Raw genomic sequence first — 144,179 nt, 5'->3', positions numbered from 1 at the left:
CTCATTCATTCGACACACTCACTCTAGGTATACGGGTAGGTGAGATCCATATACCCCTACATTCATCCCGTATCATATACACTTAACAACAACGCTTAGTCCCACACTCACTCCCCTGTGGGGTATCTGTTGTCAATTGGCAATAGCACCGACCTTATCCCGAATTATAGATTTCAATGTGCATCAGTCTTTTAACCGCCATTTTATCTTCCCGCGAATTTGGGTTTAAACCACAGCCACTACGTGTATCCCGAAGGAACCTTAGCCAACTGACCAGCCAGGATAAGTCTTGCGGGCGACTGGCCACCCGTAGTACCAGATTCTGTGGTTATCTGGGTCGACCCCATGTCAAATCATTCCAAGGATAGTCCAGTTTAAAGTCCCGGCAGACTAGAGGTACTGGTAGCACCTCTTTACCCCGCGATTGCAATATACCAAGATGCGGTCTGTCATCAAGAAAACATGTCCCGGGGGCGTTACAAGGGTATAAGTTTGACATTCCGTTAGTAATTTCCACAATACAATTTTCCGATCCTATAGGTAGCGGAGTCCGTCTGTCTGTTTAAATAAATTTTCTGAAGATCCCAGATTTCTTCGGGATCCAAATCTTCAATAATTCTGTCAGACATGCTTTAGAAGTTATCTATTTCATCAAAAAGATATATAGGCTTTATACTTGTATAATTACAAGTAATTGGTGGGCGACCGCAGAATTTATGGCGTCTCTATGAATGTTGTTCAAAGCTGCCATATACGAGGACTGATCCAATGGATCCTGCACATATCTGCATATGTTTTCCTCGTATATACGAACATCCTTCCTGACTTGCCTCGGGGGAGCATCCAACTGTTCGCAATTTGTGCGTGATTGCAGTGGCGTGAGCTGAGGAAGTAAAGTGGCTATCAAGTGTAACCCGCAAGATTTTTGAGTGGTTCACGGTCGCAATTTGGACTCCTTCGACCACGGTTAGGTTTACTTCCTTCGTCCAGGTGGTAAAAAGTATTGTTGACGACTTCCATGGTGATAATTGCAGGTTACGCGCAGTGAAAAACTGATGTATTTCATGGAGATAACCATTCATTCCGTGACAGCCGGTTCTACGTGTCGGAATGACCCGAATTGTTCGGTCAAGGATTGTAATTGGTTATTGCTTACAAATTACAAATAATTGTAATTGAATATTGTTCAATTACACATTACAAGTAATTGACAATGTAATGAATTACTTTATGTAATTATTACCCCAAGCATAATGGTAAACTAAAGATCGATTAAATTGATGAAATACAATTTGATCCTACACATATCATATGATCTCTTCTGTTACAAATTACCTATAACATAAAAAACTGTATGATAGAAGAAAAGGAAGATATATACAATCCATTAATTTGCACTCAATGATCATCTTTTAGGTCTTGGGTCTTCTTGAAACTTCAAAAAACAATTTAGAACTGCTTTAGTAAATTTTCGTAATAAAAACGCTTTTCATCCGTATAAAAATTTCAATTCAAATCGAAATTTTGTCCGTTTGACAACTTTGATATTCGGCATTTTTAATTCAACGCACGGTCACTAAAATATAATCTTACAAATACACTTCAAATCGAAATTTTAAATTAAATTTGATTTCTCTCGATATTTTTCTCTGTGTACACAAACAAAATCTTCAAATATGTAAATTGCTACATGTAGAAGGCTACAGAAAAACAAAATCTGATGGCAAAGATTAAGGTTTTGTGAAAACAAATCTTCTTTATTTTGTTCAAGTAAAAATCTCACGAAACGCCACATACGCCAAAGCAAAAACTACCAGTAATCTCATACCTATATTGTCTAGAAGAAAAAAAATTATGACTGGAAACAAAAGAAGAAACGCGTTTAATTCACGTGAAAACGGCAGAGATGAAAATGTAATAAAAAACCCAAAATATTGTATTAAATCTAAGACTGAGAGTAAGAAAACAATGTATGTACTTAAGTCAAAAAAAAAGTTTTAATAAATCAAAATTTAACAAAAGCTAAGTATGAAACTAATTAATTTTAGACTAACAATTTACATGCACATACATACGTTTTTATTTTAGACCAATATAAATAGTTTTTATGAATTTAAATGGAATTGTTAAACAAATCCAACTTTATTGGGCAAATTGCCAATTTTGTGCACAACAATTAAAACCACTATTTTGTTTTCGAACCAAATACATAGTTGTCTTGTTGGTAATTTTCTAGTAAAACCTCAATACTATCAATATAGAATTGACATGATGTAAGTAGAAAAACTATAACACATGTTCTAGTCTTTCAAACACAAACAATTTAAACATTCAGTTAGTTTAGTTGAATGTTTCACATGTTTTTATACCCTCCACCACCATCAGTGGTGATAGAGGGTATATATAACTTTGTCATTCCGTGTGTAACACCAAGAAACAAAGAGAGACCCAACAAAGTATATATATTCTGGGTCCTTATCAAATTCTGAGTCGATTTAGCTATGTCCGTCTGTCCGTCTGTCTGTGTAAAACACGCTCACGATAAAACGAAGCAATAGAGTTTAACCAAATTCACCCAAAATGTTCTTCATTTTCCTAAGTTGTTTGGTATTGCAAATGGGCAAAATCGGTTCACACCGGGAAAAGTTATGAATCAAAATTTAAAACCACCTCGGAAAAAAATAAGCATTTTCTACACATTCCGATGTAATTTTCTCGAAAACTATGCAAGAAAATTCCATGGAAATCACCATACATTCGTTCCTTCACAAGATCTTGATCCCTGCTGAAAATTGCCAGAATCGGTCCACAATTTCATATACCTCCCATACAAAAGTACATATTCCCGGAAAATGTGTTTTTTGTTAATAACTTCCGCCACAATGTCGATATCTTCACAAAATTTTACAAATTAAAATCTTATGTCAATAGAATTCTTTCAGAGGAAAAATTTTATGGATCGGTCCATAATTGGACATAGCTCCCATACAAGGTCCCCTCCCGAAAATCACTTAAACGCGCATAACTCATAACTTAATTAAGATATCCATATAAAATTTGGTACAAGTATTACTCATATGCACAGAAATATTACTGTGAAATTTTTTTCTGATCGGTCCATAATTGGTCATAGCTCCCATACAAGGTCCCCTCCCGAAAATCACTTAAACGCGCATAACTCATTACTAAATTAAGATATCCATATAAAATTTGGTACAAGTATTACTCATATGCATAGAAATATTACTGTGGAATTTTTTCCCGATCGGTCTATAATTGGTCATAGCTCCCATACAAGGTCCCCTCCCGAAAATCACTTAAACGCGCATAACTCATTACTAAATTAAGATATCCATATAAAATTTGGTATAAGTATTGCCCATATGCATAGAAATATTACAGATAATTTTTTTCCGATCGGTCCATAATTGGTCATAGCTCCCATACAAGGTCCCCTCCCGAAAATCACTTAAACGCGCATAACTCATAACTTAATTAAGATATCCATATAAAATTTGGTACAAGTATTACTCATATGCATAGAAATATTACTGTGGAATATGGAATGTGTAGCTCCCATACAAGGTCCCCTCCCGAAAATCACTTAAACGCGCATAACTCATTACTAAATTAAGATATCCATATAAAATTTGGTACAAGTATTACTCATATGCACAGAAATATTACTGTGGAATTTTTTTCCGATCGGTCTATAATTGGTCATAGCTCCCATACAAGGTCCCCTCCCGAAAATCACTTAAACGCGCATAACTCATTGCTTAGTTAAGATATCCATATAAAATTTGGTATAAGTATTTCCCATATGCATAGAAATATTACAGATAATTTTTTTTCCGATCGGTCCATAATTGGTCATAGCTCCCATACAAGGTCCCCTCCCGAAAATCACTTAAACGCGCATAACTCATAACTAAATTAAGATATCCATATAAAATTTGGTATAAGTATTGCCCATATGCATAGAAATATTACAGATAATTTTTTTTTCCGATCGGTCCATAACTGGTCATAGCTCCCATACAAGATCCCCTCCCGAAAATCACTTAAACGCACATAACTCTTTACTAAATTAAGATATCAATATATTGCAGAAATATACTTAAAGGCACATAACTCCTTACCAAATACCCAATAAACCAAACGATATTATAACGATATCGAAACGATATCACTTAGGTGATAAAAAATATCATAAGTGATAGTCGTTCTCGTATCGAGAACGATAGTATTTACGTACTAAATGGTACCTTTCCTTATGATATCGTTTTTCCATAAAATTATGAAATCGTTTTCGTTATCATAATTTCCAAAAATAATGATAGTTAAATCGCCTTTTTCAGTTTTTTTTTCTGTATGCTCTTTTATTCTTAAAATTTCATTTAAAACGCTATTTAACTTAATATTTCGCTATTATACATATAAAAAAGCCTGAAAAGAGAAGGATTGCATTCATTTGTACATATTTACATACATACATTAATACATATTTTAAAGTAATCATATTTTTCATCACATTATGCATTGTCTTGCAAATACCTGAAACTTTTCAAAATTGCATACATGTCAACTTACCACAAAACTGAAGTATCGAACGAAATTCGCGTATTTATTTGGATTATTTATCAATAATTTAGTTGATTTTATTTTAATATCCTTTTTAGTTTTCTTATGTTCGAAAATTTTTATTGAAATTATTTTTATGTTTGAAGTTTTTTTCAAATGTTTGTATTTTCTTAATTTTTTTATTGGAAACAAAATAATATAAAACGATATTATAATAATATCGTTTTAAATAATGAAATATGATATCATAATCGCCCTTTAAAAGCAATACCGTTTTCGCTATCATATCGTTCTTTGGTTTATTGGGTAGTGATATAAATAAATACTATTTTTGTTCATAAATACTATTTTGTAATGCAAAAAGCACTTAATGTTATTTAAAAAATTTTTCACGATCGGTCTATATTTGGCCATATCTCTCATACTAGGTCCTGCCCCTAAAAGCGCTTTAACCGTATTTAACTATTTGCATTATCAATTTGTGTAGAACAAAATTATATATATATTTATGTATTTTGAAAATCCTTAAATGTTTCACACACATGCATACATGTAAATACTAGATATCGCTAAAGCATATCTTAGGGCGCTATAAAAATTTAAAAGAAAGTGGCGTTTCTAATCTTGGAATTGTAGTAGATTTAAGCTGTTTAAATCTTGGGGTTTTTCTATTTATGACATGAGAAAACTTATTTCTACTAATATTTTATTAATTAGAAATGTATTAATACAAAAGTTGCTGGTGGAGGGTATTTAAGATTCGGCTCAGCCGAATATAGCACTCTAACTTGTTAGTATGATAATTTGTTTTCAAGAGGAAAATCTTAATTATTAATCATTATAGACCACTATAGATACCCAGGAGGGTCTATTAAATTCGCTACATAACAAACAAGTTACAAAAATTGTATTTTAATTGTAAGAGGATAATTATGTGAGAATTTATAAATGAATGTCTGTATGTTTTAATGTGTTACCTAAATACTAAATTAAACATTTTTTGCATCATTTCGAATTTCCCATTAAATAGTTATTAGTTATTCAAAACATATTGAACACAATTTCATTTATTACATAACGTTTATAGGAAGTAGTGAAAAATGTTTATTTTTATATTGAATAATTTAAAACCCTTTACGTGCATTTATGCTGTTAGTGAAATAACCCTTAAGCGGCTGCATTGAATTTGAATTAATTAGCCAAATATAAATCAATAGCATGCGGTCATAAGTAGTTTATTTTTTTTTGTCCGAATCAAATATAAAGAAAATCAAATACGTAACTGATTTTTTTCTCAATCTCAAATAATTATATTAGGGTGGTGCCTTAAATGTGGTTTAAAATTTAAGTGAAATAATAGGAGTAAATGCGTTAAATATTGTAGTTGTTCTAACAATAACTTTTATAATTATAAACTTTAATAGTTTACCATTCGCTTCTTGAGGAGTGTACAATGTGGATTTTCTCGATTTAATTCGGAGATCCGATATCGAACTTGGGATGTGAGGTAGTATACATCCTCCTTTCAATATAACCTAAACTTATTTTGAGTCGATTTGACTCGATAAAGTCCTGTACGATATGTCTTAATCGTAGAAATTTCATACTTCACGACCTACATTTGTTAGTTTATGTGACCAGTAAGTCCAGGTCTTACTACGCAACTTTTATTTTGACCTAAAAGATTTAAGAAAATTTGAAGGTGATATCTTCAGTGATCTTCCACTGTCCCTCGGGGCATCTTTCCTTGATGATAGATCCCATCGTAATGTATTGCAATCCCGGGGTAAAGAGGAGCAACCAGCAACTCTAGTCTGCCGGGACTATAAACTGGTGATGATCAAATGTATTCTCGGCCTTTCCTTGAAATGATTTTACATGAGGTCGAAGCAGAGCACCACATAATCTGCTACTACGGCTGTCCTGACTAATCAGTTGGTTGAGGTTCCTTTGGGATCCACGTAGTGGCTATGGTTTAAAACCAAATTCGGGGGAAGAGGTGCGTTGGTGTGCGATGTACCATCAGACTTGTATCTGATGGATGATAGGGATTCTGAGTTGTATTTGAGGTTTTATCTGATGAAGTGGCGATTGGAAGTGGCGTAGGAGTTGGAAGGATGTTTGGCAAAACTGAGTGAGATGTTTGGCGAAACTGGTGAGATATTGACGGAGTTGTTAATAACTTAATATTTAATTTATCGGCGATTTTCTTTCATGGTTGAGTATGTTTGAGTTTACTCTGAAACCTCACAGTAGGTTCATGTGGCTACTGAAATAACTACCAATTACGCCCCTAGATGCTGTTTCCAAAACAACAGAGCCATCTCAGTAGTGTGATTGGGCGATTTAAGAGAGCAATGAATGCACTGGGGTGAGTCTTTAGATAATGGGAATGCCTTGGAGTATTCCTCATAGCATCTAAAGGGTACTTTCACCAGATGTTGGGTCTGCCCCTTCTTTCGACTCTAAACCAGTGATTGCCTTTGTCGGAGTTTGATTGAGCTTGACTCATGATACCTGTCAGCTTGAGCAAAGTGCTTGTACATGGATTGGAACCATGAACCATGTACAAAAATTCTCACCCGCATGTAAGAGAAGTTACAATCACAATGGCGCTAGATCCCACTCGATATCCCACTTTTCATAGTACCCTATAATAAGAAGAGATGGATCGTAAACTATGTGACTGTCGTTTGACCGGTAAGTGGTTAATTATGTTTCTGTAGTTTGGTTATCCTCGCTAAGTTATTTCCAGTGGAGAAAGTAGTTAAACAAGAAAACGTAGATTCTTTTATTATACTCTTACATGACCCATTCTCATTAGTCAGACAATGCAAGGAACATTTGTCAATGCTGGGTCACCTGTCTGACATTACCCTAGTTTGGGTCCCTGCACACAGAGACTAGTATGAAAATGTCAGGCAGGTTAGCTAGCCAGAACGGGATCTGCTCTTGGTATTTCCAAGGCGGTTTCAATAGCAACACCGTTAGGATTTATCAAAAATTAGTACCTTCATTCTTTAAGGGACTCTAAATATCTGGAATAATCTTGACACATGTAGAGGTTCCAAGTTATTGAGATCTTCTTTGATTGATAAACGCACTAGACAACTAATAACCCAAAACAGGCGGGATGGCAGTAATAACTGGACAATATGACTAGGCGCACATGCCTAGTAGGTTTGATCTCCAATTTAACGAATTTTTGTCGGAGCTGCAATGACAAAAATAAAGACAATTCTGTCTTCCACCTTCATTGCAAATACCCTGCCCCAGCAGTCAAGAGGAATAACGTTATAAGAAGTTACTCTACTCCAAAATTGGTGAACTATATTGGTCAAGATTCAACGACCTAAAGAGATATCTCACTGCTACAGGATGGATCTAATACTACCCTACGATATATCTGATGAGTGATGTGGTCAAAACGGGGTCCCTACCACATTAACCAACCAAACCAGATTACTTTTGTACTCTCTTTATTACTATAACAACAAGGACCGCATTATTAACAACAACCACCCTAATACCCAACAACTGCGATAGCAACATTTGTTGCGAAACATTAGCCACTGCAAGTACGTTTTTGCGAACTTCATTTGATGTTTCACTTCGTTGAAGCAATGATCAAGCCAAACAAAAAGACGTTAATGTGCTTTTGTTTATAATGTTTTGTTTTTGGTAATACTATAGACAAACAGCCAGCAGTGGCAGCAACAATAAAATACCATGTGTGTTTACGACAAACATAATAGCATATACTACTTACTAACCAATGCAGTAGATAGTATTTTAAATTTTCCAACACCTCCCTCTAGAAAAGAAAAATAAACCGAAAAAAAATACTCATAAGAAGAAAAACACACAGTCAAATGAAATGACTGTAAAGTAAAATAAACATTTTATTAAGTAGAGTTTTTTGATTAAATGTTTCAGTTGTCTAAAATTACGCGTACCGAGCGGTTGTTAAATAAAATTTAACGGTTAACAAGATTTGAAAAATAAAAAAACCTAAAAACGTAATTGGAAAAAATGCGTTACATTTTCAAATTATTTTTAAGTTAAGCAATATTTTGTCTTGGAAAATAAAACTTAACCTTTGTGTATAATTAAAAATAATTGAAAATATATATATATATATTGCTAAAACATATTCATACCACCAGTTGATTCATACAATAGAGCGCGCGTGTACAACCATCCATGCACAATTTTGGACAATGGATTACCAAATTGTGCCAAAAACCCACAATCATTTTTTGCTTGTTATTAGTTTATTAATTTTTTCTTTTGTAAGTTTTAATAATAAATCATCAAGTATGCAATAAAACATAAATAAATAGTGCAAAAAGAAAATAAGTTATAATTTATGTATGAAATATTTATAAAATATATAAATGTTTAATAAAATATGTCTAATCTTTATATGAAAATCTTTGAATAAAATTTTACAGTTGCCTTATTGTTTGTGTATAGTAAATCGTGATTTAGTTTTAACTCCTAAACAAGGCCTACAATTAAGTGGCAAACGTATATTTTATGAAGAAAGCTTCAACAGCGACGACAACAATAATGATAATGCCTTACATCATAATGATTCTGCGGCAGTTTTGGGGACACAGCCCTGGGAACGTACCCTAAAGCATGTTACATATTTAACACTTTTCACAAATGCTGCAAATGGTATTATCACGGGAAATTTTAGGTAAGAGTTTATGTTTTTCTTTACCATGTTATTATAATTATAAGGAAATGTTTTGTTTTGCTAGTTAAAAGTTGGTATGATAAATGTGTGGGGAAAAATTGTGGACAATGAGATATGTTAGGTAGATATTTCTATTATCTAATGATCAGACATATAAAATACACATACATATTATGTAAATTAAAAGTGAGGAAGTCAAATGTTAAGTTATAAATAAAGAATATTAACAAAATGTTCTTGAATAATTAAAATATTTAGGTTACAACAGGTGTAGAACCGTTAGTAGAGTGTGTGAACAAATATATATTTGTTATATAGGAAGTAATCGAAATACATTTTGAAAACATAGAAGAGATAATTATATTAGATTATTAAGGTCACTAAGCACCACGACTTTGTTTTGGAACTTTTGTGTTTCCCATAAGTTCAATTCACGCATGAAAATAACGGGTTTGATTGGTGAGAGGTTGAATATATCCTTCGGGCTCTATTGATCGCACTGGATACATGTGAGTTCAAATTTAGGGTTTTCTCAAGAATGATCCCTAAGTATTTGACTTTCTTCGAGAACTTAATAATAGGACAATTTAGAGTTGGTTCGATAAATCTCAGAGATCTGCGTCTAGTAAATGGTACAAGAATGGTTTTTGAAGGGTTAATTACAGCACTTAGCTGTAATGTCAATTGCCTTCTGCATCCTTTCCGATATCGTTACATCATCGAACCCTGTGATAGATATGAGATGGTCGTCGCCATACGGAAACCTATGTCATTAAGTTTTACCAGAAGAGTTGGTTCGATAAGTCTCAGAGATCTGCGTCTAGTAAATGGTACAAGAATGGTTTTTGAAGGGTTAAATGTTTGCCTCACAGCACTTAGCTTTAATGTCAATTGCCTTCTGCATCCTTTCCGATATCGTTACATCATCGAACCCTGTGATAGATATGACATGGTCGTCGCCATACGGAAACCTATGTCATTAAGTTTTACCAGTAGAGTTGGTTCGATAAGTCTCAGAGATCTGCGTCTAGTAAATGGTACAAGAATGGTTTTTGAAGGGTTAAATGTTTGCCTCACAGCACTTAGCTGTAATGTCAATTGCCTTCTGCATCCTTTCCGATATCGTTACATCATCGAACCCTGTGATAGATATGACATGGTCGTCGCCATACGGAAACCTATGTCATTAAGTTTTACCAGTAGAGTTGGTTCGACAAGTCTCAGAGATCTGCATCTAGTAAATGGTACAAGAATCCGTTTTGAAGAGTTAATTGTTAGCCTCACAGCACTTAGCTGTAAGGTCAATTGCAATTCTGCATCCTTTCCGATATCGTTACATCGTCGAACCCTATAATAGATATGACATGGTCGTCGCAATACGGAAACCTATGTCATTAAGTTTTACCAGTAGAATTGGTTCGATAAGTCTCAGAGATCTGCATCTAGTAAATGGTACAAGAATGCTTTTTGAAGGGTTAATTGTTAGCCTCACAGCACTTGGCTGTAATGTTAATTGCCTTCTGCATCCTTTCCGATATAGTTACATCGTCGAACACTGTGATAGATATGACATGGTCGTCGTCGTACGGAAACTTAAGTCATTAGTTTTACCAGTAGACTATCAATGCAAAATGTCCATAGTAATGGCGATAACATGCCTCCTTGAGGAGAGCCTCTAGTGGCTCGATTTTACACAAAGGTTAAACTTAATGACTTTTGATGTTAGCATTTCCAGAGTCCATTTTCTGATAACCTTTAGAATGCTTAGTGCGAGGTCTATAGCATTATATGACGTGTTATCTATAAATGAACATAGGGATATTTGCTTGGAACATGATGTATAGCAGTCACCGTAGATTTGCCGGATTGGAAAGCAAATTGAAACCGATAAATTTGGTTCAATTGAGGTTTTCCTGATATCTTATTCCAATATCTTTATCTAGAATGTTTGGGTGACTTGAACCATTTTAAAAAACATATTATTTTTTCTGTTTTCGTCATTTTACTGCGTCCGTAAGTCTTTAAAGATATTGAATATGAGAACTGAAACTTCTGCTAAAAACAATCTTGTAAGAACGACTTTAAACTATTTCCTAAACTCCAGTAACAACAGATCAATTTTAAGGTTATAAGGATTGCTGGCTATTTACTGGGAGCACTCGTAAGTCATTTAGCCCAATGTGATGTTATTTCTTACTAATTTGGGCGATCTTTTCATTTCATTGGTCCGTGAGGGAATCCGTTACTTCTAAGAAATTTGAGAAGATTTGTGAGTGAAACATTCTTGATACAATCGAGATCACGAAAGAAGCTTATACGAAGATATCTTAGTCTGCTCTCTAGTTAAGCGCGAAAAACATCAAAGTAAATACTTCCAAAAGAATTACATTTACCACCACTTCAAAAGTTTCACTCCCAAATAGCTTCCAAAAAAAAGAACATAATAATTACTTCTCGAGAATGACATTGGAAGTAGTAAAGATGGAATCAAATAAAAAGGACATGTGTATATCAACATTTTGTATTTCCTTTCATGTATAGCCATAGAGGGGTATTTCGAACACCGGCTTAGCGAAGTTAAGTTTTTCTTGATATAAGGACATGACATAAAGTTACTCATGAACATTGAACATGGACACTTTTTGGAGTGAACATTATGAAATAGCACCGTCTTTAACAGACATACATGAAATCTTCTTTGAAAATGAATTAAGTTTAAAGTTTTGTCTTGACATTTTTGAACTAAAAACTTAATAATACATTTTATTTAATTCTTAAAACGATGTAGGGTTTCCCACTTTAAATACTTTTTCGTACTGGGCGACCCGATTGACAAACGGCCCATATTTGTCAACAAACAAGATCTTTAAAGCGCTAATCGATAGCTCGTGAGCTATGGAATAAAGAAACTTTGTTAGCTGTATATAAAACGATTAATTGGAAAGTGTTTAATTATGTTACTCCAGTGTGGTCACCTTCGCTCGATAGAGAAACATGCAAAGTTGTCAAAATGCTAAACGGGCTGCTTAAAATTTACCTCGGAACATCGCCTCCTTGAGGAAACGAAGTCATCGAACACATAGTCATGTTGACCAGACAATTCTTTCTGAAATGTCACCGAAGGAGTGATACCAACTATAACATTATATAGTTGACAGCCTGAACATCATTGCTGAACCCACCCATTAGATAAGAGCATTTTTTCAAGGAAGAACTTGCATTAATATACGGAACTGTCACAACAACAATAATGTCCATATGAAAAACATATGTATGTATGTGTATAGATGTTGAGTAAAAGTTGAGAATAATTTAAAAACTCGCAAATTTGTTTAACAAATTGTTTATCAAGGGATGTGTCATCTATAGAATCACATATACATATGTATATGTATGATACACATCACTGCTTTTTGAAATTCTATAATATAAAATACTTTAATTCAAATATTTTTTGCTTTAACTTCCAATAAAGAAATTTTGCAAAAACGTCTTAAGTATGGAACTTAATATTTGTAAAATTTAATATTTAAAAGTCAATAAATTAACTTCAGTTGCAAAAAATGTAATAAAGTTAACTATGACTTCAAAAAATATATGTAAACTTATTTAATTTCTAATCATTTTTAACCACACATTTAGAAACTTACTTTTATTTTGAAAGTTTCTTTCTTAAATCTTTTGTTTTAGATCAAAGTACATGCTCTGTTTAAAATATTTAATTATTTTCTTTTATTAATACTTTCATTTAATATTAATTTGTGTAATTCCCAGCAAAGTAAAAGAGTACAATGAATTCCTCGCCTCCGACTACGTGCATTCACCCAAACCCCTCGATTCACGTTTTGGTGATATTGTCACTCTGGCCCAAGGTCGTCTCGAAACAATGCCTAATGGTTCATATCGTTTTGTAGAGGGTAATTGTGATTATGAATGTGCTCGAGAAAGTAATATTATAGCCATGTGGCATGTACAGAAGATACGTCATCGTGATACAGCAGATCGTAAATATCATTATGAAATGAAATTCAGTGTAAGTCCTATGACATCTAAAGCACCGACAGAAACTGTAGTACGTGGTGGTCCCAATAAACGTACCATTATGGAAGAGAGACGAAACAATGTACAAACATTTATACAGAAAGAAGATGATTATCCGAATAGTTTTAGAAAATTAGTTTCGGATAAAGATGAAGATTTCTCGGATAAACGTTATGAGGCAGCTAGAAACTTTCGTCAAGTTAGTCCTCACTATGCCTCGCAACAGGTTACTCCCATACCACAGAGTACATTTTTAAGAGGAGTTTATCATCCACCTCCCCCACCACCACATTCAACAATGCATATGCAACAGCTACAACATTCTCGTTTGTCACAGCAGCCATCTGTACATGCTCATCATCCTCAACTGCATCATCCTCAACAACATTTACCCTTGCCAGAACGTTTAAATATTGGTGAATTTTATAAAGGAAATTATGTACCGAAAACCACCTCAAAAATGGAATTATTTCCCAATCTATTAAATATGTTTATGGGAAAACCACAATATCCTTTGCCACCACCCACCACATTTCGTCCTCCCACCTACCAAATGAAATTCCCTAGACCAGAAATTTACACTTTACAACATCATCCTTCACAAGAATTTCCCAAATATTCTGAATATCCTCAACATCCACCACCTCCTCCGCAATCTCATTCACAAGAACAATTCACCCAAAGACCACCTACTTCTATGCCCGTAGTAACACATCATTATCATCATCATTATTTTATGCCCAACAACAGTGCAATTACAATTGAACAGGCTATACAACACAGCAGCGGTGAACAGAATCCAGAGGCGCCTGCTGAACTTTATCACAATGAAGTGACTGAGATTACTGCTCCTCAGGGTTATGTAACAAATTTATATGAAGAACCCCACGCCACAACAACTTTAAGACAACAGCATTTCCCCCAACCACAACATTCACCTCAAACTCAATATCATGCAAATATTCAACATCAACAAACGAATCGTCAAAATTATCTGCAACACAATTATCATTTCCCACAAGTGGTTCCACCAGCTCCCCAAAAAATTGTCTTCCCCAGCACTCAGATTGAACAGCAAAGAGTGGTACTTGTTACTCCTGCTCCTCCTTTGAGAAAACCACAATATCAGCCACAACAACAACATCAGCAGCAGCTGCAACATTATAAGAATCGTCCTTTTACTGCCTCCCTAGAGTATACGACAGTTCATGTACCTTTATTGATTTCATATCCTGCAACCATAAGTGAAGAGGAACGTGCAGATGTGCCAACTCCTCGCAATAAACCATTTTTACAAAGTGATCCCCTGGATGATAACGTACATTATTCCGAACCTGATCCTTTATATGCCAACGTTAATGAGGCAGAAAGTGGAGAAGAAAATAAATTTATAGCGAATGTACAGCACTCGCAGCAGAAGGTGGGAAATCAGGAACCTCAACTAGAATCGCCAGAGAATGTGAGTAAAAAATATTTTGTCTTTCCAAAGAGAATAAAATTTGCTAAAAACTAATGTCAAACTTATCCTTTATTCCTTATTTCAGTATGATCACCAACAAACGAATCAACAACAAAATGATGATGAACATGACAGCAAAAAGGAACACAGTGAATCCATAGAAGCTCAATTACCAGCGCCCAATGAAAAACCAAATGATACTGAAGCCGCTAAAGATACAGAGGAAACAACAGAAACCAAACAAAAAGTAGCGGAACAAAATACAAGTGAATCAACAACAACCACTATAAAACAAATATCTAATGAAAAAACCACTGCCAAGTCCATTAAAACAGAGGCCTCTAACTCTATTGTAAGTGCAACAAAAAGGCCTAAATTATTTCCCTTGCGCAGCAAACGCATAAGTCTCAAAACAGCAACTACAACATCCTCTACAACCACAACAGCTAAGCCAACAACATCTCCAAAACCTACAACAGAAACTATTAAATCCTCAACTACACCCAAGCCCAGAAAAACGTTTGTTTCAACCTCTTCCACAGAAACTCCCTTAAGAACCGTCAGTCGTTATCGTAACACTTATACACGTGGTAGTTCAACCACAACAACAGAAAAACCCGTACTAAAGTGGACTCCTAAACGTAAATTTAACAAATTTATGACAATAAAAAGTACAACACCAGCAGCTAAAGAAAATAAAATAGAAATTAATGAAACAGATGATGAAAGTGATGAAAATAATGATAACAACGATGAAGAAAATAACAATAACAATAATGAAGATATTAAAACAAATGAAAGTAATAATATAAGAATAACAAAACTACATTTAATGACTACAACAACAGAAAACGAATTGGATTCGAAAACAACAACGACAACTGAAATGTCAAATGCTATAACTATGGGCACCAGGCCAACTGTAATGGCATCAACAACAACAACATCATCAACATCTTCATCTACTTCTACAACAATTTCTCCTTTACTCTCACAAACTTCACAAGCTGAAACAGAAATTTATGAGATATTAACCCAGAAATCTGTAAGCAAATCTGTTAGCTTAAAAGTGGGCAATAATGGTGAAGAAATTCCTGTTATTATTGATGATCATGAAAATGAAGTTAAAACCTTTTGATTGTGTGTTAATGTTTAATTAGTTTGTTGTTGCTATTAACCAAATATTTTAAATATGAGTATTTTGTTTTGTAAATATATTTGTTTTGATAAAATGTGTCTTTTTCTTAAATATGTTTATATTTTGTTATATCATTATTTTTAATAACACATTTTGCTTTTTTTAATTAGTATTTATTAAATAAAGAAGAATTAAAATAATTTTAAAGCGTTTTTTATAAAAAAAAATAAAATAATACGTTAATGTCGATATTTTAATACTCTTTGTATCATTGTTAATAATCATTTCATCAATTCACGTTTGAAGTAGAAACACCCTGCGATTTCTCATTCACATCAGGAAGTCAATCTTCCACCTAAATCCACTCAAATCTAAAAATTCTGCTTTACTAATCTATAGGATTGGTTAAACAGTGTTTTTCAATGCTATTGCTCCTATCCAAACCAATCAACCTTACAAACGGAAGCAGTTGTTTTTGAAATTTCAATAGAATTTAAATGGGGATTCGATCAGTATCGAACATCCATACAAGAGAGAACAGCAGATCCAAAATAGAGTTCCCTGTTCCCATTAAATGTCGGACAGTAACAGAGGAGATGAGATATAGTCTCCTCCTACTTCTGAAGTAGTCATTGTACTGGAGACCCATTCTTCTAGCGTGATTGCTAATAACACAGTGTACCGTTATTACCGATAACAGCGTTCTCGAAAGCTTAACAATAAGCATCATATAGAGGCCAGGTTGACATCGAAGTTAGGCAGGTGGTTTCACTAAACCATCTAATCTGAGCCGTTTCATATAGTTCATTTTAAACAAGTCCCTTACAGATAGTAAGTGAAGGCGTCGATCCCATTCTCCCCTCCCATCGCACCGTTTCTGGCAAGTTCGTCAGCAATACAGTTTCCCAGATAATTACTATGTGCAGGGACCCATATTAGCGTTTTTCGAGAATGTCTATCTCATTAAGAGATACCCGGCATTCTTAACCTAGATGTTGTAAAGACATCCACTAGGCTTTTGATTGCAGCTTCGCAGTCCGTATACATGCGTATATCCCCCGATATTCGATAATACGTCAGCCAATTTACCGCTCGTTTTATAGCAGATATATCTGCCTGTAGAATGCTACAATAGTTAGGACTGAAGACAGATTTGATTCCAAATCTTTCAATGTAGAAACCACCAACCACCCTACACCTCTGTGTAAACATTCGCATCATTGGGTAAGTGGGTTTCAGATACTGAGTTCCTCTCAGGAATCAGAATGGAGAAGCATTTATCGTAGTAAGGTTTCGTAACGCAGTATTCAACATTTAAATGCTAGGATTCGAAATAACCTATAGTGTGGAATTTATATTCTTCCAGAGGCGAGAAAATGTATCCTACAACTTTGTGGTAACTTCTACAAATGTCATCCAAATACTGTATACTTAACCGTATACTTTATCAGCCAGAAAATAGTTTTTTACAGATATATATTATATGTAGGGAGATTGAATAAATAAGTTTCAAACCATTTTAAAAAAAATCTCTAAAGAACAGAACTAGTTCTTACAAAAACGCCATATTCATTATCAAAATCTTGTCTATAACCAAAAACCAAAAACAAACTAATACATAACTACTTGTGGATCTAGTACAATTTATTTTTTAGATTGAAAAATTACAAGCAAAAAACTTACCAGCTTCTTCAGAGGCGTATTTATAACTTGGTTGAGGTGATACAGGCAATAATTTTGCATATGCTTCTGGCATCATTTCAACAATACGTTGGTGATAAGACAATCTGGAAAAAATAACAATTTAATTAATACACTATAGTAAAAAAAAATTTACCACAAACTCACCTTAAACACTTCTGTAAAACTTCCTGTATAAATTTCGGTCTAGGATGTTCCATATCCAATAACAAACAACTGTCCCATTCCTCCCAAGACCATGTGAATTTGAAATTACTCAAATGATATGAAAACCAATTGACAAAACGATCGAAGCAAGAAGTATTCATAGAATCAATACGCATAAAAAGAATTTCAGTTGCTTGAGCCAAAACTTGTGGCAAAGTAGCGGGATGCAATTTACACAATTCAATCAATATAGAGCCATAGACAATATCTATATAACGTGGTGTAGGCATATGGAACAGTTCAGCAAATATAACTTCTACAATGCAGTATTCGAGAGGAATCTTATTTTTGTAGGGGAACGCCAATAGTTGGGCAGCACAATCTTTACGTTCGCCATGATGCATTTCAATAATGTGATGAAGATGTTCTTCAATTAAGAAACGTTCTATGGAATGGGCACCCGGTAGATTGGGGCCATCGGGACAATCGGTATAATCAAACATACGATAGACTACCCAGGGCATGGGATAGACGTAAGACTCATGATGAGGAGGTGGTATAATTTGGGGTAAATTATGTTGCAAGGCCTCACACAATATCGAATCAAAAGCCAAATAGGGCCGGGGAATATGTTTTTCAGCCCAATTGTCTTGTCTTAGCTTGCGAATTTGAGCCCACAAACAATCTAGGTATTCCTCCTGGGGATGAGGAGCATCTACCGACCATACACGCAAAGCATTATGATGTTTTTTCGAGCGTTTATTCAAATAAACTTCTATACGTAGGAGTAATGACTCCAAAGATGATTCCTTCTTTTCATACAAATCCCTACCCACCCAGGGTAGTGTAGAGAGTACAGCAAACACATACCAATCACGACGTACTTGTGGTACAGTATCCTCATTGGAAACATCAATCATGGTGTCCATTAACTGCAGCAAAGATGAAGCCGAAATGACATGACAATTAACCAAATCGGCCAAGAAACGCAAAGAATAACGTGCAGCATCCCAACGACAAATTTTTAAACTTTCCTTAAAAGTCTTAACCATGTGATCAACAAATTCACCACCAAATTTATAGTTTTTGGCATTCAGCAGACCCACCAAGGTCGTGTAAATAGTACATTTCTCTGGCATTTTAACAGCACAATCCGATAGAATGCGTAAAATTTTCAAACGAAATGTGCCCAAATCTGCCTCCAAAACCGATACCAAACCCTCCAAGTTTGATTCCACCGATGAGGTGCTGCGCTCACCGACACGCAATATCAAAGACTCCAAACGATCTTCGATTTCTTGATTTTCCGATACCCTCCTACGTTTGCGGTTACGGTGTTCTGAAAATAGTTGGAAAAATTATGAATGTGAAATTCCACGTTACTTTTTTCAGGAAAATTGTGTTTTTTGTCCACTTACCGTAACCATCTTCATCCCCATCATGATGGCGTCTACGATTCATGTTTGTTTTTATATTTTTGTTACTTTTAAATTGATTTAACTATTAGGTTTTTACAAATTTCTATAAAATTTGTTTAATCGTGAAATTTTATTGCGGAATTTCTAATTCTTTTTACAAATTATCTACACAAACACACAATGCTTTCTTTCATTTACAAACACACAATCTGTGACCTGCGCCGACAAACATTAACAACGCCGGCGGTGACTAATAAATATGGACGACGACGTAAAAACGACTGCAAAACCGGCAGAGTTTTACAGCTGTTTTTTATTTATTCAACCAATGATGCCAGATTTTACAAATTAATTATTTATATTTTGACGATTTTGAGTGTAAAAATAATTTGAAATATTATTTACCTTTAAATTTCAATATAATTTTAATGAAAATCGATACATATTTAGAATATTCCATGATGTAATAAGTACATCCTGGAATATTAATAAAATTAAATATAATATTTTAGAATATAGATAGAATTGATCAAATCTTTGACGTAAAAGCGAATCCAAAAGTCTTATTGGACTAGCGGAACCGCTTTAATAGTTTTCTATTCAAAATGTGGTGAATTTCTTTTTAAATCTTTAAAGTTGGTCCTATTAAGTACTCCTATAATGAAAATTAAAAAATCTGGGTTTCAAAGTTTAAAAAACAATTTTAGCCCTTGGAAATAAAACATATTTTGAAACATCCTATTAAGGCCCTAGTTAATCATCATTCAAAAAACGTTTACCCTTTAAATATAGCATATGTATATACTAACCTAACAAATATTCCGATTTGTTAAAAACAAACTATAACGCCATCTTTCTACCCGGAAAAAATTTATTTGCTGGTATTATTTTACATTTAACAAAGTACTGTGGCTCACGATGCTTTTATTCTTTAACGTGGTGGCAGCACTTTTCAAATATTTTGCAATTGCATCATTCACAATAATGTTATGTTTGCCGGTATGTGTAATTCACAATGGAGTGTTATTGCAGCTAAGGGTATTACCAACATTTGTAAACAAAGGGTGTTGCCATTTAATGAAAATTTAAATATAATTTAATAGAAATTATGTTAATTTTAAAGTTAACAGTTTTGTTTATGAAATAAAAGAGTAAATCAAATTTATAAAATTATTTCAAAATTAAAAGGGGATGTGTTAAAGGAGACACGGTAAAGAATTTTCACAAATAATCATATTAACCAAGAATTTATTAGAATTATAATACTTTTTACCTAAAACCTAAAAAAAATATAAATCTGTATTTTTTTTCTTTTGTGAAACTTGAAGGGTGTTGGCATACCTCTAAAAAAATGTTTAATGGTGTGAGAATTTTAAGCTTGATTGTTATGCGCTGGGATTTGTTGCATATTGTTTACACTTTTTGAAAATTATTTTTTTTTTGTTTCCTTTTCCATAGATAGTATAAGGAAGGCTCTTCTGATTGTTGTTATGGAAATTTCTATATGAGTTTTATTGTGGCACCACAGAATAATGCAACCACTACAAGTGTGTTTTGAATATTTATGGTTAGAGATGGTTTTTTATTGTTAAAACACTTTTTTCACTTTACTTGTTTTCAATTCTTTTTTCATGTTAGTTTTTTTTTTGTTGTCAGTATTGTATCCAATTTGTGAGGAACATTCTGCACTACATTTTAAAATCCTTTATACTTACAGATACACATAAATACTTGTACAAATTTAAAAGGATATATTACATTTTTGATTGAAATGTGTTGTTGATTGTGTGTAAGGGGAAAAGGAAAAAAGGGAAAAGAGAGAGAGGAACACATGCAGTCTGTGGGTATCATAAGGGAACTATATAAATTCTTTTATATCCCAATGAAACTTCAAAGGCTAAATTATTTGCATAAAGAATAAAGGAAAAAAGTTTGCTGAATTTACTTTTTTTTTTAAATCGCTAATTTATAATAGCTGAATATCAAAATATGTTTCCTTAACTAAGTTTCAGAATTGAAATTTTGTATTTTTTAAATAAATAAGCAGCTGAATAAGAAAATTTCTTAGCTGAATTAAATATTTATACAAAACTGCAATATAATATTCAGTTTTAAAATATTTTCATAAAAATACTTAGCTGAATAAGAACATTTCTTAGCTGAATTGTGTTATTTTCATAAAAATTATTATATATTTTATAAAAATACTTTGCTGAATTAAAAACCTCTGGCTGAATAAGATTTTGAGATTTATAAAATCAAATTGAGCAGTTAAAGAAATTATAATTTTAAGACAAGCTGAATAAGAAAACGTCACAATGGAATTATATATTTTAAATAGACTTTTTCAAAAAAACTTTGCTGAATTGAAAAAAACACTTGCTGAATAAGATTTTAGTAAGTTAAAAAAATAAGTGAGTAAAAAATACTTAGCGCTTTTAATTTTAAAAGAAAAATTATATAAATTGTGTGTTATTTAGTTAAACACATAGCTGAATTGTAAAATTATAAACTAAATAGCTAATTTCTATAGCTGAATAGAGAAATTTTACAAATTAATAAACATATAGAGTTGAATTTATTTTAAAAATAAAATAATTTATTCATCTATAGATCAATATATCACCACTTCAATTTATCTTAAACGTCATCTAAGAATTACGGATTTTCAAATTGTCCACACAAATTTTGCTGGGTTGCGTTGTGCCAAAGTGCGAAAGAATATCGTACAAATGCACATCAACATCATAGTGAGATGTTTTGGAAAAAATTTATCATGTTGGTTGGATGATATATAAAAAAGAAAAAAATAGAATCCTTGGTTACTTTAAAAAATTGTATTTTTACAAACAAAAACAGAAGAGAGCATAAATCTAGCAAAGTTTAATTATAAGTGAATAGTATTTTATATAAATTTATTTTTAACTAATTTTTGAAACATCAATGTTTATTAAAGAAAAAATATTTCTATGTAACATAAATGTATCACAATACATAATGTAAATATGTATATTATTTGTAGAATTTTTTTTTTTCTTCTTTTGTGAGAATATAGTTAGTGTACCTCTGTTGCTATATAATTTTCAGCAGCAGCATCATCATCATATCAACAACAACCGGCATCAATGTCAGTACTATATAAAATTGCAATTCACACAATAAAATATTTTTTTTTTTTTCATTTATTTTTTAACAAACAGATATCCATTTAAAAAATGTGTATATTTTTTATTTGAAAATAATACTCTTGTACATAAATTCATTAATTTATTAATATTTTTTATAGGAATCATGAAAAAAAATGTACTAAAATATTTAATTTTATATAATCCAACTTTATTAAGATTTCACAACACCACTTTGGGGAAGCAGGCATGGAAAATTCAGTACTATTGTAAATCTTTGACATCGAAAAATACCGCAGTACTCCCATGACATATTAAGTACTTTTTACAAACTTTTGCTCTTAAAAGGTTTGTTAATAGGCTAGTACATACATATACTAGTCAATAGGCTAGTCCATAAATGAGTCAATTGATTACTTCGCAGACTAGTCAATAGGCTGGTCCATAGACTAGCCAACGGACAAGTCAATGGACTTGCAAATAGATTAGACAATAAACTACTCAATAGAATATTAAATAAAATTTTCAATAGGCTAGTGTATAGACTAGTCCATAGATTAGTCAACAGATTAGTTCATAGGCTTGTCAATAGACTAGTCAATAGTCTTGTCAACAGGCTAGTCCCTTAACTAGTCATCGAGCTAGTCCAAAGATTATTCATCAAACTATTCCATATACTAGTCCACAGACAAGTCATACTTGTCTATAGTCTAATCCTTAGACTAGTTAATAGGCTACAGACTTGCCAACAGACTAGTTAATAGACAAGAGAACAGACTAATCCATTGACTAGTCAACAAATTTGACCACAGACTTGTAATTAAACTAGTCAACAGACTAGTCAATATACTTGTCCGTAGTCTAGTCCATAGACTAGTCAATAGACTATTCCATAGACTAGTCCACAGTCTAGTTAAAAGACAAGTGAACTGATTAATTCATAGACTAGTCAACAAACTTGACCACAGACATGTAATTAAACTAGTCAATATACTTGTCCATAGTCTAGTCAATAGACCTGTAAATAGGTTAGTCCATGTACTAGGTTAGTTTAGGTTGATAGGAGGATGTATCTACATCAAATCCGAAGAAATACACGTAGGCCACTATCGGGCCTGATGTGCGCTCCTTTTCATGGAAACTTTTTGTTGGTAAAAACAAAAACCTTATATACTATTTACTAAATGTATTATCGTCCGATGTTCAGAAACTCAGTTTCCTGGACGTAATACCTAAGAATTTCCCAATCAGTGTTCGTGTGGGATATTACATCCGGAATAATATCACTTCCAAGATATTTTGATCTTATTTCGGCGAAAGCCTGACAATGACAAAGAAAGTGCTCTAGAGTTTCACTGTCCTCTCTACATGCTCTACATTCGTGTGCCCTTAATCCTGTGTGATTCCACTCAGAATACGTACCATCATACTAACCTCAGACTTGTTCATTTTGAGGAGGCTTCTCGTTTTGCTCTTGTTAGAGTCAACCCATAGGATCTTTGTGGTTCTACCCACGGTTTCATTATTCCAAGACTAAGTACTCAAAAGACTTTATATGTAATTCAGTACTTTTAATACTAAAAAAGTACTATTTTTGGGAACCAATTTAAAATTCAAATTTTCTATACCTGCTATACCTTAATGGCGGGATCGCTTAAGTCTTTTTCTGAAGAGTACCTCATAGGGTCTTAAGTCCATATTATCAAATTTGCCGGGAAGATAGATTCTTGTTCCTATAAAATTGTTCAAATTGAATTTCATTATTATACTGGAATTTTTCAGACAGTTGTTTTCTGACGGAGGTAGGGTCAAGTATGGTCGGATCCTTTAACATTTTTATAACGGTTTAAGTAATATTTCGGGAGATCTCTTATATGGGATCAATGTGAAGTGGACTGATATAACCCATTTGCAATACCAAACAAACCTAACGCATAGGGAATATTTTAGACCTCTATCTCTTTCCGTTCGGATCCAATTGTGATTTCAACAGACAGACGGGCCCAGAATATATATATTTCTGTGGTTCTACAACCAATATTTCGAGGTGTTACAAACGGAATGAAAAAATCAATATACCCACCATCTTTTTTAAAGTTCTTGGTAGACCAAGCCCATATTTGAATTTCCCAAAGTGGGCTTCATATAAAAACTATGATCAATACTGAAAACATCGTTACAAAACACATGCAATTGATTTATTTTCATCAATTGAGGACCATTTGTTATCCGATATCCGATTTTCCAGCCAAGTTCAATAGGACTAATTATAAGTCAAATGGTGAAATTTTATCAGCTCTTTGTAACAAAAATTCGGATCTGGTTGATAAACTTTAAGATTAGTGTAAAACTATTTTTATAAATATCGCACAAGTACAAACCTCCCCACTTTAGTAGCATGAATGTCATCTAAAGTGTTACTGCTTAAATCTGATTGACAGTTAGAGATTTTTAGCATCACTTGTTTGTTTACACTACATGAATTTACATACAAACATATTTCTAATGGAATACATACATATATATGTATGTACAAATGCATATTCTCCATTATTTACATGTGTTTATACAACAATGTTCCTCTAACACCACAAAGTTCTAAGGAAAGCGGGGAAGTAAATACCAAATACAATTTGAAAACGGAAGCAATAACAAATTGTCACATACTGTTCAATGTGTTTACAAACAAACCCAGTAAACAGCGTACATATGTAATTTTAATCATCAATTCAAAATGATTTTAAATCAAAAACTTTAAAACGTTTTAAATAGAAAGCTTTAAAATCATTTTAACAAAATATTCAAGTTTTAACGAAAGACATCATGAAATAAACTACTATAAACTACGTGCAACATTGTAAGATATAACTAAACAGTTAAAAAGTTTGCTGGGAAAATTGTCAACCAAGTACTTGTGTTAAGTGTATGTGAATATTCTAAAATTAAATTTTCAATTCACTTCATTTAGTGTCATGTGCAAATAACAAATAAAATTTAGCTAAAATGTTCTTGTGTAAATATTTGTCCCAAACTGATACTTGTCTAACGGTTATTGAAAGGAATTTATTCTTTTGGGACCTTATTATCAATGTACTGCTCAAAATCAAAAACGTTAAATCCTATAAACAAACAGGACATAATTTAGAGGTGTAACAGATAAAAAACCACTTTTATCGGAAAAAAAATAGAGCAAAAAACAATGAATATCTGTGCTCACCTCGATTTCTTACTAAAAATTGATTTTTTGAGTGAAAACATTTTTCTCAGAACCTATAAGAGATACGTCAAAAACAACGAAAATCTGTGATCACTTGGATTTCTCACTGAAAACTGATTTTTTGAGTGAAGACATAAAAGTCCATTTTTCTCAGAAACTATAAGAGATAGAGCAAAAACAATGAAAATCTGTGATCACTTGGATTTCTCACTGAAAACTGATTTTTTGAGTGAAGACATAAAAGTCCATTTTTATCAGAAACTATAAGAGATAGAGCAAAAACAATTAAAATCTGTGATCACTTGGATTTCTCAATGAAAACTGATTTTTTAAGTGAAAACATAAAAGTCCATTTTTCTCAGAAACTATAAGAGATAGAGCAAAAACAATGATAATCTGTGATCACTTGGATATCTCAATGAAAACTGATTTTTTGAGTCAAAACATAAAAGTCCATTTTTCTCAGAAACTATAAGAGATAGAGCAAAAACAATGATAATCTGTGATCACTTGGATTTCTGACTGAAAGCTGATTTTTTGGGTGAAAACATAAAAGTACATTTTACTCAGAAACTATAAGAGATAGAGCAAAAACAATAAAAATCTGTGATCACTTGGATTTCTCACTGAAAACTGAGTGAAGACATAAAAGTCCATTTTTTTCAGAAACTATAAGAGATAGAGCAAAAACAATGAAAATCTGTGATCACTTGGATTTATCACTGAAAACTGATTTTTTAAGTGAAAACATAAAAGTCCATTTTTCTCAGAAACTATAAGAGATAGAGCAAAAACAATGATAATCTGTGATCACTTGGATTTCTGACTGAAAGCTGATTTTTTGGGTGAAAACATAAAAGTACATTTTACTCAGAAACTATAAGAGATAGAGCAAAAACAATGATAATCTGTGATCACTTGGATTTCTCACTGAAAACTGATTTTTTAAATGAAAACATTAAAGTCCATTTTTCTCAGAAACTATAAGAGATATAACAAAAACAATGATAATCTGTGATCACTTGGATATCTCAAGGATATCCAAGTGATCACAGATTATCATTTTTCTCAGAAACTATAAGAGATATGAAAATCTGAAAATCTGTGATCATTTGGATTTCTCACTGAAAACTGATTTTTTGAGTCAAAACATAAAAGTCCATTTTTCTCAGAAACTATAAGAGATAGAGCAAAAACAATGAAAATCTCTGATCACTTGGATTTCTCAATGAAAACTGATTTTTTGAGTGAAAACATAAAAGTTCGCTTTCCTCAGAAACTATAAGAGATAAAGCAAAAACAATGATAATCAGTGATCACTTAGATTTCTCACTGAAAACTGGTTTTTGGAGTGAAAACATAAAAGTCCATTTTTCTGATTTTTAGAGTAAAAACATAAAAGTCCATTTTTCTTAGAAACTATAAGGGATAGAACAAAAACATTGATAATCTGTGATCACTTGGATATCTCACTGAAAACTGATTTTTGGAGTGAAAACATAGAAGTCCATTTTTCTCAGAAACTATAAGAGATAGAGCAAAAACAATGATTTTTTGGGCGAAAACATAAAAGTCCATTTTACTCAGAAACTATAAGAGATAGAGCAAAAACGATGATAATCTGTGATAACTTGGATTTCTCACTGAAAACTGATTTTTTAAGTGAAAACATAAAAGTCCATTTTTCTCAGAAACTAGAAGAGATAGAGCAAAAACAATGATAATCTGTGATCACTTGGATTTCTCAATGAAAACTGATTTTTTGAGTGAAAACATAAAAGTTCATTTTTCTCAGAAACTATAAGAGATAGAGCAAAAACAATGAAAATCTGTGATCACTTGGATTTCTCAATGAAAACTGATTTTTTAAGTGAAAACATAAAAGTCCATTTTTCTCAGAAACTATAAGAGATAGAGCAAAAACAATGATAATCTGTGATCACTTGGATATCTCAATGAAAACTGATTTTTTGAGTCAAAACATAAAAGTCCATTTTTCTCAGAAACTATAAGAGATAGAGCAAAAACAATGATAATCTGTGATCACTTGGATTTCTGACTGAAAGCTGATTTTTTGGGTGAAAACATAAAAGTACATTTTACTCAGAAACTATAAGAGATAGAGCAAAAACAATAAAAATCTGTGATCACTTGGATTTCTCACTGAAAACTGAGTGAAGACATAAAAGTCCATTTTTTTCAGAAACTATAAGAGATAGAGCAAAAACAATGAAAATCTGTGATCACTTGGATTTATCACTGAAAACTGATTTTTTAAGTGAAAACATAAAAGTCCATTTTTCTCAGAAACTATAAGAGATAGAGCAAAAACAATGATAATCTGTGATCACTTGGATTTCTGACTGAAAGCTGATTTTTTGGGTGAAAACATAAAAGTACATTTTACTCAGAAACTATAAGAGATAGAGCAAAAACAATGATAATCTGTGATCACTTGGATTTCTCACTGAAAACTGATTTTTTAAATGAAAACATTAAAGTCCATTTTTCTCAGAAACTATAAGAGATATAACAAAAACAATGATAATCTGTGATCACTTGGATATCTCAAGGATATCCAAGTGATCACAGATTATCATTTTTCTCAGAAACTATAAGAGATATGAAAATCTGAAAATCTGTGATCATTTGGATTTCTCACTGAAAACTGATTTTTTGAGTCAAAACATAAAAGTCCATTTTTCTCAGAAACTATAAGAGATAGAGCAAAAACAATGAAAATCTCTGATCACTTGGATTTCTCAATGAAAACTGATTTTTTGAGTGAAAACATAAAAGTTCGCTTTCCTCAGAAACTATAAGAGATAAAGCAAAAACAATGATAATCAGTGATCACTTAGATTTCTCACTGAAAACTGGTTTTTGGAGTGAAAACATAAAAGTCCATTTTTCTGATTTTTAGAGTAAAAACATAAAAGTCCATTTTTCTTAGAAACTATAAGGGATAGAACAAAAACATTGATAATCTGTGATCACTTGGATATCTCACTGAAAACTGATTTTTGGAGTGAAAACATAGAAGTCCATTTTTCTCAGAAACTATAAGAGATAGAGCAAAAACAATGATTTTTTGGGCGAAAACATAAAAGTCCATTTTACTCAGAAACTATAAGAGATAGAGCAAAAACGATGATAATCTGTGATAACTTGGATTTCTCACTGAAAACTGATTTTTTAAGTGAAAACATAAAAGTCCATTTTTCTCAGAAACTAGAAGAGATAGAGCAAAAACAATGATAATCTGTGATCACTTGGATTTCTCAATGAAAACTGATTTTTTGAGTGAAAACATAAAAGTTCATTTTTCTCAGAAACTATAAGAGATAGAGCAAAAACAATGAAAATCTGTGATCACTTGGATTTCTCAATGAAAACTGATTGATAATCAGTGATCACTTGGATTTCTCAATGAAAACTAGTTTTTGGAGTGAAAACATAAAAGTCCATTTTTCTGATTTTTTGAGTAAAAACATAAAAGTCCATTTTTCTTAGAAACTATAAGGGATAGACCAAAAACATTGATAATCTGTGATCACTTGGATTTCTCACTGAAAACTGATTTTTCGAGTGAAAACCTAAAAGTCTATTTTTCTCAGAAACTATAAGAGATAGAGCAACAACAATGTTAATTTGTGATCACTTGGATTTCTCACTGAAAACTGATTTTTTGAGTCAAAACATTAAGGTCCATTTTTCTTAGAAACTATAAGGGATAGACCAAAAACATTGATAATCTGTGATCACTTGGATTTCTCACTGAAAACTGATTTTTGGAGTGAAAACATAAAAGTCCATTTTTCTCAGAAACTATAAGATCATTTGGATTTCTCACTAAAAACTGATTTTTGGAGTGAAAACATAAAAGTCTATTTTTCCCAGAAACTATAAGAGATAGAGCAAAAACAATGTTAATTTGTGATCACTTGGATTTCTCACTGAAAACTGATTTTTTGAGTCAAAACTTAAAAGTCCATTTTTCTTAGAAACTATAAGGGATAGACCAAAAACATTGATAATCTGTGATCACTTGGATTTCTCAATGAAAACTGATTTTTTAAATGAAAACATAAAAGTCCATTTTACTCAGAAACTATAAGAGATAGAGCAAAAACAATGATAACTTGGATTTCTCACTGAAAACTGATTTTTTAAGTGAAAACATAAAAGTCCATTTTTCTCAGAAACTATAAGAGATAGAGCAAAAACAATGAAAATCTGTGATCACTTGGATTTCTCAATGAAAACTGATTTTTTGAGTGAAAACATAAAAGTTCGCTTTTCTCAGAAACTATAAGAGATAAAGCAAAAACAATGATAATCAGTGATCACTTGGATTTCTCAATGAAAACTAGTTTTTGGAGTGAAAACATAAAAGTCCATTTTTCTCAGAAACTATAAGATTACTTGGATTTCTCACTGAAAACTGATTTTTTGAGTCAAAACTTAAAAGTCCATTTTTCTTAGAAACTACAAGGGATAGACCAAAAACATTCATAATCTGTGATCACTTGGATTTTTCACTGAAAACTGATTTTTCGAGTCAAAACATACAAGTCCATTTTTCTCAGAAACTATAAGAGATAGAGCAAAAACAATAATAATCTGTGAACACTTGGATTTCTCACTGAAAACTGATTTTTGGAGTGAAAACATAAAAGTCCATTTTTCTCAGAAACTATAAGAGATGGAGCAAAAACAATGGTAATCTGTGATCACTTGGATTTCTCAATGAAAACTGATTTTTGGAGTGAAAACATAAAAGTCCATTTTTCTCAGAAACTATAAGAGATGGAGCAAAAACAATGGTAATCTGTGATCACTTGGATTTCTCAATGAAAACTGATTTTTGGAATGAAAACCTAAAAGTCTATTTTTCTCAGAAACTATAAGAGATAAACCAAAAACAATGATAATCTGTGATCACTTGGATATCTCAATGAAAACTGATTTTTGGAGTGAAAACATAAAAGTTAATTTCTTTCAGAAACTTGAAGAGATAGAGCAAAAACAATAAAAATATGATGGTCTTACATACTCATAAAAATGTTTATCAACATTGAAAAGTAAACACAAACATTAATACTTACATACATGTGTATTACAACATTTTTCCATATTCCTTTATCTTGATGACATTGTCAAACGTATGATGTTGATGAAACTTTTATGACACTATCATCCTGTCAATGTTGGTGATGATGATGTAAATGATGATACTGATGTCTTCCTGTTAAATAGCGAATGTAATGTGTTCATCAACCAGACACTTTTCAATGTGTTAACATTAAGAAAAAATCACTGCTGCCATGATTTACTAAAGGATGAGAAAAAGTTTCAAAGTGATGATAAATAATAACATATAAATACAAGACAGTTAGACATGCAGAGCAGCAAACAGATAGTGCATTTTAACAATGCATTGCAAAACAAAAAGTTTCATATTGTAACAACAAACAACATACGTTTAATAAGTAGTAAGTATTAATAACATTCATCCCTTACATACATATTTGGGCCTGAGATATTTCATATAATTCTAATATCTCATACCACAACATGGATATGTTGCGCGCCAAAAACTCTATACACTTGTGCTTAGCAACATCACATGGTTTCTATGTTGTTGCTTGCAATGTTGCTAGTGAAACGGTAAAGGATCTTTAAACATTTGTTATTTTTGTTATTGTTGGGGGTTGGTTTTTAACATTCCTTTTTTTGTTTTTTTTTTTTTTTACCAAGTTGTTGTTTTTTTATCTTCTACATTTGTTGCTTGTGCATCTACAACAAACACCCACGTGTAATACTGAAGCTGACTGCCTGGTGTTGACGATGTTTTTTGCCGGTGATGGTGGTGGTTGGCAGAGTTTTTAGCTTTTGTTGCTTTTAACACTTTACAATGCTTTTGGCTGGCTGGTTGAATGAATGAATGGATGTATGGATGATATAAGGATGTACGTATGTTTATGTGCCTGCTGCCTTGGTTGCGCCTTTATACCACCGGCACTTTGTTTGCGCCGCATTTCTTTCGTTTGTTTGAATATTTTCAATTTCTTTTTTTCATAATTTTAAATTGTGGTAGAATCTGTTTTGCAAACAATTTCATTTGATTTTTAACTGTCATCAACAACGGTAGTATAACGGTAAAAAGTAATATAATCATTTGTGAATAATTATATTTGTGAAATGATATTAATAATTTCGTAAAATAAAATTTTTAAAGTTGTATTAAAAACCGATTTCGTTATAAAGCGTCTTCAACTAATTAAAAAAAAAGTTCGTCAATTGCTGATACCGGCGCGTTTTAAATATAAATTTTTAATACAAATTTCGTCAGATGTAAGTGATATTTATTTAAGAAAATTAACCAATCTCGGGATTATATGTTGCTCTCAGTAATTCGATCGGAAAATAAAAACCTTAAAATTTGAACAAAATTTTTATACATTTTTAATAGCCGACGGGTTTTTGATTTATACAAAAACACTACATTTTACGACATTTTTGGGGAATAATTAACACGTATAAGGGTATATATGTATAGGAGCATGTAGCAATCGTTAAGTGATAATTGTAAAAATTTCAGCCCTATAGTTTCTCCCGTTTAAGTTCTACAAGATTTATATGTGACAGGGAACTATAAATATTCTAAACAGAAGTAAATCAGAAGTAAATATATAACCGACGTAACACTAGATGTTTGGGATTAATAACATCTTCCAACTTCCAAATATATCGCGTTTTAATTTCTTTTTTAACTTTGGTCGAACATTTTCTTCGATTTACCGACTTTGCCTATTTTTAACAACAAACAAACTTTATAAATAGGGCATTTTTGTGGAAATTTTCCGACAAAAATTCTACCCCTTGTACTCGTATCATGTCTTTCACTGAAAAAATAAACAATTTTGACTCTCATAGAACCCCCGGGGCACGTTACCTTGAAGAAAGACCCCATCTTGGTGTTATTGCAATTCCGGGGAAAAATGGTGCTACCAGTACCTCTAGACTGCCGGAGTCAAACTAGAGAATCATATAATATGGTGCCACGGGAACCGGTAGTCCGCAGAGCAGTGTTTCGGACTTTGTCATGGAGAGTAACCTTCGGAAAGCACGTGGTGGCTGTGGTTTAAACCCAAATTCGCGGGAAGAGAATGTCGGTTAAAAGACTGATGCACGGTAAAGTCTAAAATTCAAGATAAGTTCGGTGCTGTTGTCGAAACAACATATATGATTGTATGTCGGACTAAGCGTTAGAAATGAGTTGGTGTTAAGTTTATATAATACAGAATGAATGAACGGAACTTACCCACCCGTATACCTAGAGTGAGTGTGTCGAATGAATGATATGTGTGTGATGTGTTCCAGTATGTTCTCTGTAAGAACTAGTTCTCTACCGATAAAGTCCCTAGGTGCTGTTGCCGACTCAACAGATGCCATCCCATCTGAATGGCTGTAAACGAAAGTGATGCTTTTGCATCTCGGAAGAGCCAGCAATGGTCAGAGAGAGAGAGAGAGTACATGTACCGGCAGAATCATGTATAAAAATTGTACCGGCATGTAAGAAGCTATATGGGTGAGTCGTCGAGTCAGCTCACCCTGTGGTTGAAAAAGTACCACCGTGAAATAATGTGTTCACTTAAAACACTTCGACCTCTTGACCCTGATAGAGGTTTTTTATGGCTTTCCATTTGTTAGTTAGTGGCCACTGTATCATATGTGTTATCCAGGCACTTAACATCTTCAACATCTCTCTTCAACATCTCTCGTATCTTCAGTAAACGGATTTTAACAAACGTACAGATGTTAGGTTAGGTTGTTAGGAGGATGTATACTACATCAAATCCGAAGAAATACACCTAAGCCACTATCGGGCCTGTTGTGCGCTCCTTTTCATGAAAAAAAATTCTTCACTGAAAGTATTATTTTTCAATGTTCAGAAACTCAGTTTCCTGGATGAGATTCCTAAAAAATTTCCAATCAGTGTTAGTCAGGAATGTTATTTCCGGAATAACACCACTTCCAAGATACATGGATCTAACTTCGACGAATGCCTGACAGTGGCAAAGAAAATGCTCCACAGTTTCACTGACCTCTCCACAGGCTCTGCATTCGTATGAATACGGACGTCCAATTTTGTGTAAATGTGCTCTTAATCCTGTGTGTCCACTCATAATACGCACCATCATACTAACCTCAGACTCGCTCATTTTGAGGAGATTTCTCGTCTTGCTCTCGTCAGGGTCACCCCATAGGATCTTTGTGTTTCCATCCACCGTTTCATTATTCCAAGAGGCCTTATGGGATTCTCTCACACATATTTTTAATTCAGCTTTTGTTGCGTCGAAAGGTTTTGCGTTCGTCAGGTTAACTACCTTTACAGCTTTTACATTCGCCCTTTCGTTGCCGACTACTCCCGAGAGTAAACCTTACCTCTGCGAGAATAATAAGTTAAAGATTTCTTACAATCCAGTACAATTTTAGATTTAATTCTATCACCTGATATCGCCCTAGCTCTGTGGGCACCATATTTATTCTAATCCAATTAACACATTGCGTTATTGCTCGGACTTCTGCCTGGAAGCTTGTGTTATGATAAGGTAAACTGTGGTAAATGTCTGTTTCTGGGTCTTCAATATAGAACCCCAGGACCACTTTGTCCCCCAATTTAAAGCCATGCGTGTAACAACGAATTCCTACTGGTATTTGCTTGACCAAGACATTCTATCTGGGGTCAGCGTTTCAAAGTTTTCGACATATTCTGTGTCTGAAATGCGATCAGGCACGTCGGATGATTGTGTATAACCTTCCAATGTGTCCAGTATACATTGATGACGTGTCCTATTACCGCTTTTGGCCAGTTCACCTAAAGTACAGAGCCGTTCGGCTGTAAGCGCCGCCTGACGATATGTTTCGATGGGTGGAATATCTAGCAAGGTTTCCAGAGCCTTGGTTGAATTAGTACATATAATATTGACTGATCCTAAAGAAATTTGACTGAAAGATTTAAGTTCAAATAAAACTTGTTTATATCGAACTTACAAGCTTGTTATTAATGTGATTCCAATAGACAGGCAAACAGACGGACGGACATGGCTAGATCGTCAGAGTATCTAATAAAGGCCCATCATAAGGTTTAGTGAAATGAGAAATTTTTTGAACATACTTATTTGTATGTTATTGCTAGGAAATTCCTAACAAATTTCAAAATAATTACATGTTAAATGGCAACAATTTAGACCTTTAAAAAAATATTATGTGTGACTTTAATGTCATCAATCATTTAGGACTAAAAGTTCGCATTCAGATACGTACACACACACTCATTTATATGCCTATCACCTATGTATATATGTAAGTGTTAACTACATATGTACATGAGTTCAATTTATACAGATCAGATATGTCGACATACGCACACACACATGACCAATTAAGGATAACATGTTTATAAAAACTCTCTTGTATCTACCAAATAAACTGAATAAAAACTACCAACCATGTACTATATGACGATGATGATATCAAGGCCAAAGGCTTAAATACAAAATGATTAAGTACTCGAAAATTACGATTACATGTGTATGTGTGTGGTGTTTTTGACACACACACACATGTATGCACACTTTTACAATTACACTTGTTTGAAACGCACTTTATCCTTTTAACAAGTATGATGCCTGCAATTTGTAACCGAAAGGGTATATTTCAAATTGAATTTGATTTAAGGGTAAATGCAAAATAAGTTCGACTTTATTAAATAAAAGAGTTTTACAGTTTGGGCTCTATGGAGTGGCACTTAAGTGTACTTCTGACAAATGTCTGTATTTGTATTTTATAAATAAAATTATTAGTAACAGTAGAAGGTCTTTTAGTGGATGAATTTAAAATAATTTTATGCCAATAGAAAATTCAGAGACCCTGCGATGTAGGGTAGTTAGCATATGTACAACTATAAAAACTTATTTGGTTTTAAATTTTAGTCCAATGACTAAAACTTTTACTGTATAAAACAAGTAAGAAAGTATAGTCGGGCGTGGCCGACCCTACACCAGTTATGAATATTAAATGTGATTTATTTTTCATAATAAAGCATTTATCTTCAATATTCCCTTGTTCCGATACATTTAAGCAATTTATGGATGAAAAACTAATTTTCTGAAAGAGGCTTTATATGGGGGCTAGGGGCAAATATGGACCAAGCCCGATAAAATTTTGTGAATATATTTATATTTACATAATATTTTATTGTGCTGAATTTCATCGCGATATTTGTGTTTATAAGTTAATTTGGGACATTCAAGTAATTTTCTGAAGGGGACTTTGTATGGGAGCTAGGGTCAAATGGGGCCCGATCTTTATGAAATTTGGCAGGGTCATCAAGACTTCTATAAAACTTAGTTGTGCCGTATTTTATCGATATATCTGTATATTTAACATAATTATGAGCTCAGAAGCCCTTTTCGGGGGGTTCTGTTCTATGGGGGCTAGGTGAAATAATGGACCGATTTTAACCATTTTCAATAGGCTTCGTCCTTGGGTCAAATAAAACGTGCGTGCCAAATTTCATCCAATTATCTTGAAAATTGCGACCTGTACCTTGCGCACAAGGTTTACATGGACAGCCAGCCAGCCAGCCAGCCAGCCGGACGGACGGACGGACGGACATAGCTTAATCGACTCAGAAAACGATTCTAAGCCGATTGGTATACTTTAAGGTGGGTCTAGGACGAATATTTTTGTATGTTACAAACATCAGCACAAATCCAATATACCCTCCCCACTAAAGTGGTGCAGGGTATAACTACATACAATTCTAAACTCATACGTCTAACTACATACAAGTGAGTAAATGATGTTCGAATTAAAATTTTACAAAGTTTTTGTGGTTGAAATTTGCGTTGATTGTTGATGGATAAGAACTGAATATAAACGCCACAAGTGGCACATTATTTTACTAAAATCCCACATACCATTTTATAAAATGTTATTATCCTTTTTAACAAGCATCATAGTCACTATTTACAAAGACACGTATGTGCTTGTTGCAAAAAGTCCTTATCATATGGCTGAATTCTAAAAGATTTTAAGGGATAGAAATTGTAATTCCAAAATAAATTCTCGCTATAATTAAGTTTTTAAAGGTTGCTTACAAGTTAAGTGTCGGTAAAATGTTTCTATGTAAAATCAAGTTGTAAAACCACGAATCCATCATGCTGGGGTTGATGTATGACTACAAAAACCACCCTTATGGGAAGGACTATTCGCTATAGTTTACAAATTTAAATTGTAATTAAGATTATGTATTCGATTTAATTGTAAATATGGTGTTAAGATATATTTAGGTATACACTCGTGTAAAGATTTCTAAATACCTAACTATACATATACATATTGTACCGCTAATATCGCCTGTATACGCTATTGTATATCACTGTAATTGATTACTCAAATATCAGCTGCAGAAGAGATATTAAGATACACAAGTTCAAGTAATAAATCATAAATATTTTTCCCTGGGAGAATCTAAAATAGACTGGAAAGTCTATTAGAAAAAACAGCATTTGAATATTTGGAAAGTCTTATTATATTGAAAAACCCCTATAGATTGGTTTTCGAAATAAACATTTTAATTATGGATCAAATGTGTAAAAATTTTGATACCTTATTATAGAATACATAATCAGATTGAGTTGACGGCCAACTGCGACAAAGCTCAGTTGGCTTTAATTAAAGTCCCGTTTACCCTAATCACTTGACCTTTGTAGTTGTACGATTCATTTCAATCTATTGATTTTCAGAATGAAGCTATAGTTATTTGTTAAATCATCATTAGAGAGAAAAACTCTTCCCACAATGCTTCGATTTTCTTCTTTGCCATTAGGTTTAGGTTTATGTATCATAAAAAGATACATATCCACTCGGAGAACATAAGGTCCATTGTGATTCCCTTCAAAGAGTGAAGATTCAAAGACAGAGGAACAAAAACAAGAAAGAAGAAGGTAACGAGGATAGATGAATGAAAAAAGATCCATTCCCAAGGGATTACAACTCACATTTACCAAGTCAATGAGAGAGAGAGAAAAGAATGAGAGGGCTAAGAAGCGCAATTTCCCCCCATTTCGTCATGGAACCTATTCCCTAGCCATTTCAACCTGAGAATTTGTATCCTAGGACAGTGACAAATTATATGCTTGATCATCTACTTTCTCTCCATCTTCGCATAACCTGCAATATTCAGATATATTACTGTGTCACTTACTGACAAAGGTCCTAACTAAGCAATGCCCCGTTAAACTGCGTCTATCCAGTCCTATAAGTATTTTGGTAGCCCCCAAATCAAGTGTTGGCTATAGGGTCTTTGCAATCCAATGTACTATTCCAGTACTGGTTTGTGATGTCACGAATTTTTTCGAATATCAACCTATAATAGTATTAAATGGGTAGTTTTAACATCATTTCCCTGTCAGGGTTCGAACCTAATCTAGCCATTTCGCCAGCAACCTCATTTCCATGCACATTACAATGCCCCGGCACCCAACACAGTCTAATGGCAAACAGTCTCATAATGTCCTTAAGGGCATTTCTACAATCCACAACCAGGCGCGAATGTACCGTGTGACAAGCCAATGCCCTGAGAGCAGCTTGACTATCAACATAAATTGTCACAACTGACCCCTGATCGATGTGATTCCTTATCAGTTCCAGATCGCTTGGATCTCTGCTTACTACATTCGCCAAGGAGTGTGAAGGACCGTTTTATGTTGATATGAGCGATATAGACTTTGGCACCCGTGCCGGTATCCATCTTAGACCCTTCAGTGAAAACTGCACACCCACTAAACAGTCTATCGGATACAAGCCAATCATACCTACTTGAAGATTCTATCAGTCTAGAGTCGTTATAACAGAATCTGTAAATCCGCGAGGGGAATTTCCCTGATCAAGTGTACCTACTTCGCCTGAAGTTCTGACTAACAAAGACTCGCAGAGTCTTAGTAGATTCTTAGCCGCCACATCCGCTACAAAATGTTCTATAGGTGACAGGTACAGAATGTTGACCAAGGCCACTTGGGGAGTACTTCCGATGGCACCAGTAATGTCAATAGAGGCTTACTTTTGAGCTTTATTGAGCATATTTCTATGACGGTCCTTTCTCAGACAATACAACCATAAGTAAGAATGGGCCTGGCAACAGATGTGTAAATCCTATTTATAATATCCGATTGCAGACCCACTTCTTTCGTATAGGCATTGAGTCCCTTTTTCATTATTACTTGAGTATTTTGCTTCCATTACAGCTTGCTATCAAGGAAAATCAATAAATACTTAGCTCCTCTAGATAAACTTAATTCGACGGCATCCAACTTTGGCAGCTTGAAGTTTTCTACCTTATACCTTGTGGTAAACGCCTTAACTTTAGTTTCAGATAATCAATCGATATCTCATTATCTCCTCTATAGATACCCGACATACTTGGACAACTTTCGACGTGGTGTACACATTCTGTAGGAATTCGTTTGTTCGAATATTATTTTAGCTTAAAGTAGACCACAGTAGTCAAGCAGTACTAATGACAACCTTATATTAAACTGTTCCAAGTATACATATACCACAAACAACGCCTACTTGCTTTTTGGATCCATCAGTTAATATTAGCATGGCTCCGTCTAATATGAAGAGGCCACTAATGCAGCTCGTTCTGTTTATTACGAAGCCCAGGTCGAATGTCAGCTCGGGTGCGGCGTAGTCGAGGATTAACCCCATATTGATTTTGGCATGGTCATATATATTACGCGCCTTTGAAGGTATTCAAATTTACTCTGGCGATTTCTCTCATCCAAAGCTAACCACCCAACAGATGAACTATAGAAAAGAATTGGTTTGACTACAGTTTCGTATACATTTTTAGGGTCAATACCCCAAATTAGGCAATTGCCTTGTGGACAGCAGTACAGTGTCTGTTTTTAAGGTTCTAGCTTGAGTGTTTAGGTTCAAACTCAGCTTGCAGTACCATAATGTGTCCTCTGATGTAAGTTATGTAAGTCCTCTGATATCAGTTATGTAAGTCCTCTGATATCAGTTATCAGTCAAGCATATAATTTTGTCTGCATTTATGCAGAGAGATTACCAAAAGAGGACATTAAAAGCTATGAGCAAAGATCGTTAAAATCGTGGGTAGTTTGGTTTAAATTTATTGTTGTAAGATTTATACTTTCTAAAGTACAATTTCGAGGAATATTTGCATGGTTTTTGAAGGATAAACGAAAACCCAGTTTACATATTATATGTTCTTGAACCAATTAATTCCAAATTGTATTAAAATATCTTGAAAATGATTCAAGATATTTTACAGTTATTTTCTGTAATTATTAGTCTATTATATTTTTCCATCAACAAGTTATTTTATAATTAAATCTGGAAGGATTTTTATACAAATGTCAAATCCATATTTCTTTAAAAAACTTCTAATATCGACTAAGGTTTGAACCACTAACTAATCCCTTATTAGACATACGCTATAGACCAATTCTATTCAAATTAATGTAACAACCACTCATTACCAAGTAATATATGAAATAACTACATTACCTACAATACTCATTACCAAAATTTGAAAATATTTTACTGGGAAATTTTGCTTTTTTATTCAGATTTGTTTCAATTGAGTTTAAGTTAAAGGCGCAGAAACAGAGAATAAAAAGTACAGGTCCCTTTTTTCTTGCCTCTCCGCTTTATCATCGGATATCAAAAATCCAGTGCAGTGTTCATCTTCTCTTTGGTTCCCTCTCCGCCCTAAATCGAGTTCAGTGTTCATCAGTGTGACCATTTTGGCATTTTTGCAGCTAGATTTAGCATTTTTTTATTTTGATTTAGCTGTAAAATTTTAATTTAGCATTTGGCATTTTATTTAGCATTTTTATAAAATATTTTTAGCATTTTTAGCTTTTTTTTCAATTTTAGTATATAAACAAAAAAAAGACAAATTTTTGCAAAAAAGATTTATATTGGAAATAGGTTTAACTGGAAAAATAAGAATTAAATGTCTACCCAAACACAAGCAACAAGAAATATGAGAAATGTAATAATTTATACTGTAATTCAAAATAATGCAAAAAGATTCATGAAGATAAATAACTTAAAATTACGCCAACACAAGTGAATACTTTAAAATGTTGTATTCTAAAATATTTTTCCGGAACCCAATGCTTTTTTAAATTCGAGGTGATAGAAATAATTCAAGAGATTTCATATATTTTTACAAATACGTTCAGTACGCTATTTTACAAACTAATACTTTTAGTTTGCTTATGGAATGAAACATATAGTTTTGGAAAAGTCTATGTATGACGGTTAATTAAAAAATTTTATTTTTTGCTATACGAAATAAAGAGGTTTTAATTTTTATCATCCTTCAGGAGTTCTTGTTAATTTATTGAAAATAAGTATTGAAAAAAATCAATAATATATAATTAAGACTTTCTCGAGATTTAAATTTATTTCAACGGAATTTTCAATATTTTTTTGACATGAAAACCATTTTTAAAGTGTTTTGAGAAAGACAAATAAAATTGTTTATATAAAAAAAGTAAAACTAGAAATATTATACTTTTCCTTCCGAAAACACATATAGGTTTTATACCATGAGCAACTAGTGTAATTAATAGAGTTTTAATGTAATTTTTGCATTCAGAAATATTTTAAAGTTAGAGACATTACATATTGCTAAATTTACAAAAATTTTTAAATAATTTTTAGCATTTCTGTTTATCTTAATACCACGGAACTTAATTTCTTACCCTACTCCACTATACTACGTTTGAGTATATTAATCGGTTAAGAATCATTTTCTGAATCGATTAAGCCATGTAAGTCTGACCGTCTGGTAGAGATTGAAATTTTCAAAACAATAAGCACGTTTGCTTTTTGATCCAATGACAAAACCTTTTAAAAATGGTTAAAGTCCGTCCTTTATTTTACCTAACCCCCATACATATACAAATGTATAAAGCCTTTCTCAGAAAATTAGTTTAAATATATCGGAACCAAGGTTCAATTCAACATAAATGCTTTATTACGAAAAATAAATCAAATTTTATACTCATATGGTCAACCACGGCAGAATATACTTTCTTACTTGTTATAAATTACAATGAATTTTTTTGTTACAAATTAATATGAATTGTTCATAAAAACACTTAAAAAATTTTAGCATTCTTTTTGGCATTTTAAAATCAATTTAGCATTTTTTCTAGCATTATTTTGGATGGGATTTAGCCGCAACATTTTTTGAGACCTGGTCACACTGGTGTTCATCTTCCCTTTGGTCCGTATAACACGTATGCCAATTTTCAAACATATTGGCACTGAATTTTGCCACGTCCCTTTTTGCTTTTAATTATAGGCCCATAGGTCTAATATAAACAAATTCGGCTACGTTAGTATTCGGCCTAGGTATTTTGCTATATTCATGCCACCTTTCAGCTTTCTAGCTGGCTTCAAAAAGTTCCAGATAGACAAAAAAAGGAATACACAAATAAGGAAATTATATATTGCTGATATATAGTGGACTATATTAGTATATAGTAAATAACTATGAAATTGGAATAATAGTAACTATGGAACTTTGTTAAGATAAGCATAAAAGAATACATATGTTATGTGCTATTTACTTTTTCACAACTGTATGAGCTTTTATGCAAACATTTTAAATTGAGTAATGTAAAATATGATAAAAAATTCTAAATTTGAATAACAAAACATGCTTAATTAATATAAGGTAAACATTTTTTTCTATAAATGTAAAATTTTGACGACAAATAACCCAACATAAAGTGTTAAAAATCTCATATATGTATATGTACATATCGTCACCTGAAACGCAAACGGCCTTAACTAACCAAAAATTAAAAATCGATTTTATTGTTGATTATAATGTATTGCATCAAAACATATGTCCTCACAAAAAATTGGACTCCTCCGACCAAAATTAGCGATTTCATTGACAAAAAACAAAAGGCCCTATCTACAAAAACATTTAAATATTATAGGTAAAAAGTCCAATTTATCCATTTTTATATACGCCATTGTCAACTATCATAATAACTAATAGGTTTCACTATTAAACAATTTTTTGATTCACTACAAATAAATCGCGTTGATAGAAACAAACTTTTCAATTTCAATAGTTTTATGCTTCTCCTGTAAAATTTTAAAAATGTTAGATAGGGCCGTTTGCGTTTTAGGTGACGATATGTATGTATATACTACCGCTGAGTGTCAGTGGTTTCCATTTTTGTTCAAAAAAATAATATAAAATAAACAAAACAAGTGTTAGCAACTTTTGACAACTCAATATTGCAAAAAACATTCACATTCACATACTTTACATAATGAAATCGGCTGAAATTTCTACTAAATAGTACATGTTTTATTTTTAATAAGCCTTTTAAAGTGTGAGTATTAACAAGGACATAGAGTTTTGTTTTAGTATGTAAATTGAACAAAATTGAAAAACATTTTCCTTTAGTATAGAATAATAACGTCGCCAGCCAACCAGTCAGCAGCTATCTGTGATATTCTAACTGCCAACTTTCAATTAAACAAACAAACCAACCATACCACTTCGGAAAAAAATATGTTTTAATTCTCTAACAATCTGTTGCCACACTTTGGAATTTTAAACGCTCTTTTATATTCACATTAATAATAAAAGTAAAAAAAAGTTTTGTTGATATTTTTTCAAGCTGCCACAAATATCCTGCAGCAATGTTGTAAACTTCTAATCAGAGATTCTCAACTGGTAATGTTTAAAATAAAACATGTATCTAAGAATCAAGGTGTACACACGCCTTTCTTCGCCTTGCCCTTTATTGTTCCCGGGCGAAGTTTGTATATTAAAACTTTACAAAATCCTAACTTTTAACAATATAAGCGTTTTTGAACCTCTGTCATTTGTTTACATTATATGTACATACATCTTCTATTATCCCCCTCCAAAAAAAGTATATCATTACATTTTTTGACAATTTTAAAATATTCAAATTTTTTATTGTTTTTTCATTTTGTTAAAAAAATAAACTTTTGCGGTATGTTATGATATTTTGTTTTAATTCCTGTTTGTTATTTTTCATGATGAATTTCTATAGAACTAAAAATGCGACACTTTATACAACAATTTTAAATTAGATTATGCTAATTAAGCTTATTCATTCATTTGAAGGATTGAAATTAGAGACTTGAGTTGCGGGGTAGTTGTATAAGGATGTACTGGGTTTGAGTAAAAGTAAAAAAAATCTAAAGAGAATGTTTTTATTAAATTTTAAATATGAAATTTGTAGGTAATTTAGAACGATTTTCGAAAAAAAGGCCGTCAATATAAGTCTGTGTGTATGTATAACGCCACTAGATGATTTTTAACTATAAGCGGGATCTGATGGACTAAAAAATTGCAATTTCCACGAAAAAAAACCTACTATTTTTCAGAACAACTTTGAAATCTTAAAACTCATCAAGATTTCCATACATAATTTTGTAAAAAGAATGTTATCAAGGCTGGCTTATGGAATTTATCTTTAAAATATTACCTTCAGAGAAAGTGAGAAATCAATAATAGAGAATAAGAAATTAAATCAAAACGAACAGGAAAAGGGAAAGGATTTGAACTATACTGACGCCCAAGGGAATAAGTCAATTGAAGTAAATGGATTCAGATTGAAAAAGAAGAAAATTTAATAAGTATCCTCACTATGCTCTCCAATCGGAGAAATGGCAAATTCCTCTGATTGAACCTAGTATACCCACGAGTTACATCCAGCAAAATTCCAAAAGTTTGTCGTAAAACCTAATTTCTAGCCATTTAACCTGAGACCTTGTAACTATTATCTCTATCTATCTATCTATCTATCTATCTATCTATCTATCTATCTATCTATCTATCTATCTATCTATCTATCTATCTATCTATCTATCTATCTATCTATCTATCTATCTATCTATCTATCTATCTATCTATCTATCTATCTATCTATCTATCTATCTATCTATCTATCTATCTATCTATCTATCTATCTATCTATCTATCTATCTATCTATCTATCTATCTATCTATCTATCTATCTATCTATCTATCTATCTATCTATCTATCTATCTATCTATCTATCTATCTATCTATCTATCTATCTATCTATCTATCTATCTATCTATCTATCTATCTATCTATCTATCTATCTATCTATCTATCTATCTATCTATCTATCTATCTATCTATCTATCTATCTATCTATCTATCTATCTATCTATCTATCTATCTATCTATCTATCTATCTATCTATCTATCTATCTATCTATCTATCTATCTATCTATCTATCTATCTATCTATCTATCTATCTATCTATCTATCTATCTATCTATCTATCTATCTATCTATCTATCTATCTATCTATCTATCTATCTATCTATCTATCTATCTATCTATCTATCTATCTATCTATCTATCTATCTATCTATCTATCTATCTATCTATCTATCTATCTATCTATCTATCTATCTATCTATCTATCTATCTATCTATCTATCTATCTATCTATCTATCTATCTATCTATCTATCTATCTATCTATCTATCTATCTATCTATCTATCTATCTATCTATCTATCTATCTATCTATCTATCTATCTATCTATCTATCTATCTATCTATCTATCTATCTATCTATCTATCTATCTATCTATCTATCTATCTATCTATCTATCTATCTATCTATCTATCTATCTATCTATCTATCTATCTATCTATCTATCTATCTATCTATCTATCTATCTATCTATCTATCTATCTATCTATCTATCTATCTATCTATCTATCTATCTATCTATCTATCTATCTATCTATCTATCTATCTATCTATCTATCTATCTATCTATCTATCTATCTATCTATCTATCTATCTATCTATCTATCTATCTATCTATCTATCTATCTATCTATCTATCTATCTATCTATCTATCTATCTATCTATCTATCTATCTATCTATCTATCTATCTATCTATCTATCTATCTATCTATCTATCTAACTAACTAACTCACTAAATATTGCGGTTGTTGGCGACCGTTTTAATTGTGGATTTCTTAACTATAATTGTACAATTATTTCTCATTTAATATCCCTATTTTTAAAGTTTTCTTTGCGTATTTATTTTTCATAAGAAAAGTTTTTATTGCCGACAAATAACATTTTTTATTCCATGTTGGCACTTGGAAAAATATGCGTTAAGTTTTGAAATAGAAATTATGTTTTTTTCTTTAACAACTAAGAAATATTGCACAAACAAACTTATTAAAAATTACTTATTATTTGTCTTTAAAGAAGACAAAATAATGCAAACATGGATTTGTTGCATAAAAAATTAAGACAGATAATGAAATATTTTAAGGGAAAAAATAAACCAAATAAGCTCTTTTAGTTGACAATAAACCATTGAGTTAAAAGGATATTACGTTAAATATATATTTATTTAAATTTGAAACGATTTTGTAAGACTAATATTTGGCTAAGGTCCGTCGGAGTTAACTGAACTTTGACCTTTAGTATTACGCGTGGTGGTTTAGATTTAAGATGTATCTCCGTCCAGCTTTCTACTTTTTGTAAAAATACGGAAGGAAATAGTTTAAAATTTAGGAAATTAAGAAACACTATGCAAAAAATTAAAAGTTCTTCATTTGCTAAGTTTTTAAGGATTTCAATATAATAAAATTTTATTAACAAACTAAGTAAAGTCTTCTTTATTTCAAAATAAATAAAAGAAAACAATAAGACTTATAATTCCCAGAACCACCTTCTGCGTGTTCGTTAAGACAGCCCCAGGATAATAAAAGATGAAATTGAAAGACAAATGGAATTAAGTGAATATAAATGTTTTTTTTTTCTGTTTTTGTCTATTGTTTGCATTTTACATTTACATTAACAAATATGCAAGAATAAAAAAAACATGAAAACATTTTACAAGAAATTCATTTAAAAAGACATTTTAAACAGATTTTTCCATTTGTGGTTTTAATTGCAGATTTGTACTAAACAAATAGGAAACAGGAAAGTAGAAAGAAAGCTGCCAGCTAAACACAGCAAGCAGCTAGAAACATGTCTGAAGAACAACAACAGCAGCAGCAGCAACAACAAAGACACCAGCAAATGCAGCAACACCAGCAGCATCAACAACAACAACAAATTAAATCCCCTAAGGATACAAATAATTCAAATGCGAATAACACCAATGCCACCACCACCACCCAAAATACTCCAACACCTCCAAGAAAATCGAATATACATGAAATGAGAAATCAAGATTTTGTAAGCCGTTTAATGGCAGCCACGCCCCCTTACCTCTATTCAGCTCCTATGGGCCCTAATAATTTCTTCTTCAGCGATATGTTGCGCTCCTTGGTGGCAGCTCGTAATCAAGAAAATGTACGCAATCTTCAACTGCAACATTCGGCAGCTTTAGCGAGAAGACCTCGTAAGAGAACTTGGTCTCAACAACGCTCATACTTTAAAGAAAATGAAACTTTATTGGAAAAATCTCAACAACAACAACTACAACCACCATTGCCACAACTTAATGCCGCAGAGAAACCTTTGGAATTGACTACGCACAAGCCGTACTTGCAACATTTGGCTAACAAATATCGTAAACTGGAAACTGAGGCAAATAAAGAAACCACCGACATTAAACAACTTATAGCGAATACCAAAACCACTGAAAGAGATGCAGATAATGGCAACAATAACACAAATCCCTCTTTAGGAGGCGGTACAGTAGACAGCACCTTACAGAACACACCACCAGCCGCCTCACTGCCACCACAAGATTTAGTATTACCACCACCACCTCCTGTTTGGTATCCACCTTTGTATCCTCCCTATGGTATAGATCCTTTACACTTCTTTATTGATCTCAGAGTTTCGGGTCATATATACGATCGTAAAAAAGAAAATATATCACCCTTAGCTAGTGCGGAGAATACCACCACTGCCAATGAAACCACGAATTCTCCACCAGCTTCGCATACCATTACATTACCAAACAAACATCGCCATGGTTCAGCTTTTACAGTACCCACTCCTCGATGTAATGACTTGAAAACGATCTCATCCCTACAACATACTCCCTCCGCCACTCCTACCGCAGATGCGATAAATCTCAGCTCTAGTGCTAGTGCAGTAACTGCTTCGGCCGTTAACAAATTCGAAAACTATGCCAAATATTATGATTTCGGTGAAAGTAAAGAGAATCAACCCAATATAGCCAAATGTAATGCCAACTATATGTTACAAACATTTACCTCGTCTATATAGTCAATTTGCGGCCAGAGATTTAATAGCTCAAGCGCAAAACGAAAGTCTTAATCATCATCTGAACAATGATGTTCTCGAAACTGATAATAAATCGGATAATGATTGTGAAGCCGAATCGGATGAACGTCATTCGGTGGCGAATTCTGATGATAATGATCTCGATGAGAGTTCAAATCGTGAACGTGATATAGATGTGGAAATTATCGATTCGATTAAATATCGTACGGATGGTAATAGTAGTCGTTGCACGAGCCCCGATGATTCCTCCATAACGCAAATTGATTAGTTGAATGGGGGAGGGAGGAATTTTATAATAATTCTAATAAATTACGAATTTAAAAAGTACATAATTAGATCTTAATAAATGTTTGAAATTGAGAAATGCACGTGTTTTATTTAAAACATTTCATTTATAGAATTAAGTTTCATTTAGCAAAAGTATATATTTAGATTATTGTCCATCTATATGTATATTTTTGTCCATCTATATCTATATATATAAAAACGAATGTCGAAGCCACTTTCCATATGATTATTTAGGACAAAAAGTAGGCGGACTAGCATTAGGGGGCGTGGCACCTCCCATATAAATTAAATAAAAAAATTCGTTTATCTTGGAAACTATTACAGTTAGAATCTTAAAATTTTGCACGAATAACTTTAAAGTCCATTTAAACATTTTGGGGTATAAATTGGCGGACTACCCATAAGGGAAGCGGCACCTCCCATATTAATTAAATACAAAAATTCGTTTATCTGGGAAACTAATTTTAAATTCTTCAAATTTGCACGAAGAACTTAAATATTCATCTGAACAGTTTGGAGGAAAAAAAGCGGACTTTCATCTCGGGGGCTTGAGCCCCCATATGAATTAAATAGAAAAATTCGAATATCTGAGAAACTATTAAAGCTACAATCTTCAAATTTTATTGAAGAATTTTGACATTCATCTGAACAATTAGAGTATAACGGGCGGACTTTCAATGGGGAACTTTGCACCTCCCATATGAATTAAATATAAGATTTCGTTTATCTGGGAAACTAATAGAACTTGATTCTTAAAATTTTGCACAAATTATTTTAATATTCATCTGATCATTTTGGGGAAAAAGTGCGGGCTTTCATCTGGGGAGCTTGAAGCCCCCACTGAGAAACTATTAGAGCTAGAATCTTCAAATTTTACTTGAAGAACTTTGACATTCATGGGAACACTTAGAGAATAACGGGCGGACTTTCAATGGGTGGCTTGGCACCACATATATGAATTAATTACAAAATTTCGTGTATCTTGGAAACTCTTATATTCGTCAAATTTTTATAGATAGATAGAAATTGGCGATAGATAGAAACAGGCGAACTTGCAATAATTTGCTTGATATCTCTCATATGTAACATATTGTAAATCTGGAAAACTATTGTAGTTAGAATCTTCAAAATCGTTAAGTGGGTTTTTTATTTATACATATTGCTTTTAGGGTAGCAAAGCACACTGGGTATAGCTAGTGTATATATAAAATTCTAATGTTACTGACTGTCTGATATCATTATCGCAGAAATTTGTACTGGAGATTGGACTTCCATCAAATAGACCCAGACTCCCACCATAATTCGAATGTTTAGGGGTTAAAAAAGGATAAATTCGGTAACCTCAATCTACTAAACTAGAACAGATACAAAAACAGTTTAAAGCTTGCCGTCGTACATAAAAAATAAACGGTCAGGTGTCTGGTACTTTTTTTAAATACGGACCCTTTAAGGAATAAACAGGTAAAAACTGTATTTTAGTAATTTTTTGTCCCATGTATCTTTTAAAATAGTGAACATTACAAAAATATTTTTGACTTCTTTAATAAAATTATGAATTTAGTACTTTTTGGATATTGGGACGTTCTACTACCTTTTTCTGGTACTTTATACATAAAACATTGTTTTCTATGTATTGGGAAGATTAGTATTATTAAATATGCTAATGAGGTGGTACTTGGAACTCCAATACAAAGGACTATTTTTTGGAACATTTTTTGTTTTTTTAACTGGAACTTTTTGAGCTTTTTTAATAATATTGATCCTAGAAACATGAAATTAAACATATACTTAGAGCCCAGATTGATTAAGAATCTATAAAAGGGGATTTTTAGGTAGTTTTTCATTTTTTCAGAGGTACTTTTTAATTTTTTATAATATTATAATTAGGAACATGAAATTAAGCATTAAGGGGATATTTTGGTATTTATTTGTTCTTCAAAAGATACTTTTTGAATTTTCTTTAATATTGAACCTAGAAGGGGATATTTTGGTATTTTTTATTCTTCAACTGGTACTTTTTGATTTTTCTGTTACAATGAGCCTAGAAACATAAAACTAAGTAGGGACTTGAGTGAATGGAACTTTAATTTAATTGAGTATTTTCTGTTACTTTTTATACCCTCCACCACCATCAGTGGTGATAGAGGGTATATATAACTTTGTCATTCCGTGTGTAACACCAAGAAATATTCATCTGAGACCCAACAAAGTATATATATTCTGGGTCCTTATGAAATTCTGAATCGATTTAGCTATGTCCGTCTGTCCGTCCGTCCGTCCGTCTGTCTGTCTGTGTAAAACACGCTCACGTTAAAACGAAGCAATATAATTTAACCAAATTCACCCAAATATTCATTATTATCCGGTACAGTTTGGTATTGAAAATGAGCAATATCGGTTCACATCGGGAAAAGTTATGAATCAAAATTTAAAACAACCTCGAAAAAAATAAGCATTTTTTTCACATTCTAATGTAATTTTCTCCAAAACTATGCAAGATAATTCCATGAAAATCACCATACATTCGTTTCTACACAAGATCTTGATCCGTGCAGAAAATTGCCAGAATCGGTCCACAATTTCATATACCTCCCATACAAAAGTACATATTCCCGGAAAATGGGTTTTTCGTTAATAACTTCCATCACAATGTCGATATCTTCACAAAATTTTACAAATTAAAATCTTATGTCAATAGAATTCTCTCAGAGAAAAATTTTCTGGATCGGTCCATAATTGGACATAGCTCCCATACAAGGTCCCCTCCCGAAAATCACTTAAACGCGCATAACTCATTACTAAATTAAGATATCCATACAAAATTTGGTATAAGTATTGCCCATGTGCATAGAAATATTACTGCGAAAGTGTTTTCCGATCGGTCCATAATTGGTCATAGCTCCCATACAAGGCCCCCTCCCGAAAATCACTTAAACGCGCATAACTCATTACTAAATTAAGATATCCATATAAAATTTGGTATAAGTATTGCCCATATGCACAGAAATATTACTGTGAAAGTTTTTTCCGATCGGTCCATAATTGGTCAAAGCTCCCATACAAGGTCCCCTTCCGAAAATCACATAAACGCGCGTAACTCATTACTAAATTAAGATATCCATACAAAATTTGGTATAAGTATTGCCCATATGCATAGAAATATTACTGTGAAAATTTTTTCCGATCGGTTCAAAATTGGTCATAGCTCCCATACAAGGTCCCCTCCCGAAAATCACTTAAACGCGCATAACTCATTACTAAATTAAGATATCCATACAAAATTTGGTATAAGTATTGCCCATATGCATAGAAATATTACTGTGAAAATTTTTCCGATCGGTTCAAAATTAGTCATAGCTCCCATACAAGGTCCCCTCCCGAAAATCACTTAAACGCGCATAACTCCTTACTAAATTAAGATATCCATACAAAATTTGGTATAAGTATTGCCCATATGCATAGAAATATTACTGTGAAAATTTTTTCCGATCGGTTCAAAATTGGTCATAGCTCCCATACAAGGTCCCCTCCCGAAAATCACTTAAACGCGCATAACTCGTTACTAAATTAAGATATCCATATAAAATTTGGTATAAGTATTGCCCATATGCATAGAAATATTACTGTGAAAATTTTTTCCGATCGGTTCAAAATTGGTCATAGCTCACATACAAGGTCCCCTCCCGAAAATCACTTAAACGCGCATAACTCCTTACTAAATTAAGATATCCATACAAAATTTGGTATAAGTATTGCCCATATGCATAGAAATATTACTGAGAAAGTGTTTTCCGATCGGTCCATAATTGGTCATAGCTCCCATACAAGGTCCTCTCCCGAAAATCACATAAACGCGCATAACTCATTACTAAATTAAGATATCCATACAAAATTTGGTATAAGTATTGCCCATATGCATAGAAATATTGCTGTGAAAGTTTTTTCCGATCGGTCCATAATTGGTCATAGCTCCCATACAAGGTCCCCTCCCGAAAATCACTTAAACGCGCATAACTCATTACTAAATTAAGATATCCATATAAAATTTGGTATAAGTATTGCCCATATGCATAGAAATATTACTGTGAAAGTTTTTTCCGATCGGTCAAAAATTGGTCATAGCTCCCATACAAGGTCCCATCCCCAAAATCACTTAAACGCGCATAAATCATTACTTAATTAAGATATCCATATAAAATTTGGTATGAAAATTGCCCACATGCATAGAAATATTACTGTGAAAATTTTTTTGGATCGGTCCATAATTGGTCATAGCTCCCATACAAAGTCCCCTCCCGAAAATCACTTAAACGCGCATAAATCATTACTTAATTAAGATATCCATATAAAATTTGGTACAAGTATTGCACATATGCGCGGAAATGTTACTGTGAAATTTTTTTCCGATCGGTCCATAATTGGTCATATCTCCCATACAAGGTCCCCTCCCGAAAATCACTTAAACGCTCATAACTCATTACTAACTATAAAGTTTGGCAGAAGTATTGCTCATATACAGAGAAATATTACTGTGAAATTGTTTTCCTATCGGTCCATAATTGATCATAGCTGCTATAGAAGGTGCCTTTCAGAAAACACTTAAAGGCACATAACTCATTAGGAAATAGTGATACCCATAAAATATTTGGCATTAATACTATTTTTGTACACATAAATGTTATTTCAAAATTTTTTCACGATTAGTCCAACCTTGGTCATAGCTCCCATATAAGGTTCCCTCCCGAAAATCACTTAAACGCACATAATTCATTACCAAATATTGATATCATACATTTAGCAAAATTATTGCTCTTATATACATAAATTACACTATAAAATTGTTTTACGATCGGTCCATATTTGGTCATAGCTCTCATACTAGGTCCCCTACAGAATATCACTTAAATGCACAATATTCATTACCAAATAATGATATAGATACAGAATTTTGAAATTTTGTTTTTATATATAATTCGTCATAGCTCTCATACAAGGTCCTTTTACGAAAATCTCTTAAACGCACATTACTCATTACCAAATAAAGCTATTGATACAAAATTTGCCACAAATATTAGTTTTGTATACAAAAATTCTATTTCAAGATTTCTCACGATCGGCTCATAACATGGGTGCGGTCGGTCCCATACAAGGTTCCCTTCCGAAAATCACTTAAACACACATTACTTATTACTAAATTACGATATAGATATAAAATTTTACTGAAATATAGCTTTTATGTACAGAGCTTAAAGAATTTTTTACGATCGGTCTATAATTGGTCATATCTAGGTCCTGCCCCTGAAAGCACTTTAACCGTATTTAACTAGTTGCATTATCAATTTTGTAGATTATATATATGTATTTTGAAAATCCTTTAATTTTCACACACATGCATACATGCAAATTACTAAATATCGCTAAGCGCTATAAAAATATAAGAAAATTGCGTTTGTAATGTTCAATAAATCTTGGAATTGTAATAGATTTAAGCTGTTTAAATCTTGGGATTTTTCAATTTAAGACATGAGATAACTTATTTCTACAAATATTTGACCAATTAGAAAAGTCTTAATATAAAAGTAGCTGGTGGAGGGTATTTAAGATTCGGCTCAGCCGAATTCAGCACTCTAACTTGTTTGTTCTTTAGTTAGTTTAGTTAGTTAGTTAGTTAGTTAGTTAGTTAGTTTAGTTAGTTAGTTAGTTAGTTAGTTAGTTAGTTAGTTAGTTAGTTAGTAGTTAGTTAGTTAGTTAGTTAGTTAGTTAGTTAGTTAGTTAGTTCGTTAGTAGTTTAGTTAGTTAGTTAGTTTAGTTCGTTAGTTTAGTTAGTTTCGTTAGTTAGTTAGTTAGTTAGTTCGTTTAGTTCGTTAGTTAGTTAGTTAGTTAGTTAGTTCGTTAGTTCGTTCGTTCGTTCGTTTTTGTTGTTCGTTCGTTCGTTAGTTAGTTAGTTAGTTTCGTTCGTTCGTTCGTTCGTTTCGTTCGTTCGTTCGTTCGTTCTTTTCGTTCGTTCGTTCGTCTTTGTTCGTTCGTTCGTTCGTTCTTCGTTCGTTCGTTCGTTTCGTTCGTTCTTTCGTTCGTTCGTTCTTCGTTCGTTCTTTTCGTTCGTTCGTTCGTTCGTTCGTTCGTTCGTTCGTTCGTTCGTTCGTTTCGTTCGTTCGTTCGTTCGTTCGTTCGTTTCGTTCGTTCGTTCGTTCGTTCGTTTCGTTCGTTCGTTCGTTGTTCGTTCGTTCGTTCGTTCGTTCGTTCGTTCGTTCGTTTCGTTCTTCGTTCGTTCGTTCGTTCGTTCGTTCGTTCGTTCGTTTCGTTCGTTCGTTCGTTCGTTCGTTTCGTTCGTTCGTTCGTTCGTTCTTCGTTCGTTCGTTTCGTTCGTTCGTTCGTTCGTTCGTTTCGTTCGTTCGTTCGTTCGTTCTTCGTTCGTTCGTTCGTTCGTTCGTTCGTTCGTTCGTTCGTTCGTTTGTTTCGTTCGTTCGTTCGTTCGTTCGTTCGTTCGTTCGTTCGTTCGTTCGTTCGTTCGTTCTTCTTCGTTCGTTCGTTCGTTCGTTCGTTCGTTCGTTCGTTTTTGTTCGTTCGTTCGTTCGTTCGTTCGTTCGTTCGTTTTCGTTAGTTCGTTCGTTCGTTCGTTCGTTCGTTCGTTCGTTCGTTTCGTTCGTTCGTTCGTTTCGTTCGTTCGTTCGTTCGTTCTTCGTTCGTTCGTTCGTTTCGTTCGTTCGTTCGTTCGTTCGTTCGTTCGTTCGTTCGTTCGTTCGTTCGTTCGTTCGTTCGTTCGTTCGTTCGTTCGTTCGTTCGTTTCTTCGTTCGTTCGTTCGTTCGTTTCGTTCGTTCGTTCGTTCGTTCGTTTCGTTCGTTCGTTCGTTCGTTCGTTCGTTCGTTTCGTTCGTTCGTTCGTTTCGTTCGTTCGTTCGTTCGTTCGTTTCGTTCGTTCGTTCGTTCGTTCGTTCGTTCGTTTCGTTCGTTCGTTCGTTCGTTCGTTCGTTCGTTCGTTCGTTCGTTCGTTTTCGTTCGTTCGTTCGTTCGTTTTCGTTCTTCTCTTCCCCCTCTGCCTTTCCCTTTCTTTTCTCCCTGTCTTCTTCGTCCCCCCCTCCTCTTCCCGCCTCGTCCCTACACGTTTCCGGTTCGCAAAACCGTTAACCAATTACCTATTTTGAAGATCATGTAGGACTACGTACCAACTGTACTAAATGGGACAAGTGGGATCTCGTGATTTTAGAATATGCCGAAAGGTCTATACAATTCATTAAAAATATGCATTTAAAATATTGATTTAAAATCAATATTTTATTACCCACAAATTTAGTCATGATTCAAGAATTTGGATTTAGCTAGTATAACAGTATAACATGTTTTAAAACTCGTTCCCTTAAAATTCTCAATATGTTTCGCACATAAAATTTAAAAAAATATGTGTATTAATATACAATTGTATTACAAATCTTTAAAAAAAATCAAAGTACCCAAGAATTATCCCCTAATAACAACACCAGGTGTTACAACTACGGATGTATCTTATATGACAATCCCTAAAAAAATTCGTTACAGACAATCAACACAACAAACGTTACAACAATTTCTTTTAAGCGGGAACAGGGGGTTGATATTGTCAAAATTGACAGGAAAATCAACAACCATCATTATGAGCCGCCACCCACCCAATTTGTAAACGTTTTCCTTTCACGGTTTTGAAAAAAATCGCACATAGTACATAATTTAAATACACAAAAAACTGTGTAAATTAAAATAACGTTAAAACAAAATATGGTTTCATAAAGCTCAGTTGTATTTAATTGACAATAACGCAGATGAAGATACAGTACAAAAAATTAAAAAAAAAGTGATTTCATAAATCATTTACTAGCAGACATACTTTTTTTTTGGGGGATTTTAAGCGAAGGTATGATGTCCTTAACCGCAAGGCATATTTCAATTGCTAGATGCGAGATGATAGATGGATCTATCCGCCACTGATGACAATTGTGGTGTTAAATTGAAAAATAAAAGTAGAGCAGAAAAAATTTTAACCAAAATAAATCATAAAAAATTAAAAATGCTTTCGGCTGTATTGTCATCAAATATTGAAATTATACTGGGCTGGAGACCATGATTATGATGAGTTGAATGTTTTGTTGGTTTGATAGGTTGGGCAGTTGGTTGGTATTGCTGATTATTCGTTATGACTGCGATTTTTTTCCAGGATATTAATTTTTACACCATTCATTGATTTCCGCCGTTAAAATATGAAACAAACGAACAGTCAAATAGACTGAAGTTATAGATGTGCAAAAAGACGTATAAAGGCGGTTAAAAGTAAAGTTGTATTAAGTCGAAATAAATTGGTGACTACATTGAGGACAATATCGATAAAATGTAATAAAACGTAAATGCTTATGATCATTATATCATAAACTCCTAGATGGTCATTGTAAACAAGACCAACTGATTCATATAATTCACTTGTTCATATTGACAAGAATAAAAAAGAAATAAAATCTGTATATATTTCTTCTGAAAATGTGGAATAACTATGAGTGATCTTTGAAGGTATTATCATCCGATGTTCTGAAACTTTTTTTTCCTAAACGTAATTTTAATTAGTGTTCGTTTCCTTATTAGTGTTCGTTTGGGAATTATATCGCACCCAAAATATTAAAGAAAGTGATTCACTGTCCCAATGCTCTATATTCATTTGAATTTTGTAATAAGAATACTTACCTCTGACTTGCTTGAGAAGACTTCATGTCCTACGATCCCTTCTATATTTAGTTATCGTTGCGTCGAACGCTTTTATGTTCGTCCTGTTATCTACCTCAAGTTCTTTTTCTTTTAAAGCAAGTACACAGAGGGAAAAACAAATATACACGCCTGGTACCATATTGACGCCAAAGAGTTTATAAGTTTTCAATAACATCCGTTGTCAAAGTACATACATACGTACGACAACACTATCTAATGTTACCAACGCAACGTTGTCAACATTGCAACAATTCGTTGTCGAAATCTAAATTTTATACACATCCGTTGTCTAAATGTTAACAAACGTGGTAAGCTCACTATTGACAAACAAACCGTTGCCAATAGTGAGCTTACCACGTTTGTTAACATTTAGACAACGGATGTGTATACAATTGTTGCAATGTTGTCAACATACATACATAGTGTTGCCGTACGTATGTATATACTTCGACAACGGATGTTATTGAAAAATTATAAACAGTTTGATGTCAATTTGGTACCAGACGTGTATATTTCTTTTTCCCTCTGTGTACATGGTATGGTATGATGTAAAGTTCACCTCTGGAAGTTTATTCGATTAAAGCTTACTTTCAGTCCTTAGTTTAGAGTCATCCTTGCAGCAACTGATTCCTAATGGTAATTGCTATAATCTTCCACTTGTCCGTGATCTTATTCCTTAGGCCTAAAAATAAATTTGTATGGGTAAAATCTTGATCATAACTACAGAAGGTGGAGGAAATGGTGAGATTCTGCTTTAAGAAAAACTGGTTATCTAAGACTTTAAGATTATGGAAATAAAATTTGGTAGACTACACTAAATAGAGGTTCTCGATAAGATTAAAAATTTGAAAACTTTGGGAAAGCGGGTTACCTCGGACAAAATTCAAAATTCGGAAGTTGTAACAAAATATACATTAATCTCTTTTTAAACTTTGGATCTTTTTAGAAAACTCAACAATCAGATCAGTGTTTTCGAATTACTATGTTCCAGATAACAACTTTAGCTTCTAGGCAGAAGTATAGTGGGTCGAAATAATCCCAAACACTAAGTAGAGTAACGGAACCATGGTAAATAAGTCAGATATAAGTGTTTTAAGGACTACTAGACAATATATACTACATAAAATCTTTCAGGAACATTGTTTGGAAATTTTATGAAACTTAAACCACGATTAGACTTCCATATAATAGAGCACATAACAGTATCGATATCGAAATGAAGGTATATCTATATATAAACCCCTAAGTTTAAATTTTTTAGAATTGGCATGAATTTATTAGATTCGGAACTAGTCTCGGAAATGGGAAAGAACTTGTGTCAACAACCCCTGAGACTGATGGCTCCGAATGAATTAGTTAAATAGATGAAAAATAAAAATTATAAGAGCTAGAACTAGAAAGATCTATTGTAGAACTTGCTGGTAGAAAACAGATCTAGATAGTAAAGAAAACATTCCCTTTTATTACTTCTGATGAAATTGATTGAGTAGTTGTTTTTCAACAGTTGCGATCTTTAGCTTCTTCAGAAGAATAAGTAGCTCACTAGCGAATGTGATTGTAACTTGATTAAGACTAATCTTCATATTTTCTGAACCAACAACATAACCATTTGGGATCTTCAAGTGTTTGTGTATTATTATACAGTTGTTTAATTACATTTTACAGTTTGTGGTACAAGAGAATCACAAAAATATATTTGCTTCTCATTTATTTGTAGCTTTAAGATAATAAAAAGTCCTCACTAGTGTAAATGGTCAACATTTCCGCTGAATATGTACATATTTCGTTTTATTCATATTGTAGATTTGCATTTAAAACTTTTTCTTTTTCTTTTTTTTTTTTTTGCAAAACCTACAAATACATAGCAGCTCTTTGACTTAACAATGAGATCGATTTCATTTAAATGTATTCAAGCAGAAAAACTGCAATGTTGGTAATAAATGCCACAAAAAATATGATTTAAAAAGTATATGTACATACATGAATATATTTTAATTTAACTTTTCAAAAAAAAGGCAATGGCTAAAAATGATTTATTAATTTATTAAGTTTTTTAGCGCAACTTTTGACGATGACAAAATTTCATATTTCAGTTAAAAAAAAAAACGCAGCCTCTCACCCTTAACCAGGCCTCCCACACCCACCCCATTTTATTCGTTCTGTTCGACGTCAATTATTTAGATATTTTCATTTTTTAAGTGGCTTTTATGGAAAATTGAAATTCAACCTAATTGTAGTAAATTTATAACCATCTCGTGCTTGTATTTCGCAAAGGCTCTTTCGTCAGTCAACCATTGTTTGTGGTATTTTTTTCATCTTCTTTTGTTAAATTTAACTTGAGTTATAGGGGTTGGCCAATGTATATATTTAGGACCGTAAAATACAGTGTTTTGTGAATATTTGTGCTCATAGTCTGGACTATTTCCTAGCCGGAAAAATTTCCTAGTAACTTTCCAGTCCAGACTATAGTCTAGTCTATAGTCTAGTCTATAGTCTAGTCTATAGTCTAGTCTATAGTCTAGTCTATAGTCTAGTCTATAGTCTAGTCTATAGTCTAGTCTATAGTCTAGTCTATAGTCTAGTATAGTCTAGTCTATAATCTAGTCTATAGTCTAGTCTATAGTCTAGTCTATAGTCTAGTCTATAGTCTAGTCTATAGTCTAGTCTATAGTCTAGTCTATAGTCTAGTCTATAGTCTAGTCTATAGTCTAGTCTATAGTCTAGTCTATAGTCTAGTCTATAGTCTAGTCTATAGTCTAGTCTATAGTCTAGTCTATAGTCTAGTCTATAGTCTAGTCTATAGTCTAGTCTATAGTCTAGTCTATAGTCTAGTCTATAGTCTAGTCTATAGTCTAGTCTATAGTCTAGTCTATAGTCTAGTCTATAGTCTAGTCTATAGTCTAGTCTATAGTCTAGTCTAGTCTAGTCTATAGTCTAGTCTATAGTCTAGTCTATAGTCTAGTCTATAGTCTAGTCTATAGTCTAGTCTATAGTCTAGTCTATAGTCTAGTCTATAGTCTAGTCTATAGTCTAGTCTATAGTCTAGTCTATAGTCTAGTCTATAGTCTAGTCTATAGTCTAGTCTAGTCTAGTCTAGTCTAGTCTATAGTCTAGTCTATAGTCTAGTCTATAGTCTAGTCTATAGTCTAGTCTATAGTCTAGTCTATAGTCTAGTCTATAGTCCTAGTCTATAGTCTAGTCTATAGTCTAGTCTATAGTCTAGTCTATAGTCTAGTCTATAGTCTAGTCTATAGTCTAGTCTATAGTCTAGTCTATAGTCTAGTCTATAGTCTAGTCTATAGTCTAGTCTATAGTCTAGTCTATAGTCTAGTCTATAGTCTAGTCTATAGTCTAGTCTATAGTCTAGTCTATAGTCTAGTCTATATCTAGTCTATAGTCTAGTCTATAGTCTAGTCTATAGTCTAGTCTATAGTCTAGTCTATAGTCTAGTCTATAGTCCTAGTCTATAGTCTAGTCTATAGTCTAGTCTATAGTCTAGTCTATAGTCTAGTCTATAGTCTAGTCTATAGTCTAGTCTATAGTCTAGTCTATAGTCTAGTCTATAGTCTAGTCTATAGTCTAGTCTATAGTCTAGTCTATAGTCTAGTCTATAGTCTATTCTATAGTCTAGTCTATAGTCCAGTCTGTAGTTTAGTATGTAGTCTAGTCTTTAGTAATCGATTCCAATAAAATTGTTTCCAATATTAGCAAAACACACGCATTAAATTGGCCACCTTCTGTAAATACTTGAAAATCTAGGGTTGCAAAAACTGAGTAGTTAAGATTTATTAGTGGGTTGGTGTGTATTTTTGTTGTTGTTGATTTTTAAGATGATTTCAAAAAACACACAAATAAAATATTTTATTTTTTGTCATTCATAAATCTTTGAAAACTCTCATAATTCACCCGGTTTGGTAGTTTTGTTACACTTTTCATTTTCGTTGTCTCGCTTTTCTTACTCAAGTTGCTGTTGCTTTCTTCTAACTTTTCATCCCTTTCTCCCTCATCTCTAGTGGATTATGAGGAATTTTAAATACTTATGCTAAACAATGCATATGTACGGATGTATAAAGAATATTGTTTATCAATAAGTAGCTTACTCAAACTTCTTCTAAAGGATTTAATCTGTTGTTGTGGGATAAAAAGTTTTCTTTTATCGTTTTCTGATTTAAATGATGAAAAAAGGCTTTTAAAGTAATTGCTTTTAAATTGCATGCAAGGTAATTAGGGGATGTATTAAATATACATTTAAATCTGAGCTAATATCAATTTTTTACAGGACATTTGAAAGAAATTCAATATTCGACTAAAGAAATATAGATACTTTAGCAGTTGCGGTGTGAAGAGAGAATATGTAATGATAAATCGAGGATAATCACTTAAGATACATAGAACGAAAATAACAAAATATTGTAATTAATTTGTTCAATGGAACATACTTGGGAGTAAATAATTAAATCGAAAGATAAATTGACGATTTCATTAGCATTAAAGTGAAAATAATTTTAATGATCGTTTTTCATTAGCATTATTTTCTCTAATGGAAATATTAGATGAATTTTTGGAAATTGTTAACAAAACTATTACATAGCATTATTATATCGTGCGTGATGTTATATCAAAAAATATAAATTCTGGATTTTCAATTTAGAACCTCCGGCCCAGTTTAGAGCCATTCGTGTATCAACGAATTCCTACGAGTATTTGCTTAAATGTTCCGCTTGATGATATTCTATCTTTGATCGGTGTTTTAAAGTTAGCCACATGGTATGCGAACGGGCACATCCGATCTTTGTGTATAGCCTTCCAATGTGACCATTATGCATTGATCGTTTCCCCAGACGTTTCACAGACTTGGTTGACGTATGCTCATGGTCCTTGTAGTGGTTTTATATTACACATTTTGTCCAAAGAAGTCCACCAGATTATTGATGCATATGTTAGTATTGGTCCCATCACTCTTTTATAAAGTCAGTGTGCCATAGTAGAACTAAGAACCCATTTCGTGACTATGCTACTTCTACATAGCGCCCAGCGCAAATCTGCCTTGTTGAACCTATCCTCTATGTGGTGTCTTCATTTTTATTTCCGGTCAATGATTGCACCTAAGTCTAAATCTGCCGGTTACCAGTATTGATCCCTATAACAACAAATGGAAGTGTCCGTCACTGCGTAAAACCAAACTTTCTATTCAAGTTCTTAAAGGCTATATGAAAAACTTGAAATTGTGTACTGTGTACGCTTTCGGACAAATATTTGGTGATTATTACAATATAAAAATAAATTAAACCAACAAATTTTCTTTTTAAATACAATATTATTTATTCATTTAAAATAACTATAAAACTAAAAATATACACTTATTTAATGGGCATCTGCAATTTCACATAGCCTAGCTAGTAGACTAGTTAATTGTAACAATGAATTCAAACCATCAACCACTTTCATATGTGTCACACCGATTTCACGTATAAAATTCAACTTCATGTGTTCATCGACATTTAAACGCTTGCAAACGCGAAATATGTTACCGATTATATCCTCAGCAGCATAACCAAAACGCCATAATTTAGCTAATATCTTATAGGCTTTGTGTATATCATTTTGCGCACAATGCTGCAACATATCCTGTATAAGCATGGGATGAGGTTCATCACATACTTTGAAAACATTTGGCACGGTTATCTTACCGAAACCTTGAGCTGTTGACTGTAAATTATTCAAACCTTGACGCATATCACCCTGTGCTGTAAATACTATGGCATCGAGTCCTTCATCATCGTATTCGAGATTTTCACGTTGGCAAACTTCCAGTAGCTTGGCCAAAACCTGGGCATCTGATAGTTTGGTGAAACGTAACATGGCACAACGAGATTGTATAGGTTCTATAATCTTTTCACTAGTATTGCAGGCTAGGGCAAAGCGGGTCGTATTACTGTAAATTTCCATGGTACGTCTTAAAGCCTGCTGAGCTCCCTCGGTCATACTGTCGGCCTCATCCAAAATAACAATCTTATGACGACCACGGGGTAGTGTGACTTTTTGTTGGGCAAACATTTTGATTTTATTACGCACTACATCAATACCACGTTCATTGGAGGCGTTTAATTCTAAAACAGCCTCTTTATAGCTGTCACCAAGTAATATTCTAGCCAAACATTGTATAGTTGTAGTTTTGCCCACACCAGGTGGACCCTATTCACAATGCAACGCACTTACTTATAGTATAGGATTTTATTTATATTATCTGCTGAGTACTTACCGCTATAATAATGTTTGGAGCATTACCCTGAGTGGCAAATACTGATAAACGAGCCACAGTATCCTCATTGCCTACAATTTCATCAAATTTTGCCGGTCGATATTTTTCGATCCTGTGAAAAGTAACATTCTTATTAAGATGGTGTTTTTACTATTTATCTAATTACTTACCAAGGTAAATTACGCCTTTTAATTTCTTCTGCTGTTAATTCTACTTCAGGCATGTTTTTTATTTATTAAATTTGCTACAAAATTTATGGTTTCCAAACAAAAGATGTACAATTTTTTATTGTTTATTTGCGCCAAAAACATGCAATTTTTTAGTGCTACCATATAAGTGGTAAAAAAATGTTGCCGTACTTATATAAAATTTGCGTTTTTACTGACGGAACTTTTATTTTTTTGTTTGTGTTTTTACTGCAAAAATTCGATATCTGAAGAAATTTGAAAATAAATATTTGACTTTTAAACGGCTAGTCCGATTTGAATGAAAGTAGAATTGCGTAAACGTGTAGTGTTGTCGAGTTTAAGTGTTGAATTTTGATTAATAAATTAGACAATTCTGAAATGTAAAATTTTTAAAATAATCACATTTTTGGCTTTTGTTCTGATTTAAAAAGAATTACATACATACGTATGTATGTATATAGAATCTGCTAGTCAAGTACTATAAATTTTCACTTTAAAATTTCAACTTTATTATACGCTGATCAAAGTCCATATATATGTATGATGTATGACCACTTTCGAAATTTGCTTTTTTTAAGTTCAGGTAGAACTTCAACATCCATGTAAACATTTTGGGTAATAAATTGGGGGACTACCAATGGGCGGAACCTCCCATATGAATTAAATACAAAAATTCGTTTATCTGAAAAACTATTAGAGCTAGAATCTTTAAATTTAACTGAAGAACATTTAGAGAATAACGGGCGTACTTTCAATGGGGGGCATGGCACTTCCCATATGAATTAAATACAAAATTTTGTATATCTGGGAAACTATTAGATTATTAAAATTTTTCATAGATTAAATTAAAATCTTAATTAACGTTCGGAATAATTGGCGAAATTGCAATAATTTGCGTGGAATCTCCCATATGTAACAAATTGTATATCTGGAAAACCATTGCAGTTAGAATCATCAAAATCTTTAAGTGGGTTTCTTATTTATATTGCTTTTAGGGTAGCCAAGCCAACTGGGTATAGCTAGCAAATAAATAAATAAAATATCCTTGTTTTTACGTTATTGATCATTTTCTTAATGCAAAATTTTTTACAAACTGATTTTCTGCAAGATGTTTTATATGGAGGATAGGGTTAAATATCGGCCGATCCTCGTAAAACTTGGAGAAAGGATTTGTTTTTAATTTTTAAGATTTTTTTTTATTCATCCCTGCATAATTTCTCGCACAACTTTTGAGCTTGCTCTGTTTTGTTGTTATAAGCAATATATTTGCTTCCAAAATCCCAATTTCTGATATCTCGGATTCCGGTTTTATTTAAAATCGTTGAAAATTTAAAAACTAAACGTAGTTGAAAACTTAGCCGGCTTACAATCGATTTTAAGCCGCCGCCGACATATTTAGTGTCAGTCGCCGATGCCGTTAATATTTGTCGGCGCAGGTCTCTGGGCTCTCGAATCGAGTGGCAAAAACGGAATCCGGACGTGTGTGTGTGCGGTGAAAAATATAATTTGTGAAAAATATAAGAAAATTGCATAAATCCAACGGAAAAAATCAACAAAAATCATGGCAGCAAGATTAATTCAAAAGATTGTAAGCTAAATATAAAATTGCCATTGAATGTTTCATAGCCAAAAGAAAACTGGTGTTAAATATAATTAAAAAAAAGACAACTAACTTTTAAAGCTTACTTAACACATCTCCCAATCTACCTACCAACACAACCACTACATCCCAAGAAGTTTTTCCTTTTTTGTTCTTTTTTGCTTTAATTTTAGTTAAAAAAGTATTGGATTAAATGGCGGCCGGGAATCTGTAGAAGTGGCCAATCATGCCAAGGTACTAATAGAGGAGTCTGTTTAGTAAAAAACGGTTCCAAAAAGTAGTGTTTTTAAAAAGCAAACGCAAAAATTGATTCTAATGGTTAACATTTGAAAATTTTTTCGCCATAAGAGTCTCTGCTTGCGGTTGCTGTCAAAATTTTTACATAACCACTCGCCGAAGAAAAGAAAAAAATCTGCTAATTTAGCACAATTTTTCTACAGCAAATTTGTTTCAGAAATTATAATGCGTTTTAAAAAAACATTCATGCATATATTTTTTTCCAAAATTATGAGTTATTTTTAAAAATTTGTTTATCAGTTTTTGAGGTTTTTAATAATTAAAAAAAAAAATTCTTAACCTCATTTTTGTTTTAACATTTTGTGCAAAAAAACTGCCTCCCATATGAGTTATTAAATAATTGTTAATTTGTTATTAGGGCTTTATATATTTTCTTACATTTTTTCTAATTAATTAAAATAAATTTTATTGTTTTGTTCCTTTTGGTTTTTGTGCGTTCTTAATTTCTTATGTAATTTTGTCTGTGTTTTTTGTTTTTAATTTTTTTACACTGAAAGTGTTTCAATTAGTCTAGCATAGACAGCTGGCTCACTGGATGTATTACTTTTCAGTAGCACAATTTGCTACGATCAATTTGCAATTGTTTGCATTAGTAATTTGTTTAATTAATTTGTTTTTATAGGTTTCGTGTGACTTGCGAGTATAGTAATAAAATTCAAATATGTTTTTTTATGCACGATCTATAATTTATTCGTCTATATGTTTATAGCTTGTAAAAATTATTTTAATTATAGGTTTTGAACACTAACTGGTAGTAGGTACCTATTTTGAAAACATTGTTATAGTTTTTATTTATATGAGATGTAATTATTCAGAGAATCTCACCATTTCCGAGTAGAATGATAAAAGTTTTATTTATTAATTCTTGGGAATTTGTATCCACTGGGATTTTTGATAGGGGAAGACCAGAAACTTGAATCAAGAAAATAGATGTAGAGAATTTTTGATTTCAGTCATACAGGGCAATATTTTAAAGTATCAAGAAAATCGTTGGAGTTAAAAAAAAAAAAAAACTTTTGTAGACTAGACTAAAGACTAGACTATAGACAAGACTATAGACTAGTCTATAGACTAGGCTAAAAACTATAATATAGACTAAACTATATACTAGACTATAGACTAACTCCCCGCGAAGACTAGACTATAGACTAGACTATAGACTAGAATATAGACTAGACTATAGACTAGAATATAGACTAGACTATAGACTAGACTATAGAATAGACTAAGACTAGACTATAGACTACACTATAAACTAGGCTATAGATTAATCTATAGATTAGACTATAGACTAGACTATAGACTAGACTATAGACTAGACTATAGACTAGACTATAGACTAGACTATAGACTAGACTATAGACTAGACTATAGACTAGACTAAAGACTAGACTATAGACTAGACTATAGACTAGACTATAGACTAGACTATAGACTAGACTATAGACTAGACTATAGACTAGACTATAGACTAGACTATAGACTAGACTATAGACTAGACTATAGACTAGACTATAGACTAGACTATAGACTAGACTATAGACTAGACTATAGACTAGACTATAGACTAGACTATAGACTAGACTATAGACTAGACTATAGACTAGACTATAGACTAGACTATAGACTAGACTATAGACTAGAGTATAGACTAGACTATAGACTAGACTGTAGACTAGAATATAGACTAGACTGTAGACTAGAATATAGACTAGACTGTAGACTAGAATATAGATTAGACTATAGACTAAACTATAGACTAGACTATTGACTAGACTAGACTATAAACTAAACTATAGACTAGAGTATAAAATAGACTATAGACTAGACTAGACTATATACTAGACTATATACTTGACTATATACTTGACTATAGACTAGCCTATAGGCTAGACTATAGACTAGCCTATAGGCTAGACTATAGACTAGCCTATAGGCTAGACTATAGACTAGACTATAGACTGGACTATAGACTAGACTATAGACTAGACTATAGACTAGACTATAGACTAGACTATAGGCTAGATTATAGACTAGGTTATAGACTAAACTGTAGGCTAAACTATTGACTACATTATAATGTAATCTATTACAAGGTATGGCGGCATGAAATAACTCCCCAAAACAAAAATGAAATAAGTCCTCAAATTTGCGGACTTATTTCATTATGAAATAATTCCCCAATTTAAAAATGAAAAAAAGGCCCAACTTCCTAAATTAAAATGAAATAACACCCCATTTTTGGGGATTATTTCATATGAAACAAATTCCTAATTTTAAAATGAAATAAGTTTCCATTTAAAAATAACAAATTATGGAACAAGTTGGTTTTAGTGACATTTCTAAAAAAAGTAGGTCGCTCATACTTTCGAGTAGTGCTTCAAGGTTTAATACATTTCAGTTTAATCCCGACTTCGCTTAGTTAAGATTTCCTAAATAGCCGCCCTAAGGCCGAACACTTTTGATACAGGGTGTATTCTTAGTAAAGCCGGTGTCCAATGTACCCCAGAGGATAAAAACCTTGCGCCCGGCCGAAGGCCGTCTATCAGACATATATTTTTTATTTCGTGTGATAAAAGTAATATAATGAAATAACTCCCCAAAAATATTTTTAGGGATTTATTTCATTTTTGAATTTTGAGGAATTATTTCATAATGAAAGAAGTCCCCATTTTAAATGTGAAATAATGCCCCAAAAAACGAATTAAATCCCCAAATTTCATTGTTTTTGCTTTCTGAACAATTTTTTAGGGAGTTATTTCATTTTTGTTTTGGGGAGTTATTTCATGACGCCCAAAGTATCTGTATCTTACTGAGAAAAGAAATTAATATACATATAATTGAGAATAGATATACCATTAACTTATAAGTCGCCCTATTTTCTTTCTGTTCGTCTTGGCACAAATTTATCGCACTTTTTGGAATTTGTCCAGTTCATAAACTAAAAATATTTACATCATTAAACAAATATCAAAAAATGCTTCTCATATAGAGTCAGTTGATCTAATATACATAGATGCTGCAATCAAAATGTTTGAATTAAAAAAATAAATCTTTCCTAAAAAGCCTTTTTTTTATTTTTGAAGTCTTTAATTGACTGATTGATTGATTGATTGCCTAATATCTAGGACTGTATATATACGTTTGCTAACCACTCATACAATTTCAATTCATTTAAAGCAATTGGTTCCACTATCTAATACTAACAACCTTAAACATTAAAAGAAATATAACAAAAAACAACACACTTTTTTTAAATATTACAGGTTAACACAACTCCCGTTTCTGGACGTGCCTACTCTTCGGGTACCCGTAAAGTCACTCTCATTCCCGGTGATGGTATTGGTCCTGAAATTTCCGCTGCTGTGCAGAAAATCTTTACCGCTGCCGGTGTACCCATTGAATGGGAAGCTGTTGATGTAACACCCGTTAGAGTAAGTAAAAATCCTAAAATGTAATCGTTTAAATTCAAGTTTATTCTCAATATATTCTTCGCCCTCAGGGACCTGATGGTAAGTTCGGTATTCCTCAGGCTGCCATTGATTCGGTCAACACAAATAAAATCGGTTTGAAGGGCCCCTTGATGACACCCGTCGGCAAGGGTCATCGTTCTTTGAATTTGGCTCTCCGTAAGGAATTCAACTTGTATGCCAACGTAAGACCATGCAGAAGTTTGGAAGGCTACAAGACCTTATACGATAATGTTGATGTTGTTACCATTCGTGAGAACACTGAAGGTGAATACTCCGGCATTGAACACGAAATTGTCGATGGTGTTGTACAGAGTATCAAATTGATTACCGAGGAAGCCTCGAAGCGTGTTGCTGAATATGCCTTCACCTATGCCAAAAACAATAACAGAAAGAAGGTCACCGTTGTGCACAAAGCTAATATTATGCGTATGTCTGATGGTTTGTTCTTGCGTTGTGTACGTGATATGGCTGAAAAATTCCCTGAAATTCAATTCGAGGAACGTTATTTGGATACCGTGTGCTTGAATATGGTACAAGATCCCAATAAATATGATGTCTTGGTAAGGATCTTCATGAATATTTATATGATTTTGTATTAATTAACTTAATTACAGGTCATGCCTAACTTGTATGGTGATATTTTGTCTGATATGTGCGCCGGTTTGGTTGGTGGTTTGGGTTTGACACCCTCCGGTAACATGGGTCTCAACGGTGCCCTCTTTGAATCCGTAAGTTTTACTTTTGTAACACTTAATGTTTAATTTGTTTAATTATTTCAATTAACTTGCAGGTTCACGGCACTGCCCCCGATATTGCTGGCAAAGATTTGGCCAACCCCACTGCCTTATTGTTGTCTGCCGTTATGATGTTGAGACACATGGAACTCAACACTCATGCCGATAAAATCCAAAATGCTTGCTTCGAAGTCATCAAGGAGGGCAAATATTTGACTGGCGATTTGGGTGGCAAAGCCAAATGTTCCGAATTCACAAATGAAATTTGTGCCAAACTGTAAATTTATTAATTTACCTATGTTTGCTGCCACCAAATCCACTCACAAACCAAAATATTTAAACACCTCATCCCACACTTACGCACTTACTAGCAACGCTTTATAATTGTAATGTGTGTGGTTGTTATATACACATTATTAAACTCTTTAAGGAAAAAAGTAAAAATATGAAAAAAAAATCACAACGGATAGTATTGTACGTTCGAATACTTAATTAATTGAAACGTTTAAAAAAAGAATTCAAAATTAATTTATACCTACATTTAAAATGTTTGTATTTTTCAAAAATTTAATTAATTAAACTAACCATTATCCCTCCTTTGCCGTATTATTTTATTTGTAATTATTATTATTTTTAAAATAGTTTTATTTTCAAAACAACGTTAATTTTAACTATTTATTTATGTAACTTGTTCCTTGTTTGATTTAATATTAATTTCTCTTGTTTTTTCCCATTTTTCCTCTGCCATTTATCTCAAAAAGATTGTTTTTTTTTTCGTTATTTATATGAATAGTAATGAAAAAATATAAGGAAAAATAGTTTCTTGTAACTGAAATCTAACGTAACAATAATTATCGCGCATATTAGATAAAAACTTAATAAACCATAAATAAAGTTGTCATATACAAAACAAAAAATATTGTTGAGAAAAAATATATATAAAATAAACATTAAAAAAACAACCAAACAGAAGAAAACTAATTGTTTTAATTTATTTGAAAGTCTGTCAGGTCTGGATAATGCGGTGTAACAGAATTACAAAAAGTTCAGTTTGTTGGACTAGTTCATAACATCACATTTGTTATCTCAAATTTCTTTAATCTTATTTTTTAAAACGGCTGTAGAAAAACATCCAAATAGCCTAAACGATTGAAGCCAGGGATGGAAAATTTAAATTTTGACATAAAAATGTACCTTTTAAGTTTTAAAGTATTAAACTAATTTTCCGTTAGACTTGATTAGACTTGACTATAGACTAATCTATAGACTAGACTATAGGCTAATCTATAGAATAGACTATAGACTAATCTATAGACTAGACTATAGACTAATCTATTGACTAGACTATAGACTAATCTATAGACTAGACTATAGACTAATCTATTGACTAGACTGTAGACTAATCTATAGACTAGACTAGTCTATAGACTAGACTGTAGACCAGACTTTAGACAATACTATAGACTAGACTATACACTAGACTATAGGCTAGACTATAGACAATACTATAGTAGACAACACTATAGACTAGACTACAAACTTGAGTTCAGACTAGACTATTGACAACACTTTAGACTAAGCTATACACTAGATTATAGACTAGACTATACACTAGACTATAGACTAAACTTTAGACAATACTATAGACAACACTATAGATTACACTATAGACTAGACTAGACCACAGAGTGGTCTACGGACAATTATGTGAACAGCGTATCAAAAGCTTATATGTACTACGGTATTTTTTCAATATCAAAATGTACTAAAGTAATGTTGAAGCTAAAAATTAAGGATCGATCTCCCTCCAAATGGTGCCACTAAGACGGGATTTTTTAGAAACTCGAATGTAAAAATGATAAATTTGGTAGCCATATATCTTCTAATCTATAAAGATATAAAAACAATTTAAAGCTTATCATTGTTTATTTGAAAAAGGGAAACGTAACTGGTGTTTTTTTTTTAATTTCATTCTTTTAGGGAGTAATGGGTTAAAAACACAGTTTTGGTACATTTTTGTACCCCACCTATGTTTTAAGCCAATGACCCCATACACATAAATGTTTAAATCATTCATAACTTATTGAAAAAATAAAAATTCAAATTTAGTACTTTTTGGATATTCGGACCAATAGAGGTTAAAAATTGTACCTATTTTTGGTGCTTAAACATTGTTTCCTACTTATTGATAGACTTCCTGTAGGATAGTTTGGAATGAAATTTTTAGTCTTAAAAAAAAGTACCAACTAATTGAGCCAATTTTGATAAAATTTTAAAATTGCTAGATTTGTTAACACTAAATTTGGTAATGTAGTGTAACTTGGCAGGAGTACCAACTATTTTTTGGTACTTTTTCGTTCTGCAACTGGTACTTTTTGAGTTTTCTATAATGAAATCAAGCCTGCATAGTTCTAAGTAAATAATAATCTGTAAAATTGGTACTTTTTCGTCCGTCAACTGGTACTTTTTGATTTTTCTATAATTTTGAACACAGAGGAGTAAAATAAAACATTCCGAGTCCTCAGGAATTAATTTCCTTAAAATAAACAACACACTTTATATATGTATATAGTAAACATGTATATTAAAAAATAAACTCATGTATGTATAATAATTATTTATTTAATATTTATTTATCGTTCGTTAACTTTATCAGAAACAAAAAATAGTAAACGACAGAAAAGATCAAAATTGCTTAGAATAATAGATGAATTTTCTTTTGCTTTCTCTTCATAAAATGTTGTATTTAAATGTAAAAAAATATATATTTTTTAACAAAATTCTGGGCCAAAGGAAACCATGCATGTTAATCGTATTTTTTTTTTTCAATATAAAATTAAATAAAATAAAAATTTCTTTAAATTAAAATATAACTGATGTTACACACATATTATTTTTTTTGTTGATTTTTTTTATTTTATTACATAATATATAGTTTTTGACATTAAATATTATATTTTTTTTGCTTAACTAAAGGGGAGTATGTAATTTAATTGTTTTTGTTTTTTTTTATTTTATTTTAGTAGATTTTTATATATTAAGGCTTTACTACATAATTTTGCTTTAATTTATTTTGATTATTAATAATTTACAATTAGTTTTTAGGTTTTTTTTTTCTTTTGCTCTAATTTTATATATAAAAAATAATGTTTATTTTTGCAAGAATTATACATTTTAAATGTAATTAAAATTTCATGATTTGTTTTTTCTTTTTATATTTAATTGTTCTATAAACTAGAGTCTTATAGTTATAAAGTTGTGTATTCTTTTTTTTTTTTTTTTTTTTTTGTTTTTCCTTGGTATTAATTAAAATATGTATTTATGGGGGACTTTTTTATTAAAATATAATAAAATTAGTGAAAAAAGAAGGGAGGGACAATGCTATATGATAACATTCATTATAGATGAAAAAATCAAATATACAACTTACAATTAATTTTATTATTTCATTTTAATTTTTAAGATTTTTTCTTTTAAATTAAGGGTTCATTCTTTTAAACTTGGAACAAATTTAGGCGAATTTTCACAGATGATCGTGTTTTTCAGTTATGGATTTAATTTTGTTGTTAATTGCAGTTAACTTTGTTAGTATTGCCAACTTTTCATAAAAACGTAAACAAAGAACAGCTGTTTTTACTTTTGTAAAATGAAAAATTTTAGACAAAATTAATATAAACATTTAAAACAATATTAATATTGATAAAACAAATCATAAAATTGCTATTAATTTAAAAAATTAAGTTTTTCTTCTTCCGTATTAATTATTTTATTGTTTTTGTTAATTTTGTTTTCTCACTCATAACTTTAATTGGTTTAATTGGCCAATAACCCACAGTTAAACTAAGATAATAAGTAACGTAACTGATTACTGAAAACACACAAAATATAGATTAAACTAGGTTTAAACAATGAATTTTTAACTTTATCCGAAAAACCCGCTCTTAGTTAAATATTTTTCTCTGCAAAAAGTGTTTGATATTTATAGTGGTTATTGGAAATTATGAGAAATCAGCAAAAGGTTTTAAGACAATATTACAATCGATATAGTTTATAGTCTTGCAAACCTTGAAAACATAAGAAATGTAATCCAAATCTAAAATTTCTTTAAATTCTTAAAAAAAAACGTGTAATTAAATTAAAAAAAAAATTAAATACTATAATAGCAAAAGCTATTTAACACAATTGACAAACTTACAAGACTCAAAACCCTGGTTAAATGGTATGGTAAATATACCAAACCAAAAGCCCTAGAATATTTAAAATCAATACAAGATTAAAATTTAAAAGATTGTCTAAACGTTTTTGCAAAAAAATGATAACAGCCTTGTAAATATAAAACAAAAACCATAAATAATGATTTTGCAAAATTATTGAAAAGATTATTTAAAAATTTTAACAAAAACCATAAAAAATTAACCAAACTTGCAAATATACCGCCAAAAAACCAAGCCGCTAAAGTTGTATATATGTTTTAAGATAAGAAAGCTTTGTTTTAACCAATTTTACAAATAATTAAATTTGCAAGCCTAAAAATCATTGCCAATTGGTATTGTAAATATGCCCAAAAAGTTGAGTGTATTTGTACAATTTTGCAGCTAAACTTAGCTGCTAAAGAATAAAACCAACTTTACGCAAAACAAAAACAAACTTATTTTAGTTTCGGGCCTTCTTTCCAATTTTCCGAATTACTCCAAGAATGAACCCTACAACTCATGAGAATATAACTGTTTTCATGCACTTACATTAATATTCATCTTAAAGCTAAACAACTTAATTTTCATAATTTTCGGTTTTTCTTTTTTTTTTTTTTGTTGGTTAAAAATCTGTTGTTAAACAACAAATCTATGAATTAAAAGCTGACACAAACACACACACGTTGCATGTTAACCTTAAAAAGTTTCATAGTGTGTGTCAACTATTGTATCGTATAAATCCACCTCATCCTCGTTGAGTAAAACCTAATCGGTGAATATACGTGATTCGCCCGCTAATGCTGCGGCTGCTACGGCAGCTGCAGTAGCAGCCGCTGTGGCCGGACGATGTGAGACAAATTGTAACATTTCATTAAGTGGACCAGCCGATGTTACTTTTGATGCTATATTTGGATTGGTAACGGTGATGGGTAAACCTAATGAGGAAGGTATAGTCGAAGAGGCGGTAACACCAATGGCTGCTAGACTATCTTCTAAATTAGAACGACCACCCAAGGCTGCATTGGCGGAGGTGGTCAAGTGATGGGAGGGCACGGTAATCAGTTGGGTACCATGCAGTTTGTGAGCGGTCGCTATGGAAGAGGGTACTTCCAGTGTAGACATAATGGGCGATTGGTCTAATACGGCGTTTGTGACTACGGCTGGTGGGGTTAAATGTTGTTGTGTTATAGCACCTGTTTGGGCTGGAAATACTATGCTGCCATTGCCATCAATTAGTTGCATGCCTTGTGAAGTATCTATTGAAAGTACATCGCTGTCATATAATTCGGAGCCAGCTAAAGCAACAGCAATTATATCACTTGTTTCCCTTGCCTCCAAGTGTTGATGTTGTTGGTGCTGATGCTGCTGCTGTTGTTGAGCAGCTGCAGCATTTGCATTAGCCAGTTCCAAGGCCTGTTGCTGTTCCTGCTGCATTTGCAATGCAGCCAACACTTCATGCGTCAAGACATACTCTGTACCATCATCAGATATCAATTGAGTATTAGCATCTGGATTGGCCAGTAAATGGGCAAATGTAGCAGCATCCAGCAGAACCTGTTGACCTTCTATATTTAAAAGAATGCCATTGTTTGATATTAAATCAGGATTAACCTCTTCACTACCACCAAAATCTCTAATTTGATTATTGCTAGCATTCGCAATATTTTCATCTACAGCACATTCTTCCATTATGTGTTGTTGTTGCTGGTGATGGTGTTGTTGCTGCTGATGATGCTGTTGCAACTGATGATGTTCCGCCTCAATACCAGCTGAAATCTCACCTTCCATTATATTACAATTCAAATTTGACATTTGTAAATTATTCTCACTGTCTTGTCCCGTATTAGTGTTTTGGCCTGCCAACAGTTGTTGTGGTGCGTTTGTGGCTTTTATCTCGATTTGATGCTCTTGCGGTTTGTGTCCACCACCTTCTAAGGCTTCCAAGGGTACTGGGACTAGTTCATTTAACTGATGATTCAAATAAAGCGGTACGTTATCGACGGGCTTGCAGGTATTACCCTTAACTTTGCATAGTAAAAAGGTTTCTGAGTAACCGGGATAGGGCTGTGTTGGTAGTGCTATGAGCTGGGTATTCGAATCGATGACATTGTCCTAAAAGAAAAAAGAAGAAAGGAATAATTTTAGAAATTTAGAAATGCTATCTATCTATCTATCTATCTACTATCTATCTATCTATCTATCTATCTATCTATCTATCTATCTATCTATCTATCTATCTATCTATCATCTATCTATCTATCTATCTATCTATCTATCTATCTATCTATCTATCTATCTATCTATCTATCTATCTATCTAGGTACCTATCTATGTATCTATCTATGTATCTATCTATCTATCTATCTATCTATCTATCTATCTATCTATCTATCTATCTATCTATCTATCTATCTATCTATCTATCTATCTATCTATCTATCTATCTATCTATCTATCTATCTATCTATCTATCTATCTATCTATCTATCTATCTATCTATCTATCTATCTATCTATCTATCTATCTATCTATCTATCTATCTACTATCTATCTATCTATCTATCTATCTATCTATCTATCTATCTATCTATCTATCTATCTATCTATCTATCTATCTATCTATCTATCTATCTATCTATCTATCTATCTATCTATCTATCTATCTATCTATCTATCTATCTATCTATCTATCTATCTATCTATCTATCTATCTATCTATCTATCTATCTATCTATCTATCTATCTATCTATCTATCTACTATCTAATCTATCTATCTATCTATCTATCTATCTATCTATCTATCTATCTATCTATCTATCTATCTATCTATCTATCTTTCTATCTATCTATCTATCTATCTATCTATCTATCTATCTATCTATCTATCTATCTATCTATCTATCTATCTATCTATCTATCTATCTATCTATCTATCTATCTATCTATCTATCTATCTATCTATCTATCATATCTATCTATCTATCTATCTATCTATCTATCTATCTATCTATCTATCTATCTATCTATCTATCTATCTATCTATCTATCTATCTATCTATCTATCTATCTATCTATCTATCATCTATCTATCTATCTATCTATCTATCTATCTATCTTCTATCTATCTATCTATCTATCTATCTATCTATCTATCTAGTATCTATCTATCTATCTATCTATCTATCTATCTATCTATCTATCTATCTTCTATCTATCTATCTATCTATCTATCTATCTATCTATCTATCTACTATCTATCTATCTATCTTCTATCTATCTAGCTATCTATCTATCTATCTATCTATCTATCTATCTATCTATCTATCTATCTATCTAGCTATCTATCTATCTATCTATCTATCTATCTATTACTATCTATCGATCTATCTATCTATCTATCTATCTATCTATCTATCTATCTATCTATCTATCTATCTATCTATCTATCTATCTATCTATCTACTATCTATCTATCATCTATCTATCTATCTATCTATCTATCTATCTATCTATCTATCTATCTATCTATCTATCTATCTATCTATCTATCTATCTATCTATCTATCTATCTATCTATCTATCTATCTATCTATCTATCTATCTATCTATCTATCTATCTATCTATCTTCTATCTATCTATCTATCTATCTTCTATCTATCTACTATCTATCTATCTATCTATCTATCTATCTATCTATCTATCTATCTATCTATCTATCTATCTATCTATCTATCTATCTATCTATCTATCTATCTATCTATCTATCTATCTATCTATCTATCTATCTATCTATCTATCTATCTATCTATCTATCTATCTATCTATCTAATCTATTATCTATCTATCTATCTATCTATCTACCTATCTATCTACCAACTTACATCTTCTGTGGCGGTTGTTGTTATAATAATTCCATCATTTGGTTGTACTATTTGTTGTTGATGCTGTTGAACTGGTGCTGTTTGGTTGTTGAATTTGTTGGCAGCGGTGGTGGTTGTAATGTATTTGGTGTTGCGGTTGGTGCGCTGCTGTTATTTGTGTAATAAAATGTTGTTGAATTTGTTGATGCTGTTGTTGTTGCTGCTGCTGTAATTGATTTTGATGTTGTTGTTGTTGTAACTGTTGTATTAATTGTGATGATTTTGCGGCAATAGCTTGTTGTTGTTGCTGCTGCTGTTGTTGTAATAGTTGCTGAGGAGTTTTACGTGGTTTACGCTGTAAAGCCGAATGTTGATGGGCATTTTTATTTAAAATAATTGGAGGCGGTAATGTTGATGTTTGCTGTTGTTGCTGCTGCTGTTGTTGCAACTGCATTAATTGTTGCTGAGCTATGTTAGAGATTTGAGGATCGGAAGTTGCAAAAAATGTTGCTAGATTACTATTGTTATTATTACTATTTGTTATTTGTGTTTGTACGTGGGTCGTTGCCGTTCGCGATATTTTAGATAGGGGAGGTGCCTCGGCAGCAATACTTAAACGTCTACTTAATGCCTCCATTGCCTGCCTATGTTTGGCACTATTTATGTTACTATTAGCCGTAGCAGTTGCTGCCACCGCTTTAGCATGTGCTGTTTTCCGTTTATTACGTGGTGGAGTTTTTACAACTGCTTCTAATGATTTTGTAATTTCTAGGGGAGATTTTGCTGGCACAGTTATAGAAATTTGTTTCATATGTTGTTGCTGTTGTTTGCGAGATGTGGTTGCTGCTGCAGAGACATTTTTATTTTTTGTTGTGGTTTTTGTTACTATAGCCTCGCTGCTGGAACGTGGTAATGGCTGAATTGTTATAGTTGTGCCAAAATTATTAGTAGCTGTTACCGCAGCAGCTGTCGATGACGTTAGGGTTGGTTGAACGATAATATCGGTTGGTGGCGTTTTAATTATGACATACTTATTTCCCCGTGAATCTACTCCAATTTGTTTATTTTTAGAAATTTTTGTATCAGATGGCTTGGCTTGGGATACAGAGGAAATGGCAGGAGAGCTTAGAATTTGTTGATTTATAATTCGTGCTTTATCAGGTTTTTGGTTTAAGTCGGAACATGGAGTAGGTGATGAGGATTCCTGTAAAAAGAAAGATGTAAAATAGTAAGTAAGTGAAGCCATACGGCTGCTGACAAGCCGTGAGGCTTAGTGGGTCCTTGAATTATGAATAATTACTAAAAAAGGGAAGTACGTACTTAATTAAGTAAGTAAGTAAGTAAAGTAAGTTAAGCAAGTAGTAAGTAATAAGAAGTAAGTAAGTAAGTAAGTACGTAGTAAAGAAAGTAAGTAATAAGTAAGTAAGTAAGTAGTAAGTAAGGCAAGTAAGTAAGTTAAGTAAGTAAGTAAGTAAGTAAGTAAGTAAGTAAGTAAGTGAAGTTAAGTAGTAAGTAAGTAATAGTAAGTAGTAAGTAAGTAAGTAAGTAAGTTAAGTAAGTAAGTAAGTAAGTAAGTAAGTAAGTAAGTAAGTAAGTAAGTAAGTAAGTAAGTAAGTAAGTAAGTAAGTAAGTAAGTAAGTAAGTAAGTAAGTAAGTAAGTAAGTAAGTAAGTAAGTAAGAAGTAAGTAAGTAAGTAAGTAAGTAAGTAAGTAAGTAAGTAAGTAAGTAAGTAAGTAAGTAAGTAAGTAAGTAAGTAAGTAAGTAAGTAAGTAAGTAAGTAAGTAAGTAAGTAAGTAAGTAAGTAAGTAAGTAAGTAAGTAAGTAAGTAAGTAAGTAGTAAGTAAGTAAGTAAGTAAGTAAGTAAGTAAGTAAGTAAGTAAGTAAGTAAGTAAGTAAGTAAGTAAGTAAGTAAGTAAGTAAGTAAGTAAGTAAGTAAGTAAGTAAGTAAGTAAGTAAGTAAGTAAGTAAGTAAGTAAGTAAGTAAGTAAGTAAGTAAGTAAGTAAGTAAGTAAGTAAGTAAGTAAGTAAGTAAGTAAGTAAGCAAGCAAGCAAGTAAGTAAGTCAGTCAGTCAGTCAGTCAGTCAGTAAGTAAGTAAGTAAGTAAGTAAGTATGTAAGTAAATAAGATTATACAAAATAATCACTTACCGTTTGGAATAACTCGTTGAATAAATGATCATGACTTTGTAATGGTGGTGGCTCAGAAAAACTTTCTGCGTTAGCTTTAGAACTTGTTTGACCCTGTCTATTCAAAGGTCTTATCCTTTGTAATGGCGGTGGTCCAACTGCTGTTGTTGATTGTTGCTGTGTTTGCTTTGGTCGTTCAATTATAAAGGATGTAATGTTATCTTCAATCGATAATTTTCGTTTGGTTGTTGGGATTATTTTCTTGTTGAGAGTTAATTGATTATGATTTAAAGCTAAAATATTATGCTGTTGTTGACTATTCGACAGTTTAGTCTCAATGGCGGGTAATGTTAGTTTACGCTCTGCGGTACGTTTTACGGTTTTGCTTACGGGAAGAATAGATTCAAAATCTAATGCTTGTTTTTTGCACGCCACTCCCTCCTTAGTATCGGAAATTTCAAAACATATGGTTTGACGCCTTTTGGCGGGTGGCAATTGCCTATTAAAGGATTCTTTAAATATTTGATTCCAAGAGTTTTTAGCCACCACTGTGTAGGTTGTCATGGGCTCATATTGTAAAGATGCTTCGCTAGTCGTTGGTACTTCCTCTTTGAGTGGTTGGTCCTCATGAACTTCCTCTATGATATTGTTAATAAGATCATCGGCATTTACGGCTTCGCCTATAGTACTATGATTAACATCCTCTTCCACCGAATGACTGTGATTGACAATACTATCGAATTCAATAAGAAATTCTTCGGCCGCCTTGTCGGCATCTGTTTGCAAAGTAGGGGACTGTGCAACATCTGCTGGTAGAGGCATTTCTTTAGGATGCACCACTTGAAATTCTCTTTCTAAAAGTGTATCTTTTTCCTCCAGTTGCAGATTATCTTCAATAATTATATCCTTGTCTTGGATTACTGGGGGCGGCGTTGACAAAACAACGTCACTTTCAACGATGACCTCTTTTTCGGGCGTTATCTGAGCGGGTATATTGTGATCACATTCAATAATACCCTGCGGTGTTAAGGGTTCACATTCAATAATTAGATCTTTAGCTTGCGGCGTTAAAGGTGTTTGCATGGGATTTTCAATTTCCTCTTCTATATAGTTTTCCAGCGGAGTGCAGGGCATTGCTATGTTATTTTCAAAATCAACTGTCATGCCATGAGCGTGTGGAGGATTTATTAGTTTATCGAATGTTTCACAGGCGATAATAGGTTCGGCCGTCGTTTCTTCGATTGTTGCTGTTTGAAGTTTTGTCTCGTTAAGATTTTCTGTTTCTGGGTTTGTGATTGATTGAAAACGGGTTTCGATTTCTGATTCTGTTTCTTGTGGAGTTGCTGAATGTGTCTTCTCTAAAGTTTCACTTTGCTGCGGTGTTATAGGCCGAGGACTAAGATGGTTTACAAGCTCAATTTCTTGGGGTGTTATGGGTCGTACAATTTTCTCATTTTCTTTGGGAGTTGTAGGTCGAGCGATTACCTCTTTTAAAAGTGAATCTTCTTCGTCGGCTATGGACGAAGAAACGTTTAATTCATTAAATTTCTCTTGTACTTTCGGGGTTAGGGGACGTATTGTAATCTCATTTAACGATTCAATCTGTGCTTGAAGTTGGGTATTTTTAAACGGACTTAGATTTTCACTTTCTATTACAACTTCACGCTCCTGGGGAGTGGCTGGCGGTACGCCGGGAGAGAAAGGTTTCTCTAACTTTTGATCATTGTGCGTTTTATTCGTATCGATTGAATTTGTTATACTTGGAGTAGATGTATTGTTATCTGTAGTATCCAGTAAGGTTAAGGGAGCTTCTGCAGGTTCAGATTCCTTTAACATGTTCTCAGCTGTAGATTCTCTAGGCTTTGGAATGTGTGATGTTTCATTTTCCTGTGAGTTGGTAATATCAGACTCCATAGAAAATTGAGAATGGATTTCCTTATTGCAATTTTCTTCAGGAGATTCAGCTGCTTCTGGTTTACTAATTTCATTTGTATTCTCATTATTGGAATTTTCACATATTGCACTATTATTTTCAATATAAGCTGTTGTTGCGCTTTCAACTTCTATTTCATCGTTGACATCTGTTGTGGGGACATTACTTTCTTCTATGTTCTCTAGAACAGCTATTGTCTCTTCTGTAGTAGTTTTTGGTTTCAATTGAACATTTTCAGCATTCTCTTGATTCTCTTGATTTTCTTCATTTACTTCTTTAATGGTTTCAATTATTAAATCAAGATTTTCAGTGCTTCCACTCGGAACAGATTTATCGAAATTTTCCGAATTAGAATTATCACTTTGAGGTTGCTTTACTTCAGAATTATCCTTCTCAACTATAGTTTTTAACATTTCCTCTGAATTTTCTTTACTTATACTATTGTCACACTCCTTATGATTTTCCAACTCTTTTTCAATTGTTTCAACAACATCTTCCATTGATTGGGTTTCCTTAACACTTTCGAGCAAACTACATTTCTCGGTATTTCTTGAGTCATTTATATCCATCAAAGAACGTGACTTAAATAGCTCACTGACATTACGTCGTGGAGTAATTTTCACATGACGGCTTTTGGGACGTACTCTAACTTCACTTTTGTCTTTAGACATTGTTAATGGTATAAATTCTTCGTGAGACTTTTCAAAAGTATTTTGAATTTTCAATGTGTTGTCGTCTACACTCAAACGCGGGCGTTTAATAGATTTTGGTCCTGTATGTAGGGAATCCAAGTCCATACTAAAACGTCGTTGCTGCAACAACTTTTGTGTAGACTTTTCAAAGATGTGTGCTTCATCTTTGTATAATAAGTTTTCCTTTATTCCTTCATTTGGTTCAGTTTTTGCAACCTCAAGATTAGTAGCTTCTGGAACAGCTTCCTGTGAGCTATCTTCCTGTAATTCTCTTTGTACTGTTTCCATTTCCGGCTGAGGTGTTTGATTGCTTTGGAAGCGAAAAGTAGGTAGGCGTTCTTCACTCAGCATTGAAGTAGGTGAGCCAAATTCTGCTCCCGTATCCGAAGCACCCATGCTACTATTTTCATCGGTGGGTGTTGTGGTAATCAAACGCGTATCTATGTTTCCATCTACAATGGTGGGTTGTAGTTCCTGCTCCTGCTGTGAGTCACTTACAAAAGCTGGTTCAAATAATTGATCTGGCGATTTTACACGTATTTTAAAAACGTTTTCGGATCCTTGCTGTTGAGTAACGTCTTTGGTGTTCTCCGAAGTTATTTCAATTGCAGGCTTTGTTATCTCCTTAAGCTCACTTTCATTATTTACAATAACTTTGGGTGAGTTTGGAGTTTCTGTTACACTAATAGAGTCCTGGACTGAATCTTCTTCTAGCGGGGTTTGTAATGGCTCAACAATTTGAGAAATTTCTGCATTAACCTCATTTTCTGTTGTATCTACTTGGCTGGAGTTTGATTCTTCTGTCACAAAAGTCTCTGAGATTTCGGGTGTTAAGCTTTCAACGTTTTTCTTAACTTCTTCATTGCATTCATTAATGTCTATAACCTCTGCACTGTTTTCATTGCTTTCCTCTGCATGATTCTCTAGTTCTGTCTCCTCTACAACGTCTTGTTGCTCTACCGTAACATCTTCACCATTTAACAGCTGCATAGAGGACTGTTCTTGATTGCTCATAACATCGTTTTGTTCTACTGTTGGATTCGGTACTAATTCGTTGCTATCCAAAGTAATATCATTTTCCATTTGTTTCTTTCGAAATTCAGCTGTATTATTGTCACCATTTGGCTCCTCTAAAGAGTCTTTATTTCCTCCCGATAAATCCTCATTTTCTTTGTTTTCATTTGGTGCTAATTGTTGATCTTCCAAATACTTTGGTAATTCAATATGAGAGTTTTGTAAAATTTCTTGGCTAACGATATCAACTGAACTTTCTTCACGGTTCGTGTTGTCTTGATCAGTCACTATTATAAGCTCGTTTTCTGATGTGTTTTCAGAATTTTGCTGCAAATTTGTTTCCTCTTTATCTGTGTTAATTTCTTCCTCAGTATTAGGATTTGAGATGTCTAAAGATTTGTACTGTTCTATAGTAGCGTTAGCTGCTATCAGATTAGCATCTACTGATGTTATAGCCACAACTTCCGTATTACTTTTTTCCTCCAAACGTGTCTTATTGCGCGATTTAAATATTCTCTTGCCTCTCTCTTTAATGGGCAAATCTTTAACAGATATTGATTCTTCAAAACTATTGGCGTTTAACAAATCCGCTACCGGTGGTTGCGTTTGCTCCAATAGCGATTCTATTTCCGCCGCTAAACGTTGATCTTTTTCCGCCAACTCTGCTCGACTCTTGGCCATATCTTCTCTTAATTCCTCACTATTGGTTGAGGAGAGATTTTGTAATTTCTCCACGGATAAGTATTTCTTTTTGAAATGTGATATTGTAGGCGTGGTTGTGTCCTGTTCTTCTTCCTCCTCCTGAAAATCAAAACACGATAACGTAGTTGTTGAAGTAGCAGCCGAGGCAGATTTATCATTTATTAAGCCTACAGCCGAATCACTTTCTTTAGATTCGCTCAAAATGACATCAGTTTGTTGTTTTCTAGATTTCGAATTTTCTTGTTCTTCATCATCGTTTATGGTGATAATGGAGGGTTGTTCATCTTCTATGATTTCAACCACTGAAGAGCTTGAACTGTCCAAATCGAGGGCCATACATTTGGTGTTGTGGACGACGTTATCGGCTTGTATAAGTGATAAGTCACTGTTGAAATCTTGTAGCACCACATCACGTCGATCTTTTTTTGGTATATTCCGTATGCGTCCCGTGACCGAAGCTGGAGGTGTTTTAGCAACTGGTGTTGATGTTATCGAAACAACAGAAGCGTTGTGTTGCTCAGTCGATGGTTCTGAAAGGCTTTCATTATTCTCGTTATTCTCCACCACACTTCTGTCCTCCACAACAATTGTATCATTGGGAGTTTCATCATCATCACTCCAGTCTTCCAGCAGCATTCTACGTATTTCTTCGGCATCCTTTTTGGGTTTAGCAGAATGTAAAGTTGTTGTAGTTGTCGCAGCAGTTTCAACTTCTTTATCAGCCAAGCATACAACATCAGGATCTGACACTACAATAGGTGACGCTATCTCAACCGAAGTTTCTTTTTGCAGCTGTAAAGAGGAATATTCTCTCTTTTTGGGTATTTTTTGTATAGTCTTTGTGGACTCTGATAAATCAATACATACAGTAGTTATTTTAGTAGTTGAATCTTCGCTTGAATTTTTACAATGACGCAACGAACGTCTAGACTGCTTTTCTTCTGGCGATGAAGGAATTTCTGTATCACTGGGACAAAAATCGGAGAGTATTGCACTATAAGCACTTTCTTCTTTCTTTTCTTTAACGGTTGCCTTTTTATCCGTTTTCGATTTGTTTGTTCTTCCTGATCTAGTGGTTGTTTGTATCTCTGTAATTCTGTTATTTGTTTCTGTAGGTGTTGGGGGAGTTATTGCAGTTTCCACGCTATCAATTACAGCTCTGGTTTTGGTTACAGGTGTTGCTGTTGCATTTGTTTCTTTTTGAGCTGTAGGCGTTCTAGTTGCTCGTGTAGTTGCAGTCGTCGTTGTGATTGTACTTGCTTTGGTTTTACTATTAGTTTTGTTCTTATGGACAATTTCACTTTGTTGCGACGTTTGATTTCTATTATTACTAACATTCGTTGTTGCTTTAGCTACTGTAGCTCCTGCTGTTGCTGGTGTTAATTTTGAATTAGTTGTTGTGGATGATGAAAATGATGATGATGATGTTGTATTACTAGAACCCAAGGAATTTCTATTGCTGTGCATTTTACGATGTAAGATCATGACATTTTGTCGTACACTGGTAAAATCGCACAAATTACACTGGTAATTACTCGTATTAAGAGAAGCAGAAGTGTTTGTCACATTTTTGGTGTTATTTGAAGGTAGGCTCGAAGATGTACTCGTTGTTTGGGAGCCATCATGCTTTTTATTATTTAAAGTCTCTTCGTTATGGTTTTGTGTTATATTCAAGATTTTTGTTATTGAATCCTAAAAAGTTGGAAAAAATTTCTATTTTAATTTGACGATATTCATTTTTATTTGTTTATATACTAACCCCACTACGCCGTTTTTCTTTATATTCTGTTCCATCATCGTAATCATCACAGGTTCGTATTAACGGTTGACCCAATATCGCTTTAACAATACTATCTGGTCGATCATTTATTATCAAAGGTGTTTCCTTACGACGTGTTAATCGCTTAGCAACCTCCACGTCATTGGGAAACTTTTCCATGAAGGAGTTACCACTGTTATAGAGTGCTGTAAGTGAGGAATATATTGAAGATTTTTTGTTCTTTATAGAATTGGAGTGTTTTACTTACAGTAACCCTTTCGTATGAATTCTTCTTGTTTTGCACATTGAAAGGGAAATATTTGTTTTCCACTGCGTACATATTCACTGAAATTTATTGAAAAAGAGAGTTAGATATAAGAGTCAAAGTCCTATGAATGTACTTTATATAATTAAATAGCTCTAAAACATAATAAAGATAATTTAAATAGATACTTACTATGTATTTTCATTGAAAAACTTAACCACACAATAGGGTACACGCTTCAAATGTTTTATCAAACCCTCCGGATGACGATTTGGTCCAGTCACCTCACCCGGCCACCAATTATTGCCCAACTTAACCCATACTATATCACCATCCTTATAGACTTTGTCCTCAGACATAGTGTTTGATTAAGATCTGCCCGTGTATAATTAAAATAGAATTTAAATTATTTAAATAATTTTATTTTTTTTTTTTTTTCAATCGATGTTCCTGTTGTGTTGATTGATCTGACGCCACAATGGTCGTCGTTTTAGTCATAGTTATATGCCATGGATTTACATTTTATTAGTATTTAATGCTGTAAAAATATTGATAAATTAATTAATATTTATTTAATATTAGAATATCTTTTGGAATTTCGTTATACTATTCAATATTTTATAAAATTACAGCATCTTTTTTTGTTACAAATTAATAAAACGTACATAAAATTTTATAAATAGTACTTATCTCTTTAAAGGATCTCCCAAACATTCGCTTAGATGTACTGAGTAAAGAATTTGTTCAGATTGTGATGTAATTAAGATCATATTGTAGTAAAATTAAGAAATAATATTTCAATTTATAGTAATTGTTTATATAAAATGTTCAGGCGAAACGATTTTCTTTACGATACTTACCAAAATAGTTTGTAGACAAATTTAGAAGACAAATTTTAAGAAAATTTGTTTGAAAATAAGAAAATTTATTGTTATAAATTTTGGTAGAGGGATTTTTGTTCATCGTTAATTTTGACCTTCAAGTCATTTTCTGAAGGGGACTTATGTATATAAAACTAAGATGGGTGTAGGACCAATATTTTTAAGTGTTGTATACATCACCACAAATTCATAATACCCTCCCCAATATAGTGGTGTAGGATATACAAATTATATAAAAGTATCGTGGTAGACCCTTTACAGGGGTATAGATGTGATAATAGTGTCTCAGGTTTCATGGGAACAGGTTGCCCTACTTATCTAGTTCAGTTTATTTGCTGGAATTCTACGTGTCAGAGAGATAAAGGCAAGCAAGCTATGTTGAAGGCGACAACGCAATAAAAATCAATCTCGAATGGGTGGAAAAGGTTAGGCATTGTAAAGGAAAAGAGCCGCCATCTTATGTCGAAGAAGCCAAGAGGAGAAAACGTAACAATCTCTGCTATGCAGTACTCCGAAGGACGAAATCGAAATATACCATCACAATAATCGTGGGTCGAATCGGAATTTGCGCGTCACTGGTAAGCTACAACAGGGCTTAGACAGACAAAGCGCTTAATTACGACATTAAGGGGAAAATCGCAAAAGTTGCTATCGCTTAACAAAAGTGTTCTCAGAATACTAACGGGACTTATCACGGGACACTGTGGTCTCAAATATCATCAATTCATACTAGGTAACGCCATATTGAAGCTATGCACATTTTGTGGCTGCCAGCAGGAAACCTGTGAACAAATATTGTGCAAGTGTCCAACACTAAGGACTCGTTGAGAAAGAATCTAAGGTGCTGCATCACTATCCTCGAAGGATATATTCAAGCACTCACCAATGAATCCCGTTATTTTCATACGTCATTTAAACATGTTATGGTACACCTACGGGCTGCACAAAGGATCCAAAACAGGGTGGCTGTGCTTAGGGCCCTCTCTAATCTAAGGTAAAAATAAGATAAAGACCACGTGTTCATTTCTAAGCCACTACGGTCAACAGGGATGAGTCAAGTATAAAAAGCATGAAGGTGATCATCAACTAATTGTATAAATTTTATAAATTTTATTTATAAACAATTAATACAACCTTTAATAGAATACAGGGCCGCAATAAATGTTTTTCAATGCAAGGATCACGTGGACACCCACAACGATCCCAAACCCTTCTTCATGTTCCGAGAGTAAATCTACGAAACTTAACGGCGGTGCTGACTGGCCCTTCGGGATCCATGCAAGAAGACCAATAACTTCTGCTGGTACTGCCATGATTTGGAGGAAGAAGAGAGTATCACTTACTTTCTCCGTCATTGCCCCGCCCAAGCAGATCATATACTGAATCTGCAAGGTAGCAATTTCTTGCACGACTTAACGGATCTAACAGAGGTTGATAACCGAATGATAACTCCTTTATATAGATAACTCCTTATTTATACGATGATGACCGCCAACCTAACATAACCTATGGGGTCGGACTTAGAATTAGACATAGGGATTGATAATGCAAATCGATATTAAAAACTTTTTATGGGTCGATTATGGATAGCAGCCAAACTTCAGTTGAGTTGACAGCAGTCAACGCAACTGACATAAATCTTGTTATTATGAACTGCAACTTTCGTTAGTTGTCAAAAAGTTATCGATGTTCTGTCATCTGTGGTTATTTTGACAGACTAACAACTAAAAAATGTAAACAAACAATAAAAATATACAAACCCATTAAAAAAGAATGATCAAATCAACGACATTTAATAATAAAATATTATTTTTTTTTACAAAATTCAACACATTTATTTAAAAAAAACATCTTAACAACCACAAATTTCTAGTTCCAATTTGGCAACTGAAATTTGCAGCTGTCGGTTGCCAACTGTAATGTCATTTTGGCATCTGACAACTCAACTGGTGTTCGTTTGCTATCGATAATAGACCCATTAACTAAATCTGAAACTGTAGTTTTACGTGAATTGTACTTGAATATTTTTTAATCTCAATTCATACTTAATTCAATCCCATTTCTTACATAATTCAATCTTATTTCCATCTTAATTCAATAATACAATCATTGGCATTCTAACATAAACATAATTCTCATTTAGTTAAGAGTACTTTTGCAATAAATGGTTGGGTTTTAGTCAAATTTTATAAATTCTGAAATCAAGTACGAATCAGTCTCAAATCAAGTGCATTTTGGTATTAATAATATCTTTTACATTTTTAAATCAATTTTATTTTCATACTAAAATCAAATATGTTTTCGAGCTTAAATCAAACCTAAAATTCTCAAAATAATTACATATATTATCCATCCAAATAAGGCTTACATTACGTTTTTCGTACTTAATGAATCCGCACTTGAATCAATAACATATTTTGTACTTAATTTTTGTAAACTGTACTTACCGCTCTGGATCGATTCAACTACGAATTTCTAGATTATTTTTTTTCTGTGAAACGTGAATACGATAGTATTATTGACTGTTCAAACCTTAAGCTGTTGATGTGGTCTAAAACCTGGGTCAAATTGTAGTTTTCTATAGTTAAGCAAAATATTTTTATTAGATTTTTGACATAAATAGTTCCAAGTTTCCTGTAAAAGAATTATATAGATGGTATGAAATGAAAAAAGAAACACAATATAATGAAAACCAATTGTTTTTATTATTTTTTAGTAGTTTTTATTCCATTTATTTTTTATTCAAAATATGATAATGAGACATAAGAAAATTGTATTTATTTGAAATATAAGTTTTATTTATTTTTTAATCTAGTACAAAGAAAATATATCAGAGACACAATCAAATGTTTACAATTATAGGATTTTGTTTTTAAGTTTTGATATACAATAATATAAATATATATATATAATAAATTATATTAAGTATTTTATTTATTTAATAATAAGTTTACATGATTTATTTTCATTAAGTTAACATTAATTTCAGTCGAAAAGTCTTGTCTCTGCGTTTCGAGCACAAAAATGAATTTAATAAGAAAAAATATATATATAATAAAACAGAGAACAATTAATTATTTTATTAAAAAAAAGGAAACTTTACACTCAAAGGCAGAAAAAATGTTTAATAAAGTATAATTTTGTAGACATCAAAAGAAAGTAGTTCAGTCATGTTTATAACTATTAGATATTAACATTTTAAACTTGTAATAAATTTTAATTAAAAAAGGAAAAACTTTTTTAAACAAAACATGTTAAAGGCAATATAATAATTGTAGGTATTTCTACATATTCATTCTGTTGCCTTTTTAAGATTATTTTTCTGTCTTTTAATATTTCTATTTGTTTAACATTTTCAAAACCCTTGGGGTTGAATTTTTCTTTTAGTCTACTCTAATTTTTATGTTTAAGTAGTTAAGAGCGATGTGTGTAAAATTTAACTAATTTAGTTCATTTTTCAACAATTAAGTTTAAATTTCAATGACATAAGGAAATTTTAACACAAAATGATTTTCAGGAGCTAATATGAACATTAAAATGAAATTTTGTTTAAATTTTAATGGCAATAACATAACAACATAATCATCTGGTAACATGAATCTAAAATGGCGTTTTTTATTATGATAATAAAAACAGATGACACCTATACAATTTCTTTAATTTTAAAATAACACAGGACAACAAAATTTGAAAAATGTTAAACCAAAAACACAAAGTATACGTTTCCAAGGAATTTATCCATTACATGAGGCTTTCCAGATATCGTATTATGAAGTTCGAAAAATTTCTTTATTTTAAAGTCGACAGATTTTGGTCTTTCTGAAAAGATAACAAATTTTATAAATAGAAGGGTGTTCGAGCTGCTATAGCGTCTCCAACATGTCCAAAAACGGGTGATTTTCAAACGCACGGTATCTAGAAAACCTGATGTGATAGATACAATAAATCAGGATTCAACGCGTGCTCAATCCTTTAAAACAGTAAATTTTAGGCTTTGGGTTAAAAATTTGTTGTACAGTGTAATTTAAGAATTAAGAAATGGCTTTATATTTAGCTGCAAGAAAGGTTTAAACTATTTTAGAACAATTTATTGACTCCAAAATGTTTTATTAAAGAAAAATTAAATAATTTGTATTGAATTTTAAATAAAATATGAATTTTGATGCAAATTCTTTAATTAGAGAAAGTTTGTTGTATAAAGATCTTTTTTAACTATTTTTAATTAAATCTACTTAGTCCAAAGTACTTTAGTGGTCCAGCTGCCATTACAAAAAAAATCTTTAAAAAGAACCATTAAAAAAATCTAAAGTGTCATCAATTTTTGTTTTGGGTTGGAAAAAAACGTTTGAAAAAAATGTGTTTATTTAAATGATTTACATTTCTTTATGTTTAAAAAAAAAACTTTTATTGTAAATTGTAAACGACAATTGATTGATTGATTGAATTTCTACGAATTATAATGTATTAAAACGATTCAAATGAAACTGAGCCAGCAGTCCACGTTTGATTAGAACGCGTTTGTGTTGGCAACAATGTCACTGATGGATGGCAACGCTATTAGTGTTATTAGCATTACCATCCGAAGGGGTGTTGGTTGTGGTGCTGATGGTGTTGTTCGTGTCTGAGGAAACGGATGCAACTAGGCCATTGCCTATGATACCGCCGTTAGTCGCCTTAGTCACATCATCGCCCACAATCAACACCTTACCCACACCATCAGGAGCTACCAACTCACCGCTTAATCCATCAAGACCTAATGAAACATCTCCGGGTATCTTGGGCTTAGGACGATGTGTATCGACTGCATCGATGGGTAATTTAATATGTTCCACCTTACAGCCATAGGCCACTGGTGTCAATTTGATCACAGTGTGTAGTGGCACATACAGATAGGGCAATTCATCGGCCGACTTGTCCAGGAAGTAGGCAAACAGGCAACGTAAAACAGCCTGATGTGAAACTACTAAAACATTGCCTTGACGTTCCAATTCCATGATAACGGGCTCTAAACGAGCTACCAAATCTTCATAACTCTCACCGCGTGGATAGCGATAGGCAAATTTATTTTGATCTCTGGCGCTAAACTCTTCGGGGAAGTTTTCTTTTATCTGCTCATATGTCATTTCTTCACAATGACCAGCATCGATTTCATTAAGAGCCTTCCAACGTTCTTGTGGAGCCTTAACAGCGGCCACTGTTTGTATAGCTCTCTTCATCCAGGAGGTCCAAACTCTTAAGCCTTCTATATTCTGTTGCTCTATATAGGCCGACAAAGCTTTAGCATATAAACGACCACGCTCACTTAAATTGGAATCTCCACCAATAAGGCCCTTGAGATTATGCTCTGACTCACCATGACGGGTGAGATAAATGGTCCTGGGCGTTATGTGTATATTCATCAAATAGTAAACAATGCGTGATTCTACATGACCCTCGTTATTGTAAACGACTACCTTTTTGCCCGCATTGTAGATTTTCATAAAACTTAAATGCTCCTCCTTAACCTCATCGATAGGTTGATAACGTTCTTCATAATGTTCTATACGCTGCAGGAAATCACGCACTACTAAGTCGGTATTCATGTTGATATAATCAGGAGAACTGACTTTGACCTCCTTAATGTTTTGCTCAATGATGCTAGGATCATCACAAATGGACTCGACAAAGAACAAACGGAAGCCATGTTGTTTCACCACAATCTCATGTATTAATTTACGTCTATCATATGTAGAGTTGGTGGCATCAAAGACAGCTACGCTGCCTTGACCACTCAATAGCCATTCGCAAGAATCATGTAAGGCCTGGTTGGCACAACGATTGCGTATAGCCATGGCTTCTTCATTGTCAGCACGGAAGAACTCGTGAGATTTGTAGGCGCTAGTGGCATGGCGGCGATATTCACCCAAATTAAAGACCCTGGTAGCGATACCAATCCAGTTTAGATAACGTGCGAGTTTCTTCGAGATAAAAGTTTTGCCTCTAGCGGGCAAGCCAACCATGGCAATAACGTGGGGAGTGGAGACATCGGAAATGGCTCGCTCGCCACGTATGGGAAATGGTTTAGTCATCACGGTCTCCGAGGTGGGAGGCAAGAGTTTACGCAATTCATCGGGCATTTCACTGGGGCAAACGTGCAACTCGTTCTCTATGACAAGATCGGCGGTTTTCTTGAGCTGATTAAGCGAAGTGGTGCGCACACGTAAGGAAGGTGAGGTGTTGTAGGGCATATCCATGATGCTGGTAGCTGTCACAGATCTTACTAAAGTCGAATGTGGGATGTGCTGGACGACAGCGGCGTTAGCTGTGGAGGAAAGTAGTAGGGAATTTAAGAGGGTCAGTTGGGTTTGTGATTCTTGATTTTTGAGTTTTTGCTTAATTTGCTCAAAAGTTGGATAAGAACAACAGGAATTGGAACAGGTTTCCTCTGCCTCGTCAGTGGGAGAGGTAGAAGCGCTACCACTACCACATGAGTTCTGAGCAGTGGGTGGCGAAAAATTCAATGAAATTCCCGCAAAGGGCGAGGACGGTGGGGATGGGGTATTAGAATTGCTAGCTGAAGGCGGAGGTGTAGGCGGAGTGGGTGGAGGCGTAGGTGAGGTAGGAGCTAAAGTATGCAACAATGGTGTCTGTTGTAGTGTTAGGGTTGCAGAAGAAGTGGATGATGATGATGAGGATGACTCTGATGCTAACGCTGATGAAGTTGCATCTAAAGATGGTGGAGTTAATGCAGTCGTGCCTGATGTTATTAGCGATGATGATGGTGGTGATGAAGCTGCTGATGGCTGTGATGAAAGTGTGTTTAATGCAGATGATGTCAATGATGATGATGACGATGATATTAATGAGGATGATGATGATGATGATGATGCGTTTGCCGTTTTATGTTGAATGTTATTCATATATGTAATGTTTTATTAAACAGTTGTTGAAAAAGAAATATATGTGTTATATATAAATAGAAATTAAATGAAATACAAAATTTCTGCAATTGTTAGTAATTTATAAAAAAAAAAAAACAGGACAATTAGAATGTAACCAAATGTTCAGTTTTTGTTTTTCAAAAAAAAAAAAAAAATATTTCCAAAGACAAGACTTTTTTTTACAAACTATAGTTTAAGTATAATGTTTCTAATAAAATTGTAATATATAAAATAAAATATAAGTTCTCTCCTTCTCTTCTCTAAGGTTTCACTTCCAAAATAATATCACAATCGTTTTGGCCTTCGTATAAGGAAGGTGGCGATTTCCTTTCTTAATCCAAACAAAAAATATCAATAGTTTCTATAAAAACAAAAAAAAACTCAAACTTAAACCAGTTCAGTGCAAGTCTTTCTTTACAATTCGTTTCGTTTCACAATCAATGTGATCGACACTTTCGCTTAAATGGATTTTGTATACTAAAGTTATCACAGCTCACGGCTCTTGGTTCTTGTAGTGGGCAGTCTTAAGACAATTTCTTTTTTAACTTTCTTTGTTTCTTTCTTGCGGATTTTTATATGTTCTTCGAAAAATATATTTCTCTCACTATTCTCTCTATAAAACAAGTTTGCAAGTTTTTTTCTGCAAATAAAATTATTAAGAAATAAAAGATAGAAATATTGTTTTAAACAAATGTTTATGATAAATGTGTTAAAATACAAAAAGAAAAAGTTGTGTGACAATTTCAAGAAGAATAAAATGTCGCGCAATATGTTGAGAAATAGAAACCCCATGATTTGAAATAAATTAAAAATAAAAGAATTTATGCAAATGAAATAATAATAATTGTTTTTTTTTATATTTACAAAAACATTAATTAGCATTTGGGATTTTTATAATTACTGAGAAATATTTAATTAAATCAAATACTATTGATTATCTGGCGTAAATAAACCTCTATATAATACATGTGAGCAATATAACATCTATTAAACAAATGTAAAAAGTGTGGAAATTCGCAATTATAGGTAAATTTTCGTTAATTTAACGAATTGCACATTTTAATTTGATGAAACGTAGAAATTAGCATTTTGTGAAAGTTACTTGTTTTTTTTAGATTTAACAGAGCCCTGAAATTCTATGACTAAAGTGCTCGATACTATTTTATATACAAATTTTATCTAGACAATACACCACTTAAATAGCCTACAATCAGATCAAAACTTTAGCTGATTTTTATAGTATATACAAGCCAAACTTATAACTATTACAAAAATCTGAACTATAATTCTTTAACACGAAAGATATGATTCGGAAGCACATATAGCTTCCGAATATTAACGGATTTGATCCGAAGCAATTGATTTTTTGATACGTATTTTGAAGGGAGGTGTACCTCTCTCATGGGGAAAAATAAATACCTACGAATATCTATAAAATCAAGAAAAGAATAATAATACAAAATTTCCGGATTCCTATAAGATCCAATGTCCCAAAGACTTATAACTCGATGTTTAGAACCAAGAAAAGAAGGTCATTATTCAATCAATAAGGTCAATAGAAGGCAGATTTATATCTATTCAGCTTAATCTGAAGATTTTCAGATCAACATCATATTAACTAGAATATGAGAAATCCCATCAAGATCGCGTGTACCTCTGAAGCTATAAGTGAAGAGACTAGTGTAAAAAAGTAAACAGACGATTTGAGCAACACTCTTTATCACCTGAACCTTAGCGTCGATGGATCGATAGAGTTCAAATTTCGACCATGCAGCACCCAAAAAAACTTTGGGGTCATATTTCACAGCCTATTTACCAACGCACAAATGTCGAAGTAGAAACAAGGCCCTCAAAGCACTAGCCGGCAGCACTTGGGGTATGAATAAAGAAACCTTCAGTGTGGCCACCTTCGCTTAGTCATACCCTGTGCCAAAATGCTGCCCTAAGGACTGTAACAAGGTTAGAAGCCTACAAATTACCTCGAAACATCATCTACACGAGGGAAAGAAGGGCCTCTCATTCGGGGAACAAAATGTCAGGTTGACTAAACAGTCCCTCCTGTCACCAGAGGAGTCATTCCACCTTTAACATCACACAATTTGATGCTCCCCCAAAGCTTGGAAAGGTTCTCGTATATACGAGGAGAACACACAGGTTATGTGCAGGATCCAATAGAAAAGTCCTTGTATATGTCAACTTTGAACGAGATTCATAGGGACTCCATTAATTCTGAAGTCACAGGATACCGCATAAATGTCGTATTTGGAGGCCGCCCAAAGCCCATACCAGACACAGAAAACCTGTCGAAAACAGAACTACAGATCGATATGATGCAACAGACTGGCCACGACAGTATACTGCCTTCCCTAACGAACGTTCAGCATGGGATCATATATTGAACTGCTTAGCCAACCCAACTTCACTTTGTCCAATGGTTTTAGGGACACAAAGTAGCACAATTTTTAGGGCTAGACATTGATGCAGAATATCCTAACTAGTTTATTGTATAATTTTAGCTGTTACAACAACTAAATAAGTTCACAAGTGCCCCAATTTAAAAAGCGGTTGCTATGTTCCTAATTACGATGCATAAACTGTAAATAATATCTCAGCAAAATAGCTATGTGTACTAAAAGCCCCGAATACTTTATATTGAAGGGGTACAAAGCCAATTATGTTCTGAGAATTCGTCTTGTAGATTACAGAATCAACATAGATTCGTTATTGCACTGCCAAGAATAAAACCTCATAGTTCAGTAAGTTTTACTGTTAGTATTCTCAGATCATCTTTAGTAGTCTACGATAGACTTTCAGATTCAACGAGGGGCACTTTGCTTTGTCATATACTTGAGGAGTATCAATCAAAGGCTCAGCGCCAATATATAGAGTCCTCTGATCTGGGAGAAGCTAATGATGAGCAGTTACAAAGTATGTATATGTTCTGAAGGTTCCTCTTGTAGACTACAGAATTTATACATGTAAATACATAGATAAGTTTTGGCATTGCTACTCCAAGATCGTCTTTATACTTGAAGAATATCAATGAAAGACTCAGTGCCAATATATAGACGATGAGTCCTTCTGATCAATTTATGTAAAAAATTTTATCTTAAAAAAGACATTCATTTTAGAGAGAATTCTACGAGGCCAGAAGTGAGGCCTTGTTTGAAATAAGAAAGATTTGTAGAGTAATAAATACTACTTATTGTATTGTTGTTGTTGTTGATTTGAAAATAACAAATGTTTTATTTTTTTAATCATTTTATCGTTAAAAGTGTGTGAAATACAGTCGGGGCTATGACCATTGTTTTAATTAAAACGTATTTAACTTGTTCCATTTTATAAAAAAAATTCCAGATTTATATCTATATAAAACTGTTATGAAACATTATTTATTTGTTTATTTATTTCTTTAAGAAATAAAGAAATAAAATGTAAACAATTTCTTTGTTCGTAACCCTTTATAGAAATTCAAGAAAAAACTGGAAATATTTAACATATATACACAAACATTAATTAGTTTTTTAATTAAATATGTATTAATTATTATTTTTTTTTTTTTTAAATAAACGAATGTTTTGCATTAGTAAAACAAAAACTATTGTGATTGAATTGCTGATTAAAAACGTTTTGTAAGCTAAAATTAGTAATTAAATCACTGTTTCACTTACATTTATTTAAAATTAGAAAATAAATTAATATTAACTAATTTAAATATTTTTATTTACAAAAGCACTTTGTATGCATGTAGTATAATATATTGTAGATGTTTATTTAATTTATTGGAAGTTTTTTAAAAATGTTCGATGAAACACGTGGCGTGATGGCCCTGCTAAATGTTTATTTGCCAAGTGTCAACTAACAACTAAATAGAAAATTTTTCAGTCACAACCGGAGAAATATATATGCCAGAGAATCGTACAAAAAAAGTCAAGCTCACAAATAATAGACATGAAAATAAATATATAAAAAAGCATGAAAAAAAAAACTCGAACAAACAAATAAAAATATTGAGTGTGATATTTATAAACATGTATTATGGAATGTATGTTTATTTGTTATAAATATATATTTTTATATATAGACATTTTTTGATCAATCCAGTAAAGGCAGGAGGTATAAAATAGGAATAATAATGAGAGAAAATGAAAACACTCCATAGGATATAGTTGAAAATAATAAAAAACTGTTTTAATATTTTGCTCTCAGAAAAAAAAAAAAAATGATCCTCCAAACAGTGACAAAAATTATGCTCCAGATATATTCTAAACATTATCTTACAAAAATCCCTTAAGAATATTTCAACACCATTTCTATTCGCCCAAATTATTAGGGAATTGTGTTAGATGTTTTTATACCCTACACCACTTTAGTGGGGAGGGTATATTGGGTTTGTGCTGATGTTTGTAACGCACAATAATATTGGTCCTATACCCACCTTAAAGTATACCAATCGGCTCAGAATCATTTTCTGAGTCGATTTAGCTATGTCCGTCCGTCCGTCCGTCCATGTAAACCTTGTAATCAAACTACATGTCGCAATTTTGAAGATAATTCAATGAAATTTGGTACATGATCTTCTATTGTCCCAGGGACGAAGCCTATTGAAAATGGTTAAGATCGGTTCATTATTTCACCTAGCCCCCATACAACTGAACCCCCCAATAGGGCTTGCAATCCTTGTAATCAAACTACAGGTCGCAATTTTAGAGATAATTCAATGAAATTAGGCACATGATCTTTTATGGTACCGTAGATGAAGCCTGTTGAAAATGGTTTACATCGGTCCATTATTTCACCTAGCCCCCATACAACTGAACCCGCCGAATAGGGCTTTTAAGTTCATAATTATGTTTAATATACTCATATCTCGACAAAAAGCTGCAAAAACCAAGTTGTATACAAGACTTGATGACCCCCATGAATTCCATAATAATAGGTTCTCATATGACCCTAGCCCCTATGAAAAGCCCCCATCAAAATTTCACTTAAATGTCCACAATTTTATTCAACAATAAACGGCTTAAGTATGTATATCTAAGGTAAGGTACAATTCAACTTAAATGCTTTATTATGGCAACTAAATCACATTATATTTTTGTCAAAGGTGTAGGGTATTATATGGTCGGCCTCGCCCGACTATAATTTCTTACTTGTTTTTTTTTTTTTTGTAAATGAGATCGAATTCCTTTGTAAATCAAGTCTCTCTTAATTTCCCCTTTTACAAAATCAAACACAACGCATTTCATTATTTAAATATCGCAAACATAGATAGTATGGTATACCTAAGCCTTTTGTTCCCCTGTGGAGGTAAACTATAAATATTAACAAAGAATAATTGTAAATTTGATTAAATTCATAGCAAATGAAAAGTTCCCCTATACAGTAGAATTAATAAGAATTTATAACATACGGAATAGTATATATATATATAATTTATAATATCCTTCAATGCGTGTGTTAAGGGTAAAAATCATCAACCACACTTAAAGCATTAAATGAAAAATTCTATTTTGTTAATATTCTAAATGGAATAATTTTTATATTAATAAATTTCTAAAAAATTTTAATAAAAACATTTCATACAACGAGCGTAATGTTAGTTCCAACAAAAAAAGTGCGCACCAAATAAATAGTGAAAAATTTATCAAATTTGTTTAGTTTAGAAGAGATATATAATGGTAAAGTAAAATTCTACTCAAAGATATTTACGTTCAATTTGCGATTACTTTAGAAAGGAAAACGAAGAATTAGAAAACAAAAATGAACTAAAATATCAATAAAAGATAAAAGATCTTTTAGAACAGAGGCCACTTTTTATCCCTACCAATGTTCTGAGATTTCTCCATGAGTCCAACATTCTTTTCAGGAAGTTGTAAATAGTTTGTTACAAATATATATGTTAGCTTAGGACCAAATGCTGATCCCACTGTGCTACCCTAGGGGTTACATTAATATATTTTAAGATATCAGAGATAGCTCGTCAATACCTGAAAGAATGCGATTACCAATGTGATACTGCCTATTCTGTCAATTTGGCGTCGTTGATAATGCTTCCGTAATGAGTATGGCAACATTTCTTAAGGATGCGCTCAATGGCTGCTCAGCGAGAATTGCGCACCATCCACTAACGACCGCCATGAAAATTCAGTTGATATCTTATGGGTTTATTCCACAGTTAGAATCATAGTTGAGCTATTATTATCCGTTTCTGAATGTTCAGAATCCAAGATTACGAAAAGGCACTTTGCATGATATTATGAACAGATGTAATTCTATTGCGTTTCCGCATTCAGTTTCTGCATACGGGCGGGAGATCGATCGAGCGAGCGCTATCGAGCGAGCGAGAGCGAGCGAGCGAGCGAGCGAGCGAGCGAGCGAGCGAGAGAGAGAGCGAGCGAGCGAGCGAGCGAGCGAGCGAGCGAGCGAGAGCGAGCGAGCGAGCGAGCGAGCGAGCGAGCGAGCGAGCGAGCGAGCGAGCGAGCGAGAGAGCGAGCGAGCGAGCGAGCGAGCGAGCGAGCGAGCGAGCGAGCGAGCGAGCGAGCGAGCGAGCGAGCGAGCGAGCGAGCGAGCGAGCGAGCGAGCGAGGAGCGAGCGAGCGAGCGAGCGAGCGAGCGAGCGAGCGAGCGAGCGAGCGAGCGAGCGAGAGAGCGAGAGAGCGAGAGAGCGAGAGCGAGAGAGCGAGAGAGAGCGAGCGAGCAGCGAGCGAGCGAGAGCGAGCGAGCGAGCGAGCGAGCGAGCGAGCGAGCGAGAGCGAGCGAGCGAGAGAGCGAGCGAGCGAGCGAGCGAGCGAGCGAGCGAGCGAGCGAGAGAGCGAGCGAGAGAGCGAGCAAGCGAGCAGAGAGCAAGCGAGCGAGCGAGCGAGCGAGCGAGCGAGCGAGCGAGCGAGCGAGCGAGCGAGCGAGCGAGCGAGCGAGCGAGCGAGCGAGCGAGCGAGCGAGCGAGCGAGCGAGCGAGAGAGCGAGCGAGCGAGCGAGCGAGCGAGCGAGCGAGCGAGCGAGCAGCGAGCGAGCGAGGAGCGAGCGAGCGAGCGAGCGAGCGAGCGAGCGAGCGAGCGAGCGAGAGAGCGAGCGAGCGAGCGAGCGAGCGAGCGAGCGAGCGAGCGAGCGAGCGAGCGAGCGAGCGAGCGAGAGAGCGAGCGAGCGAGCGAGCGAGAGCGAGCGAGCGAGCGAGCGAGCGAGCGAGCGAGCGAGCGAGCGAGCGAGCGAGCGAGCGAGCGAGCGAGCGAGCGAGCGAGCGAGCGAGCGAGCGAGCGAGCGAGCGAGCGAGCGAGCGAGCGAGCGAGCGAGCGAGCGAGCGAGCGAGCGAGCGAGCGAGCGAGCAGCGAGCGAGCGAGCGAGCGAGCGAGCGAGCGAGCGAGCGAGCGAGCGAGCGAGCGAGCGAGCGAGCGAGCGAGCGAGCGAGCGAGCGAGCGAGCGAGCGAGCGAGCGAGCGAGCGAGCGAGCGAGCGAGCGAGCGAGCGAGCGAGCGAGAGAGCGAGCGAGGAGCGAGCGAGCGAGCGAGCGAGCGAGCGATCTATCTATCTATCATATCTATCTATATCTATCTATCTATCAGCTATCTATCTATCTATCTATCTATCTATCTATCTATCTATCTATCTATCTATCTATCTATCTATCTATATCTATCTATCTATCAATTGCATTTATCATTGATTTCTCAGCTTTCGACTAAAGTCTTTTTACATATTGAATAGATATCTATAAGGATCTAAAATATTTACTCCGATATTCATGTACGGTTTCTAGCAAAAGCTAATATTAAAACAAGATTTTAACGAAAATTATGATAACTTTTTTCCAGAAATATAAGTAGGGAATGCCACCCACGGTTTATATAATTAAAACTTCTAATAAAATAACTCATAAAAAATTTGGGATTAATGCAATTATAATTAGTTATTTAATAACAAGTGCAATAACTATATATCATTTTAAAAGACCTATAAATGTTAATTTGAAGTAAACAACAACAATCCTAAAGAAAAACAAAAATAAAGTAATCATACAAAAGAATTTCAAATCGAATTGTATTATCAATCAATTCAAAATACAAGTTTGAAAAATTTTAAAAGTGTGTTTACATTAATAAAGAAAACTGTTTTATTTTATTGTTTTTGTTTTGTTTATACTATTGTTAATTATAAAGAGCCGCCTTAACAGCGTCATAATATTTCCAATGATAAGAAATTGAAAATTTTGCATTTAAAGTATCGGAAATGATAAGAAAAATCATTAAAATAAATACAGTGAGTACAAGGTGCCAATGACGACAATTAAAAATATTACACTTTATGGAGAAAAAAAAAAAACACTTAATAATTAATATTAATATAAATTTGATTGAATACTGTCTGAGAGTTATTTTTGTAATGGCAAAAAAAATCGTTGTTATCTGTTAAAATCAGTATCAGGAAAATAGCGCCCTTGATTTGTTATTGAAAATTTATTTAAAACTTCGGTCCACAATAGAACAATTTTAAATTGTTTCCGGTAAATTTTCTAAATTATAAATGAATTAATTTCTACTGTTTTTTTTTAATATAAGAAAAATTGTAGCAGATTCTTAGGCTGTAGACAAATAAACCTTTTTATTATCCCCAGATGGCTGGAAATAGATTTTTACATTTTGAAAGGGAAATATAAAAATAATAATGAATAAAAGTCTGTCTTAGAAGCTGGATTTTATATATACATCCAGTAATAGAAAAATAGTTTTCGTGGTCATTAAGCTTTCAAAACACAAAATAAATCACATTTTCTAAATATTTACAAATGTGGACGAGTAATTTTTATAGTTTGCTTAGATTGTTTTCTTATGAAAAACTCTTGTTTTTAAGAATTTGAAAAAATAAATGATATTTATATTAAATTTTTTTAGAAAAAGAGTACAACATATCAACATTTTGATCAACATTATAATCTCATCTAATCGAATACTCACTAAAAGCAAACATAAACTTTTTATTAGTACTTGAATGGAACAAATGATAAGATTAGAGATCATTCAAATTTTGTTGTTATAAAATTTTGCATTTATCAACTAACTAATATATGAGAATATAAATAAAATACTATATTGCGTAATTGTTTTAAAATAACTATAATGATATACAGTAGTGGTTAGCAAATTAAACCACATTAGTAATAAAAACTTGTTTAGGCAAGTTGGAGAAAAGAAAGAAATCTTATGTCCAATATACAAGGATCGGTGTGTATTTATGTCTTAAACCTATAATGTTTCAAGATAGAATTCTTAATATTTTTATATAATGAATTGTCTTATTTTGGCAAAAATCTATCTATCTATCTATCTAGCTATCTAGCGAGGGAGGGAGAGAGCGGGCGAGCGAGCGAGCGAGCGAGCGAGCGAGCGAGCGAGCGAGCGAGCGAGCGAGCGAGCGAGCGAGCGAGCGAGCGAGCGAGCGAGCGAGCGGCGAGCGAGCGAGAGAGCGAGCGAGCGAGAGAGCGAGCGAGCAGCGAGCGAGCGAGCGAGGAGCGAGCGAGCGAGCGAGCGAGAGAGCGAGCGAGGAGGAGCGAGCGAGCGAGCGAGCGAGCGAGCGAGCGAGCGAGAGCGAGCGAGCGAGCGAGCGAGCGAGCGAGCGAGCGAGCGAGCAGAGCGAGCGAGCGAGAGAGCGAGCGAGCGAGCGAGCGAGAGGCGAGCGAGCGAGCGAGCGAGCGAGCGAGCGAGCGAGCGAGCGAGCGAGCGAGCGAGCGAGCGAGCGAGCGAGCGAGCGAGCGAGCGAGCGAGCGAGCGAGCGAGCGAGCGAGCAGCGAGCAGGAGCGAGCGAGCGAGCGAGCGAGCGAGACGAGCGAGCGAGCGAGCGAGCGAGCGAGGAGCGAGCGAGCGAGCGAGCGAGCGAGCGAGCGAGCGAGCGAGAGCGCGAGAGAGAGAGAGAGAGAGAGAGAGAGGAGAGAGAGAGAGAGAGCGAGCGAGCGAGCGAGAGAGAGAGCGAGCGAGCGAGCGAGCGAGGAGGGAGAGAGCGAGCGAGCGAGCGAGCGAGCGAGCGAGCGAGGAGCGAGCGAGCGAGCGAGCGAGAGAGAGAGGGAGCGAGCGAGCGAGCGAGGGGGGGAGGGAGGGAGGGAGAGAGCGAGCGAGCGAGCGAGCGAGCAGAGCGAGCGAGCGAGCGAGCGAGCGAGCGAGCGAGCGAGCGAGCGAGCGAGCGAGCGAGCGAGCGAGGGAGAGAGCGCGCGAGCGAGCGAGCGAGCGAGCGAGCGAGCGAGCGAGCGAGCGAGCGAGCGAGCGAGCGAGCGAGCGAGGAGCGAGCGAGCGAGCGAGCGAGCGAGCGAGCGAGCGAGCGAGGAGAGCGAGCGAGCGAGCGAGCGAGCGAGCGAGCGAGCGAGCGAGCGAGCGAGCGAGCGAGCGAGCGAGCGAGCGAGCGAGCGAGCGAGCGAGCGAGAGAGCGAGCGAGCGAGCGAGCGAGCGAGCGAGCGAGCGAGCGAGCGAGCGAGCGAGCGAGCGAGCGAGCAGCGCGCGAGCGGGCGAGCGGGCGAGCGGGCGAGCGGGCGAGCGGGCGAGCGAGCGAGCGAGCGAGCGAGCGAGCGAGCGATCGAGCGAGCGAGCGAGGAGCGAGCGAAGCGAGCAGCGAGCGAGCGAGCGAGCGAGCGAGCGATCTAGAGCGAGCATCGATCGAGAGCGATCTAGCGATCTAGCGAGCGATCGAGCTATATCTATCTATCTATCTATCTATATCTATCATCTATCTATCTATCTATCGATCTATCTATCGATCTATCTATCTATCTATCTATCTATCTATCTATCTATCTATCTATCTATCCATCTATCTAAATATCTAACCAGTTTATATGAAATTTGTCACAGGTTATAGAACTTTTTTGTACCAAATGCAAATCTCTTCTAAACATCAGTTAATAACAAAATTATCTAGGTTTTGTCAGCCTTTTATTATGACAGATGTTTAGGATTATAACAATAACATTAAATAAATATGATTTTAACATTTAAAACAAATACATACATTTAACACTCTGTTTATATACTTATTTTATAAAATTTTGTTTATATACAACTAACATAGTATATACTTATGTATATAATAAAAACCCAAATAAATAATTAAAAAACACCAAACAACAGTTTATAGTCATACTTTTGTTTTGATAGAAATATTTTATATAAAAAAAATATTTGATTTAAAAATGACACATGATAACAACAACAAAATATTAGACATATTTTCCGCAAGCTAAACGCTATTTAAGTTCAAAACTTTTGAATAAAACATAATTAAAATATATTTAAACAAATAAAAATATTATATAGAAAAATACAAATAGAAAATAAACAAAATAAAAAAAACATTCAAAATATATTACCAATACACTAATAAATGCTAATTTTTATTTTGTTTTGATATTTAACACTCAGTCTCAAAAATATAAAAACCTACAGACAATAATTTGGAACTTGTACCCCAATAGATAAGAGAACAGAGAAATCAATTTTCTATAAAAATCCAGTTTTAGGTGATCGTATCGTTTCCGAAAAAATACAACACCTTTAATTACGCATTTATGTTTAAGTTGGCAAAGTGCCAAATAGTTAATGTTTATGTTTATGTTGATGTTTTTTTATATATATGTACATAAATTGGTGGAATCGAAAGTGCTATTTTATTAATAGGAAAATTCCTTGCTTGTGCATAATATTTAAAATTTATAGCTGACATTGGCATTGAACTTCTGAAAATGCGTTGCAGACAACGCCATTGCAATTTGAGTTAATTTTGGAAACTTAATGTCTTAAATACATATGTATCAACAACAAAAAAAATAAATAAATGTTATCAGGTAATTTTGAATAATGTTATCAAATTTTGTCAAGTGTGGAAAGTCTTAAAGAAATTGTTATCAAAACTTATGACGAAAAAGATTTTTCCAAAAATATTTTAAGTTTTTAATTGAATAAATTCAATTTATATAATTGATGAATAATCCCGATATAATTGTTTAAAAATTCAATTTCTCACACGCTTCCCATTGTGATTTATTACTTTTTTTATATTATGAAACTTCACTATACGTCGCAAATATTCCATAAATTAACAATTCATTTGGAAAACATTAATCGCAAGAGGAAAATTCCCTAATATTTTTTTTATATTGCTAATGTTTGATAACGCTTCCAAAAGATTGCAAGTTATTGAAATGAAATAAGAAAATATTTATTGAAATTTTGATGTAAAAGCAGTACAAATTGACCTGAGATATAATTGACCTAAGATGTAATATATCAAAAATTTATTGTATTGCCAAAGAGCAATTTGATTTACATTAGCGCAGGTCTTAGAAAACAATCTTGCCATTCTGTTAGTCTTGACATTTAGAACTGATCAAAGAAGGATAAAGTTCAAGACATGGGCCGGTCTCAAAAATAGGGTTAAGGTTGAAAGGTTGGAGAAATCCTTGTTCATAGACTGCAATATATTTCACTATTAGGTCATATCCTTCTGTCATCGAGATCAAACCTAAGAACAGGACTCCAAACCTATAAGAAGCGAAAGTATGAGGGACAGTAGACAGAAGAAATCTTGCCAAAAAAACATATATAGTTCAAGAAACTTGTCGTTTACAGAAATCTTATTTAGCAAAACCATTAGCGACTTTTGTTGCAGACTTTTTAGAATACATGGATGTGGTTATAGCTAAAATGTTACTCATGGAGTTAAGCATTATTAAAAGTTTCTCTGGCGCTGTCCATGTTCTTAATGAATAAGAAAACTACTCAGATGACGGCCATCGCAAGAAGATATAGAAATCGACGAGATTGTATGAAACTAAATGGTTCTTATGGAAATATTAAAGTTTACCTACGACAGTTTGGACGGTCTTTGCCAAACACACAAAAAGTTAGCAACATGATAGTAAACAGCTCGTTTTTCATGATGATTAAGGCCTTAAATGATTAAGATTTGTAGGCGAACAAATCACGACCAATTCCAAGAAGAAAATATCAATATTCTATGGATATGAATGATCTGCACCAGTGCAGTTAGAAGATGCGTTAAGTTGGGGTATTATAGAACATAATTCATAAACTAATTAAAATTTGTTCAATTATGCAGCTAAATTGGCATTATTTTACCATTCTGGTTCGGGAACCTCTCTGCTATACGACTTTGAAAGAATTTTGCAGTGATATACCTATATACTTCTCCTCATCAGAGAACAGTGCTATCTTAATAGAGCTAGTATCACCAAATGAGTTATTATGCTAAAATAATCGGAAGATCACTAAGAATAAATTCATTTAACATCTTCTCCGAAGTTCGTGCTAAGAGAGTTTGGACTACTTAACACCTACAAGAACTTACATCTATGTCCAGCTTTCTTTCCTAAGCATTGACCATATATCAAGATCAGTTAGATATCGTCTATGCTTTAATAAGTTAGCAGAGTAACAACTTCTATATACATACCAAGATCGATATATGATAGATTCTTGGTTTTCTTCAGAGCTTTCTCCTCAGTGGAATTCTTATATTGAAGCATTAAACACTTTAGTACTTCTGTTGTTAGAGGATTACATAAAAAAAAAACCTAAAAAACTAAAGAAATAGGCTAGATTCGACAATGATCTATGCTGGGATTTAGACGAGATATTGATTAAATTGGATATGGAAAGAGCAAGATCCATAGGTGATCAAATCATGATGTCTAAGAAGCTTGTGAGAATCAGTTTGAATGTGTTTGCACTTTTGCCTATAATATAGTTCTTGAATGCGAGATCTGTTGCTCAAACAATATCGTCCAAATGGTTAAAATCACGTAAATAATTAGAAATCACAAAAAAAATAAAAATAAAATACTGTACTTATAACAAACGCCCTCTACTGTATTAAAAGTATGTAAATAGCAAAAAAAAGTAGCTCTAACAACACAACGAGCACTATAGAAATTCCCCGAGATGTGTCATTTCATAAAAAAATATTTATTTTATAAAGAAATAATATTAAATGCAACAAAATACCCGAAATATTTTATCATTAAACAAAATTTGATGCTTAAAACCACATAATTAATTTTCAGCAGAAAAAAATAAATGTGTCAATTTTAAATAATACTTTCACATCAGCAGGTTTCTTTTCTTCTTTTTGTTTTTTGCAATTAAACATAATTATTTTTTTTTTTTTTTTTTGCCACAATCAACAAGTATTTAAAAATATATGGGGGTTTCAACATATTGCGCGTAATAAAAAAATTACTTGTAAAAATTATTAAAAAAATATATAAAATAAAAGGAAAAAGTATATAATTACCACAAAATGTTTAAACACATAAGAAAACAATTTATTGTTTAAATGATTAAAAAAACAACAATTATTTTTACAGCCTTCAACAGTTTTGTTAAATAACTAACTGGCACCCGCCGGTTGGCATTAAAATGCCACTTAAACCGGAGGGCCACTAAATTTAGGTATTAACACACGCGTCTCCAACACGTTACAAGTTTAATGTTCTCTCTTCTTCTCTCACTTTTAAACACAATCTCTGGTTGGTAATTTGCCCACAAAATAACAACAAAAACAAAAGGCACCTTATACCTTAAGTTAATGGTGTGTGTAATAATTATTATAATTTACAAAATTATTTGTCTATTTTTATTCAATAATCAAAAGCGTTAACGCGCAACGAAAACAAATGTTTTATTTAATTTAGAATTTTTTTTGTTTGTTTTTCTTTTATATCCGGTGGTGTGGTATAAGGAAATGTTATTACAAGCAACCAACGAACTAACGAAAGAATTTAAGATTAGACCGTTTGTGCCAGACAATTACATCGACGACGGACGACACATAACGCGAATCATCAACTCACAGATGTTAGTTGTTGTTTTTTTTTTATTTCTTTATTATTATTATTTCTTTTAGCGTATTGTAGAAAAGTGTTGTTTTAAACACTTTGACAGCCAAAACAAGAATGAGTACAAAAAAGCAAATATATGAAATACTTAAGAAAGCAGTTAGCTCTGTTATTCACATACATATTCGCAACGATCGTCGGGTCCCGACCCATCTCTTTATCTGCTGCCGGTGACCGACCGACCGACCGTCTGAGTGTGTTGTGTTTTATTGCATTCATGCGTCGTCCGCGTCTACTACTGATTTTTCTATCGAATGACTGTATGAAATACAAAAAAAAAAGAAGTGAAAAAAATAACAACAAAAAAGGCAAAACCATAAATCTCCAACAACTACTAGCAAAATAATGGTTATAACTTTGTAATAACAAAAGTGCAATGCTGCCAGAAATAACCCCACATTTTTATATAAAAAAACCCAAAAAGTAGAAGAACCTAATAGCTTTAACAGATTTATTTGCTGTATTGTTATCACTACATTAATGATCTTTACAGACCTTCATCTATTCATTATTCAGAATTTTAGAATCCCAAAAGTATGCAGTTTTTCTGGTTTAATTAAAAAAGAAATTTGAATATACATATACATATGTATGTACTGATAGTCAGACTATGTTGAAGTACATGAAGATGGTCATACTACGATTAAATCCATAACAGATAAAGATACACCAGTATAGTCCAGCAAATAAAAATTTCTTAAAAACGCTGAGTTGCCTGAAGTCCGATAAGAATATATCAGATACTTCGGACAAGACTTGGTTTACTTCTTAGTTATTTATATACAAGTTGTCAAGATAGAGAAAATCCGATTGATCAATTTCATTGCCAGGGAATATAAGCAAGCATTAGATTTATAGATTGCTTAAACACCTATATCGGGCAAAGTAATTGGTTTGGAAGTAGTAACTCTTTAATTAGTTTCACACCTCTTTCTCGTTTTAAAATTCTTCTCTTCTAATTTATAACTTCAAAGTTATAATGATCACAACATCTCTGTTCGTGATAACTTTTGATAATAAATTGCCAATTCATTTATTAGAAGAGGATCCCTAACATTAGATGTTAAACAATTGATCATACAAACATTAAGGAGTGATCTTGGATTTGACATTGGTCAATCAGTTGATATATGTAGCAAACATTTCACATGATCGACTATTGTATGTCGCGCTAGAGATTTCATAATTAATCATTTCGGAAGATAAGCTACAGTCATGCGGAAGATATGATCAACCTCTGATTAGTTGTGCTGTTCCCTAGCCAAAGCGACCTGCTCTACAACAGTTATCGTCTTTTTAGTTTTTTTTTACATATGTACATGTAATGAAGCTTTTCCTGGGAAAATGTTTATTTGAATACAGTTGTTTTTGTGTTAACAATCTTTGTCTTTGACGGATTCTGTAATATGTAATACATTTAAAGTCTTTCATACTTCAATATGAAAATATATGGATTCCACTGAGGAGAAAGCTCTGAATAAAAACAAGAATCTATCACATCTCGCTTATACTCTCTTTGATTTTATCTTTCTACGCTTACGCCAAGATCCGCATCTTGGTATACCTATATTAGTTGTTACTCGGATAACTTATTAAAGCAACTGATCCTGATCAATGGTTTGATCCTGATTTATTGGGCCTTTAACGGTCAATGTTTAGGAAAAAAAGCTGTTCATAGCTGTATGTTCTAATAGGTCATATGTACTCCAAACTACATTGGTAAATGGGCTATTTACGTTCTCTGAAGCTCGTGCTAAGAAATGTTGAATGAACTCAATCTTAGTGATCTTTTAATTATTAAGTAAAACTAATTGGGGATAAAGAGTTTTAAGAATATAGCACTGTTCTCTGATGAGGAGAAGTACATAGGATAGCAGAGAGGTTCCTGAACCAACATGGTAAAAAGATGCCTATTTAGTTGAGTAGTTGAAGAAATTTTAATTAATTTATGAATTATTTTTCCCCAATAAAGTATTAAATTAAAACAAACAATCTGGCTACACAATCACACATTAAACAAATAACAATTGCTATAGGTATATTGATAAAAACTTGTACAACAATAGCATTTTTATAGAAATAGTTGCTTTTGTTGTTTTTTTGCACAAAAACAAAACAATTCACAAAACTATAAGTAAAAGCAAAAACAAAAATCATATGTTTTTTTTATTATCACACGTATGTATATGTATATAAAAAAGCCGAAACTTTTCACCAGAAAAGACGACATCAACTCGTAACTTTATGACAAATCAGCTGGAAATTTAACAACAAAAACAAAGCAAAAAAAAAAATCCAAAAAAAGATAAACTTGTTGTTTATACATTTTATTTGTTTTGTTTTTATTTTTTTCCCATAGTCTCTTCAAATTTTTATCTCTCTATCCACAAAGAGATATAAGAAACAGTGTTGCCAACATTGGTCAAGCAAAACGCGCGCAAAAAAATTAAAAAGGGGTAAAAAAGCGTAATTTTCTAACTGAAAATGGGTAAAAAAGCACCAACGTTTTTTAGTCAAATATTGTTTATTTTAATAAAAATTGCACATTATTTCGCTCATTTCCTACAAGACTCCAAAATTCGTTTTTTAGAACATTGACTACAAAACAAAACATGCGTCATACTAAAGTCTTTCATCTGTGTGAGTTAGATTTTTAGTAACGTAAGAACTAAAACTAATGTTTGACGAATATTAGATAAATAAGATGAGAAATTTTCAAATTCCTTGATTTGTTTAAAAGTTATTTTAAAAATAGTAAAATGTCATTAAACATTCAAACTGACAGGCACACTACCAACTGGCGAACCGATGTAACCACACCCAAATTGTAAAATTGTGTAAAATATATTTTTTTTGCAAAATCTATATATATTATTTTTAAGTTTATATATCGATACCCATAAAATTTTGTACATAGATTTTGTTTTGTTGGTCAGTTATATCGTCATAAAATTCGGAATAAAGAATTATAATAAAAATCTTTTTATTGCGAGTACAACGATGAAGTAATCATGGAGGCTTTATATATTAAGGATAGGTTCAATTGTGTAAAAAAATTGTATAAAACTTATTTTTTGTCAATTTTCATCGCTGTACTCATATTTTTAAGGGGACCTTAATAGGGGGTAGGGTAGGTTACCGAAAAATCCGAATTAAATTCGGTAGGAAGATTACGTTTGTATAAAAGTTGTTTATTTCGAATTTCTCCGCTATACTCGTATTTTTAAGTATGGGGGTAGGGTCAATTATGGACCGATTGCCGTAAAATTTGCTAGAGAGATTTTGGCTTATATAAAACATATTTATGTCGAATATTTTTAAGTCGGTAATGAGTATTAATGTCATTTGGTAGAGAAATTTTGATGCATATAAAAGTTACTTATGTTGAATTTCAACGCTGCACTCATAGGGAGACCTTATTTGGGGGTAAGGTCAGTTATGGACCAATTCCTATAAAATTTTGGTAGAGACATTTTGCCTTATATAAAACTTATTTATGCCGAATTTCATCGCTATACTCGTATTTTTAAGTCAGTAATGACCGTTTAAATCATTTTCTGAAGGGGTAGGCTCAATTATAGACCTATTTCTATAAAATTTAGTAGAGATTTTGGCTTATATAAAACTTACTTATGTTGAATTTCATCGCTATACTCGTATGGGGGGTAGGGTCAATTTTGGACCGATTCCCATAAAATTTGGTACAGAGATTTTGACGCATATAAAACTTATTTATGCCAAATTTTATCGCTATACTCGTATGTTTAAAACAGTTGTGACTGTTAAAGCTGTTTTTCGGGGGGTCACTTGTATGGGGGATATGCGAAATTGCGGACCCATATTGCCCATTTGCCATACCAAACAAACCTTACCTATAAGAAATATTTGTGGAAAAATTTAACTCGCTTGCTCTTTCCGATCTAACCCTATCGTGCTTTCAACAGACAGACGGACAGATGAACAGACGGATGGACATGGTTAGATCGGCTTAGAATTTAATAAGGACCCAAAATATATATACTTTTGTGGGTCTACGACCAATATTTCGATGTGTTACAAACGGAGTGACAAAATCAATATACCCCACTCATCTTTTTTGATGGTGGGTATAAAAAGCACTGAATGCACTGTCATAAAATTAGAAAGCACCACTGTAGTGCCTTTTTGAAAAAAGGCACCATGAGCAAAATTTTCCGCGTTTGGCACACCAAAAGGCACCGCAAATAGTGCTAAAAGCACTAAGTTGGCAACACTGATAAGAAATCTAATATTGAGAACTTTGCTCATTTTAGATTTGTTATTCGTATTAGTTATTGTTGTTGTTAACATTCTTGGTGGTAATGATTTCTGATGTTGTCGTCGTGTTAATGGTGTGTTTTTCTTAATCGAGGAATGCCCTACCAACATATGTATTTTGTTTGTTATCAAATGGAAAATGAAAGGAAAGCAATATTTTAATCATAAATAAGAGTTATTTGAATAAGAATTTGTTAAGGAAATGATTTTTTTTTGTTTTCGTTTGTGTTACACGCCCATACAAAATTAAAGGTTCATTGTAATGTCTAACAATAGAATTTGTTAAGATATTTCTAATGTGGGCAAAAGTAGTTAGCAATTAGATTCTATAATGGAAAAATGGTGATAACAAATTTTAATTCCACAAAATTGAAATTTCACTAAAAACTTTGTGTAAATTTTTTTGAAATTTTATCCAAATTTATCCAAACTATTAGACTGTGTGTACTGCAATGAGCATGATAATGAGCTTGCGGACGAACTAGCTAGACTAGGTTCGAAACTTGATATAGATGATAGAAGAGTGAAACCTGGGATCTGTCATTATTATAGTTTGAGTTTCGAGAGAATCTCCGTATTTTGTTTATCTATCTTTGGTATCCGAGAAGAGTTGTTTACCTTTATTGTGCAATGTAATTTTTCATAAAGTTCCAAGATTAATAATATTGATTTAAGATTTTAAGAAATCAACATTTTCAATGTTTTCAAGTCTAGTTATTTCTTCATATCATTGGGCTCTCAGCTTTATGGTAAGAAAAAAATATAATTACATCTTTAGGTTTAGAAGCAGTTTTTTTTTGCAATTTTTTTAATTATTACTAATTTGTTATTGATTATTCAGAATTTTAGTTGCGACTCATGATGAATTGTAAACATTTTTTTAATGCAAATAAAAACCTTATTTTTAGGAGGATTTACAAGAAAGTTTTTTTTTTTAAATAAGCAAACTTTTGATTTTTAAATCTACTTTTTAATTTTTTTATTTATATGTATATACATAATTTCCAACTTAAACTAAAATAACATCTTTATCACCCTCGCATTTTTATTTAGTCTCCAACTTCTTAATCTCAAAAAACAAAACACGTGATTTATTTGTCATTGAATAAATTATCTATGCCTTTTTTCTATTTGCTATGCCTTTCAACAGTTACTAACAATCTGCTCATTTAATTGTTATGACGCAAATTTCTAAATTAATTATTTTTCTATTAAATGTAATGAATGCATATTAAGAATACAACACTTACATACCACCACTTGTACCCATACAACTGCATTATTATTGTATGGCTTAACAATTTATAATTGTATTTGTATATAAATTAGGGTGGTCCTGTAAAACAATTGGCAATGTTTCCAAGTAAAAGAAAAATTAAATTTGTATTCAGTTATAAATTCGGGAAATTGTTTTAAACATCTATTTCAATATACTTTCTACAGGGAACCTTATTTTAGTGTTTGACTCCTATACAGAAAGATTTTTATGACATTTGACAAAATAAGTTCATATGTAGTGGTAAAATTTTATGGCCTTTCACGATATTGTCCATTTTTAAACCTTCCTATCTATCTATCTATCTATCTATCTATCTATCTATCTATCTATCTATCTATCTATCTATCTATCTATCTATCTATCTATCTATCTATCTATCTATCTATCTATCTATCTATCTATCTATCTATCTATCTATCTATCTATCTATCTATCTATCTATCTATCTATCTATCTATCTATCTATCTATCTATCTATCTATCTATCTATCTATCTATCTATCTATCTATCTATCTATCTATCTATCTATCTATCTATCTATCTATCTATTTATCTATCTATCTATCTATCTATCTATCTATCTATCTATCTATCTATCTATCTATCTATCTATCTATCTATCTATCTATCTATCTATCTATCTATATATCTATCTATCTATCTATCTATCTATCTATCTATCTATCTATCTATCTATCTATCTATCTATCTATCTATCTATCTATCTATCTATCTATCTATCTATCTATCTATCTATCTATCTATATATATATCTATCTATCTATCTATCTATCTATCTATCTATCTATCTATCTATCTATCTATCTATCTATCTATCTATCTATCTATCTATCTATCTATCTATCTATCTATATTACATCTACATTATTGGGATCACCCTATTGTATAAAAAGCATTGTCAGTCTATTGCAATGAAATTTTTGTTACAAATAACAAAAACACACCCATTCTCTACAAAGTACTACAATTGTATTACAATATTGCACGTCTTGAAACACGACCAGTTTTTAAAATTGTTTACAAAAGGAAATTATTGATACTAAAAAATCGAATGATATGAATATGATTAAAATAAAGGGGATGGTCAAAAGATATGAGAAAAAGTTTTTCAAACATTTATTAAAATATGTAAAATATGTATCTTTCTATGCAGTACATTCTTCTTAAAATGCTAAATATTTTATTGATTATTGTTTTCAATTCTTTCGAAAAATATTTACTTTATTATTAGCAATTAGTTAAATATTAGTTCCATGTAAATACGTAGAAAATTTACAATAACATTTGTTTTATTTATCATTTTTTATAAAATCAATTGCATTTTCAAATATGTAGTATATTTTAAGTTGTAGTTTATAACTAAAAAAAATTTGCGCATCAACATTAATTGATGTTAGGACGCAGTTGTAATTGAAAAGAAATATTCAATTTATTGAAATTATTTGCAATGTACTAACAAAAATATATCAATAAAATATTTAAAAATAATTTAAAAAAAGCTTCTTTACATAAAGATATGTTAACAAAGAAAAAATTGATTAATATATAAAATAAAATATGGGCTTATCAGCTTTATTCCGGCAAATGTTTGTGTGTTTGTGTAGCCCTTTAGGCTTGAAGGTTGTTTAAAAAATAAATTTGTAAGTGCCGTTGAAGTTCTACCAAATGTTATCTTCACCACAAAGTAAAAAACTTGAGTTATTTATATCTTACAAATAAGGAAAATTATGATAAATATATCCAGAAAAAGCTTAAGTTGGAAGAGAAAGAAATGTGAAAGCTTTTTGGTGATTGTTTACAATATTAAATGACTGAAAATACCTCAGTTTATTATTCAATCTTATTGATTATTATTGATAAATATTTTTAAATTAAGAAATTATAGGATTTTTATGAATATTAATGCCAATAGGTATATATTATTAGTTTAAAAAGGAAATGTAGAATTAAAAAATTTAACTTTTTACAAATTATTTATTCTAAATTTCTATCGTTCTAATTACTATTTAAAAATTAGGTCAAAACTTTTATTTAATACTATAAAAGTAAGAATGTTTTAATGAAAGTGAAAATAAATGAGACATTCAATATTATCGAATGTGTCTGCTCTGCTCTGTCTAGTTGTCTAGATAAAAACTGGCATGTGTTGGCATTAAATACCTTTCACTATATACAATGATTCCTAGATTGAGGTAGTAAACAAACATATCTGCCCTTTTGTTTTTTTTGGCATATTTTCAAAGTTTTTTGAACAAATATGTTTTCATGCAAATTTTGTAGTAGTTAAGACACTGTGCGTGTTTTTAAAAAAAATCTTATAATATTGACCGGTGTTGCCAGATGTCGATGTTAAAAAATGCAGGATAAATGAAAAAATTCGTTTGCTTCGTTTTCGAAATATTAGCCATTCGTTTACAAATTTATTTATCAATTCCATCTAATGTCAAAAAAATCGAAGTGGATTATTTACAAATTGTTAGTACTTATTCGGGTTCTGCATAAGGTTCAATAGTTGAAACATGAAGTAAAATTTTTGTATTTTTTAAAAATCGATTTTTCGAATTCTTGCGTTGTATGAAAGGAGGATTTTCGACTTTTGTGTTTTATGAGAAGTCAACTTTTCGAATGGGAAGTCTTTTTTATTGATTATTTTCGACCATTCGACTTTTTTCGATTCTTTTTGACTTTTCAAAAAAGTGAACTTCGACTTTTCCGGCGAAAAGTCGATTCTTCGATTATTTGAAAGTCGATTTATAGAACCCTAATTCTAAAGTTGAAACAGGCTTTTCGAATTTTTAATTTAAGAAAAGTATGTCTTTTAACAATTTTGAAATTGACTAAATTTTGGACTTTTTTCGATTTCTTTCACCTTTTCGCTTCTTTTTCAATATTTATGATAAAATATAATGTATGTATCTGTTACCTTAGGTCTAAAGTTGAAACAGACTTTTCGACATTTTAATTTAAGAAAAGTTCGACTTTTTAAAATTTTGAAATTGACTAAATGTTGAACTTTTTTTCGATTTCGTTCACCTTTTCACTTCTATTCAATATTTATCATAAAATATTAAAATGAAAAAATATTTGCAATAAAAATTGAAGTATTATTGAATTAATTGTTTAAGTTTAAAACATATTTTAACATTTTTTATTTTTATCGACATTTTCGAACTTTTTTCGACAAAAATTCTATTGTTTGTATGACGATTTATTGAACCCTACCATAGATTTTTCAATTGGGAATAATGAAAAATTAATACATCTGGCAACCCCATGTTATCCACTTGCCATAAAAATCAAAACAAAAACAACACATATTTCCATTTTAATAATAAATTTTAGCTTTCCCAAAATTTTGTTCTTATTTTTGATATAAAAAACATATTTATTACACATATTAAAAATAACCTAATTTAAGAATAATATAAAAAGAAAACAACAACAACTTGCAGAAAAATCGTATTCCTTTTGACATTGAAAAAGCAGGTTATTTTTTTCTTCGCCAAATAAAAGAGAAATAACAAAAAACGAATTTTGTATTTTACATTATTTACAAAAAAAAAATCAACAATTTCAAGCAAAAAAATTTAGTATGATGTAAAATTTTTAAAAGCATTTTTTATATCATAATTTTTACAATAAAAGCACAAATAAATATACAGAAAATAAGGAAACAAAAACAAAAGCGGAAAAGTATTGTAGAAAAAAAAAAAGATAAAGAACTTTTTTTATGTGTTAAACCCTTTGCAGAATTTTTCAAAGAAATATGTGTTACGATGTTTTATTTTTCGATAGTATTTTTAAAGAAATTTTAACATATAACTCACCTTTTTGCAAATTCGTACATACGTAGGCTCCAGTTTATAATGAAATGTTTCAGGTTTTTTATTTTTTTCTTATTTTATTTTGATAAAAACTTGAAGAAAAATATTTTTCTAATGAAAAATTCCTTTGACAGCACCACACACTACACAAGAAATGGCGATTTTTTTGTTTTTCTTTACACTTTTGTTCTTTCATATTGCTTTTTTCGTTTTATTTTTTTCACTTTACACTTTATTTTTTATGTTCTACCATCAGGCATGTGGGTTGAACAAGGACAACACTATAGATGCGCACGTGTGTGGTGGTATACATTTAAAAATCTGCACAGAAAGACAACAACAACATAAACGTGACGATGACAGTCTATTGTGAATGTAAAGTTTTTCTATACATAACAACAGAGGCGGGCTTTTAAATAGCAAATTTGAAAATATGAAAAATTTAATGTTTATGTTTACTTTATTACTATTAAAATAAATAATCCTTTTATTACTGTTTCAAAATTGCTCTTACAAACAATATACTTTATTAACTAAGTATAGTCGGTCATGACGGACTATAAAAAGAATTTCGGAAGCTTTGAAATTGCGTTTGATCTAGAGAAAATAAAAAGCATTGAACATGGTGGCGGATACGTAATGGAATAGGGGTGATTTTTAGCTATGGCTTTGTACATCATTTATCTTGTAAGTGAATACTCTGCCTATTTGAACTTTAAATTATACTTTTATTGCATATTCTTTTGGAATTGTAATAAAAGCCTTTAAACTTTAAATTTGGATTAAACGCAATTTCAAAATTTTCTGAAAATTCTTCAATATTGTAACTTTGGAAACATGGCACTTTAAATAGGTATGTTTTGAAGTTAAGCTATGTAAGTATGTATACACGGTTGTCAGATCTTACAACGTTGGTAGATCTGGCAATGTACTGACAATGAAAAATGTTTAGAAACAGGTAAATTTTCAGTTCAAATGGTTGTAAGAAAACTTACAATTTTATTGCAAGTCGATCGTCAGATAATAAATTTAACTGCCAACAAAAAATGTCAGTTCACACTGTTGTCAGATTGTTTTTTGGCAAAAATTGCCGATCTTATTTTAGCTGCATATGTTCTTTTTATGCACCGTGTTCCCAATAGAAAATATTTATCTGACAATGATTCCATTGTCTGATGCATAAAATTCGCACATCTGACAATAAGAATTGTCTGGTAATGGCAACGTAATGTGTTTACAGGATTGTTAGATATTATTGTTTTACAATATACTGACAATGTTTTTTCTAACAACGTTGCAAGACAAAAATTGTAAGTTCACACGCTTGTTAGACAATTTCCGAACATTTTTCTGCCAACGTTATAAGATCTGACAACCGTATATATACAGCTATAGCTTTTCACATGAAATTCTGAATCATTTAGTTCATTTCGCCTCTATTTTATAAATATGCCAAAATTTGTTATAATTTTCTCTTAAAATTAATTTTTGAATTGAATGCTTGAAAGAAAGGCAATAGAGTTTTTTGGAATTTGTAGCGTTTTAGAAATTTTAGTGGTAATATATAATCTTTCTGATGATATAACAAAATTTTGTAAATAATTATTTCAAAAAAGGTCGCTAAACATTTGTCGCAAAAAAGGATCATGTCTCAGAATCTGAAAGCAAGAGTTTTAAGGATTTAACTCATTAAAACTGAAGAAGGCTTTATTATGTTGGGACTACGTGGATTCTACCTTTAGAGTTTCATTTTGATATAGGCATTTACACATCAATAAATACATATTACTTATGGCTTAATATTAACACACACATAAATCAAAAGAAAATCCTAACCAACATTGAAAATTTCTTTACCAGACGTTCTATTTAAATGGCCACCTCTGTAAACAGTCAAAAGAGCATTTCGTTGAAGAAATAAATTTAAATAAAATTGCTAAAAATAACTTACACAATTTTTCCTTTTCATGTTGTTGTCAATTAAATGTTTTTCAAAAAGATGCTGTAATTTTTTAAATATTTTTGTATACGAAAAAATTTTCTAATAAACTAAAGAAAAGCAAAAAACACTTACCATTTATTTATCCATAATAAATTGTATTTTTTTATTCTATTTTCTTTAACACTGTCTCCCTCGATCTCTCTAATTTTTGTTCTTTTCTTTCTGATTCCTTTTCGTTGCTAATAAAAACAAAAACAATAAAGTATTTTGCTCTCTCTCTCTTTTTCGTTCAAATTGTAGTAAAGAGAATATAAAGGAAAGAATAAAAACAATAGCAGCAAAATAAAAATAAATGAATTTGAATGAATTTTTTTTTATTATTCCTTTTTACACTTTTTTCATTTCTTTTATAATTTCTTCTTTGAAGATTCTTTTAACAATTTTCTTTTACACACAAATGCACTTTTCTTTTTCAGATGTTGTTTTTGTTGGTTTATTTTTTTTTTTTTTTTTGCTAAAACCCCAAAAAAGAAAACTTATATTTCTGGTTGCTTTAATAACTTTTATTTTATTATTTTTGCTTTTTTTAATTTCTCTTTTATTTTTTACTGCACACACAGGCTGTGTCATTTACACCACCACTACTACTTCTAGGAAAACACCACTTTTTTATAATCATTTAACAAAAAGTAAATAACAAAGAAAAAAGGATGAACTTTTCTTTATGCCGCACGGAAAATTGTTGTAACTTTGATGTTTTATTTTTTTTATTAATTATACCATAAATTTTTGGTAATTTAATGGAATCTTTACGTGTCCTCCTCACCAACCAAAAAACTCCTCTTTTCAACAGCTAGAATTTCAGTGATGACAATTGGTCGGTAAACCTAACGCGTACCGACACAAAAAGCTTACAATTTCACGAAAGTCTTAAGACATTCCAAAATTTTTCTAATATAATTTTTAACAATAGATTTTTTAATACATTTTATAACACTTTTTTAGCGCTGCCTTTTTACAATTTAATACTAGCAATTTTTTTCTTTAAATTTTTGCACCGAATTCCTAGTTTTAAATTGACATCACTGCTAGTATTTTTGTGTGAGAGAGTGTGTAAAAAGTCATCAAAGACAAATTGACACAATTAGATATTTTTTTGTCTACCAATTTTTCACTTGAAGTTTTTCTTTGATTTACTTTGTTTCACTTGTGGTTTTTATGTTTATTTTACACTATTGTTGGTATTCGAAATATTGCAACACTTTTTATTATATTTTTGTAGGAAATTGCCATAAAATTTTCGTATATTTGTATTACGAAAAAATTGTTGACGAAAAATGCGACCGAAAATATCAAGTACTTTTTCAGCGTTTATCGGTAGATGGTTAGTGCAGTGTTGTATTTATTGAGTACACTGAGAGAAATTAAAGTGTTTGTTTTGGAAAACGAATAATAGTGAGTTTAATCATGGAACAGTGGGAAAAGTTTTAAAAATCTGAATCAATCAAGATTTACAATCTGGTTAATATTTGTATATATAGTTTATAATCGAAAAGACTTTTCTTTTTTTAATAAGAATGTGTAAAAATTTCTTTCCGCTTTGGGTAGTTTAATTTTATTTCAATTTCATAATTTTCCGACAAGGGCTTAAAATATGAAGGCTATAGTCAGCCATGGTCCGATACTCAGAAATTTATGTAGGGAAATGAAAGTAGAATTCCATTGCTATATCGGTAGAGATGGGAAAAGGGTAAATACCCATGGTTTTCGTCTTTAAAATATCAAATTTTCCAACTACTGGGTAAATACCGGGTAGAACCCCATTTATATATATCGGAAATTTTATGATAGTTATAAGCTTTAAAGTCAATTTCTGAAAGGGTGCCTTGTATGGGGGTAGGGTTAATTATGAAAATTTTATTCAAAGATTTTGTTTTACAAAGGAACATTAAAGTCATTCTCTGAAGGGTACCTTCTATGGAGGTTAAGGTCAATTCAAGGTCGTTCATCATTTACAGAATAATTTCTGGCTACATAAAACTGACTTGTGCCAAATTTAAGAACATTTTGTCAATATTTAGGGGTTCATTCGGACTCTATAGTGATCTCAATAGTCAGACATGATGGATGGACGTTGCTAGATCGTTTTTCAATTTGATATAATCCCAGAATATAGTATAAATATGGAATGTTTAGCGATGCAAATGCGAAACTGACTAATAAATTTTATTTTTTTACGAATGCAAATAGTATATAGTAACTTTGAATATAAAAGTGAGATTGATAAAAATACGTAATTTATTTTGATGAAAAATCAGGTTTTAACAACATTTTACATCATAATATACAACTAAATAGTATTCTCTAAAGCATTCGTTAAGATTTAACGAATGCGAAAGTAAAAACATATATTTACATTATACGGAAAAAGAATATTTTTACATGTAACGGAAAGACTAAAGAAAACGCTATAAACTCTTCAGCAGAATTACTTTTTAGCCGATAATTTGTGCTACAAAAACGCTATATTATCAACATTTCATTAACTCTGTAACTTGGCAGCACCTTCGACCTAGCCGAATCTTAAAGCCGACTAAGTCTAGTCGCCGAACCGCTGCTGCAAAAAATTTTTGAGCTTAAGACGACTTGAACATTTCGCCATATTTTGAATAATTTACAGAATTTTCGCTAAATTTACGAAATTTTACAATATAAAATTTTAAGAAGTTTTCTTTTATCTAATAATAAGCCGCTCATTGAAATTTCGACGTCGTAAAACTTTGTTCAACGTTCGATTTATATGCTTCGCCACAGATATTTTCGAGTTTACGCGCCTTCCAGCCATGGGCTGCTAACGTCAAAGAAGCTTTGTTTGAAGCGTTGGAGGCGTCAACCATCGCCACCAAAATACATTGATTGTTTGAAAAACCGGACCAGTACATGAAACATTTCTATTTTAAATGGGAAGTGCTATTGACGACCTTTCTGCCGAATATTCTTTAAATAAAAAAAGAATAAATGATTATGTAGGAAAAAATATTGATGTTAAAGATGTTAGCTCCTTGAGATCATCACAATTAATACATAGCAAAGTTGATCTTAGTATGAATTATATAAATCTCAAATCGAATTGTTGGTCTGTCATTAAAGCTGCCCTTGTTGGTGGGATGTATCCTTATATATGCGTATTGGATTCTAAGGTTAATTGTTTTATTTCATCCTGCAGAAGAGAAATGGTTTTATATCCATTGGATTTAGACTCTATTAGTTCGTTGAATTTTGGTTGACCCTCGATAGTGTACGGAAAAGAAACAAATAGTTGTTGTATTAGTGTCGAATGTACTGTTGTGACGCTTAGTACAGTTGCTTTGTTTGCAGGTGAGTTTTAGTCTACTAATAATAATAGTTACATTTTAAAGAATTTGCAGTTCTTTAAATTAATGGCCTTTGATTTAATTACCATAATTAATTCTTAAAGCTTCCGATGTAGTTGAAGGACTTCTCACGAAGATGAGTGGAATTAAAGTGAAAAGTTGTAATAAAAATTGGTGTCGTGAGTTTAAAAATAAACCCAATTCAAAAAAAAATTAGTTGTATAACGAGAGAAATAAATAAAATAGTCTTACGAATACAGTATTACGATTTTTAAAATATTTGCTTTCAAAATGCCACTTTTAAATCTCTCGGATTCCGTTCGTATTTAAAATCGTTGAAAAATTTAAAAATAACTGAAAACTTAGCTGGATTAGAATAGGTGGCCTTCTGTAGATGAGTGGTTGCTTACTGCCGGCGTACAATCGAATTAAAGCCACCGCCTACATTTTAAGTGTCAGCAACCGCCGCCGTTAATATTTGTCGGCGCAGGGCTCTGGAGTGTATTTACATGGAATTGAATTATTTTCAATAGTGTTTTTATCGAATACAAATTTTTAATTTACGTTTAATCAACAAGAAAATCGCACAAATTTATCTTATCTCTGTAACTTTAGGCAATAACGAAGAAAAAGAAATCTTAAATAATGTGTTAAGACCATAAATTATATAGTTTATTGAAAAGAAAAAAAAAAACGAGCAAACAACAAGTGGAATTAGTAGAAAAAAAAAAACAGCCGTCTATTATTAATTTATTTAAAAATAAAATAAAAAATAAAAATAAAAATGTCCAATGTACAAGATGTGGAAAATGGTATTTATCCACAATTACAACAAAGACCACAAACCAGACGTCAGGATACTGTGGATATGGAAGAAATTCCTTTAAATAATTTACAACAGGAATCTGAAGAAAAACGTAAAATTCGTCATGTTTTTGAAAGAGTAAGTTGTAATTTTAGTTTAAAATAATCAAAGAAACAATTTTAAACTTTCTTTAGAGAGGTGAAATGATTAAAAGAAAGAAAAGTATATATTCATGATTCATTCAGCATAAAAATAAAAGTGCCCCTTTGTCTGTCTGCCTTTCTGTTTGTTTGTGTGGCCATTGCATGTTTTTGAGATTGTTGTTGTTGCAGCACGATTTTTCTTACAAAGTGCAGTTTTTGTTGTTGCCACGGTGTTTACTCCTTATTTATGAATGAAAAGTTTTTGTTAATATTGTGAAATTGTTTTTTTTTTGTTTTTTTTGTACATATTTATTTAATTTAATCTTTTGTAAATATTTAATAAAATAACAACTTTAACTTCTCTTTATGCACTTGACGCCTTTTTTAATACCCTGTTGATTTGCTTGTCATGTTTTTTTTTCAAGTAAAAACTTTTGCTATTTTTTTAAATAATATTTAATACCTATCATCTTATCTTGATATTTGTATTTCTATTTACATATTGTGGTTTTTTGCTGTTGTTTTTGTTATTTAGTTGCCGTGTACCATGAAGTCGTATGTATGTACATATGTTTGTTTGTTTGCATGAATGTGAAAACCGGTAACAAGAAATTTTTACCTTGCTCTTGTTTTTGTTTATCAAACGTTTTTTTGTTCTTCTTTTAAGAAAGTTAAATTTAACAAATTTTTTCATTATCATGTTTTTATTTTAAATTAGAACGAACGTAACATTTAGTTTAGTTTGCTTTGGATGATTTCATCGCTTTAAGGTAAACCCATTTATGAGGTTTTTGTAGGGGGTAAGGTGGAAAATTTAATTTTTATCAGGAGCGTAGTAAAATAATAACTGAACAATAAATAAAAAACCATAAGTTAAACATGACGCTGTTAATCTTAATACATCTTACCATAATATGCAAAAATAGAAAAATAATTAAACGTTCTTTCTAAGACCCAGATAGGTATGTATTCAAATCTTGCAATATAGATACATATCCGAAAATATGGGTTTTTGACCAAAAGAGGTCGAGAACTAAAATACTATTTCTAAAGTCACACACATATTAAATATTTATTAATGCAATAACATTTACATTAAATAATTACACAAAAAATAAATACCATTAAATATTTGTCATTTTGTTGATAAACTCGTTTTTTGTTTTATTACCAAAATTATCTGATTTGACCAAGATTTGTAACATTCACACGCATTTTGTATTTGTAACCATATTAGGAAATATTGCATGTTTTTATGTGCTTCTAAATGTATTTAATTACAAAAAAAGTATGTGCAAGATTTGCTTTATTTTCTTAAAAAATACAATAGATAAATGTTATTTTCATTTATACCTATAAGTCAAATAATGCATTAGTTGTACTATTAAAAATATTTCTCTTATCGTTATATTGTAAAGAATTGTCATTATGGATACGAAATGTTTGTTAAAGGTGTGTGGTTTTACTGCACTTGTGAGTAATTAGTTAATTTTATAATTTTTTCCTCAAAGATTGTTAAATTTAAGTTTTTGAGTTATTAATCATGGGGATTTTCTATGTCTATAAATCGAATGTTTTGTTTAACAAATTGTACGGAATTTCTAATATTAGTTATTGGATTAATAAGTTAAAAATAATGATCATATGCATGTTTGATGATAGAATATTATACTTTTTCCTGTCACATGTAAACATATTAAAATTTTTTTAAGATTGATTGTTGACCTACAAAGTTATATTTTCTTCATTATTCATTATTCTATCCACATGGCCCTACTGTTTAATATTGAAAATTCAAAAAACTAGTCTATAGTCTAGCGTCTAGTCTGTAGTCTATTCTAGAGTGTAGTCTAGAGTCTAGTCTAGAGTCTAGTCTATAGTCTAGTCTAGAGTCTAGTCTATAGTCTGTCTCTAGTCTAGTCTATAGTCTAGTCTATAGTCTAGTCTATAGTCTAGTCTATAGTCTGTCTATAGTCTAGTCTATAGTCTAGTCTATAGTCTAGTCTATTAGTCTAGTCTATAGTCTAGTCTATAGTCTAGTCTATAGTCTAGTCTATAGTCTAGTCTATAGTCTAGTCTATAGTCTAGTCTATAGTCTAGTCTATAGTCTAGTCTATAGTCTAGTCTATAGTCTAGTCTATAGTCTAGTCTTATAGTCTAGTCTATAGTCTAGTCTATCTCTAGTCTAGTCTATAGTCTAGTCTATAGTCTAGTCTATAGTCTAGTCTATAGTCTAGTCTATAGTCTAGTCTATAGTCTAGTCTATAGTCTAGTCTATAGTCTAGTCTATAGTCTAGTCTATAGTCTAGTCTATAGTCTAGTCTATAGTCTAGTCTATAGTCTAGTCTATAGTCTAGTCTATAGTCTAGTCTATAGTCTAGTCTATAGTCTAGTCTATAGTCTAGTCTATAGTCTAGTCTATAGTCTAGTCTATAGTCTAGTCTATAGTCTAGTCTATAGTCTAGTCTATAGTCTAGTCTATAGTCTAGTCTATAGTCTAGTCTATAGTCTAGTCTATAGTCTAGTCTATAGTCTAGTCTATAGTCTAGTCTATAGTCTAGTCTATAGTCTAGTCTATAGTCTAGTCTATAGTCTAGTCTATAGTCTAGTCTATAGTCTAGTCTATAGTCTAGTCTATAGTCTAGTCTATAGTCTAGTCTATAGTCTAGTCTATAGTCTAGTCTATAGTCTAGTCTATAGTCTAGTCTATAGTCTAGTCTATAGTCTAGTCTATAGTCTAGTCTATAGTCTAGTCTATAGTCTAGTCTATAGTCTAGTCTATAGTCTAGCCTATAGTCTAGTCTATAGTCTAGTCTATAGTCTAGTCTATAGTCTAGTCTATAGTCTAGCCTATAGTCTAGTCTATAGTCTAGTCTATAGTCTAGTCTATAGTCTAGTCTATAGTCTAGTCTATAGTCTAGTCTATAGTCTAGTCTATAGTATAGTCTATAGTATAGTCTGTAGTCTGGTCTATAGTCTAGTCTATAGTCTAGTCTATAGTCTAGTCTATAGTCTAGTCTATAGTCTAGTCTATAATCTAGTCTATAGTCTAGTCTATAGTCTAGTCTATAGTCTAGTCTATAGTCTAGTCTATAGTCTAGTCTATAGTCTAGTCTATAGTCTAGTCTATAGTCTAGTCTATAGTCTAGTCTATAGTCTAGTCTATAGTCTATAGTCTAGTCTATAGTCTAGTCTATAGTCTAGTCTATAGTCTAGTCTATAGTCTAGTCTATAGTCTAGTCTATAGTCTAGTCTAGTCTAGTCTATAGTCTAGTCTATAGTCTAGTCTATAGTCTAGTCTATAGTCTAGTCTATAGTCTAGTCTATAGTCTAGTCTATAGTCTAGTCTATAGTCTAGTCTATAGTCTAGTCTATAGTCTAGTCTATAGTCTAGTCTATAGTCTAGTCTATAGTCTAGTCTATAGTCTAGTCTATAGTTCTAGTCTATAGTCTAGTCTATAGTCTAGTCTATAGTCTAGTCTATAGTCTAGTCTATAGTCTAGTCTATAGTCTAGTCTATAGTCTAGTCTATAGTCTAGTCTATAGTCTAGTCTATAGTCTAGTCTATAGTCTAGTCTATAGTCTAGTCTATAGTCTAGTCTATAGTCTAGTCTATAGTCTAGTCTATAGTCTAGTCTATAGTCTAGTCTATAGTCTAGTCTATAGTCTAGTCTATAGTCTAGTCTATAGTCTAGTCTATAGTCTAGTCTATAGTCTAGTCTATAGTCTAGTCTATAGTCTAGTCTATAGTCTAGTCTATAGTCTAGTCTATAGTCTAGTCTATAGTCTAGTCTATAGTCTAGTCTATAGTCTAGTCTATAGTCTAGTCTATAGTCTAGTCTATAGTCTAGTCTATAGTCTAGTCTATAGTCTAGTCTATAGTCTAGTCTATAGTCTAGTCTATAGTCTAGTCTCTAGTCTAGTCTATAGTCTAGTCTATAGTCTAGTCTATAGTCTAGTCTATAGTCTAGTCTATAGTCTAGTCTATAGTCTAGTCTATAGTCTAGTCAGTAGTCTAGTCTTAGTCTAGTCTATAGGTCTAGTCTTAGTCTAGTATAGTCTAGTCTATAGTCTAGTCTATAGTCTAGTCTATAGTCTAGTCTAAGTCTAGTCTATAGTCTAGTCTATAGTCTAGTCTATAGTCTAGTCTATAGTCTAGTCTATAGTCTAGTCTATAGTCTAGTCTATAGTCTAGTCTATAGTCTAGTCTATAGTCTAGTCTATAGTCTAGTCTATAGTCTAGTCTATAGTCTAGTCTATAGTCTAGTCTATAGTCTAGTCTATAGTCTAGTCTATAGTCTAGTCTATAGTCTAGTCTATAGTTAGTCTAGTCTATAGTCTAGTCTATAGTCTAGTCTATAGTCTAGTCTATAGTCTAGTCTATAGTCTAGTATATGGTCTAGTCTATAGTCTAGTCTATAGTCTAGTTTATAGTCTAGTTTATAGTCTAGTCTATAGTCAAGTCTATAGTCTAGTCTATAGTCTAGTCTATAGTCTAGTCTATAGTCTAGTCTATAGTCTAGTCTATAGTCTAGTCTATAGTCTAGTCTATAGTCTAGTCTATAGTCTAATCTATAGTCTAGTCTATAGTCTAGTCTATAGTATAGTCTATAGTCTGGTCTATAGTCTAGTCTATGGTCTAGTCTATAGTCTATAGTGTAGTCTATAGTCTAGTCTAGTCTATAGTCTAGTCTATAGTCTAGTCTATAGTCTAGTCTAGTCTATAGTCTAGTCTATAGTCTAGTCTATAGTCTAGTCTATAGTCTAGTCTATAGTCTAGTCTATAGTCTAGTCTATAGTCTAGTCTATAGTCTAGTCTATAGTCTAGTCTATAGTCTAGTCTATAGTCTAGTCTATAGTCTAGTCTATAGTCTAGTCTATAGTCTAGTCTATAGTCTAGTCTATAGTCTAGTCTATAGTCTAGTCTATAGTCTAGTCTATAGTCTAGTCTATAGTCTAGTCTATAGTCTAGTCTATAGTCTAGTATATAGTCTAGTCTATAGTCTAGTCTATAGTCTATAGTGTAGTCTATAGTCTAGTCTATAGTCTAGTCTATAGTCTAGTCTATAGTCTAGTTTATAGTCTAGTCTATAGTCTAGTCTATAGTCTAGTCTATAGTCTAGTCTATAGTCTATAGTCTAGTCTATAGTCTAGTCTATAGTCTAGTCTATAGTCTAGTCTATAGTCTAGTCTATAGTCTAGTCTATAGTCTAGTCTATAGTCTAGTCTATAGTCTAATCTATAGTCTAGTCTATAGTCTAATCTATAGTCTAGTCATTTCTTTATTTTAGTTTATAAAAAGCTTAAACCTTCTTACTTGTTTCCTTTATTAGGAATATTTTTTGTCGCGAATTATATACTAACATATTGTTGTTGGTTTGTATTCATTTTAACTACATTAGCATTTTTTGCTTTATTATTCATAAATTTTATAAATCAATAGCTAGTTCATACAGCCATTATTAACACAAACTGTTTACAAGTGTTTTTTTTATTTTTGATGCCAAAAGTTCATTCAACTTTTCTGCTTAAATACATAGTAAAATCTTGGAATTTGTATACAATTATACAAAAAAATGAATGAAATTTATTCATTTGTAATGTTGTTTATTGTCTAATTTTTTATGTATATTTCTTTGTGTTTTCTTTTCCCTTTTTGTTTTTATTTACTTTAGCATGATGCCGATAGTGATGGTTTAATTAGTATACATGAATTAAAAGGTCTTATAGAGGCTGGCCTCTGTCGTGATATACCCGCAAATGTGGCACAACAAATTCTTAAATTATCCGATACCGATAATAATGGTCATTTGGATTTCGAGGAATTTTATCGTATGTCTCAGAAACATCAGTGGATGATACGAAATGTTTTAACAAGATATTGTCGTTTGGTGGTACCGCCGCCTAAACCTTTGGAGGGAGATCAGTTGGGTAAGTATCTTTACTAGTTTTTACTTTTTAATTAAATTTTCTAAAGTATTTTATAACTTTTTACAGATGGTGCCTATGAAAAGCAAATGTCAGTATGTCCACCTCCTTTAACTATGGTCATATTTTCTGTTGTTGAAATTATAATGTTTCTCATAGATGTTATACATTTTCAGTGAGTTTGTTCTTTTCATCTAAATTTTAATTTTTTATTAACTTTATTTTTACTTTTCTCACAATAGAGATGATCCCGATAATAACCGCCGTATTGGCGAGAGTACAAATGGCCCTGCTGCTACACTTTTTATCTATAATCCCTATAAACGTTATGAGTCTTGGCGTTTTGTTACCTACATGTTTGTTCATGTTGGCATTATGCATTTATTTATGAATCTTATTATACAAATATTTTTGGGTGTTGCTTTGGAATTGGTACATCATTGGTGGCGTGTGGCTTTAGTTTATTTGGCCGGTGTTTTGGCTGGCTCTATGGGTACATCGTTAACAAGTCCTCGTATATTTTTAGCTGGTGCTTCGGGTGGTGTTTATGCTTTAATTACCGCTCATATTGCTACAATTATTATGGTAAGTAATGTTTTTAAATTTATGATGTAGAAAAGAACAAATTGTGGGAAATTTAATGATTTAAAGTCAGGAGAATTCGATTTAGAGCTCTATAAAAAGTATAATTGCAATGCAAAGAACTGCCAGTGTTAATCAAATTAAAGGACTAGACCACATAGTAGTCAATTGATTATTCCATATATTATGTTATTAACTATCGACTTATTTATAGACTAGATAATTGACTCGTTCATAAACTAGTTTATAGAATAGTCCAATCATTAAAAAGTTAACTGGTTTATGTTCTAGTCCTTCAGAAATATGAGAATAGCCTCATCAAATCTGTAATTTGTGATATCGTGTCCTGAAGTTAAAAAAAAAAACACGATATTTTGCCCTTTTTGAGACGTTGTAACAGCGCCCAAAACAACTTTATCTATATTGTTGTTGCTGGGGTTGATAACCCTTGGTCGAATACTTAGGGTCATTCCGGTACGTAGAACCGGCTGTTGGGGAATGATGACGAACGTAGTAAACTTTACTCTTGGTGTCGTGGTCGATGAAGTCCAAATTTTGACCGTGCACCACCCAAAAATCTTGAGGGTAACATTTGATAGCCTATACTTTCTCAGTTCATGCCACTGCAATCACGCATAAATTGCGAAGTAGAAACAAGCTCCTCAAAGCGCTAGCCTGCAGCACTTGGCGTATGGATTAAGAAACCTTGTTAGCTATATATAAAACGATTGATCGGTCAGTGGTGAAACATTCAAAGCTGCCAAAATAGCGCCCTAAGGACTGTAACGGATTGATTTCAAATTACCTCGGAATATCATCTGCAAGAGGAAACGAAGGTCGTCCCAGTTAAGGACCACAATGTTATATTGACTAAACAGTTCCTCCTGGCATGTCATCGGAGGAGTCATCCCAACTTTAACATCACACAAACTTGGATACGAGCCCGAGGAATGTCAGGAAGGATCTTCATATATACAATCCAAATATGTGCAGGATCTATTATACGCAAGCTTTGAACGACATTCATAGAGATAGGATACCGCATGAATATCTTACTTGGAAGTCGCCCGCCACCCATAGCAGACATAGAAGAAAACTTGCCGCGGAAAACAAGAGTAGTTCTGGCACAATTAAGATCGGGATGAAGCAACAGGCTTAATGCCTACAGACCGTGCCATCCCCAACGAATGTTCTACATGTGGTCAAGCTCCTCATGACACCCAACAACAATAACAACTTTATATATAAGAGTATTTCTGCCACACCTAAGTTCGAGATGGAGCAACAGGCTTAATGCCTACAGACAGTGCCATCCCCAACGAATTTCCTACATGTGTTCAAGCTCCTCATGACACCCACCACATACTCAACTGCTTAGCCAACCCTATATAACTTTGTCCAATGGATTTATAAACACATCCAGTTGAATTAGCACAATTTTAGGACTGGACATTGATGTACAACCCCCCAACTAGAGTATGGTAAAGTTTAAGCTGTTACAGCAACAACAATAACAACTTTATCTCTAAAATGAAAGTCTATTCTGACAACTTTAAATTAAAACCTTAACATCTGACATAATTAAAGTTTCCCATCGATATTACCTTAATGTTAATCAATCTATTAAATGATCAGTAATGATTTTCTATTTTTACAATATTTTCTTTTTGAAAATTACCTATAGAACTGGAATGAAATGGAATATGCCATCGTACAATTACTTGTCTTTCTCATATTCTGTTTCACCGATTTGGGTACATCGATATATCGTCATATTACCGATCAACATGATCAAATCGGTTATATGGCACATTTATCGGGAGCTGTTGCTGGTCTTCTAGTGGGTATAGGCGTATTAAGGAATCTAGAAGTACGCCGTTGGGAACGTATACTATGGTGGATTGCTGTTATTTTCTATTTTGCTCTTATGATGACTGGCATATTGATACATGTTTTTTTACCCGATTATTTTCCCCGACAAGAGTACAATTGATTGAATGAAATGTTTAACTAAAGAAAAAGAGGAATCAATAAGAATAAAAGTAATTTTTAAAGCATTTTATTTTTAAGTAAAATATAACTAACATGATGATATGTTTATATAAGTAATTTATTTTTATAGCTAAAATATTAAGCCAAAGTGCCTTTTGGATTGATAATAATGACAATTTGCTAACTTTATTTTTAATTTGTTTTTTTTTCTGAATATGTATTATTTAAATTTATTAACTTAATATAAAGTTTTAAGTTACGTCTTAAACAGAATATTTATTTTTAAAAAAGACATTAAATATTTAAGTATTTTTTTCTTCAATTATGTTTTTTATATAAAATAACTGGCACGTACATGCATAGGCCAACATTAACTTTAAAAGATTTTTATTGCGAATTTCTTTTTGTCTTCATTACGGTCTTATAAAAGGAAGTTTTTTAATTAAATCCATTTATTTAGATTTTATTATTATAACTTTTTTAAAACATATTTAAATTTTATGTTTACAAGAAAATTAATTTTATTATTATTGGCAAATTATTCTTAATAGAAAGAAATTTAAGTAATTGTTTTAATATAAGTAGAAAATATTTAAAATGTTCACAATTTTGTTTGCGCTTTCAATGCAGATTTGGTAACTTTTCCAAAAGAAGTTTTTATTTTAACAAGAAATTGTTATCTTTACTTTGAAGACAATTTCTAAACACTTCATATTAGGTATAAGAAAATGTGTTTTAGTTTAAACAACTAAAACACATTTAACACACACTAACTAAATTATGTATGTACGTTCTCCACATTAATAATTTATTAACAATATCAATAATGAAGTCCTAGCATATTTATTATATGTATAATATTTGTGTTTTTATGTTGATTTTATAGCTTAAGATTTTATTTGTCATCGAACACATTTAAATGTTTATAAAGTGTGCATTTATTTTATTATGTATGCATCTATGGATTTATATTTTTTATGTATCTATATTGAAAATAAAATATATTTTACATATCTTCTTTCTAATAAATAATGTTTTTTATTTTAATAGTAAAAGGTTAAAGTATGTGGTCATGTAGATGACCTTCTATGGAGAGGCTTCCTTAGTTTCCTTTGGCCTTGTCGGTAGGAGAGGAATAACTCTGACTTCTGACCATGAACAGACTCCACAGTCATGTCTTGCTCTCCGACATGTCACTTAAAACCGTAGTTTCCACTTTTACTACTATTTCGCAACTCTGTTCGTTAGTTTTGTTCGCTTCTCCTACCCAGTACCACTGTAATGGGGAGGGTATAATACGTTTGTGCTGATGTTTGTAACGCATAAAAATATTGGTCCTACACCCACCTTAAATTATACCGATCACTTTCTAAGTCGATTAAGACATGTCCATCCGTCTGTCCGGCTGGCTGTCCATGTAAACCTTGTGCGCAACCTACAGGCCAACATTTTCAAGATATTTTGATAAAATTTTACCATACGAGGAGGATGCCTATTGAAAATGGTTGAAATCGGTCCATTAATTCACCTAGCCCCCATACAAACTTATCTTCCGATTTAGGGTTTCTAACTCATAACTACGTCAAATATACAACTATCTCACCAAAAAAATGGCACAACTAAGTTTAATATTGGCATTGCCAATTTTTATAATGATCGGCCGTCGTTTTACCCTAGCCCCCATACAAACCCCCCTTTAAAAAATAACTAACCTTTATATAAAATTACATCCCTCTTCCCAATTTGCTGAGGATCGGCCCATATTTGACTCTAACTCCCATATAAAGCCTCTTTTGGAAATTTAGTTTTTCATTTTTAAAATATACCCATGGTGTAGGGTATCATATAGTCGGCCATGTCCGACTGTACTTTCCTACTTGTTCTTGGTTTTATCGGATTACATTTTGTTCCCACGATTATGCACCTTCGAATGGACCAATAACGCAGTGACGTCGTACATGGACTGGACAACTAACTTACAACAGCGCTTTACCCTGACGCTGAGGGGAGTTGTTAGTGTTGTTTCCAACCGCTTTGACCTTAAAGATTCTTTTATGACGTGTTACCCCCATTAGTAAAGATCCTATCAACCAAGAGCGAACTTGCAATGGGCAATAACAAGCTATATAAACTGCTTATTGCCGCAACCATACCATGACAGGATGAGTAACCTTTAGTTTTACATTCTTTTAAAGCCAGAACCAATCGCGAGTAGAAATTTAAAAAGACCACTAAGCTCAGAAAGTTCAGACAACAAAGTGTAAAGTCCCATCGCGCCACGAATGTTACTCAGGCGAAGACCCTTACTACAAGTTGAGCATTCACAGGTTCTTTTTATCCTTCACATAATTGTGTATGTTTTCCTCGTATACACGAAGTTTGTTCCAGACATGCATCTCAACGGAAAAGTTGGAAAGATTCTTTCTGAGACATCCTACTAGGAACTAACTGGGGGAAACTTAATTGATGTTTCCAGATAGTTTGCAAGCAGCTTGTTACAATGCTTCGAACAGCATTTAGTCATCTTTGAATGTTTCTCCACTGGGTATCACTAAGTGAGTTTGACCACACTGGACTATTATAATTAACCACATACCGGCCTAATCGTTTTGTATTTAGACAACAAGGTTTCTTTGTACCTGTGCTGCCGACTAGCGTTTTGAGGACCTTGCACCTATTTTGCAGTTTGTGCGTGATTGAAGTGTCATGAGATGAAACATTAAGTATTTTGTCAAAGGTTTAACAATTTTGGGTAATGCTTAAATTCCGATTGGCTCCAGCGTCTACAAAGCAAAGTGTAAGATTTACATACTTCCTCCATTTGTATGTATGTGTACCTACGAGAATCCCTTGTTTACTCTATGGGGTTTTTATCAGTTGTCTCTAAACTCTACGAACGAATGACGCTCACTCTATAATCCCGGAAAACTTGTCGCATATAAAAAGAGTTGCTCTGGCCCAACTGAAATCGGTATCAGGATCAACGACTACTGACCGTGCCGGTCCTAATGATACAGTCCACATATGTATACAACTGTGCTACCCTTCTGTACTTTACTTAACACACAGAATTTATGAGTCAGTAGATGTTATTAGAACACAAAGCATCGTTTTCTGTTTGACCTACCCTAATCTGATAGGGCTTCAGAAAACACTATTGTAGGGTTGTTATTATTTATATAACATAATAATAAAAAGAATTTACTTAACAAATTTTCCAAGAATTTAACTTAATCTTAGGTTAAATTTAACATTAAGCCAAAGGTCAGTTGATTTTAGCATTTTATTTATAGACATCAAAAACAAAAAAGTTAAACTCGAATATTATTGTTCATTTCTGGAAATTAATCTTATTATAAATTATTATAATAATTCCAAGAATTATGTTCCAAGTACATCTTAAGTATGAGTGTATGTACTTATTTTTATACCACCGACTGTTAGTGTCTATAGAGATATATTATATATAATTTGTCATTCTGTGTGTAACATCGATAAATATTCATAAAGAAGCAAAATTGGAAAAAACTACTCTTTCTTCTTTTGTTTTACAAAATTGAAATCGCAAAAAATCTGTCTACCATGTAGGAATACCTTTCAATCGATGCTTATTAATGTACTGAATACGACAAAAATGTTCCTCAGCTCCCTACTGACCTTAATATAATTTTTGGTCCACAAAACAATTTTTATTGTATTGGAGAGGCATACTATTAAAATATTAACAAAAATTGGGATTTGGTTTAGTCCATTTTAGAATTTTTTAGAATTTATTAAAAATTAATAAAAATATTAATTATTATTCCGCGATAAGCCATTTTGAAAAGATAACAGAAACATTTTTTGAACATATTAAACTGAGATCAAGATTTTCAATCGCAGGTAGGGACTGAGGGGGATCATATAGGGGGGTAGGGTCAATTACATTTGGTACAGAGGTTTTGGCTTGCAAGAAACCTTCTTATGTCTAATTTCATCATTGTACTCATATTTTTAAGTTAGTAATGAGCGTTAGTCATTTTCTGAAGGGGGCCTAATATGGGAAGTGGAGTCAATTATGGATCGATCCCCATAAAATTGGGTGGAGAGATTTAGTCTTAAAAGTGACTTACTAATGTCAAATTTCATCGCTATACTCGTATTTTTAAGCCATAATGAGCGTTAAAGTCATTTTCTGATTGGGATCAACATGAAATGTGGTAGAGAAATTTTGGCTAGTAAGATACTAAACATATATGCCTGTTAACGCTGTTTTTCAGGGATACACGGGGGTCCGATGTTGCCCATTTTCAATACCAAACAAATCTTATTCTGTTCGGACTCTATCGTGTTTTCAACAGACACACGGACAGACATGCCTAGAGCATCTTAGAATTTAATAAGGACCCAGAATATATATACTTTTGTGGGTCTATGACCAACATTATGTTCGATTAATTATGGTTTGTTTATAGCTGGAGTGGGGGTATATTATGGGTTAATGGTTTATGTGTATGTTTGTAACACACATTAATATTGCTTCTATACATACCTTGTACGAAACGGCTTTTAATCAAACTGTAGATTGCAATTTTCACATATTCTTATATTGACCCAAAAACGATGCCTATGAAAATGTTTGTAATCGGTCCATTTTTTCACCTAGTAAAATAATAAATCTAGTGTGTTGTGTCTAGGATAAGCAAATAGAACTATAGGCTATCCATTAAAGTTGAATGATTTTCATCGAAAAAGTGACTTTTCATTTCGAAAAAATAACAAAACAAATTATAATTTTAAAATTAGTGGCATATAATAAACAAATTCATACTTTTACAACTGTAATTTTGTATTTTTAATGTTTAAATTAATGAAATAAACATTACTGTCGTTTAATCAAAATAAAATTACGGGATTTGTTCGAAAATTCGAATATCAAAAACGAGTAAGCTCAGTCGAAACACCTTGAAGAGGTTTACGCAAATCTAGTAGATTTCAAGCCAGTGGAAACATAGTATTATATTCGGCTGTGCCGAATCTTATACACCCACCATCAAATCATTGCCGAATAGGAATGATTCCTTATAAATAAACTTTCATATTTAAGAATCGACGCTTTTGTTAGTATCAAAACAATCTTCCCATTTATTACATATATGTAGAATTTTACCATCATACATACGTCGATATTAATATGAACATTAGGGTAATATTTGGAAGAGGGCCTTTAATAAGTCTCTTCCGAATTCAGTTCAGTTCAGTTATGGCGCCTCGCGTTAAAGTCATTTTCTGAAGGGGACCTTATATAAGGGGTAGGGTCAATAATGCATCGATCCTTACAAAATTAAACAATGATAACAAGGTTCCTATAAAATATGTTCATGTCGAATTTAATCGCTATAGATGCTTCTTTTAGACAGTTATGAGCCTTGAAATTATTTTCTGAAGGAGGGGTCAATTATGGACCGATCCTTATAAAATTTTACAAAGCGATTTAGGTTCCTATAAAATATGTTCATGTCGAATTTCATCGCTACAAATGCTTCTTTTAGACAGTTATGAGCGTTAAGGTCATTTTCTGAAGGGGACCTTATATGGGGGGTAGGGTCAATTATGGACCTATCCTTATAAAATATTACAAAGCGATTTAGGTTCCTATAAAATATGTTCATGTCGAATTTCATCGGTATAGATGAGATGATTCTTTTAGACAGTTATGAGCGCTAAAGTCATTTTCTGAAGGGGGTCTTATATGGAGGCTAGGCGAAATCGTGGACCGATATTGCCCATTTTCAACACCAAACAAACTGCATCAATATAAAATATCTGTGCCAAATTTGAGCTCGCTAGCTAATCTGTCGACTCTATCGTGTTTTTAACAGACGTACAGACAGACGGACGGACATGGCTAGATCGTCTTAGAATTTAATAAGGATACAGAATATATATACTTTTATGGGTCTTAGATGAATATTTCGATGTGTTACAAACGGAATGGCAAAAACAATATTGGGGGGTATAAAAAAGTAATGTCTTTTTATAATTAGTATGGATCAGGCCCGACTATAATTGCTTACTTGTTTTCTATTGTATTTCATTATTACATAATTTCCTAGAACAAGACATAATTTATCTATAATTACTTACGAATCTTATTACTTTATATATCGAGCAACAAACATTTTCTCTGGGCAATTCGATAAGCAAGTGTTATGCTGGCTGTTTCGGTATTTCCTTGTTGGCTGCTATTTTCTCATACTTAAGTTATATGTATTTACTTTCTTAAACGATTTAATGTTGTGTCCAATTATTTGCGCTTAACCAACTAACTAAACACATGGGACAAAATATCTTAGAGGATTTTACCATATACATATGTACATACATATATGTACATGGTGTGTGTGTAGTGGGTATGTAGTAAATATTACATGTAAATAATACCCATACCCAAGAAAGATTGCTATAACATCAACGTTTATTTTAAAGCTACATTTGGATATTATCTAGTATAACAGAGTTTCCGAGATCCGAAGTTATAAGACCTCTCAAGGAACTTACGTTAAAAAAAAATATTCCGCTGATTCTGAAACTTAAACTTGTTATCGAAAGTGTTAAATACTGATTCATGTCTACTTTTTGGGTAATGTTTGGCTATACTATCTCTATGCTCATTTTCTGTATTTCAGCTTTAAATATGTATTTTTAAGTCAGTATGTATTATCATCCATAAATATGTCTGGTTAAAAGTTGTTTCCAATATAATATCTTTTCTCTTCCCCTCTTCTAACTAACGTTATACATTCTCTATTGGTATCTCTGTTGGTTAGATATTTTGTTTTCCTTTTGCTGCTTCAAGAAGTAGCAGACACAAAAAAGCGGCTTAAAATCTTTACGGTATTAAGGTTTATACATATTTGATAGGCTTAATAGTTTGGGCTCCAATACAATTTTCAATTCTTTTGTTCTTAAAGCTGTTAATATTTATGTAAATTTGTAATATATATTTATATTAGGAAAATTATTTTCACTTTATTGGTTATTTAAAACATTTACATATTTTCAATTGTTTTTAAAGAAACTCCATGAGTAGGAGTAATCGATGTGTAATGAGTATAAGAATTTATTACTGGAAAAAAGTAATAAAGAAAAGAGTAAAATAGCTTGGGGATATAAACTACAAAACTGATGGTTTAGCACATCTAATGGGGAAAATATGAGTTGTAAATATTTGTTAGTTTTGCTTATGAAATAGAACAAAAATCAATAAATCTTTAACATAATGCTTTTTAAGATGAATTATGTGTTAGTTAGGCATTATTTTTCGTGGCCACAATAATTTGTTAAATGTTAAGTGGCCCATAGTGCACTATGCTTTGCACCCGCTTTACGGAATTAAGATTAAAAAAGATGAAGCTAAAACAAGTTTGAATTTCATAAGAACCTAGAGTTTTTATTGGGTCTCAGATGAATATTTCTCAAACAAACGTCTTTATACCCTCTATTTCACTAATAGTGTTGGAGGGTGTAAAAAAAATATAATCATTATTTGATAATTTTCCTAAATTATATCCCTAATCACTCAAGCGAAAAAGCAATTAATCGAAATGTATAACAATTGTTATTCTAAAACTTTTTCCAAAGAAAATTTGTTTATTAAAAAATATGGTAGTAATAATGAATTTGTATATGTATATACATACGTATATATGTACATACATATGAACATATGTATAGTACTTGAAAAATAAGCAGCATCTATATTTTCATAATTTTTTTTGTATTTTCGGCCTGAGACTGCAGACATAGTACTCGAAGTATGTAATAACTTGTGTTCGAAAATATTAGAAAAGTTTGTTTTTTTCATGTTAACTTTGAATGACATACATATTTAACACATGTTATCGCTCTTAAGCTGACAGATTCATAAACAAACGCGAATACAATACAAGCACCTACATGACGAGACATGAAGTTATTAGATAAGAGCAGGAAATGTTGCAGGTAACTAACTAACTAACTAACTAACTAACTAACTAACTAACTAACTAACTAACTAACTAACTAACTAACTAACTAACTAACTACTAACTAACTAACTAACTAACTAACTAACTAACTAACTAACTAACTAACTAACTAACTAACTAACTAACTAACTAACTAACTAACTAACTAACTAACTAACTAACTAACTAACTAACTAACTAACTAACTAACTAACTAACTAACTACTAACTAACTAACTAACTAACTAACTACTAACTAACTAACTAACTAACTAACTAACTAACTAACTAACTAACTAACTAACTAACTAACTAACTAACTTAACTAACTAACTAACTAACTAACTAACTAACTAACTAACTAACTAACTAACTAACTAACTAACTAACTAACTAACTAACTAACTAACTAACTAACTAACTAACTAACTAACTAACTAACTAACTAACTAACTAACTAACTAACTAACTAACTAACTAACTAACTAACTAACTAACTAACTAACTAACTAACTAACTAACTAACTAACTACTAACTAACTAACTAACTAACTAACTAACTAACTAACTAACTAACTAACTAACTAACTAACTAACTAACTAACTAACTAACTAACTAACTAACTAACTAACTAACTAACTAACTAACTAACTAACTAACTAACTAACTAACTAACTAACTAACTAACTAACTAACTAACTAACTAACTAACTAACTAACTAACTAACTAACTAACTAACTAACTAACTAACTAACTAACTAACTAACTAACTAACTAACTAACTAACTAACTAACTAACTAACTAACTAACTAACTAACTAACTAACTAACTAACTAACTAACTAACTAACTAACTAACTAACTAACTAACTAACTAACTAACTAACTAACTAACTAACTAACTAACTAACTAACTAACTAACTAACTAACTAACTAACTAACTAACTAACTAACTAACTAACTAACTAACTAACTAACTAACTAACTAACTAACTAACTAACTAACTAACTAACTAACTAACTAACTAACTAACTAACTAACTAACTAACTAACTAACTAACTAACTAACTAACTAACTACTAACTAACTAACTAACTAACTAACTAACTAACTAACTACTAACTAACTAACTAACTAACTAACTAACTAACTAACTAACTAACTAACTACTACTAACTAACTAACTAACTAACTAACTAACTAACTAACTAACTAACTAACTAACTAACTAACTAACTAACTAACTAACTAACTAACTAACTAACTAACTAACTAACTAACTAACTAACTAACTAACTAACTAACTAACTAACTAACTAACTAACTAACTACTAACTAACTAACTAACGAAATAGTGAATTTCATAGATTTATGACGTGATAGGAAGAAATTGGAAGCAGATGTAGACTCAGACACATTTTTTAAAGGAGAACCACTGTTTTAAGACAAATAAAAAATAAGGAAACTGAATGTAATTTAAAACCTCATTTTATTACACATTGATTTGCGTAATTTTCCCTCTGTCTCCTTACTCCTTTTGTGAAAGTTATATTGTAGCCATTCAAGTCGACTTTGTCCATCATCGATTATCATACTGGTTTCAATATAGTTGCAACATTTTATAAATTCCTACTAACATACATGTTTTTTTTTATTTTTTATACTGCTGATTTGACTTGTAACTTTTTGTGGCAAAAAATTAGTGCAAGTTTTATTTATTTGCATAAAGTTTTTTTCCTAAATATTTCTTGAAAATACATGTGTTGTAATAAAGATTTGTAATTATAATAAATTCTCTGTAAAGCACTTTTGTGTAAGTGCTATATGTGTAATATTATTGGCAAAAAACTAATAAATTAATAATTGCTTAAGTTTGGTAAATGTTAAAAAAGTGTAGATTAATAGAAAAGTTTTATTATTACAGGTTTTAATGTCAAAGTTTATAAGAGACTTGTGTTTTTTGAGATTGTTATATTTTGTAACAATATTAATTAAAGTTTTTTCTTATAGACCTTATTTAGGATATTAAGAACATTTCATTTTCTGAGAAGCTGTAAATCACTGCATATTATTTAATTCGTTTAGTGCAATATTCTATGGGAACTCATCTTTTATTGTCCCAATTTTCAATTAAATCGGACTAATAGTTTAAAAGTTGTATTGATTGTAACGACAGTTTGAATAACTTTCAAATTATTTCATATATTACTTATACGCAATGTTGTGTTTAACTGTTTATTATTATGCCAGCCGAAAGGTATGCTTTAGTTTTATGTACAATTTTTTACTTTATCAATTAAAGTTTCATGGGGCGTATACTTATTATGTAATTTTGACAATATTAAATATTACTCATACCTACTGTAGTACTTAGAAGATGATAGCAGGGACCGTATTTCAATCATTTTAAAACAATTATTTAATATTGTTTGTTATAAAGAGATATTTATAGTAGAAAAAAGTATTTTTATATTTTTTCCCAACAAATGAAAATAAAAAGTGTTCAGGTCTCTGATAGGTATGTATTTTGAGGAAATTATATAATAATCATATCCTTTTGTATGCAAAAAGATAACAGCAGTATAATTATTATTTGATTTATTTTAAATTTAACAAAAATTTCCAAGAATTAGACTAATAAATGCTTTATTTAAAATTTATTTATTTAAACAACAAGCTCAGACGGCATAGCAGCACACAGCGGGACATAAATAAATCTGGCTAAACGGCTGATCTGATAGGGATAAGATATGATAAGTAATATTTGAATGTTTTGAAAATGGACCTCACAATTGTCCCAAAGTGGGCGCTATGAGTAAGGTACCTTCGACATAATGTTATAGTACCCTTTTTGAGCCCCTTAAGACCCACTTTAACTGGAATAGCTTGCCTATGAAAATTGTAAAGTTTATTTCTAAAAAATTTCGATTCCATCCCATTGTGTGCAGCATGATGTCCAAGTTGTGTATTATTCCTTTAATTAGCTTTTGAACATTAATCTATAAAACGATTTGCATATTTACCAAGGCAATGATTTAAAAATAAATTAAGAAATTAATTATATTCTCCAGAAATTGTTTACAATTAGTAGCAATTAATCCTTGTTTAATTATTAATAATTATTAATTTAATTTTAATATTATTATTCAATAATTAATATTTAACTTTAATCCTAGCAACTTGCTAAAGAAGAATTTTGCCTGATGTTACGATATTCGACGTGTTAGATGGATATTATTTCCCTTCTTAAGTTATACCCTACTTCCTTAA

The 144,179-nt window shown here is 32.4% G+C and overlaps 8 protein-coding genes across 12 annotated transcripts in view; 4 read left to right on the top strand and 4 right to left on the bottom strand.

Annotated features, from left to right (window-relative positions):
• Window positions 1-19,455, bottom strand: part of LOC119607878 (nuclear cap-binding protein subunit 1) — a 31,128-nt gene extending 11,673 nt beyond the window's left edge. Inside the window, exons 1-3 of the mRNA XM_037962003.1 lie at window positions 19,194-19,455; window positions 17,776-19,114; window positions 17,611-17,714 (exon numbers count right to left, since the gene is read on the bottom strand). Coding sequence (XP_037817931.1) covers window positions 17,611-17,714; window positions 17,776-19,114; window positions 19,194-19,236 — 1,486 coding nt within the window. The 5' untranslated portion in view covers window positions 19,237-19,455. The remainder of the gene's footprint in view (window positions 1-17,610; window positions 17,715-17,775; window positions 19,115-19,193) is intronic.
• LOC119607877 (transcription activator MSS11) lies at window positions 8,515-16,014 on the top strand. Its single transcript, XM_037962001.1, has 4 exons — window positions 8,515-8,876; window positions 9,039-9,289; window positions 13,064-14,789; window positions 14,875-16,014. Exons 1-4 carry the CDS (start codon window positions 8,805-8,807, stop codon window positions 15,925-15,927), a joined length of 3,102 nt encoding a protein of 1,033 aa, XP_037817929.1. The 5' UTR covers window positions 8,515-8,804; the 3' UTR covers window positions 15,928-16,014.
• A 12,219-nt stretch (window positions 19,456-31,674) lies between the features above and the next one.
• Window positions 31,675-48,259, top strand: LOC119607879 (dual specificity protein kinase splA). Its single transcript, XM_037962004.1, is given in 3 exon segments — window positions 31,675-31,892; window positions 46,623-47,890; window positions 47,892-48,259. Coding segments are annotated over 2 exon segments (1,500 nt in total). The 5' UTR covers window positions 31,675-31,892; window positions 46,623-46,696; the 3' UTR covers window positions 48,198-48,259.
• Window positions 48,260-62,238: 13,979 nt separating this feature from the next.
• Window positions 62,239-63,642, bottom strand: LOC119607875 (replication factor C subunit 2). Its single transcript, XM_037961999.1, has 3 exons — window positions 63,374-63,642; window positions 63,204-63,315; window positions 62,239-63,136 (listed from the first exon to the last, which is right to left on the bottom strand). Exons 1-3 carry the CDS (start codon window positions 63,424-63,426, stop codon window positions 62,306-62,308), a joined length of 996 nt encoding a protein of 331 aa, XP_037817927.1. The 5' UTR covers window positions 63,427-63,642; the 3' UTR covers window positions 62,239-62,305.
• Window positions 63,643-64,787: 1,145 nt separating this feature from the next.
• Window positions 64,788-70,412, top strand: LOC119607874 (probable isocitrate dehydrogenase [NAD] subunit alpha, mitochondrial). The gene is made up of 5 exons (XM_037961998.1): window positions 64,788-64,979; window positions 68,555-68,722; window positions 68,791-69,321; window positions 69,376-69,489; window positions 69,552-70,412. The coding sequence occupies exons 1-5, from the start codon at window positions 64,953-64,955 to the stop codon at window positions 69,774-69,776; spliced, it is 1,065 nt and encodes a 354-aa protein (XP_037817926.1). The 5' UTR covers window positions 64,788-64,952; the 3' UTR covers window positions 69,777-70,412.
• A 3,879-nt stretch (window positions 70,413-74,291) lies between these two features.
• On the bottom strand, window positions 74,292-121,457 carry LOC119607873 (protein split ends). The gene is given in 8 exon segments (XM_037961996.1): window positions 74,292-75,800; window positions 77,572-77,606; window positions 77,608-78,754; window positions 79,698-85,709; window positions 85,777-85,982; window positions 86,045-86,121; window positions 86,234-86,579; window positions 120,226-121,457. Coding segments are annotated over 7 exon segments (8,991 nt in total). The 5' UTR covers window positions 86,401-86,579; window positions 120,226-121,457; the 3' UTR covers window positions 74,292-74,453.
• Window positions 89,694-118,384, bottom strand: LOC119607871 (6-phosphofructo-2-kinase/fructose-2,6-bisphosphatase 1). 5 transcript variants are annotated; one of them, XM_037961994.1, is made up of 2 exons: window positions 118,155-118,384; window positions 89,694-93,223 (listed from the first exon to the last, which is right to left on the bottom strand). In XM_037961994.1, the coding sequence occupies exon 2, from the start codon at window positions 93,153-93,155 to the stop codon at window positions 91,458-91,460; it is 1,698 nt and encodes a 565-aa protein (XP_037817922.1). In that variant the 5' UTR covers window positions 93,156-93,223; window positions 118,155-118,384; the 3' UTR covers window positions 89,694-91,457. The 5 variants fall into 5 exon arrangements, with proteins under 5 accessions (XP_037817922.1, XP_037817919.1, XP_037817920.1 ...); XM_037961991.1 differs by having other exon boundaries at window positions 89,694-94,482; window positions 118,155-118,336; XM_037961992.1 differs by lacking the exon at window positions 118,155-118,384 and adding an exon at window positions 108,127-108,788 and having other exon boundaries at window positions 89,694-94,482.
• A 2,483-nt stretch (window positions 121,458-123,940) lies between the features above and the next one.
• On the top strand, window positions 123,941-133,940 carry LOC119607881 (protein rhomboid). Its single transcript, XM_037962005.1, has 5 exons — window positions 123,941-124,410; window positions 130,091-130,346; window positions 130,413-130,518; window positions 130,586-130,928; window positions 132,610-133,940. The coding sequence occupies exons 1-5, from the start codon at window positions 124,252-124,254 to the stop codon at window positions 132,916-132,918; spliced, it is 1,173 nt and encodes a 390-aa protein (XP_037817933.1). The 5' UTR covers window positions 123,941-124,251; the 3' UTR covers window positions 132,919-133,940.
• The last annotated feature ends 10,239 nt before the right edge of the window (window positions 133,941-144,179 follow it).

Source organism: Lucilia sericata, unplaced genomic scaffold (genome assembly GCF_015586225.1).
Source record: "Lucilia sericata isolate MDLA Ls3-8-SP2 unplaced genomic scaffold, ASM1558622v1 Contig000757F_arrow, whole genome shotgun sequence".
NCBI classification, from domain to species: Eukaryota; Metazoa; Arthropoda; class Insecta; order Diptera; family Calliphoridae; genus Lucilia; species Lucilia sericata.
The sequence above is the reverse complement of the archived record's forward strand: the minus strand, read 5'-3'. Positions and strand labels throughout refer to the sequence as shown.

Coding starts and splice junctions, on each gene's coding strand:
- LOC119607877 (XM_037962001.1), top strand. CDS start 8,805: ATGGATTACCAAATTGTGCCAAAAACCCACAATCATTTTTTGCTTGTT. Junction 8,877..9,038: donor GTTTATTAATTTTTTCTTTT/GTAAGTTTTAAT, acceptor AAAATTTTACAG/TTGCCTTATTGTTTGTGTAT. Junction 14,790..14,874: donor AACTAGAATCGCCAGAGAAT/GTGAGTAAAAAA, acceptor TCCTTATTTCAG/TATGATCACCAACAAACGAA.
- LOC119607875 (XM_037961999.1), bottom strand. CDS start 63,426: ATGCCTGAAGTAGAATTAACAGCAGAAGAAATTAAAAGGCGTAATTTA. Junction 63,316..63,373: donor AAAAGGCGTAATTTACCTTG/GTAAGTAATTAG, acceptor TACTTTTCACAG/GATCGAAAAATATCGACCGG. Junction 63,137..63,203: donor CTCCAAACATTATTATAGCG/GTAAGTACTCAG, acceptor CATTGTGAATAG/GGTCCACCTGGTGTGGGCAA.
- LOC119607874 (XM_037961998.1), top strand. CDS start 64,953: ATGGCAGCAAGATTAATTCAAAAGATT. Junction 68,723..68,790: donor TTGATGTAACACCCGTTAGA/GTAAGTAAAAAT, acceptor CTTCGCCCTCAG/GGACCTGATGGTAAGTTCGG. Junction 69,490..69,551: donor ACGGTGCCCTCTTTGAATCC/GTAAGTTTTACT, acceptor ATTAACTTGCAG/GTTCACGGCACTGCCCCCGA.
- LOC119607871 (XM_037961991.1), bottom strand. CDS start 93,821: ATGAATAACATTCAACATAAAACGGCAAACGCATCATCATCATCATCA.
- LOC119607881 (XM_037962005.1), top strand. CDS start 124,252: ATGTCCAATGTACAAGATGTGGAAAATGGTATTTATCCACAATTACAA. Junction 124,411..130,090: donor TTCGTCATGTTTTTGAAAGA/GTAAGTTGTAAT, acceptor TATTTACTTTAG/CATGATGCCGATAGTGATGG. Junction 130,929..132,609: donor ATATTGCTACAATTATTATG/GTAAGTAATGTT, acceptor AATTACCTATAG/AACTGGAATGAAATGGAATA.